This window comes from Salmo salar, chromosome ssa03 (assembly GCF_905237065.1).
Source record: "Salmo salar chromosome ssa03, Ssal_v3.1, whole genome shotgun sequence".
NCBI classification, from domain to species: domain Eukaryota; kingdom Metazoa; phylum Chordata; class Actinopteri; order Salmoniformes; family Salmonidae; genus Salmo; species Salmo salar.
The window spans coordinates 18486160-18630338 of record NC_059444.1 but is presented as its reverse complement, the minus strand read 5'-3'; the positions used below and the strand labels follow the sequence as shown (position 1 = coordinate 18630338).

The 144179-nt window shown below is 43.7% G+C and overlaps 3 protein-coding genes across 7 annotated transcripts; 2 read left to right on the top strand and 1 right to left on the bottom strand.

The window, feature by feature from the left end:
• Positions 1–32844: 32844 nt before the first annotated feature.
• On the bottom strand, positions 32845–45225 carry LOC106599582 (carbonic anhydrase-related protein). 2 transcript variants are annotated; one of them, XM_014190871.2, is made up of 10 exons: positions 44957–45225; positions 44664–44684; positions 42652–42843; positions 42239–42363; positions 41209–41304; positions 40317–40379; positions 39649–39697; positions 39439–39551; positions 34760–34946; positions 32845–33105 (listed from the first exon to the last, which is right to left on the bottom strand). In XM_014190871.2, exons 1-9 carry the CDS (start codon positions 45027–45029, stop codon positions 34812–34814), a joined length of 867 nt encoding a protein of 288 aa, XP_014046346.1. In that variant the 5' UTR covers positions 45030–45225; the 3' UTR covers positions 32845–33105; positions 34760–34811. The 2 variants fall into 2 exon arrangements, with proteins under 2 accessions (XP_014046346.1, XP_014046349.1); XM_014190874.2 differs by lacking the exon at positions 44664–44684 and having other exon boundaries at positions 44957–45224.
• Positions 45226–59102: 13877 nt separating this feature from the next.
• Positions 59103–74720, top strand: LOC106599584 (ras-related protein Rab-2A). The gene is made up of 8 exons (XM_014190875.2): positions 59103–59394; positions 62505–62576; positions 63934–64001; positions 68497–68579; positions 68957–69049; positions 69471–69582; positions 70607–70675; positions 71799–74720. Exons 1-8 carry the CDS (start codon positions 59349–59351, stop codon positions 71892–71894), a joined length of 639 nt encoding a protein of 212 aa, XP_014046350.1. The 5' UTR covers positions 59103–59348; the 3' UTR covers positions 71895–74720.
• A 2295-nt stretch (positions 74721–77015) lies between these two features.
• On the top strand, positions 77016–137671 carry LOC106599585 (chromodomain-helicase-DNA-binding protein 7). 4 transcript variants are annotated; one of them, XM_045714591.1, is made up of 7 exons: positions 77026–77297; positions 102073–102167; positions 104896–106764; positions 111676–112082; positions 129852–129999; positions 136989–137114; positions 137239–137671. In XM_045714591.1, the coding sequence occupies exons 3-7, from the start codon at positions 105058–105060 to the stop codon at positions 137395–137397; spliced, it is 2547 nt and encodes an 848-aa protein (XP_045570547.1). In that variant the 5' UTR covers positions 77026–77297; positions 102073–102167; positions 104896–105057; the 3' UTR covers positions 137398–137671. The 4 variants fall into 4 exon arrangements, with proteins under 4 accessions (XP_045570549.1, XP_045570546.1, XP_045570547.1 ...); XM_045714593.1 differs by lacking the exon at positions 102073–102167 and having other exon boundaries at positions 77016–77297; positions 136989–137137; XM_045714590.1 differs by lacking the exon at positions 102073–102167 and having other exon boundaries at positions 77016–77297; positions 137239–137670.
• The last annotated feature ends 6508 nt before the right edge of the window (positions 137672–144179 follow it).

The following is a 144179-nucleotide window of genomic DNA, read 5'->3' as shown; positions in this document are numbered from 1 at the left end:
TTACGCCATTAGTAACCTAACATGTAATCCATATAGCTATATTATTATTATTATTATTATTAATTGAAAAGTATGTACAAAAACATGTTTTATTCTCGGTCACAAATATGACCGATGGGAACATACAGTGCTCTGCCTATAATAACATCAACAGACCCTTTTCTACAGCTCCAATATCTATGTGCCTCAGCCCACTTACCCACACAACTAAAACCCAATAACCCACACCCCACAGCCCTGTTACCCCCATGCCCTAACTCTGACACCCACACCCCCACACCCCAATACCCTAATATTGATATAATCAAGTATTGATACACCCATATCCTAGCCCTGAATGCCCTATTTGTTACCCCGAGACCCTTGTTCCTTTACCAATACACATCATCCTGGTTACTTGCCTATCTCAGTCCTGTTACCCTCTTTCCTGTATTCCCCAAGTCACCAACAGTAACCTATACTCAGCTATTCGCTGCACACCCCAACCCTGATATTTGCATATCTTAGTCCTGTGACCTGTGACCTGTATACACTAATAGTTAATAGATAAACTCATAGTACAGCCCCATTGTCTTTTTTCCTACCACAAAATTGTTGCCCGAAAGGATTTGAATGGGCAACACAAGTCCATCCAGACCCATTACCTGTATTATCCTTGTGTATCTCTACACCCCATTACTCATATAAACCAGGTAAATCCATGGGCACACTCATATAAAACAGGTCTGCCACAGTGCCCAAGCCTCAATATTCATATAAACCAGGTAAATCCATGAGCATACTCATAGAAACCAGGTCTACACTTGTAGTCCCAATATTGTTACAGACCAGGTATACACTTGCACGACTAACCCAATATAGATTATTTTTTAAAGCAGGTCTATTGAGACATGTCAGTCCCAATTGTCATAAAAACAGGTGTACTTCTGCATTTCAGCCCCAATATTCATACAAACCAGGTTTACACCTGTACTTCAGCTCCATTTTACATATCTATGAAGTCTGAACCTGTGCTTTGAACCCAATTAGTAAACTAAGCCAGGTCTACTGTAGCTTCACCATGCTCAAAGGGATATTCAATGTCTGCTTTTTATTTTATTTTTACCCATCTACCAATAGGTGCCTTTCTTTGCGAGCCATTGGAAAACCTCCCTTGTCATTGTGGTTGAATCTGTGTTGATAAATCACTGCTCGACTGAGGGACCTTACAAATTGTATGTGTATGTGTGGGGTAGGTACAGAGATGAAGTAGACATTCAGAAATCATGTTAAACACTATTATTGCACACGGAGTGAGTCCATGCAACTTATTATATGACTTGTTAAGCACATTTTTACTCCTGAACTTATTTATTTATTTGTCTCAGCCTCCAATATTTGTGCTGCAGTAGTTTATGTGTCAAAGGGCTAGGGTCAGTCTGTTATATCTGGAGTATTTCTCCTGTCTTATCTGTTGTCCTCTTTCTTTCTTTCTATCTTTCTTTCTTTCTCTCTCTCGGAGGACCTGAGCCCTAGGACCATGCCTCAGGACTACCTGGCATGATGACTCCTTGCTGTCCCCAGGCCACCTGGCCGTGCTGCTGCTCCAGATTCAACTGTTCTGCCTGCGGCTATGGAACCCTGACCTGTTCACCAGACGTGCTACCTTTCCCAGACCTGCTGTTTTCAACTCTCTAGAGACAGAAGGTGCGGTAGAGATACTCTACAGCTATGAAAAGCTAACTGACATTTACTCCTGAGGTGCTGACCTGTTGCACCCTCGACAAACACTGTGATTATTATTATTTGACCCTGCTGGTCATCTATGAACATTTGAACATCTTGGCCATGTTCTGTTATAATCTCCACCCAGCACAGCCAGAAGAGGACTGGCCACCCCTCATAGCCTGGTTCCTCTCTAGGTTTCTTCCTAGGTTCTGGCCTTTCTAGGGAGCTTTTCCTAGCCACCGTGCTTCTACACCTGCATTGCTTGCTGTTTTGGGTTTTAGGCTGGGTTTCTGTACAGCACTTTGTGACATCAGCTGATGTAAGAAGGGCTTTATAAATACATTTGATTGATTGATTGATTGATTGTTATGGCAAGCCTAAATCAAACAGGTTGAATACTTATTGACTCAAGACATTTCAGCTTTTAATTTTTTATTAATTTGTAAACATTTCTAAAAACATAATTACACTTTCACATTATAGGGTATTGTGTGTATACAAGTGACAAACACATCTACATATAAAAAGTCAAGGGGTGTGAATACTTTCTGAAGACACTATGTAAATTTGACCCTTTAAACATAATATTTACAAATAAAATACATTTCAACAATGTATTTGTTTTTTATGCTGTGGAGTCCAGAATTCTGGTGCCAAATTCGTCTGTAAAAGTACACCTTGGAGATTTATGCTTGTGGTCTTTTAAGAAATCATATGTAACTTCTCTGAATCATACTAGACACTTTAATAATGGATAATATATTACTTATTTGTTGATAAGTTCAAATTGTACTTCTCTAGAGTCTTTAAAGGAGAAAAAAAATTCTCACTATTGTGACCAATTGTATTAAATGGGTTAAGACATGCTTGGACAATTCCCGTATTTTTTTCTCAATAATATGGAAATACTGTATTTTATACCATGGAAGTTAATTTGTTGTATAAAACAAAAGTGTTACACTGTTTTTTCACAAAACTACTATTCACACTGCCACTGATGAGTACCACTATCTTGTAGTTCCAGAAATTCTGAAAATGTCTTCTGCACACAAATAGCATTCTGCTGTTCGCTTTATTATCTCTCTCTCTCTCTCTTTCTCTCTCTCGCTCTATCTCTCTCTAGCTCTCTCGCTCTCTCTCGCTCTCTCTTGCTTTCTCGCTCTCTCTCTCTCAATTCAATTGGCATGACGTAACGATGTATATATTGCCAAAGCTTACTTTGGAGATTTACAATATTAACGTAATTAAAATAATAATAATCAATATTTTCAATGGGACAGTAACAACAATAATCAAGGGTCAAAATAACCATACATTGAATAAAAATAATAACAATGGCATAGAGGGCATGTGTAAGTTGATTGGTCTGTCAGACACTGTCCCTCATCTTATGGCAGGCAGCAATGTAGTGCGCTGCCAACCCACAGCTCTCTGCATTCTCCCTCAACAGGATGGGTAGCCTATTCTCATCAGAGAGATCTTTTAAACCTTGAATAAAGGCTTCAAATTTGGGGAGATTACACTCTAATTGTTTTATATCTTTGACATTTTGTCAGGAAATGCAGCTCCGTCTCAGGTTCTGCTGTGGTGCAGTGGTTGCACAGCCTTTCCTCTACAGGGAGCCAGGTTTTCCTGTGTCTACCCTTCTCAATGGCAAGGTTGTGCTCACTGAGCCTATACTTTGTCAAGGTTTTTCTAAAGTTTTGATAAGTAACCATGGTCAAATAGTTTGCCACAGTGTGTTGTCGATTTAGGGCCAGATTGTACTGCATTTTGATTTGTGCTTGTGCTTGTGTTTCCCCAATAAGTAATGTAGTTTTGTTTTGACTGTGTTGTAATTTGTTTTATTCTGATTTGATTGGATGTTCTGGTCCTGAGGTTTCAGTGTGTTAGTAGAACAGGTTTGTGAACTCAGCCCCAGGACCAGCTGGATGAGGGTCCTGAGGTTTCAGTGTGTTAGTAGAACAGGTTTGTGAACTCAGCCCCAGGACCAGCTGGATGAGGGGACACTTTTCTTTGCTCAGCTCATGGCATTGCAGGGCTTGGTAAGGATATGAGAGCGGGTCACTATATTTTAAGTTTCCAAAACTTAATTGCTCTTTTTTTAGTTTTTATTATTAGTGGATATTGGCCTAATTCTGCCCTGCATGCATTGTTTGTAGTTTTCCTCTGGACATGTAGGAGAATCTTACAGAACTCTGCATGCAGGGTTTCAATTGGGTGTTTGTGCAATTTGGTGAAATCTTCTTTTGCAAGTGGACCCCACACCTCGCTGCCATAAAGTGCAATTGGTTTAATGATACATTCAATTAGTTGTAGACGAATTTTAATAGGTATTTCCATTTGAATTAGTTTTTTAATGGCGTAGAATGCCCTGCGTGCTTTCTCTGTGTTCATTCACTGTCTCATTAAGGTGTCCAGTTGAGCTTATTTTAAAACCTAATTGTAGTGTGTACAGTACTCCTATATATTTTGTACCAATTGAGAACTTCGGACTAATTCCCTGAGATCTGGATCTTCTCTGGAAAATCCAAATCATTATTTTTGTCTTTTTGGGGTTTACTGCCAGGGCCCAGGTCTGGCAGTACTGCTCTAGTAGGTCCAGGTTCTGCTTCTAGGCCATGTGCTGTGGGTGACAGCAGACACAGGTCATCCATGAAGAGCAAGCATTTAACACCTGAATTATGGAGACTAACACCAGGGGCTGAGGATTTTTCTAGAATAGTGGTCAATTCGTTGATGTAAATATTGAAGGGTGCAGGGCTCAGATTGCAACCCTGCGAAGGCCCCGCCCCTGGTTAAAGAATTCTGTTATTTTCTTGACAATTTTGATGCTACACGTATTGCCAGTATACATTGATTTAAATATGTCATATGTTTTACCCCCTACACCACTTTCAATAACTTTGTAGAACAATCCTGTATGCCAAATAGAATCAAATGCTTTTTGGAAGTCGATAAAGCAAGCGTATATTTTGGTATTATTTTGGTGGACATGTTTATCTATCAGGGTGTGTAGGGTGTGAATATGATCGGTCGTGCGATGTTTTGGTATAAATCCAATTTGGCTTTTACTCAAGACATTGTGCTTATTAAGGAAGTTTCAAACTCTTACATTTATAATACTACAGAAAACCTTCCCCAGGTTACTGTTCACACAAATGCCTCTGTAATTGTTAGGGTCAAATTTGTCTCCGTTCTTAAAGAGTGGGGTTATGAGTCCTTGATTTCAGATGTCAAGGAAATAACCTACACTCAGGATCAAATGAAACAGTTTTAATACAGCCAATTTAAATTTTGCACTAGTGAGTTTGAGCATCTCATTTAGGATGCCATCAGGTCCGCACGCTTTTATACATTTGAGGGCCTGAAGTTTGTTATAGAGCTCCTGGTCAGTAATTGGGGATTCCAATGGATTTTGATTGTCCTTTATATAGATTTTTCTAATCCATTCAACTTCTCATGAATTTGACATTATTCTGCTTTTGCGTCAATTTGAACAGTGTTGTAGAGTGTTTTAAAATGGGTGTCAATATTTCACCATTTTGTATCGCTAATTCCTATAGTTTAAAAAAAAAATCTCGGTTTTCCCAATTTTGCCAGAAGTTGTTTGTGTTTATGGACTCCTCAATTAGTGTTAGCTGCTTGCTGTTGTACTGTTATTTTTTGGTTTTGAGTTTATAGAGTTTTAAAGTCTCACAGTAGTAATGGCGTAATTTACCATTATCTGGGTCTCTGTTCTCTCTCTCTCTCTCTCTCTCTCTCTCTCTCTCTCTCTCTCTCTCTCTCTCTCTCTCTCTCTCTCTCTGTCTGTCTCTCTCTCTGTCTGTCTCTCTCTCTGTCTGTCTCTCTCTCTCTCTCTCTCTCTCTCTCTCTCTCTCTCTCTGTCTGTCTCTCTCTCTGTCTGTCTCTCTGTCTGTCTCTCTCTCTCTCTCTCTGTCTCTCTCTCTCTTTGTCTCTCTCACTCTGTCTCTGTCTCTCTCTCGCTCTCTCTCTCTCTCGCTCTCTCTCTCTTGCTCTCACTTTGTCTCTCTCTCTCTCTCTCTCTCTCTCTCTCTCTCTCTCTCTCCCTCTCTCTCTCTCTCTCTTTGTCTCTCTCTCTCTTTGACTCTCTCGCTCTCTCTCTGTCTCTCGCTCTCTCTTTGTCTCTCTCTCTCTTTGTCTCTCTCTCGCTCTGTCTCTGTCTCTCTCTCGCTCTCTCTCGCTCTCTCTCTCTCGCTCTCTCTCTCTTGCTCTCACTTTGTCTCTCTCTCTCTCTCTCTCTCTCTCTCTCTCTCTCTTTCGCTCTCTCCCTCTCTCTCTCTCTCTTTGTCTCTCTCTCGCTTTGACTCTCGCTCTCTCTCTGTCTCTCGCTCTCTCTTTGTCTCTCTCTCTTTGTCTCTCTTTGTCTCTCTCTCTGTCTCTCTCTGTCTCTCTCTTTTGCTCTCTGTCTCTCTCTTTTGCTCTCTGTCTCTCTCCTTTTAGACAAATTTGTTTTTAAGATGATTGCAATTCATAATCAGACACCTAGGGCCAGACCATATCCCGTAATCCCAGGCATAACAAATTACTAATCAATACATTGATGATAAGCCACCAATGGCTCACAAAGGAGTAGAGAAATAACAGAAGAGCTTTTTTTCAGTAGGATATATCAATCATCCAGTGTATACATGTAATAAACGGTTAAAGTGCATGATGTTTGACTTGGCTCCGTGACTCCGGTGTGGCATTTGAGTTTGGAAACGACAGGAATGTTTTATAAGGGGCAGCTGCATTTACATGCTCCCCTCCCCCCTCCTCCCTTCGTTCCCTTTGGGGTAGAGAGTCATAAAAAATAATGCACACCGAGCTGAAGTTATGTAGAGAACAGGTTTAATTTATAGACAATGAGGAATAATTTACATGATACAGAGATGAGAGATCAGAAATAACAGATGAGCAAGAGCAAGCCAAACTTATTGAACTGAGAACAAGTAGTTTCCAGAGAACACAAAATAATTGACATTACATACTGCAATGCAGAGCAGCAGTGATACAGTAGCTTATAGAACACAGGCTAGGTCCATCAAACTTACAGAGCACAACCCATGCAATGTGTCAGTGTGGAGGAGCGTGGTGGTGACTAGTTTGACACTGCATTTTTCTCAGTTATCCATGACAAAGACCAATTAGTTTGCTAAAGTATAAACATTCTGGTACCCAGGCTCTAGCCTAGCTGCTGTTGGTGAGAAAAAGATTACCGCTCTGCCACAATTCTACCTCTTTTACCAATGATTATTTGACAGTGATCTTGCTGTTGTAAACTGAGAGTGCCTTTTCATACTCATGAATAGACATCATTTCTCAAAAGTCCGAGGTCTCTATGTTACGTAGTCTGTCCACAAGAGATTAGAGAGGTCTCTACACCAATGGATTACGACACTGTTGAAGATGAGCAGAGCTGGTTCTGTGCCCTCACTCACACCCAAACCCAAATGTATACCATGGGTGGCTCACTGTCACACCAACCAGGAAGTACATTTCATATTTGTGTTTTACCATCACTATCCATGGGTATACTTGTGCAACACCCAGGGTTTGAATGGGACATTGTGTTGCTGCCCCCTCCAAAGAGAGTGGGCTCAATAGCAGGCTATTTTCTGGGTCCCTGCCCTCACACAATCACACATCAGCTCCAATCTGTCCCTACGATGCTCTGCTGCGTTCCAGGAATGGCTCACTCCACTCAGGCCTCAGCTGCAGTCAACCCCTGTTATACAGTATAGAGGTCGGCCGATTATGATTTTTCACCGCCGATACCGATGCCGATTATTGGAGGCCCAAAAACCCCACTACCGATTAATCGGCCGATTATTATTATTGTTATTATTTTTTGTAATAATGACAATTACAACAATACTGAATGAACACTTATTTTAACTTAATATAATACATCAATAAAATCAATTTAGCCTCAAATAAATAATGAAACGTTCAATTTGGTTTAAATAATGCAAAACAAAGTGTTGGAGAAGAAAGTAAAAGTGCAATATGTGCCATGTAAGAAAGCTAATGTTTAAGTGCCTTGCTCAGAACATGGGAACATATGAAAGCTAGTGGTTCCTTTTAACATGAGTCTTCAATATTCCCAGGTAAGAAGTGTTAGGTTGTAGTTATTATAGGAATTATAGGACTATTTCTCTCTATACGATTTGTATTTCATATACCTTTGACTATTGGATGTTCTTATAGGCACTTTAGTGTTGCCAGTGTAACAGTATAGCTTCCGTCTCTCTCCTCGCTCCTACCTGGGCTCAAACCAGGAACACATCGACAACAGCCACCCTCGAAGCAGCGTTACCCATGCAGAGCAAGGGAAACAACTACTCCAAGTCTCAGAGCGAGTGACATTTGAAACGCTATTAGCGTGCACCCGGCTAACTTGCTAGCCATTTCACATCGGTTACACCAGCCTAATCTTAGGAGTTAATAGATTTGAAGGGGTGGAACGTTCCAACAGGAATCTGTTCCAAAAAACGTAAAGTAAAAGGCTGCCAACCAAAAACGCATACAAAGTAGCAACGCATACAAACCTAGCTAACTAGCTGCCGAATAGGCATCAACTCACCACGTAGCTTATTCTTAATGTTTGTCTATAGGCAAACAGACATGTGAGGACAGACATTTTTCGGAATAAACGCGATGAGTGAAAAACGCAATGAAATAGACCACTCCCTACCCGGTATCTTATTCTGCCGCTATACAACTTTGTATGCGTTGTTTTTTGAAACCTTGTTATTTACAACGTTTTTGGAATAGATTCCTGTTGGAACGTTCCAGAAATTATACCCACCCAGGTTGAAGTCATAAACAGCGCAATGCTTGAAGCACAGCGAAGGGCTGTTTGAATGAATGCTTACGAGCCTGCTGCTGCCTACCACCGCTCAATCAGACTGCTCTATCAAATCATAGACTTAATTATAATATAATAAACACACAGAAATACGAGCCTTAGGTCATTAATATGGTCGAATACGGAAACTATCATCTCAAAAAAAAAGTTTTTTTCTTTCAGTGACGTACGGATCCGTTCGGTATTTTATCTAACGGGTGGCTAAGTCTAAATATTCCTGTTAGGCATTGATGTTTATGGTTAAGTACATTGGTGCAACGACAGTACTTTTTTCGCAAATGCGCTTGTTAAATCAACACCCGTTTGTCGAAGTAGGCTGTGATTCAATGAAAATTAACAGGCACCGCATCGATTATATGCAACGCAGGACATGTTAGATAAACTAGTAATATCATCAACCATGTGTAGTTAACTAGTGATTATGTTAAGATTGATAGTTTTTTATAAATCTAATGCTAGCTATCAACTTACCTTTGCTTCTTGCTGCCCTCGCGTAACAGGTAGTCAGCCTGTTAATCCTTGTGGAGTGCAATGTAAGGCAGGTGGTTAGAGCGTTGGACTGGTAACCGAAGGTTGCAAAAACGAATCCCCCTGAACAAGGCAGTTAACCCCCGTTTCTAGGCCGTCATTGTAAATAAGAATGTGTTCTTAATCTGACTTGCCTAGTTAAATAAAGGTGTAAAAATGTTTTTGTTGTTGTTTTAAATCGGCAAATCGGTGGCCAAAAATACCGATTACCGATTGTTATGAAAACTTGAAATCGGCCCTAATTAATCGGCCATTCCGATTAATCGGTCGACCTCTAATACAGTATAGTTTTAAGTTTCAAGATTTATAAGTTGTATGTACAGGACACACATGTCCAACGAAAAGCAGGGTGGGGTCAGTACCCTCCTCACAGATACCTGGGGTATGTACTCACATAATACATACACATGTATGCAGGAACACACGCCCGTACACTCCCCTATGTATTTATTTGGACAGTGAAGCTAAAACATATAATTTGGCTCTATACTCCAGCATTTTGGATTTGAGATCAAATGTTTCTTTTGAGGTGACAGAACAGAATGTCACCTTCTATTTGATGGTATTTTCATACATACGTTTTGCCGTTTAGAAATGAATGCACTCTATTTATCTAGTCCCCCCATTTGAAGGTGTCATAAGTATTTGGACAAGTTCACTTATACTGTATTCAATTTGGTCAAAAGTTTAGTATTTGGTCCCATATTCCTAGCACACAATGACAACATCAAGCTTGTGACTCTACAAACTTGTTGGATGCATTTGCAGTTTGTTTTGGTTGTGTATCAGATTAGTTTGTGCCCAATAGAAATTAATGCTAAGTAATGTGTTATGTTATTTTGGAGTCAGCTTTATTCTAAATAAGAATAGAATATGTTTCTCAACACTTCAACATGAATATGGATGCTACCATGATTATGGATAATCATGAATGAATCGTGACTAATGATGAGTGAGAAAGTTACAGACACATAAATATCATACCCCCAAGACATGCTAACCTTCCCTGTTATTGGTAATGGTGAGAGGTTAGAATGTGGTATAATCTGTTTGTCTCTGTAACTTTCTCGTTATTGTTATTTTATTGTGTTTCTATTTCCTTTTTTATCTTATTTGCTCATTTGAATTTTCTTACTTTTTAACTCTGCATTGTTAGGATAGGTCTACGTATTTCACCTGTTGTATTCATTGCAAGTGACTAATGCAATTTCATTTGATCATGTTTAATTGGTATGGTTGTAATCGTTAAGGACTGTTGTGTTTTTTAGGACAAAAAAGAAACGGAATGATGTAAGCACAGGCAAAATCCTAGAGGAAGACCTGGTTCAGTCTGCTTTCCACCAGACACTGGGAGACAAATTCACCTTAAAATAACCTAAAACACAAGGCCAAATCTACACTGAAGTTGCTTACCAAGAAGACAGTGAATGTTCCTGACTGGCTGAATTACAGTTCTGAATTAAATCTACTTGAAAATCTATGGCAAGACCTGGAAATGGTTGTCCTGCAATGATCAACAACCAATTTGACAGAGCTTGAAAAACTTTGAAAAGAATAATGGGCAAATGTTGCACAATCCAGGTGTGGAAAGCTCTTAGAAACTTACCCAGGAAGACTCATAGCTCTTAGAGACTTACCCAGAAAGACTCACAGCTGTAATCGCTGCCAAAGGTGCTTCTAACATGTATTGATTCAGGGGTGTGAATTCTTATGTAAATGAGATATTTTTGCATTTCATTTTCAATAAATTTGCTGAAATTTCTGAAAACATGTTTTCACTTTGTTATAATGGGGTATTATGTATAGATGGGTGAGAAGAAAATACAATTGAATCAATTTTGAATTCAGGCTGTAACACAACAAAATTTAGAATAAATCAAGTGGTATGAATACTTTCTGAAGGCACTGTAATCTTAAACACAACCAAAACAAACTGCTGTACAGTCACAAGCTTGATGTAGTCATTGTGTGTTAGGAATATGGGCCAAAATACTAAACTTTTGACTACTTTAATACACATATAAGTTCATTTGTCCAAATACTTATGACACCTTCAAATGGGGGTACTAGATACAGATGTAAGATCTTCATTTGATCACTCTTTTGTTGCTGAGAATTTTCCTGCACTGCAGGAAATGCAAATGTGTATTGTATTCTAGGATTAAAAAGGCTTCTAAAGTTTGAAATTTCCACTTAAACATTTCAGACTAGATTTGCTTTAACAAAAAATGTATCAAACCCTAAAAGAAAATTGTGGATTATAATCAACAGAATAATTCACATTTCCTGTTGCTGCAGGATTATTTTCCTGCTGTAGCACACTGTCACAAATTAAGATCCTATGCCAAGAGCGTGCTGTGAAGCATTTATTTGGGCTGCAATTTATGAGACTGGTAACTCTAATGAACTTATCCTCTGCAGCAGAGGTAACTCTGGGTCTTCCTTTCCTGTGGCGGTCCTCATGAGATTCAGTTCCATCATAGCGATTGATGGTTTTTGCGACTTAAAGTCTTAAAGTAATTATGGATTGTCATTTCCCTTTGCTTATTTGAGCTGTTCTTGCCATAATATGGACTTTGTCTTTTACCAAATAGCGCTATCTTCTGTATACCACCCCTACCTTGTCACAACACAACTGAAACGCATTAAGAAGGAAAGAAATTCCACAAATTAACTTTTAACAAGGCACACCTGTTAAATGAAATGCATTCCAGGTGACTACCTCATGAAACTGGTTGAGAGAATGCTAAGAGTGTGCAAAGCTGTCATCAATGCAAAGGGTGGCTACTTCGAAGAATCTCAAATATAAAATATAGTTTGATTTGTTTAACACTTGTTTGGTTACTACATGATTCCATATGTGTTACTTCATAATTTTGATGTCTTCACCATTATTCTACAATGTAGAAAATAGTAAAAATAAAGAAAAACCCTTGAATGAGTATGTGTCCAAACTTTTGACTGGTACTGTACATTTATAGTCTCTTCACTCTGTCCAGCTTGCTAACAGTCATCGAAATGAAAGCTAGTGGACAGTCAGGAACCATTCCAAAAGCGATGGATAGAACAATTTTTTTTGTAAATCCTGATGGCGAGGAAATATGATACATTTTATGTGCGGCCCCCCCGAACCTCGGTGAAGACCCAATACGACATGCAGGGAAACACCCCTGGCCTAGCTATTACCAACCTATTAGATACCCATAGATATCTACACTCATTCCCCCACTTCACAGAGTAAGGATCGGCCATCATCACCTGTCATTACACTTTCATTACCACCCTTGGTTTGCTGTAATGTGAATGACTGGCTACAGAATAACATTGGTGTAATGTTATGGCAGCTATAGCTTACCAAGGTCAGAGTCTCTCCTCCTCTTCTGTGTGTGGAGACCTGCCCATCTGTTTGGGCTTCTGTCTCTACTGTCCGAACAACTTGAGTCAAAAGGGTCACGTTAAGAGGTACATCAATAAACCTCTGAATGGAAATTAGGAGACCCAGAGTCCAAGTAGGCCATACGTTGCTATGTGTGTGTCAAAACATTTCATCACAGGTAAGACATCTAATTTGTTTAGTAAAGTATTTTTTGTAATTCCACTCACTAGTTGTAGCTCCATAGTCAGTTTGTTTGTGTTGTTGGTCTTGGATACCTTAATGTTCTGGTCAGTAGCTAGCTAGCACTCACTCGCTAGCTAGCACTAGCACTCATTTCTCAATGTTGAAAAGTCATCTTTCGACATGTTCTTAAATGTAGTTTTGTAATTGACTAAAGCAAGCAGACAACATGAAAAATGTGTTTCAAAAAGGTCAAGTTTTTGCTGTGATCCAATGGGGTAACCTAGGTAACCATAGGTTGTTTTCCCCACAGGCGGGTGGGTCGCACATTCTATCTAATACCGACTGGGACTATACTCTGAGTCGATATTATTTTTCTTGTTGTCTGCTTGTTTTAGTCAATTACAAAACTATATGTAACACGTCCCTGCTTTTGACTTGGTGGGAGATCCGTCGACGTGCCCTTCGTTGGGGCGCTTGACCCTGGTTGCTCCTGTGGATCGCTCTGGATGGGAGTCTGTTATATGACTGAATGTAATGTAAATGTTGAGCAGCTTCACTGCAGGTAGATTGTATGTTCCAATAACAAATAAACACAGGACTAAGATTTGTATAATTAACCCAAGATAGACCAGATACTGTTGTTTCCAATGGGAGCAAATGAATCATAGAGGGCTCCTGAGTGGCGCAGTGGTCTAAGGCAATGCGTCACTACAGACCCTGGTTCTATCCTGGGCTGTATCACAACCGGCCGTGATTGGGAGTCCCATAGGGCGGCGCACAACTGGCCCAGCATTGTCCGTGGTAGGCCGTCATTGTAAATAAGAATTTGTTCTTAACTGACTTGCCTAGTTAAATAAAAACATGCAAAGAGGTGGGCACAGGCAAACATGAGCTAGTGAGATCCTAATGGCACATTCTAGCATTTATTTGCACATTTTCATTGGGAACGTCTACTCTGTGAGGTGCGCGTCTGCAATAACTCAATTCGCCCTTGAACTCCTTCTAAACAAAGCAATTTTTTAAAACTTTGGCAAAGGGTAAAGTCTACAAAACGCAGTCCACTCTATTGGTTACAGATCTAGTTTTGGAAACAGAAAACTATATGGAAATCAAAAGTTTAATCGATGAGAAAATGTGCAGAATGTTGACCAAAATCCATCTCGCTCCATTTTCTCCCTCTGCCGGCCACTGGGCTACTGTATATTCAAGGAAATAAGCACCTTGCTCTTGTTACAGAATATAAAATAGGTTGAATGGTGAGAGTTTATCTGGCATGATGTGGTGGTCAAAATGCAATAAACATGAATCCTCTTTTCTCCTGACGCCCAGTACTAAGTCAGAATGCCCAAAGTTAGAATGTTTCCAATAAAATGTATGAATTAGAATGTTTCCTATCAGTCTAATTTGCATAAACATTGTGATTGGATGATAGCTTTGAGGGTTATCGAACCAGGACCAAATCTGCTGATCTCCTTGAGCTCATTAATGATAGAATGTTCATAATTGAAGATTGCCGAAAGGCCAGTCTCTTTGGCAAATGACAGGAGTGGCAAGGAGTAGAATGTAATACCTGAACAGAGATGGCACCCAGGCTAGTGCCTGGATGCCTTTTTTTCTGACTCAGTGAGAGAGCAACTAGTGAAGTGAAGGTACACTGTGCTATACAATTGCAATCTCTTGAGGATGCAAGAGGGACATTTTACGACAGAAAGGCTCAATTTGAATTCTCTCTTTTTTCTCCTCTCTCTCGCTTTATCTCTCTCTCTCTCGATCATATAATATTGTAGCTTTTTCTATCCTCCCTCTCTGTGAGAGAGGAAGAAACTGAATAATAGAAGAAATGTCAGACGAGATGTTCCTTCATCTCCAATAGTCTCTCGCTGTGTGAAAAGCCACAGCTGATAAGACAGTTAGATGCTCTGTGGCCCGGAACATTCCCCCTGTCTCCCCTCTTCTCCTCCATATCCGCTCTCCATGCCTCTCCGTCTCTGTACCGCTGTAGTTGATACCAGGTTCTCGCAGGATTGGATTAGAGTGCCCCCTGCTGTTTCACTGAAGAACTGCAACTCAGATACATACGTAAGGAAACTATGGAGGCAATTGCTGTGAATGATGCATGCACACAGGGGCGCCGCCAGTGATTTTGGGCCCCATGAAAAGATATTACATTGGGCCCCACCACCACAGGCCACACCAACCCTGCGCAATTGCTGTAACCACACACCTCCAGAACCCAATCGACCCATTCAAAGCTTTAAATATCTCTACCTTTGCAGGCTTGCAACTCTCTTGTAGTCCAATATTTACTGTAGGATATTTACTGACAGTGAGCTGTAAAAATATAACACTGTGCAGACATGCATGCAACATTCTGCATACAGTGGAATTCACTATTTGATGCAAGACTGATACCCTCTATAAGAACTGTGCTAAAGGCCATCTTTTACAGTCTACATGTAATTTTAATGGTAAAATACATGAATGGAAAATTCTCTTAACATTAATGAATAACTTAAAATAAATATAACTTAAATATACATTAACCTCTTCAATTAAAATAAATTAACATCATCATCTATAAAATTATATAACAAACAAAATAATAAAATCAGCAGCAGATTGTTGAACTAAGTATACATAGAAACTAGAAAATAAGCAGCTGTAAAAGTGGAAATGGAAATGAAAAGGCCTGATGGTGGCGCTAGAGGAAAGGTCAAGTGGTCACCAAATCAATAGGTTTCTTCCACTTGGGGTCTTGATTGTGCACAACAAATTTTATGGCAATCCAGCCATTACTTTGAGATATATCTTGTTCTCAGTCTGTTCTCAGTCTTGTTCTCAGCCTGTGGGCATCATGTGTGTAGTGATCCAATATCCATAGCCATGTAATTTAACAGTTATCACTGGCCCTTGCTCAGCCTTACTCACCAAGAGCCCAGCGCCGAGCCTTCTTGCTAGCAAAGTCACTGATCACGTCTTTGAAATCCAGCTTTCTAGCTAACTGACTTTCAATGGACAGCATGGCAAGACTGCAAAGCCTGTCCTGGAACATAGTGGACCTCAAATAGTTTATCAGTTTTAGCTTACTGAAAGCTCTCTCGCCACCAGCAACAGTCACAGGCAGTGTGCAAAATATACATAAAGCAATACACACTTCTCCAAAAATGCTTTGCAGCTGCATCTTACAAATTGCATTCAGGAGACCAAGAGGCAACAAGTTGGGGAGGAAAGTGGCAGCATATACAGTGTTCAGGTGTCTTATTTCATGTTGAAACTCAGGTGTAAGATCTCTGATCTCTGGAATACTTAATGATCAGTGGTTGGCACACAGAAGGGACTTTATCCTCACTAATTAGCCCAACTTTCAGAACAGCAGAAAATTATTCTACAATTTTTGCAGTGGTGTGGAACCTAGTGTCCAAGTCACTTATGACGTTGTCCATAGCAGTAAAAAATCATGTTCCGTAACATTGTTGCAGCACTGTCCTGAGCTGTCTCCTCTTGAGAGGTCTCATCATATAATCTCTTCCTTTTCCTCTGTGTTCCGTGCTAAATTGAGGTGCAACATACATTTGCATAGCAATCAGTGTTGCCTCAGACAGGAGAGACTTCCATCCATCTCTAAGAGCCTGCATCTCTTCCTTTAAGGCTCTGATATTGGCTGCCTTTGTGTCAAGTGAGATTTTTCCTGACTGGAGAATCACATTCCTGTCCTCAATGCATTGCAGTACCTGCAATTTTGCCAACTGACATGTCATTCAACACAATGCTGCTCACCTCCTTCAGTCGGGAGTAAGGCTGGTTCAGGGGTATGGGGATCGGGAGACTGGGCTGCTGAGCCTGAAGCTACATCTGTTGGGCCTGGCACCAAGCAGGGGCAGAGACAACTGATTTAGTATGAATAGCTTGCTAAAAGTTTGCCTGCATTGATTAAATGTCGGCTAAAAGAGAAGTGAAACGTAAACACTCCGAATTTTCTGTGAAGATATTAAGTAACTAATGTTAAGGGAGCAAAAATAGCCTTTAGGGGGGCCACAAGGGGTCCAAAATTGTTGTCACAGGGGCACTGCCCATCCCCCCCCCAGAACCACCGCTGCTGAGGCAGGGGAGCCTGATGATCTGGTTGAAGCATGAGAGCCTGTAGCAGTTCCCAGACCCAACGTCATTACTCTGACACAAAAATAAAATAAAAAAACACTCCCTGATGCTTCCCTTAGGTGAGGTGTTATTCTGTAACGAGTACGCTGAGAGTCGGGAAACAAATACAGGGAGTGAGTGTTTTAATAAATAAACAAAACAATCAACACGAAACACAAACAACACACCAACATGAAAACAGAGTCAATAACACCTGAGGAAAGAACCAAGGGGAGTGACAGATATAGGGAAGATAATCAAGGAGGATAATCAGCAGCCTGATGATCTAGAGGTCGGAGAGGGAGTATACGTGACAGGCAGTCACAGGCCCTTAGAATCGTCCTAACTTTCCCCCCCATACGGCTCCCCTGCATGCACACAATTAACTCCATGATTTTAAAGAATTAAATGGTGAATCTTAAGATAGGTTGACTAATAGATAAGAAATATTAAGTCACAAAAATAGAGAATTGTCAAACAGATAAGGTCATGATGGTAAATTTGTGTCGAATACATGTCTTTGCACTGAGACTCACCCTATTACACAGAACCCAAACCAGCTGCGTGCGTGCGCCATCGTGCATAAATGTATTTTGTCCTCCCACACCAAACGCGATCCCGACACGCAGGTTAAAATATCAAAACAAACTCTGAACCAATTATATTAATTTGAGGACAGGTCAAAAAGCATTAAACATTTATGGCAATTTAGCTAGCTAGCTTGCACTTCCTAGCTAATTTGTCCTATTTAGCTAGCTTGCTGTTGCTAGCTAATTTGTACTGGGATATAAACGTTATTTTACCTGAAATGCACAAGGTCCTCTACTCAGCCAATTAATCCACACATAAAACGGTCAACCGAATCGTTTCTAGTCATCTCTCCTCCTTCCAGGCTTTTTCTTTTCTTGACTTTATATTGCGATAGGCAACTTTCATAAATTAGGTGCATTACCGCCACCGACCTCGTTTGTCTTTCAGTCACCCACGTGGGTATAACCAATGAGGAGATGTTACGTTGGTACCAACTTCTATAAACCAATGAGGAGATGGGAGAGGCAGGACTTGCTGCGCGATCTGCATCACAAATAGAACTGACTTTATTTTAGCCCTTGATAACGCAGATGCTCGTTGGTGCGCGCGAGCAGTGTGGGTGCAATAATTGAATAATATAGATTTCAAAATGTATTTTGCAACACTCGCGCACGCGATGCGAGCAGTGTAGTCAGGGTATTAGCCTACAGTACATCTAGCCACAGTCATGTGACCTCCTTTACCAGTGACCTTTCATTTTCGTAATTTAGCAGACACTCATATGGGCTCCTTAGTGGCGCAGCGGTCTAAGGCACTGCATCTCAGTGCTAGAGGTGTCACTACAGACCTCGGTTTGATTCAAGGCTGTTTCACAACTGGTTGTGATTGGGAGTCCCATAGCGTGGCCGGTAGGTAGCCTAGTGGTTAGAGTGTTGGACTAGTAACCGGAAGGTTGCGAGATCAAATCCCCCAGGTAAAAATCTGTTGTTCTACCCCTGGACAAAGCTGTTAACCCACTGTTCCTAGGCTGTCATTGAAAATAAGAATTTGTTCTTAACTGGCTTGCCTAGTTATATAAAGGTTTAAAAAAAATGGCCCAGCATCATTAAGGTTTGGCTGGGGCATGAGGTCACTGTAAATGAGAATTTGTTCTTAACAGACTTGCCTAGTTAAATACATAAAAAAAATATCCAGAGCAACTGGGGTTAAGTGCCTTGTTCAAGGGCACATCAACAGATTTCTCAGGGATATTCGAACCAGCGACCTTTCGGTTACTACCCAAATGCTCTTATCCACTAGGCTACCTGCTGCCCAGTGCTACAGTTGAAGTCGGAAGTTTACATACACTTAGGTTGGAGTCATTAAAACTTGTTTTTCAACCACTCCACAAATTTCAGGTTAACAAATTATAGTTTTGGCAAGTCGGTTAGGACATCTACTTTGTGCATGACACAAGTCATTTTTCCAACAATTGTTTCCAGACAGGTCATTTCACTTATAATTTACTGTATCACAATTCCAGTGGGTCAGAAGTTTACATACACTAAGTTGACTGTGCCTTTAAACAGCATGGAAAAATCCAGAAAATGATCTCATGGCTTTAGAAGCTTCTGATAGGCTAATTGACATCATTTGAGTCAATTGGAGGTGTACCTGTCGCTACATTTCAAGGCCTACCTTCAAACGCAATGCCTCTTTGCTTGACATTTACATTTAAGTCATTTAGCAGACGCTCTTATCCAGAGCGACTTACAAATTGGTGGATTCACCTTATGATATCCAGTGGAACAACCACTTTACAATAGTGCATCTAAATCTTTTATGGGGGGGGTTAGAAGGATTGCTTTATCCTATCCTAGGTATTCCTTAAAGAGGTGGGGTTTCAGGTGTCTCCGGAAGGTGGTGATTGACTCCGCTGTCCTGGCGTCGTGAGGGAGCTTGTTCCACCATTGGGGTGCCAGAGCAGCGAACAGTTTTGACTGGGCTGAGCGGGAACTGTGCTTCCTCAGAGGTAGGGAGGCGAGCAGGCCAGAGGTGGATGAACGCAGTACCCTTGTTTGGGTGTAGGGCCTGATCAGAGCCTGAAGGTACGGAGGTGCTGTTCCCCTCACAGCTCCGTAGGCAAGCACCATGGTCTTGTAGCAGATGCGAGCTTCAACAGGAAGCCAGTGGAGAGAGCGGAGGAGCGGGGTGACGTGAGAGAACTTGGGAAGGTTGAACACCAGACGGGCTGCGGCGTTCTGGATGAGTTGTAGGGGTTTAATGGCACAGGCAGGGAGCCCAGCCAACAGCGAGTTGCAGTAATCCAGACGGGAGATGACAAGTGCCTGGATTAGGACCTGCGCCGCTTCCTGTGTGAGGCAGGGTCAGACTCTGCGAATGTTGTAGAGCATGAACCTACAGGATCGGGTCACCGCCTTGATGTTAGTAGAGAACGACAGGGAGTTGTCCAGGGTCACGCCAAGGTTCTTAGCACTCTGGGAGGAGGACACAATGGAGTTGTCAACCGTGATGGCGAGATCATGGAACGGGCAGTCCTTCCCCGGGAGGAAGAGCAGCTCCGTCTTGCCGAGGTTCAGCTTGAGGTGGTGATCAGTCATCCACACTGATATGTCTGCCAGACATGCAGAGATGCGATTCACCACCTGGTTATCAGAAGGGGGAAAGGAGAAGATTAATTGTGTGTCGTCTGCATAGCAATGATAGGAGAGACCATGTGAGGATATGACAGAGCCAAGTGACTTGGTGTATAGCGAGAATAGGAGAGGGCCTAGAACAGAGCCCTGGGGGACACCAGTGGTGAGAGCACTTGGTGCGGAGACAGATTCTCGCCACGCCACCTGGTAGGAGCGACCTGTCAGGTAGGACGCAATCCAAGCGTGGGCCGCGCCGGAGATGCCCAACTCGGAGAGGGTGGAGAGGAGGATCTGATGGTTCACCGTATCAAAGGCAGCAGATAGGTCTAGGAGGATGAGAGCAGAGGAGAGAGAGTTAGCTTTAGCAGTGCGGAGAGCCTCCGTGACACAGAGAAGAGCAGTCTCAGTTGAATGACCAGTCTTGAAACCTGACTGATTTGGATCAAGAAGGTCATTCTGAGAGAGATAGCAGGAGAGCTGGCCAAGGACGGCACGTTCAAGAGTTTTGGAGAGAAAAGAAAGAAGGGATACTGGTCTGTAGTTGTTGACTTCGGAGGGATCGAGTGTAGGTTTTTTCAGAAGGGGTGCAACTCTCGCTCTCTTGAAGACGGAAGGGACGTAGCCAGCGGTCAAGGATGAGTTGATGAGCGAGGTGAGGTAAGGGAGAAGGTCTCCGGAAATGGTCTGGAGAAGAGAGGAGGGGATAGGGTCAAGCGGGCAGGTTGTTGGGCGGCCGGCCGTCACAAGATGCGAGATTTCATCTGGAGAGAGAGGGGAGAAAGAGGTCAAAGCACAGGGTAGGGCAGTGTGAGCAGGACCAGCGGTGTCGTTTGACTTAGCAAATGAGGATCGGATGTCGTCGACCTTCTTTTCAAAATGGTTGACAAAGTCATCCGCAGAGAGGGAGGAGGGGGGGAGAGGGGGAGGAGGATTCAGGAGGGAGGAGAAGGTGGCAAAGAGCTTCCTAGGGTTAGAGGAAGATGCTTGGAATTTAGAGTGGTAGAAAGTGGCTTTAGCAGCAGAGACAGAAGAGGAAAATGTAGAGCGGAAGGAGTGAAAGGATGCCAGGTCCGCAGGAGGTGAGTTTTCCTCCATTTCCGCTCGGCTGCCCGGAGCCCTGTTCTGTGAGCTCGCAATGAGTCGTCGAGCCACGGAGCAGGAGGGGAGGACCGAGCCGGCCTGGAGGATAGGGGACATAGAGAATCAAAGGATGCAGAAAGGGAGGAGAGGAGGGTTGAGGAGGCAGAATCAGGGGATAGGTTGGAGAAGGTTTTGATCAGAGGGAAGAGATGATAGGATGGAAGAGGAGAGAGTAGCGGGAGAGAGAGAGCGAAGGTTGGGACGGCGCAATACCATCCGAGTAGGGGCAGAGTGAGAAGTGTTGGATGAGAGCGAGAGGGAAAAGGATACAAGGTAGTGGTCGGAGACTTGGAGGGGAGTTGCAATGAGATTAGTGGACGAACAGCATCTAGTAAAGATGAGGTCAAGCGTATTGCCTGCCTTGTGAGTAGGGGGGGAAGGTGAGAGGGTGAGGTCAAAAGAGAAGAGGAGTGGAAAGAAGGAGGCAGAGAGGAATGAGTCAAAGGTAGACGTGGGGAGGTTCAAGTCACCCAGAACTGTGAGAGGTGAGCCATCCTCAGGAAACGAACTTATCAAGACGTCAAGCTCATTGATGAACTCTCCAAGGGAACCTGGAGGGCGATAAATGATAAGGATGTTAAGCTTGAAAGGGCTGGTAACTGTGACAACATGGAATTCAAATGAGGAGATAGACAGATGGGTCAGGGGAGAAAGAGAGAATGTCCACTTGGGAGAGATGAGGATTCCAGTGCCACCACCCCGCTGGCCAGATGCTCTCGGGGTATGCGAGAACACGTGGGCAGACGAGGAGAGAGCAGTAGGAGTAGCAGTGTTATCTGTGGTAATCCATGTTTCCGTCAGTGCCAAGAAGTCGAGGTGCTGGAGGGTAGCATAGGCTGAGATGAACTCTGCCTTGTTGGCCGCAGACCGGCAGTTCCAGAGGCTGCCGGAGATCTGGAACTCCACGTGGGTCGTGTGCGCTGGGACCACCAGGTTAGAGTGGCAGCGGCCACGCGGTGTGAAGCGTTTGTGTGGCCTGTGCAGAGGGGAGAGAACAGGGATAGACAGACACATAGTTGACAGGCTACAGAAGAGGCTACGCTAATGCAAAGAAGATTGGAATGACAAGTGGACTACACTTCTCGAATGTTCAGAAAGTTAAGCTTACGTTGCAAAAATTTTATTGACTAAAATGACGAAGATGATACAGGCTAGCTAGCAGTGGCTGCATTGTTGACTTTGTTTGAATGTGTAGCTGGCTAGGTAACCTCGATAGTTTCAGTACTACACCTTATCATGATACAAAAGCAACTATGTAGCTAGCTAACATAGCACTAATCAAGACGTTCCTTTGGGAAAATCTAAAGAAATCAGCCAAGACCTCAGAAAACTAATTGTAGTCCTCCACAAGTCTGATTCATCCTTGGGAGCAATTTCCAAATACCTGAAGGTACCACGTTCAATCTGTACAAACAATAGTATGCAAGTATAAACACCATGGGTCCATGCAGCTGTCATACCGCTCAGGAAGGAGATGCTTTCTGTCTCCTATAGATGAACATACTTTGGTGCGAAAAGTGCAAATTAACCTTGTGAAGATGCTGGATGAAACGGGTACAAAAGTATCTATATCCACAGTAAAACGAGTCCTATATTGACAAAACCTGAAAGGACGCTCAGCAAGGAAGAAGCAACTGCTCCAAAACTGCCAATAAAAAGCCAGACTACGGATTGCAACTCCACATGGGGACAAAGATAGTACTTTTTGGAGAAATGTCCTCTGGTCTGATGAAACAAAAATAGAACTGTTTGGCCATAATGACCATACAAACCTGACTCAGTTACACCAGCTCTATCAGGGGGAATGGGCCAAAATTCACCCAACTTATTGTGGGAAGCTTGTGGAAGTCTACCCGAAACGTTTGACCCAAGTTAAACAATTAAAAGCAATGCTACCAAATACTAATTGAGTGTATGTAAACTTCTGACCCACTGGGAATGTGATGAAAGAACTAGAAGCTGAAATAAATCACTCTCTCTACTATTATTTACAACTACGCCAGGTCGCAGTTGTAAATGAGAACTTGTTCTCAACTAGCCTACCTGGTTAAATAAAGGTGAAAAAAACAAAACATTTCACGTTCTTAAAATAAAGTGGTGATCCTAGCTGACCTAAGACAGGGAATGTTTACTAGGATTAAACCTCAGGAATTGTGAAAAACTGAGTTTAAATGTATTTGGCTAAGGTCAAGAAAACTTCCGACTTCAACTGTATTTACACTCACCGGACAGTTTATTAGGTACACCATCCCATTCACGAAAATTGATCGCTTCTACAGACAGTGAGTTATGTGGCCGTGGCTTGCTATATAAAGCAGGTAGACAGGCATTGAGGCATTCATTTGCTGTACGATTGAAAGTTAGAATAGGCAACACGAGTGACCTAAGCAACTTTTAGCGTGGTAAGACCGTCGGTGCCAGTCGCCAGATCCAGTATCTCAGAAACAGCCATCCTCCTGGGCTTTTCACGCGCAACAGTGTCTAGAGTATTCAGAGAAAGGTGCAACAAACAAAAAACATCCAGTCAGCGGCAGTCCTGTGGGCAAAAACGGCTTGTGATGAGAGAGGTTGAAAGGAGAATGGCAATAAATTGTGCAAGCTAACAGGCAAGCCACAAACAGACAAATAATGGCGCAGTACAACAGTGGTGTGCAGACCGGCATCTCGAAACACACAACTATTCAATTCTTGTCATGGATGAGTTATTGCCGCAGACGACCACACCAGGTTCCACTCCTATCAGCTAACAAGACAATTGAGGAATGGAAAAAACATTGCCTGGTCCAATCAATCAAATGTATTTATAAAGCCCTTCTTACATCAGCTGATATCTCAAAGTGCTGTACAGAAACCCAGCCTAAAACCCAAAACAGAAAGCAATAGAAGCACGGTGGCTAGGAAAAACTCCCTAGAAAGGCCAGAACCTAGGAAGAAACCTAGAGAGGAACCAGGCTATGAAGGGTGGCCAGTTCTCTTCTGGCTGTGCCGGGTGGAGATTATAACAGAACATGGCCAAGATGTTCAAATGTTCATAGATGTCCAGCAGGGTCAAATAATAATAATAATCAAAGTGGTTATCGAGGGTGCAACAGGTCAGCACCTCAGGAGTAAATGTCAGTTGGCTTTTCATAGCCGATCATTCAGAGTATCTCTACCACTCCTGCTGTCTCTAGAGAGTTGAAAACAGCAGGTCTGGGACAGGTAGCACATCCGGTGAACAGGTCAGGGTTCCATAGCCGCAGGCAGAACAGTTGAAACTGGAGCAGCAGCACAGCCAGGTGGACTTGGGACAGCAAGGAGTCATCATGCCAGGTAGAGGCATGGTCCTAGGGCTCAGGTCCTCCAAAAGAAAGAAAGAAAAAAAGAAAGAAAGAAAGAAAGAAAGAAAGAAAGAAAGAAAGAAAGAAAAAAGAAAGAGAGAAAGAGAACGAAAGGGAGAATTAGAGAGAGCATATTTAAATTCACACAGGACACCAGATAAGACAGGAGAAATACTCCAGATATAAGACTGACCCTAGCCCCCCGACTCATAAACTATTGCAGCATAAATACTGGAGGCGGAGACAGGAGGGGTCGGGAGACACTGTGGCCCCATCCGACAATACCCCCGGACAGGGCCAAACAGGCAGGACATAACCCCACCCACTTTGCCAAAGCACAGCCCCCACACCACTAGAGGGATATCTTCAACCACCAACTTACCATCCTGAGACAAGGCCGAGTATAGCCCACAAAGATCTCCGCCACGGCACAACCCAAGGGAGGGCGCCAACCCAGACAGGAAGAGCAATGAATCCTGGTCCCTGTTGCATCATGCTGATGGCAGAGTCAAGATGTGGCGTAAGCACCATGAGTCCATGGACCCATCCTGCCTGGTGTCAACGGTACAGTATGGTGGTGGTGGTGTACCACTGTCCAATCTGTAGCAACTGCATGATGTCGTCGCGTCAGCATGAACCAACATCCTTGTGGAACGTTTCCGACTTGTAGAATTCATGCCCGAAGAATTCAGGCTGTTATGAGGCATAGGGGGTCCAACCCGGTACTAGATGGGTGTGCCTAATAAACTGGCCGGTGAAGTGTATATTAGTGCGGTGTGTTTTCTCTGACATTTGAAGGGGCTCTGTTTTCTATGCTGCCATTAGTCTTTCTGTCACGTCCTGACCATATACTTAGGTATTTTTGTATTATATTTGGTCAGGACGTGGCAGAGTTATGTTTGGTTATGGTATAGTGGGGTTGTGAGTGTTGGGTTAGGTATTTCTATGTGGAGTCTAGTGAGTGTATGTCTGTTTGGTTAATTGGGGTTGGGACTCTCAGTTGAAGGCAGGTTTTGTCTATCTGCCTTTGATTGAGAGTCCCATATAGTGGGGTGTGTTTGTGTTTGGTATTGGTGGGTAATTGTTTTTGCACTGCGTGTTGTGTGCCTGCAAAACTGTTCCTGTCTTTGTGAGTACCGTTTATTGTTTTCCCTGTGGATGCTTTACTTGTGTTTGGAATTAAACTATGAGTATCCACATTCCCGCTGCGCCTTGGTCCATTCTTGAAGACAATTGTGACACTTTCAGACAGAGGAGGGCACTGTAAGACTTGTCTGGCCACATTGTCACGCTAGTACTGCTGCACTGTATATGGTTTCCTGCTGAAATCCATCACACTATATATTAAGTTGCTCTTTTAACTGTGTAGCAATCATATAATGAATTATAAAATATATATCTTTTTTTTTTTTTCTTGCGACCCCATCTCACCCCAAATGTAATGACACAACCTTAAAATCTGTAAATCTTTACGTCAACAAATAACTTTTAATTAATTACATTTTTGACTCTTATCAAAATGAAATTAAACCAGTAAATACATACACAATAAAATGTAAATGTTCAAATGATCTTTTACTCTCCCATACAATAATCTGTACTCTTCATTTTATTGTTCCTAAAAAGGAAAATAAAAATGTTGGCAACCTCACTGCAGTTCCGGTCACGACACCGACTAATTCCAGTCTCTTTATCTTGTGTTCTGCTCTCTTCAAGGCCACAAACAGTAAAACATGCTGGATAGAATGGCGCTGGAGGAGATGGCTGCCGTTCTACGGGCTCTTGTGTGTGTTTAAAAAATATATTTTGTACATAATGGTTCTGCCACCATCTCTTATAACCAAAAAGAGCTTCTGGATATCAGGACAGCGATTACTCGCCTCGTACTGGACAAAGATTTTTTTCTTTAACGAGTTGGACGCTAAGGATTTACTTCAGACACCGGACAAGGCCCAAATCCCCGTCATTCACATGAAGAAGAGACGGAGATAATGGGGACGTAGGTCGGGGTGCCTTGTAAGGATCCGATGGCAAGTGAGTAATCCGCCTCTACCATCAGTTCTATTAGCCAACGTGCAATCATTGGATAATAAACTGAATGAGCTCCGATCAAGACTATCCTACCAACGGGACATTAAAAACTGTAATATCTTATGTTTCACTGAGTCCTGGCTGAACGACGATATGAATAACATACAGCTGGCTGGGTTTTCTATCCATCTGCAAGATAGAACAGCTGTCTCCGGTAAGACAAGGGGTGGTGGTCTATGTCTATTTGTAAATAATAGCTGGTGCACAAAATCTAATACTAAGGAAGTCTATAGGTTTTGCTCTCTTGAGGTTGTGTATCACATGATAAGCTGTAGACCACACTATTTACCAAGAGAGTCTATATTTTTCATAGCTGTCTATTTACCACCACAAACCAATGCTTGCACTAAGAACACACTCAACGAGCTGTATACCGCCATAAGCGAACAAGAAAATGATCATCCAGAGGCGGCACTCCTAGTGGCCGGGAACTTTAACACAGGGAACCTTAAATCCGTTTTACCTCATTTCTACCAGCATGTTAGATGTGCAACCAGAGGAAAAAAAACTCTAGACTACCTTTACTCCACACACAGAGATGCGTACAAAAATTTATCTCGCCCTCCATTTGGCAAATTTGACCATAACTCTATCCTCCTGATTCCGGTTTACAAGCAAAAACTAAAGCAGGAAGTATGAGTGACTCGCTCAATACGGAAGTGGCCAGATGATGCAGATGCTAAGCTTCAGGACTGTTTTGCTAGGACAGACTGGAATATGTTATTGGATTCTTCCGATGGCATTGAGCAGTACACCACATCAGTCACTGGCTTCAGCAATAAGTGCATCGATGACGTCGTCCCCACAGTGACCATATGTACATACTCCAACCAGAAGCCATGGATTACAGGCAACATCTGCACTGAGCTAAAGGGTAGAGCTGCCGTTTTTAAGGAGCGGGTCTGTAACCCGGACGCTTATAAGAAATCACGCTATGCCCTCTGACAAACCATCAAACAGGCAAAGCGTCAATACAGGACTAATATTTAATCATACTACACCGGCTCTGACACTTGTCAGATGTGGCAGGGCTTGCAAACTATTACAGACTATAGAGGGAAGCACAGCCACTGCCCAGTGACACGAGCCTATCAGACAAGCTAAATTACTTCCAAGCTTGCTTCGAGAAAAGCAACACTGAAGCATGCATGAGAGCACCAGCTGTTCCGGGACAACTGTGTGATCATGCTCTCCGTAGCCGATGTGAGTAAGACTTTTAAACAGGTCAACATTCAGACGGATTACCAGGACGTGTACGCCGAGCATGCGCTGACAACTGGCAAGTGTCTTCACTGACATTTTCAACCTGTCCCTGACCGAGTCTGTAATACCAACATGTTTCAAGCAGACCACCATAGTCCCTGTGCCCAAGAAAACCAAGGTAACCTGCCTAAATGATTACCAACCTGTAGCACTAACGTCTGTAGCCATGAAGTGCTTTGAAAGGCTGGTCATGGCTCACATCAACACCATTATCCCAGAAACCCTAGACCCACTCCAATTTGCATACCGCACCAACAGATCCACAGATGACGCAATCTCTTTTGCACTCCACACTGCCCTTTCCCACCTGGACAAAAGGAACACCTATGTGAGACTGCTATTCATTGACTACAGCTCAGTGTTCAACACCATAGTGCCCTCAAAGCTCATCACTCAGCTAAGGACCCTGGGACTGAACACCTCCCTCTGCAACTGGATCCTGGACTTCCTGACGGGCCGCCCCCAGGTGGTAAGGGTAGGTAACAACACATCTGCCACGTTGATCCTCAACACGGGGGCCCCTCAGGGGTGCGTGCTCAGTCAGCTCCTGTACTACCTGTTCACCCATGACTGCATGGCCAAGCACGACTCCGGGACCATGATTAAGTTTGCTGACGACACAACAGTGGTTGGCCTGATCACCGACAATGATGAGACAGCCTATAGGGAGGAGGTCAGAGACCTGGCAGTGAGATGATCGTGTACTACAGGAAAAGGAGGGTCGAGCACGCCCCCATTCTCATCAATGGGGCTGTAGTGGAGCAGGTTGAGCGCATCAAGTTCCTTGGTGTCCACATCACCAACGAACTATCATGGTCCAAACACACCAAGAGAGCTGTGAAGAGGGCACGACAATGCCTTTTCCTCCTCAGGAGACTGAAAAGATTTGGCATGGGTCCTCAGATCCTCCAAAAGTTCTACAGCTGCACCATCGAGAGCATCCTGACTGGTTGCATCACCGCCTGGTATTGCAACTGCTCGGCCTCCAACCGCAAGGCACTACAGAGGGTTGTGCATACGGCCCAGTACATCACCAGGGCCAAGCTTCCTGCCGTCAAGGACCTCTATACCAAGCTGTGTCAGAGGAAGGCCCTAAAAATTGCCAAAGACTCCAGCTACCCTAGTCATAGACTGTTCTCTCTGCTACCGCACGGCAAGCGGTACTGGAGCACCAAGTCTAGGTCCAAAAGGCTTCTTAACAGCTTCTACCCCCAAGCCATAAGACTCCTGAACAGCTAATCGAATGGCTACCCGGACTATTTGCATTGACATGCTTGTTTGGACATGCTTGTAGCACTGATGTTGCTGATAACTACTTTATTGAGGGAAAATATACTTGCTGTTTCTGTGATATGTGGTTGTCTCACCCAGCTATCTTAAGATGAATGCACTAAGTTTAAGTCACTCTGGATAATAGCGTCTGCTAAATGATTAAAATATAAAATTTTAAATGTAGCTATTCTTGGCCAGGAAAACCTCCTAGCCCAGGTCACATGGCCAGAAAAAACTTATTGCCCAACTCACAATCCTGTTGATCTCAACAGGTGCTTTTGGCAAAGGATTTCTGATGCTATGGTCTCAGGGTTCTCAGTCACAGTCCTGTACTGTATTACAGCATGTTTATGGCTTAGCTGTGTGTTTAAGCTTATACTAATACTATGGGTGGAACTTTGTTGTACTGTTGCACTGTGAGATGAGAGCTCCCTATGGGCAGATTAGTTGTGTGTTAGATAGGTGGGTGTGATTACACCAGGATGTACACTGTAAAAACAATCCTGTTGTTTTAACGGTAATTTACTGGCAGCTAGTTACCTGTAAGCTACAGTTAAAAAAAAGTATAGGATGTTACCGTAAATTCCAAATAAACTTTGGTTTAACAGTACATTACTGTCAAGAAGTGATTCTGGAACTCTTGGAGGAATCAGACACCATTCTTTCACGAGAAATTACATAATTTGGTGATTTGCTGATGGTGGTGGAAAACGCTCTCTCAGGCGCCGCTCCAAAATCTCCCATAAGTATTCAATTGGGTTGAGATTTGGTAACTGAGAGACACACATGCACGCACGACCCTTCTTTTAAAGTCACTGAGATCTCTTCTTCTAGCCATGGTAGCCAAAATAATGAGCAACTGGGCCTTTTTATACATGACCCTAAGCATGAAGGGATGTTAAATGCTTAATTAACTCAGGAACTACACCTGTGTGGAAGCACTTGCTTTGAATATACTTTATATCCCTCATTTACTCAAGTGTTTCCTTTATTTTGTCAGTTAGTTGGATGGTAGTGAACATTTTTTGTGGTGTAATGGGAAATTGAGTAGGTCCATGTAATAGGCTAGATGGTTGACAACACCAGTGACAAATGTATTACTAAGAACAGTTTGACCTTTTATTATTAACTTACAGTAATAGTCATCTTTATCATCATCAAATGACTATCAGTACAATAACCACAGTACCATAACGTCTAAAATGTCTAAAAATATCACAACAAGTCTCTCATTGTTTCATTTTCATAGCCTATAAATCTGAGCCATTCTGTGTGTCTGTAGCCCTTGAGGTAATTTACCTTTGATGCATGTTTTCTTTGTTTTTACAAGAGAGGGCACCCTGTGGTCTAAATGTCTATTGCCAACCTTCCTACCACTAGATAAGCAGATATCTAAAAACACCAAAACACTCTTCAGCTTTCAATACCGTAAGGACAGGAGCTAGAAGCCAACCGAAATATCTCAACAAATATCAGCCTATGAGTCTCCTGAAATGATTATACATCATTAAACCTTACCTGCCCATGTGCACTGAGTATACAAAACATCAAGAACACCTGCTCTTTCCATGACATAGACTAACTAGGTGGATCCAGGTGAAAGCTAGGATTGCTTATTGATGTACACTACCGTTCAAAAGTTTGGAGTCACTTAGAAATGTCCTTGTTTTCCATGAAAACATACATGAAATGAGTTGCAAAATTAATAGGAAATATAGTCAAGACGTTGACAAGGTTATAAATAATGATTTTTAATTGAAATAATAATTGTGTCCTTTAAACTTTGCTTTCGTCAAAGAATCCTCAATTTGCAGCGATTACAGCCTTGCAGACCTTTGGCATTCTAGTTGTCAATTTGTTGAGGTAATCTGAAGAGATTTCACCCCATGCTTCCTGAAGCACCTCCCACAAGTTGGATTGGCTTGATGCTTAAGTACCATACGGTCAAGCTGCTCCCACAACAGCTCAATAGGGATGAGATCCGGTGACTGTGCTGGCCACTCCATTATAGACAGTATACCATCTGACTGCTTCTTCCCTAAATAGTTCTTGCATAGTTTGGAGCTGTGCTTTGGGTCATTGTCCTGTTGTAGGAGGAAATTGGCTCCAATTAAGCGCCGTCCACAGGGTATGGCATGGCATTACAAAATGGAGTGATAGCCTTCCTTCTTCAAGATCACCTTTAACCCTGTACAAATCTCCCACTTTACCACCGCCAAAGCACCCCAGACCATCACATTGCCTCCACCATGCTTGACAGATGGCGTTAAGCACTACTCCAGCATCTTTTCGTGCGTCTCACGAATGTTCTTCTTTGTGATCCGAACACCTCAAACTTAGATTTGTCTGTCCATAACACTTTTTTCCAATCTTCCTCTGTCCAGTGTATGTTTTATTATTGTTTCATCTGTGGATTTGCCCTTTAAACAGCTACATATTATGAAGATACCAAAGTGTCACCAACAAAAAGGTCAGCAATAGGCCTATAGCAAATGCAGCATATGGCATTCATTTTTCACATGTAAATAGCATTTTTCAGTAGTGCTCAAAGCATGCCATTCAATGAGTGCAGTTTTTATTTTTCCAACTTGAATCAATGAGCCCAATCAGTCCTCCATGACAACAAAATCATAAACAACAGAGTAGGGCTGGCTAATAAGTCCTCAGTTTTGGGGTTATGCTCAGGTAAAACAATTTGGCTAATCTATACTTCTAAGTCCTATTCTTGAAGATCAAGGGGTATAACATTTATTGGAATGACTGGAATTCTGATATATATTTACATTAAAAATCAATGTGTAATTGAATCGTATTACTATATGTGGTAGAAAGCGATGGGTTAGAAGAAGCCTACATAACCAACCCATAAAGTAAAATTTAACATCCATATATGGCTAGCTATGTAAACTTTAACATTGATTTATCCTGCAATCGATGTTGTTCAATTGGTAACATACATGTTTGTCTTTTTCTCATGTCTCTTAAGGGGAAAGTAATCTAAAAGTAACTGAATGTAATCAGATTACGTTACTGAGTTTGGGTAATCCAAAAGTTACGTTACCGATTACAATTTTGGACAGGTAACTAGTAACTGTAATTTGTGACCCGATTCAGGAAACTATGTGTATGTCGCAAGTCACGACTTCACAGGAGAGCCGTTTGAACGAAACCTACTCAACCTTAACTTGTGAATGTTTATCCTTTTACGCTTGGAAAAGAGACCCTTAAACCCAGACTTGGACCACACACCCACTCCACCGAATAGCAGGCAGGGGAAGAAAAATGGTGATTGCTTTGCAACGCTTGCAGTTAACCACTGATTCCTTCCACCACCTCATTGTTGAATTTGCGATTTCCAACTTGTTGTGTAATGTTTATGTCCAATGGTCGATGAGCACCGATACTTTTTATCTAGAATTTCTCTTCATATGACATGGATTGAAAAGGATTTAGCAGTAGATTGTTGACGTGATTCATGATGATAACTGCTTATCTAGCTTGCTATCTGTGGCCAATGACCTTGAGCCTTCTTGGACGGGCACTTCTAATGTAAATCTATTGCAGCACCCAAAGGGGCTTGAACTTTCTAGCTCTCCCTGTAGATTTTGCTGTGACGCAGTGTCTCCGTGAGTGACAAGACTGAGCCAATCACAGCACAACTAGAGAAGATTACCAATCCCGACACTATATTTTCCGCTGGCTGTCCCTCCACAGAAAGCACTGAGCTAGGCTGAAACCCCTGCATTATGGAGCTGCCTTACTCAAGAAAGAGAAAAAGAGACCATGTTTGTATGCGACTTTATTAACTCAATATATATATATTTTTTTACATTGTTTGAAAACTGATATATGCCATTGGTTCCAGGTCACAGGTGAAGTCAGCCGGTTGATCTGTCAGCACTGCCTTCATCAACACAGAGTAAAATGGTGCCTTTGTTAGCTCCCTCCCAGTCCAAGTGATCCAATGTAACATAAATTCCAACCATCCGGCCGAGTCAGCAAGGTTGTTTCTCCCTCTCCCCTCCTTTATCTCCTCCTCTTGTTTCACTATGAAAAGAAAAAAGGGAATGTTTTGTAGATGTCGGAACATTCCAGCAATAATGTCGCCCTAAGACTTTGGAAACAAAGATGGCAGATAGAAGAGCAAAGTGCTATTTTATAAGTCCCATGTTTTGGATTGGAATTGTTGGACATTGTGCAATGTTAAGATGTAATATTTTCCAAACTTAAATCCACAAACTAATATCCTGTTTTCTTTGGATGAGCTATGATGGTTACAGAGCTAGAAATGTGATGTTTTCGGCCACACGTTTTGTCACATAATCCTTATTTCAGAGTACCTACTGGTGCAATAACCTATAAAATCACTTATGCACTTTATATGATTGTTACAATTATATCTCGTAAGTACATGCACTTATGCAGTACTGACCACCGTCCTTTTTGTATTTCCATGGTAAACAGAACTAACATTTGGCAAACCCATTTAACTACAGTACCTGCATTTACAAACATGCTACAATGTAATTACATGCATTATTCCCTTATAATTAACTACGAATGGTTTGGCAATGTAATTTAAGGTATCGCTTAATTATGCAATTGGAGTCCCTTCAGAACCCCCTTCCTTTATCCCTCCTACTTCTTCCTCTATTCCTCCTTTCCTGGCCCCTCTCAGGTCTGGCCAGGTCACATGACCACTTAAATATCCCTTACCAGAGACAATACTCCACTATCTCTTCCACAGTCCCTCTGACATTTCCCTCTGTAGCTACATAGCAGCTCACAACTATTATACAACTTTTTCCACCCAGTTGAAACTTTGATATACTTATACTTACACTGTCAAACTACCAAGCAATGGGCTTATCTGGCTATCTGATACAATCCTGTTCTTTCTCTTCACTGTTTGCATAATACAGTTGTGAGTCTAGACACACTTTGTCCATGTGCCCTCAATTGAGCACATCCAAATCCACCCACTCCTTTCAAAATGAGTAATTTGCCAGTATCCTAGGTGTTCCCAATGCTAGCTCTAAAATAGATATATCGCTCCGGTCCAAACACAACACAGCTAGTCCTAGATTAGTGGGAGAACTGGGTTAGATCATTATTACTGTAGCTCTGCCACTGCTCCAGTGTTTAGTGGTACCATTATGATTGTACCTCTGGGAAATACCTGGCCTATTTCCGTTAAACTATAACTTCCAGGGCAAGCCAATGTGACCCTGATACATGTTTCTTTGTGGTATACATTATTATCCATCAATCCAGGTCATGGAAGAACATAGTCTATGCATCAATATGACATTTTTATTTAACCTTTTTAATGAGGCAAGTCAGTTAAGAACAAATTCCTATTTACAATGACGGCCTACTTGTAAAGTCCCCCCCAGCCAAACCCTCCCCTAACCCGGACGACGCTGGGCCAATTGTGCGCCGCCCTATATGACTCCCGATCACGGCTGGTTGTGATACAGCATGGGCTCAAACCCGGGTCTGTAGTGATGCCTCTAGCCCTGCGATACAGTGCCTTCGACCGCTGCTCCACTCAGGACCGCTGCTAAACTATTAGCTGTATTGCTAAAAGTACATCTCCGCAAGAAAGAGGGCCACAACTTCTAAAAACAAACCTTCTAAGGGCCTGAAACTATATGTGAGGTTGTGAGGGGCTCAGAACAGTCTGACTGTTGACCTTTACCTGTGGAACATGTAGCTAGGGATTCGCCATGGAGAATGGACTGGGGGGGGTGTCACTGGAAGGCAGCCCGGACCGTCCTGTCACTAAGGGGCTGAGTGGGGCGGAAATTGTCTCCCAACATCCCATCGTTTCCCTCAGGAAGCTCAGCACCTTTTAGATGGGACCTCAGCCTCCTGAACTCCTCTATCTGGGAGAGAGGGATGAGAAAGAGAGAGGGATGAGACAGAGAGAGAGAGAGAGAGAGAGAGAGTGATGAGATGAGGGAAATTAGGGAAATGGAGGAAGAAAGAGAGAGAAGTTAAATAGAAGGGAATGAGTGGTGATGGATTAATTAAGTGTTCTGTGTAGTGATTATGGTGTGGATAAATATTAGCATTTTACTGTATGCCTGTCCTGGGCTATTTTAGACTCCTCTTTCCATGTGAGCCCTATTCCGTATTTTTTTATTTTTTTATTATTTCACCTTTATTTAACCAGGTAGGCCAGTTGAGAACAAGTTCTCATTTACAACTGCGACCTGGCGAAGATAAAGCAAAGCAGTGTGACACAAACAACACAGAGTTATACATGGGATAAACAAACCTACAGTCAATAACACAATAGAATAATCTATATACAGTGTGAGCAAATGTAGTAAGATTAGGGAGGTAAGGCAATAAATAGGCCATAGTGGCGAAATAATTACAATTTAGCATTAACACTGGAGTGATAGATGTGCAGAAGATGACTGTGCAAGTAGAGATACTGGAGTGCAAAGGAGCAAAAAAAATAACAATATGGGGATGAGGTAGTAGGGTGGGCTATTTACAGATAGGCTGTGAACAGATGCAATGATCGGTAAGCTGCTCTGACAGCTGATGCTTAAAGTTAGTGAGGGAGATATAAGACTCCAGCTTCAGTGATTTTTGCAATTCGTTCCAGTCATTAGCAGCAGAGAACCGGAAGGAAAGGCGGCCAAAGGAGGAATTGGGTTTGGGTATGACCAGTGAAATACACCTGCTGGAGCGCGTGCTATGGGTGGGTGACCAGTGAGCTGAGATAAGGCGGGGCTTTACCTAGCAAAGACTTATAGATTACCTGGAGCCAGTGGGTTTGGTGACGAATATGAAGTGAGGGCCAGCCAACGAGAGCATACAGGTCGCAGTGGTGGGTAGTATATGGGGCTTTGGTGACAAAACGGATGGCACTGTGATAGACTACATCCAATTTGCTGAGTAGAGTGTTGGAGGCTATTTTGTAAATGACATCGCCGAAGTCAAGGATCGGTAGGATAGTCAGTTTTATGAGGGTATGTTTGGCAGGATGAGTGAAGGAGGCTTTGTTGCGAAATAGGAAGCTGATTCTAGATTTAATTTTGGATTGGAGATGCTTAATGTGAGTCTGGAAGGAGAGTTTACAGTCTAACCAGACACCTAGGTATTTGTAGTTGTCCACATATTCTAAGTCAGAGCCGTCCAGAGTAGTGATGCTGGATGGGCGGGCAGGTGCAGGCAGCGATCGGTTGAAGAGCATTCATTTAGTTTTACTTGCATTTAAGAGCAGTTGGAGGCCATGGAAGGAGTGTTGTATGGCATTGAAGCTCGTCTGTAGGTTTGTTAACACAGTGTCCAAAGAAGGGCCAGAAGTATACAGAATGGTGTCGTCTGTGTAGAGGTGGATCAGAGAATCACCAGCAGCAAGAGCGACATCATTGATGTATACAGAGAAAAGCGTCAGAGACTGCCAGAGGTCCGGACAACAGGCCCTCCGATTTGACACACTAAACTCTATCTGAGAAGTAGTTGGTGAACCAGGCGAAGCAGTCATTTGAGAAACCAAGGCTGTTGAGTCTGCCGATAAGAATGTGGTGATTGACAGAGTCGAAAGCCTTGGCCAGGTCGATGAAGAAGGCTGCACCGTATTGTCTTTTATCAATGGTTATGATATTGTTTAGCACCTTGAGCGTGGCTGAGGTGCACCCATGACCAGCTCGGAAACCCGATTGCATAGCGGAGAAGGTACAGTGGGATTCGAAATGGTCGGTGATCTGTTTGTTAACTTGGCTTTCGAAGACTTTAGAAAGGCAGGGTAGGATAGATATAGGTCTGTAACAGTTTGGGTCTAGAGTGTCTCCCCCTTTGAAGAGGGGGATGACCGCGGCAGATTTACAATCTTTAGGGATCTCAGACGATACGAAGGAGAAGTCGAACAGGCTAGTAATAGAGGTTGCAACAGTTTCGGCGGATCATTTTAGAAAGAGAGGGTCCAGATTGTCTAGCCCATCTGATTTGTAGGGGTGCAGATTTTGCAGCTCTTTCAGAACATCAGCTATCTTGATTTGGATGAAGGAGAAGTGGGGAGGCTTGGGTAAGTTGCTGTGGGGGGTGCAGAGCTGTTGACCAGGTTAGGGGTAGCCAGGTGGAAAGCATGGCCAGCCATAGAACAATGCTTATTGAAATTATCGATTATCGTAGACTTATCGGTGGTGACAGTGTTTCCCAGCTGGGAGGATGTGCTCTTATTCTCCATGGACTTTAGTGTCCCAGAACTTTTTGGAGTTTGTGCTACAGGATGCACTTTTCTGTTAGAAAAAGCTAGCCTTTGCTTTCCTAACTGCCGGAGTATATTGGTTCCTAACTTCCCTGAAAAGTTGCATATCACGGGGGCTATTCGATGCTAATACCGTACGCCACAGGATGTTTTTGTGCTGGTCAAGGGCAGTCAAGTCTGGAGTGAACCAAGGGATATATCTGTTCTTAGTTCTACATTTTTTGAATGGGGCATGCTTATTTAAGATGGTGAGGAAAGCACTTTTAAAGAATAACCAGGCATCCTCTACTGACGGAATGAGGTCAATATCCTTCCAGGATACCCGGGCCAGGTCTATTAGAAAGGCCTGCTCGCTGAAGTGTTTTAGGGAGCGTTTGACATTGATGAGGGTTGGTCATTTGACAGCGGACCGATTACGGACCCAGGCAATGAGGCAGTGATCGCTGAGATCCTGATTGAAAACAGCAGAGGTGTATTTAGAGGGCAGGTTGGTCAGGATGATATCTATGAGGGTGTCCGTGTTTACGGATTTAGGGTTGTACCTGGTAGGTTCCTTAATCATTTGTGTGAGATTGAGGGCATCTACCTTAGATTGTACGATGGCCGGGGTGTTAAGCATGTCCCAGTTTAGGTCACCTAACAGTACAAACTCTGAAGATAAATGGGCGGCAATTAATTCACATATGGTGTCTAGGGCACAGCTGGGGGCTGAGGGGGGTCTATAACAAGCGGCAACAGTGAGAGACTTGTATCTGGAAAGGTGGATTTTTAAAAGTAGAAGCTCAAACGGTTTGGGTACAGACCTGGATAGTAAGACAGAACATCTCTGCAGTAGATTGCAACTCCACCCCCTTTGGCAGTTCTATCTTGGCGGAAAATGTTATAGTTGGGGATGTAAATTACAGAATTTTTGGTGGCCTTCCTAAGCCAGGATTCAGACTCGGCTAGGACATCAGGGTTGGTGGAGTGTGCTAAAACAGTGAATAAAACAAACTAGGGAGGAGGCTTCTGATGTTAACATGCATGAAACCAAGGCTTTTATGGTTACAGAAGTCAACAAATGATAGCGCCTGGGGAATAGGAGTGGAACTTGGGGCTACAGGGCCTGGGATAACCTCTATATCACCAGAGGATGAAGGCTATAAGAACTGGTCGTCTAGTGCGTTGGGAACAGAGAATAAAAGGAGCAGATTTCTGGCCGTAGTAGAATAGATTCAGGGCATAATGTACAGACAATGGTATGGTAGGATGTGAGTACAGTGGAGGTAAACCTAGGCGTTGAGTGACGATGAGAGAGGTTTCGTCTCTGGAGGCACCAGTTAAGCCAGGTGAGGTCTCTGCATGTGTGTGGGGTGCAACAAAAGAGCTATCTAAGACATGTTGAGCGGGACTGACGGCTCTACAGTGAAACAAAACAATAAGAACTAGCCAAGACAGCAGTAGACAAGGCATATTGACATTAGAGAGAGGCATAAAGCAATCACAGGTGTTGATCAAGAGAGCTAAGACAACAAAGGGTAAATGGTGATGAATGGGCAGAGCAGTATAGTTAGCTACATACAGGACCTGAGTTCGAGGCTGGGGCCGACAGGTAAAGAAAATGAGGTACCGTGTTATTGAAACAGTCCAGGGGGCATCAGCTGTGTAGCTGAGTGATCATAGGGTCAAAAGAGCAACAATAGGCGAGTCAGGGTGCCGTTCAGTAGTCACTACTACGCTAGGCGAGCAGGGGACACAGCGTTCAGAAAAGCTAGCGGGCCGGGGCTGGTAGATGGTTCTTCAGCGACATCGTAACAGAATAGCCTGTTGAGACCACATCGGGTGATCACGTCGGCAGTACACAGTGCACAAAACATTAGGAACACTTGCTCTTTCCATGACAGACTGACCAGGTGAATCCAGGTAAAATCTATGATCCCTTATTGATGTCACTTGTTAAATCCACATCAATCAGTGTAGATGAAGGGGAGGACACAGGTTAAATAAGGATTTTTAAGCTTTGAGACAATTGAGACATTGATTGTGTATGTGTGTGTTAAGAGGGTGAATTGGCAAGACAAAAGATTTAAGTGTGACAACTGCTGATGTAAAAATGGATTTATAAAATACATTTGATTGCTTGAACCAGGCCATTGTGTCAGATGGCCTACCTGTAACTGTGAGATAGTGAGTGGGTAACGGTACAGGATCCAGGTGACATTCTCACTACATGGAGGTGTGGTCAGGGAGCCCTCATACACCCAGTAGTCTCTCAGGAGAGGGTCTGGAGGGAGTAACAAACACACACCATAACTTCATCTAATACTGTGTCACACCATACATGCAAGCAGGAATTATACACAATTAGATGAAGGACTCACCAGGAAGTAGTGTGTTGGGATTGAAGCACGGTATTATTTTGGTCTTCCCCTGTAAAGATAAGTCAAAACAAAACAAAAAATATTGGTTGTTTTGCTTCATTTGTAATGTACTCTTCATTCAGCCACCATGTCATCTGTACTACTGGACCTCTTCCTTCACATTCTGCATCAACATTTCTCCTGTCTAATCTTAAATGTTTCACATGGTCTCAAATCAATCTGGAGCATTAATTGCATCAGGTTTCATTGAAAAAACAATAAATTAATAAATTGCTGCATGCTCCAACCATTGCAGCTCTGCTGATTTGTCTGTTAACTGCCTAATTTGATGGTTAATGCTATTTAGGGTAGGGACGTCTTGGGACCTGAACTCCTACCCTTACCCTGACCTTAACCCTAACCTTAACCCTTACTTTAACCCTTTTAAATGTCAACTTCAATGGAGTAGGGTCGTCCCAAGTAGCCCTGATAGCACGGACCCTAATTTGAATGCCTATGTTCTGTATGTCTTCCTCTATCTCTCAGTTAAGCATTGGGCTTCTACACCCTTAGGTCATATCAGTAATTTATCATAACATCTGCCCTCTCATCACCATGAAAAGTCATAACCATAACATCATCGCCATAACAATATCACTTGGACAACAAAATGGACGGCAACGTCTTACCTTGTATTGTAGGTCCTGCAGCACTTCTGTTATGGCCTTCAACCCCAGATGCTCCTTCCCTATCTGAAGGAAACAACGTCAAGGGCATTGAGTCAAAAAGAGTTAAGGAAAGAGGGTCCTAACACAGTGATATTCAAACCTTTTCAGCAGGGACCCTTTTTTTCTGCCAGAATTTCTGGGGGCCCCATTTGTTTTAGCATTTTTTTCAAGACCCCACCCCACCCCACCCCAAATATAATGACACCACCTTAAAAATCCGTCCATTTCGATTTTTACATTAACAAATAACCTTCAATTCATTACATTTTCATCGCTTATCAAAATGAAAATAAACCAATTACATTTTTCAAATTCTTTCTCAAAAACATCCCATACAATAATCTGTACTATTCCTAAAAAATATTAAAATATTAAAATAATATTAATAATTTGGCGACCCCACTGCAGTTTTTGCGACACCGAGTTTGAATATCACTGTCCTAACATATAAGTATTATGTTGTGAGGTTAACAGGTGTTAACATGGGGCTGCTAACGTGAGTCCTGCCAGGATGTGTTGGTGGTGGTGGGGGAAACTCTTGGAGCTTTCAAAAACAGGAAGGACAAAGTGATGTGTTCACTTAAAACGGACGGTCTTATACATTTAGGTAAACAGTAAGCCTCAAGCCAGCTCACGTCAATCAAATGTTATTGTGGTTATTTGAATGTTGGGGGTTTTCTCAGTCCAATTAAAAAACAAGTGGATATATGTTGACTTTAGTGTCAAAGCTCATATGAATATATGATATGATATAAATTACAGTACCAAGTTGGCAAGTCCCTAAAATAACCATACTGACCATGAGAAGAGAGGATTCTCATATCACTACGGAGTGAACCAAAGCAATCAATACCTGCACAAACAGAGCGATGATGAGAACTCCGTTCTTCTTCGCCAGGGCTTCTTCCACACTGTTGAACAGCGTTGTGTTCCAGTGGATCAGATGGAGCTGGGGGGTAAGCACACTTATTGTATCATATTTATATTGTATCATATTATAGGGAAGTTGATCACAAAAAGAGATCAACCACATATGATATTCAGAGAAAGAGACAGACAGACAGACAGACAGACAGACAGACAGACAGACAGACAGACAGACAGACAGACAGACAGACAGACAGACAGACAGACAGACAGACAGACAGACAGACAGACAGACAGACAGACAGACAGACAGACAGACAGACAGACAGACAGACAGACAGACAGACAGACCATAGGCAGAATGAGGCTGTAGAAGACAGGGCCGAGACAGAGCAGGTGTATGGGACGTAAGTGCACTCTTCAATTTGAAATAGAGCACCAAGCACCTGTGATAGAGAAGGAAGCTTATAAAGCAAAACCACCAGCGGCATAGCTTCTTCAGGGCCTTTCAAACGCTTGTTTACATCAATGGTCTCAGTGATTTGTAAATATATGAAACATAATAATGAGCTAATATACTGTATAATAATAATAATAATAATATTAATATATACCATTTAACAGATGCTTTATCCAAAGCAACTTACAGTTATTTGTGCATACATGTTTGTGTATAGGTGGCCCCAGGAATTGCAACCCTGCTCTACTAACTGAGCCGTACAGGATTCCATTACAAAAGCCCTGACATGAAATAACCTTATTTTATGTGAAAATAACATACCAACTCCCTCTGTCTGAGTACTGTGACAGTGGCCTCTAACTGAGACAAACATCCATGGTCATGGCCTTGAAGTAGACTGTGTGTGTGTGTGTGTGTGTGTGTGTGTGTGTGTGTGTGTGTGGTGTGTGTGTGTGTGTGTGTGTTTGGCTGAGACTCATACCTCCATGGGGAAGGCCTTGAAGTAGACTGTGTGTGTGTGTGTGTGTGTGTGTGTGTGTTTGGCTGAGACTCATACCTCCATGGGGAAGGCCTTAAAGTTGACGGTGTGTTCTGACCCCCGCTGGTTCTCCTTGCCCCAGTGGAAGCGCACCTCATGCAGCTCATACTCGTGGTCACTTGGCAATGGGCCACCAGTTACCACTGCAGACAGGAAACCCAGAGCGTCATGGGAGAGCAGACACAGGAAATGAAGACCACATTAAATTACCTGGGGGTTTTGAATGTAGGTCTGAATTCTGGTGCAACTCTGATTTCTCTAAGTGTGTATCACACGCAGCACACAGTCATTGACTCAACGTTCAGTTATTACGGCTAATGTGAGCTCATTGAAAAGGTGTATGCAAAATCCCCAGTCTAGTGTAGTGTTCAGGTACAGTTAACCCATTCATTGTTTTGATGATACTGTGGTAATGTAATATCAACTTTCACCTGATTTGGACCTCAGAATGATGCGTGCGGTGTGTCCATCGTTGATGACCTCACAGTCCCGACACACCACATAATTGGGCGTGAGCCCCACGTCCAGGAGAGAGGGGTCATAACGGGCCTCCCGGGAGTTCAGGTTGATCGGGGACTGGTACTCTCCATTCGCATCAGGGAACAGCAAACCCCACTCTACACCTGAAAACCCACACAACTTAGACTTCAACTCCACCAAATGCTCTCCTTAGTGTAACCTCAGTGAGGTTACAACCTCTGGCTTGCACTGAGACCTCCATGCAGAGTCCTCTATGGTGTGTGGTGAAGTCACAAAGTGGTGACGGAGTATGTCTGGTGGAGTGTAAATCCAGCCTTTGAATACACAAGCAGCATAAACAAAGTATACCTGAGGACACACAAATGTGCACGCACGCACACACACACACACACACACACACACACACACACACACACACACACACACACACACACACACACACACACACACACACACACAAGCTAAACTGGGCTAAGAGTACGCCAATCCCTGAGTGTCACTGAACTGGGCACGTGGGGAGTCTGTACCAGAAATAACCCAAACCAGAGGGACACAAGGATGTTCTAGCTCTTCTTTCTTAACACCGCTCACACTTCCTCTCTTTTTACTTGATCCTCTTCCTCTCTGTCTATACCTCACTGACACTATCTTCCTCTCTTTCTCACATTTCGTCATACCCCCTCCTTCAATCTTCCACAAAGAGTACAAATCTTCTCCTTCTCATTGTCACTTCTTTTCATACTTTGTAAGAACATTCTGTTAGCTAGCGGTCTTAGGTCTCTGCTCTTTCCATAGCATGCCCTGGATTATTTCAAAGTTATTTATCAGTTGGCTGTAAGCGCAGAGAGAGTGCAAAACTCAATCTGTCAGGGACACACACACCTAGAGTATATCTCTCTGTCTCTAGTCCCCAGATGGGACATAAACTGGACAAAGTCACTCCCACTCTGAAATGTCTGACCTCACACACACATTTAGCGTTGTAATTAAGATGATGAAACCATTGCTTTGAATCACAGAGACAGCCCATAGCACAGTTGAGCAGATGTTATAGCGGTGCAGCGAAATGTTTGTTACTCGTTCCTTACAATGCAGTAAAATGTCAAACAAGTACACAAATAATAATCAAAAACTAGAACAAGAAATCACAAATGTCACAACGAATCCAGTTAACAACCCAAACAACACTATCAGTAATCCAAATGCAATCTATGCGTCCAAACCAAAAATATATACTACTCACTGGGCACAGACGTCAATTCAACATCTATACCACGTTGGTTCAACGTAATTTCATTGAAATGACGTGGAAACCATGTTGATTCAACCAGTGTGTGCCCAGTGGGTAAGAATGTACAGAGGTAGATAAATGACAGTGAGCCATGTCAAGAATCCAGTATATAAATACGCTGTGTGAATAAACAGTGTAACAAAATGCAATGTAGAGTAGTAGATATATTAGAATGAGCTGTGTGAATATATGAATACACAGTGTGAAAAACAGAATAAAAAGAATGTGTGGAAACAGTTAGCTTTCTGATGCATAGCCAAGAGTCATTGGCTTATGAGGCTAAGTTAGTTAGCGCTACAGACAAGTCCTCTCTTCTCTTCCAGTGTATGAATGACTTTATCCCCTACCAACCAGATTCTTTTTATTTCAAGTCAACACCAATAACAACATTAGTTACTAAAAGTTTAGCTCTTGACTTTTCTCTGGAAAAGCTCTCTGGAAACCTTGACAATTACATTCCAAGAGCCCAGAGGCATTTTGAGACAATGCACACAACGGTGCCCTGGACAAGAGTTCTTAAAAGCCCAGAATCATAAAAGCATGGTAGCTAGACCACTACTCTCTTAGAATACTTAATCATGGGTGTGACTCCAGAATCTCAAGTTCAGCTCTATACATTATGTGCATGATCAAGTTACCCCAATAAGAAGTGCATTGATCAAAATACCCTACCTTCTTTGGGTTCTTTACCTACTGTATGTGAGAGAGAGAGAGAGAGAGAGAAAGAGAGAGAGAGAGAGCGAGAGAGAGAATAGAGAACGAAAGAGGGGGAGAGAGAGAATAGAGAACGAGAGGGAGAGAGAAGAGATGGCTATTTTTTCTGTTTAGATGTGAGAAGAAAGAATTTCCATATCAATGCATGCATTGTTTAGTGCCTAAATGGTAAAGAAAGTTATGTTTTGGGAGAGAAAAGGAAACAAGTGTTTGGTACATAAGTTTTTACTAAAAATCTCCAAAGCCCTTACCTTCCTGATATCCCCAGTCCAGATCATCCTTCCCAGGGTAGTAGTCAGACTCCTCAATCATGCTGTCTGCCATGGCAGTATGGAACAAGTCTTTTTACTGAACACACTTGCTTTGATTTGAAGTCGAAGTCTTTGGCTTTTGATTTTATCCGTTTTCTTTCTTCCTGCTCAGTCCATCTAATAGGAGAGAGTGAAAGTCTCTCTCTCTCTCTCTCTCTCTCTCGGCTGCAGTGTAGACTGTCCCATCAACAGACACTCTAGGTAAGTTTCAAAACTCTCTTTCAGCACTAGCAGCCCACAGAGTCCCCGCCCCACACAGACACAGAAAGCTTGGATTGGATGAGGCAAGTCCCTGTCAAAGTGGAGCACCTTTTAAACAGCTCAGCAATTCACTGTGGTGTAAGGAAAGGAAGGTGTGTGTGTGTGTGTGTGTGTGTGTGTGTGTGTGTGTGTGTGTGTGTGTGTGTGTGTGTGTGTGTGTGTGTGTGTGTGTGTGTGTGTGTGTGTGTGTGTGTGTGTGTGTGTCTGTGTGTGTGTGAGTCTTTTCATAGTCCGCAAATTAAGAACAAATTCAAGAAAGCGTACAGTATTATATAGAGCCATTATTGCATGGACCTCCCTTCCATCTCATATTGCTGTTTTTTTTAAACCTGGTTTGAAAAAACAGATAAAGCAACACCTCACGGCACAACGCCTCTCCCCTATTTGACCTAGATATGTAGGCTGTGTGCCATTTCTAAATGTATGTAGTTCTGTCCGTGAGCTGTTCTTGTCTATTAATGTTCTGTACTATGTCATGTTTCATGTTCTGTGTGGACCCCAGGAAGAGTAGCTGCTGCTTTCCCAACAGCTAATGGGGATCAATACCAACAACAACAAAAAGAGAGGGGGAGGGAGACGGGGGAGGGAGACGGGGGAGAGAAGTGGAGAGCTTTTCAGAGGGGTTACTGTTAGGAATAGATATTATGATCCTGATGTTTTTCAGGTGAAGAAATTGACAGTCAGCATTTCAATTTTAGAATGTGATCCGTTTGTCCAGATTTGTGTTTCCTCAGAGATTTCTGGGAAAAAAATATCTGTTTGTGCAAAGAGAACAGATTAACACTATTCTTGAAAAATAGAAGGTTTATGTAAAATTGGTGTCACATATTACACGTGCACATTCCTGTGGAAGTCCTTTACTGGCTAGGCTTTTTGTTGACTAACTCAGCACTTAGTGGCCTTGTTGCCTTGTGTCTGTCTTGAGATTGGAAGGTTGGGAGTTTGATCCCCGGCCAAGTCATACCAAAGACAAAAACTGGTACCCAGTGCGTCTCTGCTTGGCACTCAGAATTAAGGAGAGAGATTGGGGGTAAGACTAGTGTCCTGTCGAGGTGGTGTACATCAAACTGTCTCATGCTACAGAAACACGACTCCAGCTCCTATGAGCCATTCCTGCTCACACAAGGCTTGTGCAAGGCTCCTTACTTACAGCACAAAGTAAACCAATAATTTCATTGTCAATAGATGCAAACATAGATGATTAGCTTATAGAGTAGAACTGACCAGTACTGTTCTGGCAAGATATGATATATCCCGCTGTGTCATATGCCTGTCCCAAAGTGTAGAATTTGTCAAAGGGAATTAGATTGATTAATCGCTTAATATTCTGTACTAAGAAACCACCTTGACCCTCATTTCCTAAATTGAATAGATTGCATATCCCACTCTCTGTCAAAATCTTCATAATGAGGTCATTTAGATCCCAAAGGACCAGATATGAGGCTAAAAGTATTTGTTTTAAATAGCATGACTTTAGCCTGATAATCCTCTCCGGACAAGAATAAATTCTGGATATATTTTGGAAACTGGTCTACTTTTCTTTCTTTTCTCATCTTGACTTCTTCATATACTGTAGTTTACATTCATTTTCTCATATTCTTTGTTGATTCATTTTGATAACAACCTTGTATACACTGACTATACCAAACATTAGGAACACCTTCCTGATAGCACCCCAAACATTAGGAACACCTTCCTGATAGCACCCCAAACATTAGGAACACCCCCCGTGAAGCATGGAGGAGATGGTGTGGGGGTGCTTTGCTGGTGACACTGTTAGTGATTTATTTAGAATTCAAGGCACACTTAACCAGCATGGCTACCACAGCATTCTGCAGTGATACGCCATCCTATCTGGTTTGGGCTTAGTAGGACTATCATTTGTTTTTCAACAGGACAATGACCCAACACACCTCCAGGCTGTGTAAGGACTATTTGACCAAGAAGGAAAGTCATGGACTGTTGCATCAGATGACCTGGCCTCCACAATTCCCCGACCTCAACCAAATTGAGATGTTTGGGATGAGTTGGACCGCAGAGTGAAGGAAAAGCAGCCAACAAGTGCTCAGCATATGTGAGAACTCCTTCAATACTGTTGGAAAAGCATTCCAGGTGACTACCTCATGATCTGGTTGAGAGAATGCCAAGAGTGTGCAAAGCTGTCATCAAGGAAAAGGGTGGCTACTTTGAAAAATCTCAAATATAAAATATATTTGATTTGCTTAACACTTTTCTGGTTACTACATGATTCCATACGTGTTATTTCATAGTTTTGATGTCTTCACTATGATTCGACAATGCAGAAAATAGTAAAAATAAAGAAAAGCCCCTTGAACGTGTAGGTGTGTCCAAACTTTTGACTGGTACTGTATATATTCACTAAATCTATAAGTGTTATAATATAGTATTATTGAATGTATTCTGTCAGATTTTTATAATGCTATAGGCATTTCTTATAACAAATAGTTTCTCCAGCCATCAGAGTATGCCAGATCCGACTCTCAACTCGTCCAAGGCACCTTTTTCAATTTGGATCTAAAGTCAATAACACCACCGCTCTCTGGTGGACAATATAGGATATTGCAGGGCACTTACTGTACCTTTAAAAAAAGGTAGGGGCGTGGATCAGAAAACCAGTTAGTATCTAGTGTGACCACCATTTGCCTCATGCAGCATGACACATCTCCTTTGCATAGAGTTGATCAGGCTGTTGATTGTGGCCTGTGGAATGTTGTCCCACTCCTCTTCAATGGCGGGAACTGGAACACGCTGTCATACATGGTGACCCAGAGCATCACAAACATTCTCAATGGGTGAAATGTCTGGTGAGTATGCAGGCCATTGAAGAACTAGACCATTTTCAGCTACCAGGAATTGTGTACAGATCCTTGCGACATGGGGCCGTGTATTATCATGCTGAAACATGAGGTGATGGCGGCGGATGAACGGCACGAAAATGGGCCTCAGGATCTCGTCACAGTATATCTGTGCATTAAAATTGCCATAGATAAAATGCAATTGTGTTCGTTGTCCGTAGCTTATGCCTACCCATACAATAACCCCACCATGGGGCACTCTGTTCACAACATTGACATCAGCAAACCGCTCGCCCACACAACGCTATACACGCTGTCTGACATCTACCCTGTAGAGTTGAAATGGGGGTTCATCCGTAAAGAGCACACTTGTCCAGCGTGCCAGTGGCCATAGAAGGTGAGCATTTGCCCACTGAAGTCGGTTATGACGCCGAACTGCAGATGAGCTTTCCTGAGACGGTTTCTGACAGTTTGTGCAGAGATTATTCGGTTGTAAAAACCCACAGTTTCATCAGCTGTCCGGGTGTCTGGTGGCTTATGGTAAAGAAATTAACATTTAATTATCTGGCAACAGCTCTGGTGGACATTCCTGCAGTCAGCATGCCAATTGCACATTCCCTCAAAACTTAAGACATCTGTGGCATTGTGTTGTGTGACAAAACTGCACATTTTAGAGTGGCCTTTTATTGTCCGCAGCACAAGGTGCACCTGTGTAATGATCATGCTGTTTAATCATCTTCTTGATATGTCACACCTGTCAGGTGGATGGATTATCTTGGCAAAGGAGAAATGCTCACTAACATAAATGTAAACAAATTTGTCCACAAAATTTGAGATTAATAAGCTTTTTGTGAGTATTGAATATTTCTGGGATATTTTATTTCATCTCATGAAACATGGGACAAACACTTTACATGTCGCGTTCATATTTTAGTTCAGGTTAGTTCCCATTATTTTGTCTGTGAGCACACGGGCACCGCCATTAAGGCAATCTCCATTCAGAAGTAGTACATTTTCTTCTTCACAATTGGCTGCTCCCTCCAACAGGGTCATCAGCAGGGATCAGCCAATAAAGTTTGAAGTCCCACCCAGTTGACTACATTAAAATGATGGAAGCCCTCAATGGTGCTGCCAATGCTATAATTAAGCAATAAGGCCTGAGGGGGTGTGGTATATGGCCAATATACCACAGCTAAGGACTGTTCTTATGCACAACACAACACGGAGTGCCTGGACACAGCCCTTAGCCGTGGTATATTGGCCATATATCAAAAACCTCCGAGGTGCCTTATTGCTATTATAAACTGGTTACCAACGGAATTAGAGCAGTAAAAATAAGTGTTTTGTCATACCTGTAGTATACGGTCTGATATACCACGCCTGTCAGTCAATCAGCAATCAGGGCTCAAACCACCCAGTTTATAACAGCCTTTTGGCCACTAGAGGCCTCTATCCTGCTCTATGCCGGGGATACAGTATCTTCAACCTAGCTTTCTGTTCCCCCTGAAACTTCTTATTAAATCAATGTAAAAAAATAAATCAATTGGGGATAGGCTAATAAAAATTTGGTTGGGAAAGACAGATTCCATTTACATTTTAGCAAGCGCTCTTATCTAGAGCATCTTACAGGAGCAATTAGGGTTAACTGTGGGTAACACTTTACTTGACACCGAGCATCATAACACATTTTGATATGGTCATAACTATGTCATAATATATGTCATGACAGCTGACATAACTTGTCATAATGCAACGCCAGGGTTGTGGGTTCAATTCCCACGGGGGGCCAGTACAAAAAAAAAAAAATGTATGAAATGTATGTATTCACTACTGTAAGTCGCTCTGGATAAGAGCATCTGCTAAATGACTAAAATGTAAATGTAAAATATTGCGTTACTTTAAGGCTGGTTATGACACCTACATAAGAGGGTCAAAAACCGCAAAACATTCCATTACACCATAGCCTACTTGTCAACAGTATGCTTATGTTATATAACATTTTCTAAAATTGACTATATTAAGTGATTACTGTAATTGTGCACACATTGATGTCAGACATGCACCTACCCCAATGCTCTGTTGCTGATGACTGAGAGAAATGCAGAAGCAGATTTCAGGAGCAGGACAAGACACCCTATTTTTGACTGATGACTGACATATGTACTAGATCTATACGTGCTAGGTCTATATGGCTTATATGCAGTAGTGGAAAAAGTACACAATTGTCATACTTGAGTAAAAGTTAATATATCTTAAAAGTGAAAGCCACCCAGTAAAATACTACTTGAGTAAAAGTTTCAAAGCATTTGGTTTTAAATATACTTAAGTGTCAAAAGTAAATGTAACTGCTAAAATATACTTAAGTATCAAAAGTTAAAGTATAAATCATTTCAAATTCCTTATATTAAGCAAACCAGACGACACTATTTTATTTTCTTTTTTTACGATAGCCAGGGGCACACTCAGACATCATTTACAAACCAAGCATTTGTGTTTAGTGAGTCTACCAGACCAGAGGCAATAGGGATGAACATGGATGTTTTCTTGATACTGTAAGTGCGTGAATTGGACCATTTTCCTGTCCTGCTAAGCATTCAAAATGTAACGAGTACTTTTGGGTGTCAGGGAGAATGTATGGAGTAAAAAAGTACATTATTTTCTTCAGGAATGTAGTAAAGTAAAAGTTGTCGAAAATACAAATAGTAAAGTACATATACCCCAAAAAACTACAAGGTGTCATAAAATAGTGCAATATATGACACAACAGGTGTAAATATATGAGTCATGGCAGTTTTATGACCATGTTATGACATGGCTACGGCTGCAACATAACGCTGGGTATCAAGTAAAGTGCTTTGCTCAAGGGCACATCGACAGATTTTACACCTAGTCGGCTCTGGGATTCGAACCAGCGACCTTTCAGTTCCTGGCCCAACGCTCTTAACCGTAGGCTTAACCGCTAGGCTACCTGCCGCCGCATTCAAATGTTCCATCGCCAAGGGTGAAACCCATGATTATCCTTAATTATGATGTGATCATCCTAAAAGCTTGGTGGGCATTTGGTTTGTAGGAGGCAGGCGTTTGATATTATGTTGATTGGGTAGGGTACTTGGCATTTTGTTATTAGTTTGGTATATACGCCACAGTATGAGAAAAGTATTGAATAAGATATTGGCCTATAAGACTATTGCTGGAAAAAGGTTGGAATTGTTTGTCATAATTATGACCTTTCACATTTCTTCCATATAGACAGTCAGAAAATACTATGCAACAATGGATTACATACATATTGATTACATCACAATCATAACATAGTTAGTAATAACAGTATGAGTGTCTGGTTAGTGGTTACTATGACATTGGTGAATATCACTATGACCTCGAGATTCACTAGTTAAGCAGTCGTGATTATGACTCAATAATATGTCATAAAACTGAGAGATACCTGTACTGTCTCATCCTCCAGGCACAATGCTGTGTATCCATCTATTGTTGACCCAGCCAGGATGCTAGCTTCTGGCTTCATTCATCTAGAAAGCTAACCATGGACACCTCTCCAATGAGTACTCAGACACCAGATTCTTGACTTGCTTTTATACCTCCCATACCTAGAAGCACTGCCTTAAGTAGAATATTTAATGTTCTTTCTCTGGAATTGCTAACAAAATGTTGACTTGACTAAGGATTCTTCACAAGACATCCCATCAGTGAGCAAGACATCCCATCAGTCCAAAGGTGTCTGTCAAGGTAAGGCTTTTCTAAATAGCACTTAGCACCATTGTGTATATGTTTTCCTAATAAGATTGGTGTTAAGTGAGAAAGAAACAAAGATGGTCCAATGGGTGTGAAGCCTCACTCATTATCTCAATCTGTTGACCTCCTGATTTCCTCTAGGGGTGACATTTTGGTCCTGCTGAACAATGTAAAGCAGTCGATTAACCACATGCAGGGGCAGCTGAACAACACGAAGGGGCAGTTTGAGATGCAGAGTACCATCTCTAATGTAGTGTCAGAAGACCCTCAAATAGAGTAGAATAAGTACACTACATGACCAAAAGTATGTGGACACCAACATCTCATTCCGAAATCATGGGCATTAATATGGAGTTGGTCCCCCCTTTGCTGCAATAACAGCCTCCACTCTTCATGGAAGGCTTTCCACTAGATGTTGGAACATTGCTGTGGGGACTTGCTTCCATTCAGCCACAAGAGCATTAGTGAGGTCGGGCACTGGTGTTGGGCGATTAGGCCTGTCTCGTAGTCGGCGTTTCAATTCATCCCAAAGGTGATCGATGGGGTTGAGGTCAGGGCTTTGTGCAGGCCAGTCAAGTTTTTCCACACCAATCTTGACAAAACCACTTCTGAATGGACCTCGCTTTGTGCATAGGGGCATTTTCATGCTGAAACAGGAAAGGGCCTTCTCCAAACTGTTGCCACAAAGTTGGAAGCACAGAATTGTCTCTGTTCTGTTTTAGGAGCATTATTGTTTTCACTATATATTTTACCTCTTAGTGATGTCATTCGGAAACATAATGCTAACTTTCACTGCTATGCAGACGATACACAGCTGTACATTTCAATGAAACATGGTGAAGCCCCAAAATTGCCCTCCTGGAAGCCTGTGTTTCAGACATAAGGAAGAGGATGGCGGAAAATGTTTTACTTTTAAACTCGGACAGTTCTAGGTCCCAAGAAACAAAGACATCTTTTGTTTGATCTGACAATTAATCTTGATGGTTGTACTGTTGTCTCAAATAAAACTGAAGGACCTCAGCATTACTCTGGACCGTAATCTCTCTTTTGACGAATATATCAAGACTGTTTCAAGGACATCTTTTTTCCATCTATGTAACATTGCAAAAATCAGAAACTTTCTGTCCAAAAATTATGCAGAAACATTTATCCATGCTTTTGACACTTCTAGGTTAGACTACTGCAATGCTCTACATTCCGGCTATCCGGATAAAGCACGAAATAAACTTCAGTTAGTGCTAAACACGGCTGCTAGAATCTTGACTAGAACCAAAAAATGTGATCATATTACTCCAGTGCTAGCCTCTCTACACTGGCTTCCTGTTAAGGCTAGGGCTGATTTCAAGGTTTTACTGCTAACCTACAAAGCATTACATGGGCTTGCTCCTTCCTATCTTTCCAATTTGGTCCTGCCGTACATACCTACACGTACGCAACGGTCACAAGACGCAGGCCTCCAAACTACTGGAGGCAATGCTTTCTCCTATAGAGGTACATTTTTATGGAATGGTCTGCCTATCCATGTGAGAGACGCAGACTCAGTCTCAACCTTTAAGTCTTTATTGAAGACTAATCTCTTCAGTGGGTCCTATGATTGAGTGTAGTCTGGCCCAGGGGTGTGAAGGTGAACGGAAAGGCACTGGAGCAACGAACAGCTCCTTGCTGTCTCTGCCTGGCCGGTTCCCCTCTCTCCACTGGGATTCTCTGCCTCTAACCCTATTACGGGGGCTGAGTCGTTGGCTTACTGGTGCTCTTCCATGCCGTCCCTAGGAGGGGTGCGTCACTTGAGTGGATAGAGTCACTGACGTGATCTTCCTGTCCAGGTTGGCGCCCCACTCGGGTTTGTGCAGTGGGGGAGATCTTCGTGGGCTATACTTGGCCTTGTCTTAGGGTAGTAAGTTGGTGGGTTGAAGATATCTCTCGTGGTGTGGGGGCTGTGTTTTGGCAAAGTAGGTGGGGTTATATCCTGCCTGGTTGGCCCTGACTGGGTGTATCGTTGGACGGGGCCACAGTGTCTCCCGACCCCTCCTGTCTCAGCCTTCAGTATTTATGCTGCAATAGTTTATGTTTCGGGGGCTAGGATCAGTCTGTTATATCTGGAGTATTTCTCCTGTCTTATCCGGTGTTCTGTGTGAAATTAAGTATGCTCCCTCTAACTCTCTCTCTTTCTCTCTTTTCTCTCTTCTCTCTGAGGACCTGAGGCCTGCCTCAGGACTACCTGGCCTGATAACTCCTTGCTGTCTCCAGTCCACCTGGTTGTGCTGCTGCTCCAGTTTCAACTGTTCTGCCTGTGGCTATGGAACCCTGACCTGTTCACAGGACGTGCTACCTTGTCCCAGACCTGCTGTTTCGACTCTCTCTCTCTAACGCACCTGCTGTCTCTAACTCTGAATAGTCGGCTATGAAAAGCCAACTGACATTTGCTCCTGAGGTGCTGACCTGTTGCACCTTCTACAACCACTGTGATTATTATTATTTGACCCTGCTGGTCATCTATGAACATTTGAACATCTTGGCCATGTACTGTTATAATCTCCACCCGGCACAGCCAGAAAAGGACTGGCCACCCCTCCTAGCCTGGTTCCTCTCTAGGTTTCTGCCTTTCTAGGGAGTTTTTCCTAGCCACTGTGCTTCTACATCTGCATTGCTTGCTGTTTGGGGTTTTAGACTGGGTTTCTGTATAGCACTTTGTGACATTGGCTGATGTAAAAAGGGCTTTATAAAAACATTTGATTGATTGATAGATAGAATGGCATTGTATGCTGTAGCGTTAAGATTTCCCTTAATTGGAACTAAGGGGCCTAGCCCGAACCATGAAAAACAGCACCAGACCATTATTCCTCCCATTCTGTGAACTTGTGTGGCTTACCACTTCGCGGCTGAGCCGTTGCTGGTCCTAGACGTTTCCACTTCACAATAACAGCACTTACAGTTGACCGGGGCAGCTCTAGCAGGGCAGACATTTGATGAACTGACTTGTTGGAAATGTGGTGTCTTATGACGGTGCCACGTTGAAAGTCACTGAGCTTTTCAGTAAGGCCATTCTAATGCCAATGTTTGTCTATGGAGATTGCATGGCTGTGTGCTCAATTTTCTACACCGCTCAGCAATGGGTGTGGCTGAAATAGCTGAATCCACTAATTTGAATATATTCCCCATGAGATCATGACACTTACATTCTCTTGGAAATTAAATGTTTTAAACAAATTTCCCCCTCTCCAGCATGGGAATCTACCAGCTCATGTTTGTTGCCTAGGCCAGGCACTTGATACGGGGCAGGGAAAAGCGCATGTTGAGGTTTTATTTTAATATGAGAAGTAAAACATCACAACCTACATTATTTGTTTTAAGCCTATCTACATTTAACATTTAACTATCTCAAGTGTCCAGTCTTTATTAGTAGGCCTATTTATCAAATAATGAGATCATTTTTGTTTAACTAGGCAAGCCAGTTAAGAACACATTCTTTTTTACAATGACGGCCTAGGAACAGTGGGTTAACAGCCTTGTTCAGGGCAGAACGACAGATTTTTACCTTGTTGCTAGATCAAATCCCCCAGCTGACCTTTCAGTTACTGGCCCAACACTCTAACCACTAGGCTACCTGCCACCTCAATCATATTGAGATTAGCAAATCTCTTATTCAGAGTAGACAAGAATAGGCCTATAGGCTATGGAACGCTGACACACTACGCTACCCCAGGTTTAAACAAGAGCATAGGGAGCTCTGCCTAACGCTATACACAGGTTCTATCAATCCATGTTGAGCTGGCAAATGTGGAAATTAGCAAAACAACACCTTGTAACAGTTTAGTATTGGGCATCAAACTATACATTATTCTGCAAAAACTGAGTCAAACTTAGATCTCAAATCACAAAAAACAATTCCCTATTCCCTCTCACCTACTCCTTCCTCTGGGCGGCCGCACCCAGGTCTCATCACACCTGGTATCAATCAACCTAACCTAACCTGGTCTGCACTGGGTTACACAACAGCACACAAAAAAAATGGTGCCAAGGGCTTTGTCAAGGTCAACCATGTTACAGCTATAATGGGAGAAAAGAAATCACAGAAATATTTAGAAATAATGAGAAGTAGGCTAAAACATCACAGAAATACAACAAATGATTTATGATATAGTGTCCAGTCTTGATGTTATTAGAGTCTAGGACCCCAGAGCATATGCCTTAACCAAAATCATTTTTATCTGTTTATTCATAGGTGGAGAGTTGTTGTTCTAGCCTCTCCTTGTAATGTCCATTGTCAATTCAGTTGTTGCTTTGCCACTCTGTAATGGTCCATATTACCACTCCTAATGCCACTCCTATGTGCCTTATCTTTGGCAGGGCATAGACCTTTCAGCTCTCCTTTCAGCTCTGCATTGAATCAGGGTTTGTCTTTGCTGAATGTGACAAAAGTGCTGGTTGGAATGCAGTTTTCCTCACAGATACTGATGTAAGATGTGACCCTGTTAAAAGTCGTGAATTGTGGTATTGTCATTTTTGAAAATATCCCAATCGTTGGATTCCAGGCTGTCCTTAAATTTCCCTATGGCCTCACCGGTCCATTTCCTCACCGTTTTTTTTTAAAGGCTTGGTGGTTGTCAGTTTCTGTCTGTATAAGGGGATGAGTTGGATCATCACATGGTCCGAGTTCCCCAGGGGGGAGCGGGGGTAGCGTGGTACGCTCCTTTGATGGTGTTGTAACAGTGATCTAAAGTTTTCGGTTTTCTTGTGTGGCCTTTCAACAGTTGTTTGTAACTGTACAGCTCATGGCTCAGACTGGTGTTGTTAAAGTCGCCCAGAATAGTGAACAATTAATGAAATGGCCACCCGGACTATTTACATTGACCCCCCCCCCCCCCCCTTTTGTTTTTACACTGCTGCTACTCACTGTTTATTATCTATGCATAGTCACTTTACTCCTACCTACATGTACAAATTACCTTGGCTAACCTGTACCCCCGCACATTGACTCTGTTTTATTGTGTTACTTTTTATTACATTTTTTACTTTAGTTTGTTTAGTAAATATTTTCTTAAATCTATTTCTTCAACTGCATTGTTGGTTAAGGGCTCGTAAGTAAGCATTTCACGGTAAGGTCTACACCTGTTGTATTCGGCATATGTGACAAATAAAATTTGATTTGATTGCAGAATCTGGGTATTTCCTTTTCTACCATGGGGATGATGGGAGGTGGTGGTGGTGGTGGTGGTGGAGGAATGATACCTGTGGAGAGGATCCCCTTCCTCTGCGCAGGTACGCAGGCTGTTTGGAGGAATGGCTACTATTCATATGGTTGTAAGGCTGTTATACTTTGGGCTGTTACAGAGTATCAGAGCAAGATGCTCCTACTGTCAGCTAGTAGTGATTGTTCTGTGTAGTGACATGAGCGGAGTCTCTTGACTTCTCCCATTTGTCACAGATATCCGAAGTAGATATGTTGTGGACCCTGCTATGATGACCATCACCAACCCGAGGCCAAGCGGATTAGCCTGAGACCCCTGCAGTACAGAAATCACCAAACAGTAGAGGCTGTATCAGCTGGGTCATTGGTGGCAAAAAGAAAGGGGTTCATCTGCCTGATGACAAAGACAACTCCATAAAGAACCTGTTATCTATATTCTTTATACAGACACTTCAGTGGATTCATATTTTTCTCTGTGGCTTGATTCACATTGCTCCCTCAGATTGTCTGGGATCAGGCCATACGGAGTTGGTCGACAAAAGTGAGCCCAATGCTGAGGTATTCACTCCAATTAATCAGATCAATTTAAATCAATTGATGACTGTTGAATTTCAATGTGAGAATGTCACTAATTTTGAAAATATGTTGATGTGCTTTACAGAACAAGCTTGTTCCACTTCCTCCGCTGGTGGGGACAAATGGGTATCTGGGGAACTCTGGCAGTCTTTCCAAAGGAGTGAATTCTTACTCCATGACAGCAGTTGAATATTGCTCCAATACTCTGCCAGCCAGTCATTGCTCTCTCTGGTGATCTCCTGCTAACATATTTAACACTTACAGCAGGTCTATGGGGCAGCAGATACCCTACAATGCTGTACCTTAATAGGACCATCACAATGCCTCAAAGCCAGGGGCCTGGCCAGCTCCCTTGCCCACACACCACCCTCATGGCATCAATGGCTGTGCCATTTGATTGCTCCCAGGTTGGCAGACAGGCTGTGCTATTTGATTGCTCCCAGGTTGGCAGACAGGCTGTGCCATTTGATTGCTCCCAGGTTGGCAGACAGGCTGTGCCATTTGATTGCTCCCAGGTTGGCAGACAGGCTGTGCCATTTGATTGCTCCCAGGTTGGCAGGCAGAAACTTGCCCCATGCACTCTACCCTATTGGGGCGGCAGTGTAGCCTAGTGGTTAGAGCATTGTACTAGTAACTGAAAGGTTGCAAGCTCGAATCCCTGAGCTGACAAGGTACAAATCTGTCGTTCTGCCCCTGAACAAGGCTAACTGTTCCTAGGCCGTCATTGAAAATAAGAATTTGTTCTTAACTGACTTGCCTAGTTAAATAAAGGTAAAATAAAAATTGAGGTATAACTCTGGACAGCCCTTCCAAAATTAATACATTTCAATTGCAGAGCTTTTATTTTGCAGTAATATAATATATGGCTGAAGTAGCTGTGATGTAAATAATTGTTATTCTTGTTCCACAGGCCATTTGCCCAGAATGGGTTTTTCCATATACATAAGTGGAGTTTTCAGCATTTTAAAAGAAATGGCAAATCAATTATGAAAAAATATTGAAGTAATGGGGCACTTCTGGTATCACAGGTCTGAATGGGTTCCAGAATAGTAGCCTGATTTGTGTATCTTCATGGTCATGTACACAATAGCATAATATGCATTGCATTGGTAATCAACTATTTGCTGTTAAAGAGAAAATACTTACCTCGTTGTCATTCTGCTCTCCAACAGTTCTGCTGGACCCCTTTTGAGTGTCTTTCACTGACCCTTCTCTGCTCCCAATAAAATTCATATGGACATGTCATAAGGGGTTAAATAATCTGCAAGCAACTAGCAAAGAATGAAAACAAATGGATTTACAGGTGCTCCTTGGGAGAGAATGGAATGCGTTAACGGGGGACCCTTTTTTAACGAGGACTACTAGAACTACATCAGATTGTGCAGGTCTAAGCAGCTATGCTATATCATGTGCACATTAATTACATGTCTTGCAAATTGTTTAGTTAATCAGGTTTAGATTTGTTTTAAAGAGTCTAAGTGACATAACATAAATTAATAGACTACTACCAGTGGCAACTGGGGTGAATAATTGCTTTTTGCTTGCGTGGCGAGGGCGGAACGTATGACGTTTTCAGCCGAAGCTTGGAGGTGTTATTTGTTCCTTCCCTTCGAAGAGAGAAAGGAGGCTAGAAAGGCGAAGCTTTAACGATTACCTAGACGTTTACAAAGACCATTTTCATACGGTTTCAATTACACAAAACAACGGCAGAGGAAGGTTGACACAGGACCCAGTGGCCATGGCATATGCATACCTTTTCAAATACATCATTATCGGAGACACAGGTAAGCACTAGTCAATGGCAGCAAATATTGCTAGCGATAGTTAGCAAGCAGTTATCTTTTATTTCCGCAGTGTTGGAGAGTCCAATATGACGTGGTAAAAGCGGAGACGCAAGAGGTGGGATGACTGATGATAGATTTCTCGCTTGCAAACGTCGTTAATAGCTTGTCATTAACGTGAAATAACCCCCCCCCTCCCCACCAAATTCCCACCTTACATCGCATAATGTTGTGGTCAACTAGTAGCGTGTTAATTTAGCAACACATCCAACAAGCCGACTGCCTATTGTCCTTCCGTTGTGCACTGAGGGTGGGGGTGCTAAGCTAGCTTTGCTACCTAACGTTACCTTGCTAACTAATAGGCTAACGTTGGTAAAGTAGCTGTTTACAGCGACATAAACAACAGCTAGTTTGACAGCTTCTCTACAACATGGGCGTTTGCACTGACTATGTCAGTCACTTGGACAGAGTCAAGCCAAGGTTTTGGGCTGGCTGTCTTTTTTTGCGCGGTTGTATTACTAGGCCACAAGCATCAAGCGCCCTCCCTCGAAATGGCGTTTTACATACTTTTTTTGTACGGTTGCCTACTACGGCAGCATTCTAGTTGAGCTGTCTAGGCGTTTATGCTCGTGTTGTTAACCTGACATAATGTACTTTTACACGGGTGTTATGGTAATGAAGTTAAGCAGTTCGCTGTCGTTTGTTTACCTAGACGAGGCGGACTGAGTAGGTTGCTGCCAAAGCCAACCTACATTTTTGTACAGATAATTTATTGCAGGTTGCATTAGAAGCAGGCGACGTAGATACTTGTTTATCAAAAATAGTACAACTATGTGTATCATCTTATTTGATTAGATCTGTTATACATCTATTGCTCAACACGGGTCCTTGTTGAAATAGCCTAATGGCAGCACCGCTTGCTATGCATTTTACCCAGGGAGGGTACATTCAAAGGGTACATGCTGCCTTTTTAAAAGTAACAATTTACTGTGGTTTACTCTGTTTGAAAGTATCAGTGAAGGGAAGTGTACCCTGTTTACAGGAAGGCCAATAACAGATTAACCAACATGCTCCCCTGCATTTCTCTGAGATGAAAGGGCAGAATTTTACTTGACCCAGACTATTTGCTTACAGGACCGCATATCATATGATGCTTGTTTCAAACTGGAGACATCATTTCCAACCCAAAACAGCAGTCAGCATTTAGGAGTACAAATCTGTCGGTGCAGTTTTTCCCCTTGTTTTATTTGTATAATTAGTAGGGGCAGGACGATACCAGTATCACGATATTCGTTAGTATTGTGGCTAGGAAAGAAAACAAGAAGGGATTACACTTCAAGAAAAACAGCCCTAATGTGGAAACAAACATCATGTGTAGCTCAGTTGGTAGAGCATGGTGTTTGTAACACCAGGGTTGTGGGTTCGATTCCCACGGGGGGCCAACACAGGGAAAAAATAAAATATATGAAATGTATGCATTTACTACTGTAAGTCACTCTGGATAAGAGCGTCTGCTAAATGACTCAAATGTAAATGTAATCCAGAGTCACATTTATTTATTTTCTAAACTATAGCACACAATATTTTACATAAGGTAGGCTTTTAAAGGACCAAAGAGTTTGGTCTGCTTTGTATTCATTTATGCCATGGATTTTGTTTTTGCGATACTGGTATCGTCACAGCCATTGTTGCAACACTGCAGACCTGTCATCGCCCTGGCTTCACTGGGGGCCATCATGTGACCCTCTGCAACCCAAGCTGTTGATCATTCAGTGTTTTCACATTACTCACTCACATTCTACATGACTTTGCTGTTTAGGTATGGCTAGCCCAGCTGTTCAAGCAGTTAGATATAGTCTACGCTGTGGTTGGTAACTTGGCTAGACGAGGTGATAGTTGAGAAACCCCTATCCAAAAGGATGCATTTTTTTTCTCAGCCTCCTTACCATAAACCTTAGTTTTCACCTGAATCAAAATCCAGTTGTACATCTCTTCCTGCCCAATCAAATGCAGTATTTCAATTAGTGATGGGGGGGGGTGTAATTAGGCTAGTCTTTGATTTGGCAGCCCTGTCTAATTGCTGTTGCTTTAAGATAATGACCTGACCACTAAAGAACCAGATGGACTATCTATTCAGTGCTAGAGGCTGATTGGCTAGCAGGTACACAGTTAAAAGGGTGACATAGCTTTGTTTTGTTACATCCTTCTCATGATGTCTTCTATCACCCTGGCTCCCCTGCCTAGCAACGGTGGTGGTAACCCATAGAAACACTAATGATAGCCTTCTCTGGTGTCCTAAAGGTTTCACCTGTTTGCATTATAACCATGCAGTGCTGGACACATGTTTTCACAGGCCTCTCCTTCACTGTATGGCAGTGTGTTTCATTTCCGTATATATTTTTTAACACAGGCGCACGCCACACATTATATTTAGGTCTACTTTGTAATAAATGGAGTTAGCCTAATGATGGGCGGCTAATTATTGCATTCATTATGGTCAGTGCTACCTAGGAATATCTTTGTTTCATCACACCAAACAACCACATTTGTGGGTTGATATTTTTGATAAAATGTCCATCCCTATCAGGAGCTTCATCATCATGTTGACAGTGCCTCGAACACAGGTCCTCCTAAAGAAACAAGCTTGAGGGCGAAATGGCTCTTCTTAACCACTGATCTCGGATCGGATAACACTATCCCACTCTGAACCATTGAGGGAATAAAACTATCTGACCCTGAATGTGTTTCAATGCATCCTCTACCTACTCCAGAAACAAATGACAACCAGATTTCTAATTGTTTGACAAGCGTCTTGGCTTCAGCAGGACTGACTATGAGCTTCTTTACCATTGTGGGTGTAGTCAGAGGGCTGTAGGACCTGATACAGTCTGACATTTTTATCTCGTTAAATTACCCTCATGATGTCATTTTTTTGTTCTCTGACACATCATATCAAAGACTGGGATTCAACTTCTTTAATGTGTGTGTGCGACCAGATGTGTTGTTGGTTTTCCAACGTGTGTGTGACTGGCTAAATGATGTTAGTTATGCAGACAGAGTGCCTATTTGTTCCTGTGTGTGCCTCTGTTTAACTGTGCATGTTTGTTTTACAGGTGTGGGGAAATCATGCCTATTATTACAGTTCACAGACAAGCGGTTTCAGCCGGTACACGACCTCACTATCGGTAAGGCTCCTCTATATTCATTATAACGTTTAACAAGGACGGTGATTGAAATGTATCCTGCCTCTGCGCTGCCTAGCTGCACTGGATGGACCTCAATCAAATCATCTGTGCTCGGCTCACATCTCCACGTCCAGAGCTTCACATTAACTTTTTTAGCCACTTGCCCCTCCTCTCCCAGAAAAGTTATAACACCATGGGCCAAAAAGGTGACAAATTGTGATGTATGATGCAAGGACCCACTTCACAAAATAACATTCATTATTTTCACTGGTCTTGACAGTGTAAGGCTGCTGGTCTCTGATCCCATGCATTATATCTCCTGCTGTTGTGCCTTGAGCAAGGCACTTACCCCCCCACAAAGTTAAATATTGCACTGATATGCTACTGTATAAAACACATGTGATCTGTCAACCCTCCATCTGGAGAGCTACTGGGTGTAAAGTCTTTGTTCCAGTTCTGATCGGCGCAGCCTAATTGGTTCCATATTGTGATCTCCATATCGGACAACTTTTTTTGTTGTTGCCCCAGGCAAGCGGACAAGCGTTAATGTCACGCCCTGCCCTTGTGTTAATTAATTTCTTAAGGATTTTCATCTCTCCTCTGGTCTAACCTCTGACGATGAGGGAGATTAATTTTATTTTAGCTTGCTAGCTACTTCCAGACATGAATAACAGAACACCTCACTCTTAACACAAATCAGCTCTGCTAGGTCGAGTAAAATGTTATCAAGAGGGTTAGTGACTGCGCTGTGTTACTGGCAACAATTTAATTCTGTTTTTTTGACTATTTTATTAATCATTTAATGTTTGGCCAGTGTGTTTGTCTCGTCTACTACACTGTGTCAGTGCTAACCATTATTCACCATAGGCTTTTAGGGTGTTTCTGTGGTGGAAGCAGGGGAGGTGTTCTAGACCAGGGTTTCCCAAACCCAGTCCTGGGGGCCCCCCCTGGGTGCATGTTTTGGTTTTTGCCCTAGCACTACACAGCTGATTCAAATAACCAACTCATCATCAATCTTTCATTATTTTAATCAGCTGTGTAGTGCTAGGGCAACCATGGTCTCGGTGGTTAGGGTTAGTGGGTTATGGTTAATAAGGCTAGTGGTTAAAGTTCGTTTGGAGTTTAGGATTACACCTCATGATTAGCGCCAATGTTTTTACCATACCACATGACCTGACCAGGTTACACTCTGACCAGAGTCATTGAAGTTGACATTTAAAATGTTTAGGGTAGGGACGTCCCAAGGATCCCATATAGTACTAACCATTCATGATTTCCATTGAATCTTGGTGTTAGTGTTTTCATGTAAGTGAGTTGTAGACTGACTGTGTCCGTGTGGTGGGTGTGTCTTTCCCAGGTGTGGAGTTTGGGGCGCGGATGATCACCATAGATGGTAAACAGATCAAGCTGCAGATCTGGGACACGGTAAGATACCTGCCCTGTTGCACATTGAACAGATATGATTCTTTACCTGAACACGCGACACAGTCGACTCCTGATAAATGCAGCAGTGTGGGACAGTTCTCATCAGTTAAGTTATCAAGTACTGCATGCAGTTCAATCATAATGAATGTAGTCAATGTACTGTTGAAGTGATACAGGTTTATTCTGCCAATTAAACAGGTTATACTTGGACTGTCTCAAGTGCACTTATCAGGGGTCGACTGTAATCATGAGTTTCTCAGAATACTCTTTGGTACATCTGTATCTTATCAGTGATGAGGAGGTTTTTAAATCTTGGAGTCATTGGAATCTTGTACACCTGGGGAAAATAGGTTTTATTTTCAACATGCAGTACATGCTATTGACGTTTCGTTCAGCATGTGTATCACCATTTTGTGTCACTATGGACATGTTGCTTGCCTTGTAAAGAGAAGAATGACAGAGCTCTACACAACAGCATTTGTGTCAGTTTGCTGTTCACATGTTTCACCCTCCTCTTCTCAAATAACCTCAGCTTTGTCATTGTGAGAAGTTTTCTATTTTGAAATATTTTTGGTTGCATACTAACTGACCCTCATTAACCAGTCAACAAACGGTTACATTCTTTCCAAACAGTAAAATGATGTGACCAACAGAAAATACAGTACTGTGCATGCATACAAGGACCGGACATTTATCATGAAGCAATAAATGGAGACATGCAACAATAGCAAGCCTATCGTCATGAGGTCAAAAGGCTATAGTCTATTATTGAACATTCAACTCCTGTAATGAAGCAGCAAATAAAACGTATTTTTAAAACATTTACCGAAATGCAATTTACAGGAAAACACTGTTCTAAACAGTTCACATAATGAGAGCAGTTCCATAATGAAAATCTCTGTTAGAAAGAGGGGGAATCTAATAACCACTGGGATGAGTTGCTGATATGACTAGGATTGTGCCTTTGGCTTCTGGACAACAAAAGTTGATGTAAAACCAATAGAACAGGAGAGAAATGCTGGTTTGATGTCATGAGGAAGTCTTTTTATAAAATAACTGCCTCCATGTTTCTGTGGCTGGATTTCGGCTAGGCTACTTTGAAGCATGGTAAGACATTACTTATAATATGAAGTAAAGTCAAATGTTCAGGTTTCAAACAATCACTGCCTCAAGCTCACGTTGCAAAGTGGTGGTGACACGCTGATAGCCTGCCTACTGTTGACTATGGCCTATGCACTCGAATAACAAATGGGAGGCGCGCTTTAATTACCAGTTGAGATTGACAAATAAAAATGGTAGCTCTTTTTAATCGTGGCCGTCAAAACAGTTTAACATGCGATTGCATTTTAGAATTATTTATTGCTTAATGCCTGGGCTTACAAAAACACGTTTCAGTCCAGTACCAGCTTTTTGAGCAGCTGCTCAAGTCATAGACTTTTCTCTCTGCTACCGCACGGCAAGCGGTACCGATGCACCAAGTCTGGAACCAACAGGACCCTGAACAGCTTCTACTCCAAGCCATAAGACTGTTCAATATTCCGGGTAGCTATTGGTTAACTATTTAACTGTCTGCATTGATCCTTTTTGCACTCACTCTTTTGACTCATCACATATGCTGCTGCTACAGTTTCTGTCCTGTTGCCTAGTGACTTTATTCCTAGTTATATGTACATGTCTACCTCAATTATCTCGTACCTCTGCACATCAACTCAGGAATGGTACCCCGTGTATAAAGCCATGTTATCGTTACTTATTGTTTACTTTTATTATTACGTGTTTTCTATTGTCTTTTCTCTGAATTGTTGAGAAGGCTCCGTATGTAACCATTTCACTGCTAGTCTGCACCTCTTGTTTACGAAGCACGTGACAAATAAATTGGCGTTTGATTTGATAGGCTATTCCGCTCCTCAAACTAGGCTCTGTATGCTGTGCGCATGTGACAAATAAGATGCATGATGGCTAACAAACACCGCCATTTTTAATTACACTAAATTATGCAAATGAACCTATAGACTGATAAGCATGACCAGTCAAATGTGTTTTCGGTGCCTAACCAATTAGCCGTTAGCCATTTAACATCCCTAATTAGGAGTGAAAATTGAAGTGTTAATTAGGGTTTCTCAGTGTGCCCTACTGTTAATTCTGTGGGATTCCCTGTGCTTTGCTAGGGCCCATTAAAAGCTGTTTACATTTTTTGGCCTGATTTTTCTTTTAGAATTTTCCCAAATTCCATATTTTTTCCCCCATTTTAGTTTTTCTAGGTTTCTTTTTATTTATTTGTTTTGCTCTCAAAATCATACTTTAAAAAATATATAGAACATCCAATTTGTAGTTCTTTAAGTCCGCAACACTGCTTAAACCACATCACGAGACTTTTGTGGTCTAGGAAATATATATATTTATTTTAATTGTTTGGGGTGTGCAAAAGAAATTGGCACTGGATTGATGAAAACTATCATATCGATCATTATCATCATCACTGACGGTTATATAAAGTGTAGGCATACGCGCGCACCGCACACACACACACACACACAGGCATTCCTGTGCCGTTGCAGGAAAATAGAAATCACTGATGCAGTTTGTTCATGTCATGTGATTAACTTGGGCAAATGTATTAATTTCAAGTTCAATATATTGTTGAATTCCGTTTTAAGGTTTGGCTTCCATGATTTCGTCCATTTTCTACTTAACGTGGATTTTATAGTGCCCTACTGACTGCTGAGGAAATATGAACACTACAGGATATGGTGATCTTGGTGTTAGTGTAGTATGTCTATTGGCCTGTAGGGGGAGACACCGTTCTATAAATAAGAATAGAATCTCTCAGCAGTAATTCTCATGGATGGTGCAAGTTGAGGCCCTATAGGCTTTTTGACCTTCAGGCCGAGCCAGCTGCTGTGTGCTTACTAGGCCACATGGCAACACAGGTGCATTTTGGTTGATGAAAAGGTAGGGCTGGAATTCAGCAAAAATGGATACCAAGGGGGATAAGAATGGCAACCTTTGATTGGGCACTTTGGTAATCTACATTTACATTTTAGTCATTTAGCAGACGCTCTTATCCAGAGCGACTTACAGTAGTGAATGCATACATTTCATAATTCCCCCCCCCCCCCGTACTGGTCCCACGTGGGAATCGAACCCACAACCCTGGCGTTGCAAACACCATGCTCTACCAACTGAGCCACACGGGACTCTAGCTGGCATTTTGAGAAATGACAATTTCACTTTAATATTTTAGAAACACCATTATGAATATACACTCTCTATTAGAATGATCTGTGGTTTAGCTTCCATCCCCAAACCACTACATGTCCACCCTGCCAAGACAGAGTTCAAATCAAACACAGGGTGTGTGTACCGTCTGTGTAGCTGTGTGTGTGTGTGTGTGTGTGTGTGTGTGTGTGTGTGTGTGTGTGTGTGTGTGTGTGTGTGTGTGTGTGTGTGTGTGTGTGTGTGTGAGCACAGGAGGAGGAGTAGGGAGGTACTGCCTGCCCTAGGAGTGATGTAATAGCCAAAATCTGCATTTCTGGCCTTCCTGTAACCTTTGAGATCCGGCAGATGGCAGGCATAAAGGTGTCATTCATCATTTATTCACAATGGCCTCCATTAGCTCCAATGTTAGCAGCTGCCTCGGGGGGGACTGTTGCCACTGACTCACTGACTGGGCCTTATTGAATTCAAATGTGCTGCAGTGCTGGGCTGCCTGGCTCTCACTCACCTGCTGCCAGGCCAGAATTGAGGTAGAACAGAGTAGAGTAGGCCAAGGTACAACGGCTGCTAGCCAGGGAACAGGGAAGCCATTTTATAAGCTGCTGACAATGGCATCTATCGACAGGTCTGGTCTGCCTGCCTGCTGTTTTAACCCAACACTGAGTGTGGGTAGAATGTTGTATTGTGGGCTATAGTGGAACACAATGGGCCCCTTGTTTATGAGGACTCAGTCAGTCAGGTATGGGATGCAGAGAAAGAGAGGAGCCTTTTGTACACAGTGACAGGGGTTTGCCTGTGCTCTGCCTCTCTGCACAGGGAAAATCAGGAGGCTTGGCTCTCCGGTTGGGAATATCTATGGTGTTGGGAATGTATATGGATTAGAGGAAAGCTACTGGAAAGCCTGGACTGGAGGAGTGTAGTAGGCACTAGGCAGGACATGCATGAGTAAAACATGGCTCGGGCCAGGAGTTTTTCAGGACATGGGCTCAGAAGAACCCCTGACCCTAGTAACACAGTACATCTGTGTTGGTATTTTGTCCAACACACCCTTGAGCACTTGAAGTAAGACTCCTTTAAGAGTAGTTGCTTTGTTCAGCTTACTACTACTGCTTTGAAGTACTGCTGGCTCTTGTTTGTACCCTTCCTATGGGTTACTATGCTTCTGTGCTGAACTTTGTCTTTGCTTTAACAGAGCGTCTGTTTGTGTACTGTGTCTGTTTGTCTTTGGCACTAATTGTGTGTGTGTGTGTGTGTGTGTGTGTGTGTGTGTGTGTGTCAGGCCGGCCAAGAGTCCTTCCGCTCCATCACCCGGTCTTACTACAGAGGGGCAGCTGGCGCCCTGCTCGTGTATGACATCACAAGGTCAGTCTGGCGGCCATTTTCTCCCCAGGCCTTATCTATGTAAACACTTTGGCCACTAGGTCTACCCTAGGATTTAGGACATGACTATTGCTCTTGACAAATGTAAAATATATATGTAAGTTTGTTCAGGAGGTAAGGAAATGTCGTTTTCTTATCCAGTTCATTCAGTTTAACAATAGTTGGAGCCACTGAGATTTGTTTGTATAATACATTTTGGGTGTAATTTCATCTCCCGCCCCAATGCCCTTATTTTGCTCATGTGGGTCAACTGTTGGGACCTACATTCACCTAATGAAGGACATGTTTATGCATTAGTTTACTAGGAAAGGAAAATGTATTGTTCTTATGTTAAGTGTTGCTCAACTGTTTTTGTTTAGAAGGGACACCTTCAACCACTTGACAACCTGGTTAGAGGACGCTCGCCAACATTCCAACTCCAACATGGTCATCATGCTCATTGGGAACAAGAGGTCAGATTCATGTTTACCAAACAACCTAGTCATGGTTGTCATGGCTACTAAACAGGCTATGCCTCAAAGGTCTGAAATGGCATCCTTTCTTCATTTTGTCTTTGTCCATACTTATCTGAAAGCGTGGGTTATGTCAAGTCTAAATGATGGATGCTTTGTTTTTCTTTGCTTTCAAATGAAGGAAAGGAAAAAGTGTGAGGAAGCCATCTTTGACAATTGAGATACACCCACCCAGTTCACAGCCCTGCTCCCTGTGTGCTCATGTCTCCTCTAGTTAATGACATATCTCCTTACTGGGAAACGTAACAGAATGAATTAACAGATCATTTGCAATAAAACAGACACACAAAGACCATGCTAGCATAACAGGTCTATGGTAATGTGTGTGAAATACTGAATGTGTGTGGCGGTTTCCCCATAGTGACCTGGAGTCCAGGAGAGAGGTAAAGAAGGAGGAGGGAGAGGCCTTTGCCAGAGAGCACGGCCTTATCTTCATGGAGACCTCCGCCAAGACCGCATCCAACGTAGAAGAGGTACCTCCAGCTCACACTGTACTGTGTGTGTGCGTGCATTTGTTTGTTTGTCAGCATTTTCTCACACTGACACGTTCGCCTATTAATATACCCACCTCTCTTGCTCAAACACTCCAACGCACACATACACATCTGTTCTTCAGTGTGCTGGGTAGCCAGGCTCTCTGAGGCTTTAAGGCAGGGGGAGACTGGTTTATATAACCCCTCCCCCAGCAGAAACCCCTGATATGATTAATTTGTCTCATTAGTGTCCCCTGAATCCTCCCGATACCTCTCCTCCTCGATCTCCATTTGTCCCCCTCTCCGTCAGTGACATGTACATCGCCTACATTCATAACCTCTGCTCTCCTGTCCTAAGCAACAGCCAAATGCCAATCAGGCACCCGTGCTACTACTGTATGCACTATATGGAGAGTAATGTGTTGAAGCTAATTCTGGGTCCCTGGGTTATGCCCTGGGCCTCCATGGCCAGGTGGGGGAGCTCTGCCTTGGCTGAGGGAAACCAATCTGTTGCTGTTAAACATTTTCATGTGTGAAGAGGCAGGAGGTTAGAGGGGACCCGACCAGGCCGGAGCCTCCTGAGCTAACCTGAGGTGGACATTTGTTTCCAGATTCTAAAGCAGGCCTCCCTCTGTGGTAAAAAGCTGAATTACAGGCAGTATTTACTATAGATGGGCACCCTGGACTAGTCTAGCTTTTGAGGTGTACATAAGGTAATGATTATATAAGGCCTACCATGCTGTACATTCAGGCTAAATCTAAGGCTCTGTTTATACGTCTGCTTGTGTCGTTTGTACAGCGGAGCGCTGTAGATGTATTTTCTGTGGCAACAAGCCAGAGGCTAAGCTCCTGTAAATCCCACTCTTTTTAGAGCGTATTCAGTTAATGAGAACCACGTATATGGTTTGACTGGTCCAAGGCTTGATATCTTGCAGGGGAGTTTATCAGTTATTACAACGGTCACGTCTAGATGTTATGGATTTCAGCTCTGATCCTATACTAACTAGGCACTCTCTCTTTTCAGGCATTCATCAACACAGCGAAGGAGATCTACGAGAAGATCCAGGAGGGTGTCTTCGACATCAACAATGAGGTCATTTGACATGGGAGACACACATTTGGTGTCTATTTTGTACACCGCAGCTTAGACAAAGACCATCTTCTTGACATGGCTTGACTTCTTAGTTTTAAGTCATCAACTGAGATATGGCCAAGTGGTCAAACGCCCTTGCTCCCTTCGTAGTGCCCTAAGCCCACGTCATAAACAGAGTGAAGAGGATAAAACCTTGACAGAGCAGACGTTGGATAAATCCTATTGGGGAAAAAAGGCCAATTTGAAGGCCAGCAAGTCATTGTGTTAGCTTACGCTGTTACGTAGTCACATGCTCCTAGGAGACACTGCACACATATTCATATTTTCGAGGCAGCCCCTCCACTTTAGCTTATTTGTAGCGGCCCACACCCCTTCTCTCTCCTCTAAAGGAAGGCAAGAAGAAGCAGAGCAGGTTCCAGTCTGCAGAGCCAAGCAAAACTTCCACTGTTTTTCCCTTCTCCCCTCCCTCTCTCCTTCCCTCTCTCACTGGCTGCTGGCCAGTGCATAAATTCCTCACATCCCACAAGGTTACAGCCAGCGTGAAGGCGGCGAGCCCCTGATCAGCCATTGGGTATGCTTTCTTTTAGAGGGGTTGTAAAGGGTAAAAAAGGGGGGGAGTGAGGCCAGGCACACGGTCCAAACCGCATCAGCTGACTGATGAAGGGGGAAGCCCTGGTCAGAATTCCCGTCGCTTGCTGGCAGGCGTCGTGAGAACCCCCCCCTCTCCACCCTCCTCCTCTTCCCTGAACACTATAAATGTGATTTAGAATGATTCAGAGTAGACTTAATAGCTACTACTGCTTAAAGCCACAGCAGCACAGGCTCATAGTGGAGTGATGCCTTTTAGCCACTCTGTGTTCTCTTCAGCCACTAAAGGGCTGGAGAGATGAAAGTGGGGCAATGGATGAAAGTGCCACTTGCTGGTGTGTGTGGGAGAGATGCTTACAAAAGAGTGTGCATGTGACTGAGCCAAAGAGAATTTGTCACCATTGATATTTCTTGTTATATCTATTTCATCCACCCCAGAAACTCAAACTCTAAATCATCAACCCACACCTGACCATCATCACGTTCCATTTTCCTGACTAACCGGTTGCATTGTGTTGTGGTTCTGTCTCGGCAGGCTAACGGCATTAAGATTGGGCCCCAGCACGCTGCCACCAACTCCACACTCTCCGGTAGCCAGGGGGGCCAACAGGCTGGAGGGGGATGCTGCTGAACACCCTGCCCCTCTGTCTCATACCCCCCTCCCCCAACCACCCATCCTGCCCCTCGCGTTTCTTCTGGACTGGTCGGGCTCACTAACATTTTCTTAACCCCTCCCTCCACACAGCCTTGCCACAGGAGAGTCTAATTGTATACTCCATGACTGTCAGTCAAAATATACCAAGCAAAACACGTTAAAGTACCCCCGGTCCTGGGGCAAAAATGCTTGTCCTGCATCGGAGCATTGGAGCCTGTCTGGGTTGAAAAATGGTAGGGTTTACTGTTACTATTGTGGCAAAACAGACAGGATGCTTTAGGATAGGGACTCATATCCATCTGTACATCAAACAGGCAGGATGTTTTAGGATAGGGACTCATATCTATCTGTACATCAAACAGGCAGGATGCTTTAGGATAGGGACTCATATCCATCTGTACATCAAACAGGCAGGATGCTTTAGGATAGGGACTCATATCTATCTGTACATCAAACAGGCAGGATGCTTTAGGATAGGGATTCATATCTATCTGTACATCAAACAGGCAGGATGCTTTAGGATAGGGATTCATATCTATCTGTACATCACAGACAGGATGCTTTAGGATAGGGACTCATATCTATCTGTACATCACAGACAGGATGCTTTAGGATAGGGACTCATATCCATCTGTACATCACAGACAGGATGCTTTAGGATAGGGACTCATCTATCTGTACATCAAACAGACAGGATGCTTTAGGATAGGGACTCATATCCATCTGTACATCACAGACAGGATGCTTTAGGATAGGGACTCATCTATCTGTACATCAAACAGACAGGATGCTTTAGGATAGGGACTCATATCCATCTGTACATCAAACAGGCAGGATGCTTTAGGATAGGGACTCATATCTATCTGTACATCAAACAGACAGGATGCTTTAGGATAGGGACTCATATCCATCTGTACATCAAACAGGCAGGATGCTTTAGGATAGGGACTCCTATCTATCTGTACATCACAGACAGGATGCTTTAGGATAGGGACTCATATCTATCTGTACATCAAACAGGCAGGATGCTTTAGGATAGGGACTCATATCCATCTGTACATCAAACAGGCAGGATGCTTTAGGATAGGGACTCATATCTATCTGTACATCAAACAGGCAGGATGCTTTAGGATAGGGACTCATATCTATCTGTACATCTGTGAGCCAGTTGTGGATCATGTCTCTTTCATTTTGTGACGTTTTGACTTAAAGCTGAATTGTATCGAACACTACAAGCTTGGTCATCAATTAGTATTTTAATTGGTTTCATGTGGGAGAAAGAAAGCTTTGAATGTGTGGAGAACACAGAAGTTTGAAATAAAAGAGAAAAAGAACCGTAGAGTTGTCGAGCAGCGGCCATGTCTGAAGTGAAGAAGCTAAAAGGAGAAAAAACAGGACTGTTTTAATTCTGTATTTATCACTCACATTCTGTGTGTGTGTATATATATATATATATATATATATATATATATATATATATATATATATATATAGTAATCCTTTCTTGCTTTAGTGTATGTTGACCGAGCTAGAATTCTTTGAATTTCCTGGAAAAATCTATACTGTATGAATAGAGCTTGAAACTGCAACAGTATTGCTAAAAAACCTACTTTGACACCATTTTAAGATTTGACTTTGTTTGTCCCGCCATCTGCCTTCCCCCTCCCCTCGCTATCTCTCTGTGCCCTAGATCTGCTATGACTGTGTATAGAAACTTTGGCTCAATATTCTGCATCTTATCTATTTTAATGCCAAAATGTTGTGTTTACCTGTGTTCAATAACCACAAACCCCAGAATTTGATCACCTCTACTCTGGAAAGGGATCTCTGCTGTTTGCCTTAACGAAAAGATTGGGACAGCAGAAAAACAATAGAAAAACATAATCAGGTTGCGAAGGAATCATTCCACTAACTACATATGCATAGTTTTATACATGCACAGTACATACACAGCACCTTTTTTTTTTACATTCAAACACGCATTGCATACATTCAGACATGCATACTCTAAATCACTGGTTCTCAATCCTTGTCCTGGGGACCCAAAGGGGTGCACTTTTTATTTTTGCACTACACGCCTGATGATGAGTTGATCATTTGACTCAGGTGTGTAGTGCTATGGCAAAAACTAAACTACACTCCTTCGGATCACCAGGACCAGGATTGAGAACCACTGCTCTAAATGTGTGTGTATGTATGTATACACATATATTAAGAAAGTACATGCATTCCTAAATGCATACATGTGTACCTACATGCGCACACACGATTGTCTATTTATACATACAATATCTGCATGCATACGTAGATGCATACATATTTTCTCTTCAGGAGTTTGTTTTCCAAGCAGCTCGCTGTGGAGCATCAGTGCAGAGCAGCGTTGTCCTGTAGGTGTGTGAGTGGCTGTGTAAAGCCTTGCTTTCTTTGGCAGTGCGTTCTGTTAGTAGATATAATGGTGACCATCGCGTCTGTTGTAGGAGCGGTGCGGGAAAAGCCGAACCTGGAGTGTCTGTGACCCCCCCGACGTTTGCTGTGTTGGTTTTTCTTAAAAATAAAAAAAATGCTATCACAAATAATACAAAATTATAAACTGAAATATAAATTTATCTGGAAGAAATGTGCAATGTTTAAACTTACATTTTGTAATTTCCTTTTTAGAGTTGATGTTTTGCATTTTGCATCTCCCTATAGTACTTTTCTGAGTGTCTGTGTTGGTATATGAATGAAACAATTATATATGGATCCATACTGTATTGTATCTCTTGATTTATCAAATGATAAAGTGAAGCATGTGTGTCCTCAGCGCTGCCTGGAGTTTGGGAATTCCTGTAAAATCATGCAGCAGCATCGGAACCCAAAGGGGTGCACGTTTTGGTTTTTTCTCATAGCACACTACACAGCTGATTCAAATAATCAACTAATAATCAAGCTTTGATAATATGAATCAGCTGTGTAGTTTTAGGGCAAGAAAACTAAACGTGTACCCCTTGGGGTCCCCAGGACTGAGTTTGGGAAACGCTTTCATACAGGCTTGGTTCTCAAATGATCACTGCACCCTTTCCATGTATTTATCATTGTCCAAAATGTGTACCCCTACACACAGCAGTGTTCTAGAATATTGGACTGTTGGCTTTCATACTTTCTGAATATTTCAGCACGGCTCGAGCAATTTCTCCAACTGTCAACACATTCAAATGAATAGAGGATGCACACTGGAGCCGAGTTGGTTGGGAATTGTGGGGGAGGCGCACGTTTGGGCTTTGCTTCCTCAGATGGTACAGCGCTGCGTAGCTACCTTATGTCTGTGGACTATGATTTACGCATTAAAATATGAACACTAAGGTTAAAGGGGCATATGCACCCAGTACCAATTCAACTGGCTTTATAACACACTTTGCTCTGTTACATGCGTTTCAGGTAGGCCTTGATACTCTATCAGGTGATATTCAATTGAAAGTGTGATTTAATTTCTCGGTCTCCTATGTTGTTATGAAATAATTCCACATAACTTACTGGAAATGCACCTTGTTTCACCTTATTTGTGTGCTTTAGTCTATTATAAAAGAAACCCTGCTCTGGCCCTGGTTTCCCAAAAGCATTCTAAGGCCAAGTTCATCCTTAGAACCATATGATCCTATAGTTCAAACAATCAATTTATTCTTAGTATGCTTTTGGGAAACTGGCCCAGTGCGCAAGGTTTGTCAAATAGGCCTACAGCAAATCAAAAATCAATGTTGGGTGGGGATGCATTGCAGTCATATATAGTTCATGAGGTATATTCTTTACTCATCATCCCCTTAACATTAGGATGTAACCTGAAATTGTTTTTTGTTGGTAGTCACGCACAGCAACAGCTTATGATGTTATAGGTGAGATCACATGATCAAATCCTTACAATTCTCATGACCTACTTTTGAAAGAGGTAAAGAAACGAAATGTGAAAATGGAAAAGCTTGTGTTGAACAGATTAGTGAACCCTCTGAAACGTTAGTAGTATGCCTGCTGCATGAATTGTATTAACTGTTTCAAAAATGTAAGTTTGATTTTAGTGAATGCAATTCAAGTAGTGTGACCTTCACGATAGCCTTCTCTCATGCAAATTAAACCCACAAACGCAAAGGACATTTATTTTTTTAAAGACATGCTTTATTAAATTATGTTCTGAAAACTGCAAAATGTATAAGTGATCCATTGGAATATTTACAAGCATATATTCATCACCACATAAACATGTAAACACAAAAATATATACAGTCGATTTGAGAGGACATTTATTTGGGCATACAGAAAGTGGATGCCTGCGCCTTTAAATACAGTACTCCTGTGGGACAGGTTGTTATGCTAAGCAAATGAATGACCACGCAAGGGACTTGCGGGTTACTTGCCTGATTATTCCTCTGTAGTGTTCATCAAGGATGAGACCTTCACACAAGTGTGAAATACATATTTCTTCATTTTGATATATTTCTATCTAAAATGGTTGCACATGTTTAGCTTTTAACTTCGCAAAATCCAAGGACTCGAACTACTCTGAAATCCACTGTCTCAGGTTGGCCCTGTGCGTGCCCAAGGGACCATGTAGAATAGGCTCTCTCAGGCTCGGTAGAAGAGCAAGTATTATGTCAATTTGAATCGTGAACTTGCATGATGTCCATCTCTTATAATCATAATTATTAATCTGCAGTTCACATGGAATTATTATGAATCTCATTATCGGGGATGAACTGATGCTCCAAACAACAAATAAAACCATCCACTCATTTCAGTTGATACAGTTCCATTTCAATTGGGAACATGTTTTGAACTAGTTTTGAACCTGTATGAGCTTTTAGAATACCATATCATTTGAGGTTTTAACAGAAAACTAAGCTTTTATTTATAGACGTCATCCCATGCCAAGTTCCAGTTTATAATTTGAGAATCAATTGGAGCAATTTTAAAGCAATTTGATGTCCACACTACATGTATGAATAACTTCCATAACCCTACGCAGAAATAAGAAATTAAAAGGTGCAGCTTTAATCGCATCTACTATGTTACAAGAACTGAAAAATAAAGCGCACATTCGTCACAGCCCAGCAGGGTCATTCACGCGCACGCATGTTTATCTATTGGAGCCATGAACGCGCCCCCTGCCCGTAGAAGGTGAGAGTATCTGGAAGACACGAGTACGCGACTGCCGGGATCGATCGGATTAAACTCGAATTGAGTGAAATTAACACAAAGGAGAAAAACCAAGTCGGTGAAGACGGGGTACCGACACGCCGAACATTATAAAATAACTTGAATTACGTCATTTATTAACGGACCAGAAAGGATTGTACTGGAGATACTAACGGGAGTTAATTTGAGAAACCCTGAATTGACCGAGCTTGTTGGGTAAGCGAGCAATGATTTTTTTGAATGGTTGAATTCCGTAGTCGCTCTATATCCCATTTGTTCACATGGTGAATTAGTTGTGTGTTACTCTTACCTGTAAGTAACCCATGTAATGTTATAGAACGATTTTTCCCACTTACAATCGACTTTAAATCTACCATACAAGTTTGTTTGGAAGCTGACTTTTAGTCTATTTAGCAAATTACTGTAAACAAAGCTTATTCTGGAACGTAAATGAAAAGGGGATACAATCATTTCCAACACAAGTTATTACAGGTCCGTAAACTACCATGCTGAAACGCTAACTACAGTTAGCAAGTTTAACTCGCCTTCCGCTCTACTGAGTCCCAATAGTTGTGTTCCCTAGGTGAAGAATATTATCTAGCCAACACGATGAGATCTCGATAAGCAGACAAATGTGAGCAACTTGTTTGAATTTAGAAACATTTTGAATTGTTTTATTTATTTATAATGCAATAGGCAAGGGTGAGTGTTTTGTTAGCTTGGGTTAGCTAGCTAATTGTGTGTTCAGCTAGTGAGACACGAGGTGGCTCAAATGTAGAGGTGAGTCGGTGGTCGAGCTGAATTATTTAATACTGTAGGTTGCTAGCGCAAGGGATATTCCCTGAATGCACACTAGCTATGAAAACTACTTTTAAAAAATACGGCATACCACACAGCTGGATTTTGATACATAGTCCAGACAGAAGTCCAATTTGCATTTCTTAAATTGAGTGAATTCACATGATATTTAACTTGCTAATGACGGGATAAAAAAGTAGCCTGTCTAGTGTTATTGGACGATGAATATGGACAGAGGGTAGCTTGAGGCCAGACGGTCATCCCTGTTTAGACAATGTTTTTTTCTCCCTTATATCTATATATAATTGTTAAAGTACATAGAGTATATTCAGTTTATATGGTTCGGGATTATTTTATTTTAGAAGGGAATAACTAGGTGAGTTCTGCGTTTCCGTCAACTGTGCGTAATGATAGCCTAATTAGCTTGCTGCTAGCTAGTTGGAGGTGGCCCCATTGTTTAGTGGAGAAGTTTAGCCTGTAGCCAACATTCGAGCACTGTATCATCGCCATCATTGTCTTGCTGCTAGCCCAAAGGCTAATCATGTGGACTACATTGATGGCGGTTGTTGCTCGTCGAAAAAAAACCTGCACAAACATTTTCCTGTGGTGCCACTTTGATCAACAGCAAGCGATCCGGTTGCAGTTTGTTTAGTGCGTTTCCGCATTTTAACGTTTAAGGGAGCTTGTTTATCATAAAACATTGGATCTGGGTGAACTTGGATGAACCGACGGTAACAAGTAAAGTTATTCCATGTCTTTTCGATTAAAAAGCACCTGCCGCTGTATAGATCCTGGCTGAATTTCTAAGTGCGAGATGACCATTATTTTCCCGAACGCGTCGGTCTTTCTCTCTCCATTATTTTGTAATCAGTCAACCAGCAACTACAGACGTGACTACTTTTAACCTTTCATAACAGAACGAAAACGAACTGTTATTTTTCGGAAAAAACTGTGCACATAGAAAAAACACACTTTTATTGAACGACCAAGCTAGCTACGTGTTCAGTTATAATGGAGCATCCCATGAAATACTACCCCACCTTCAGCGAAGTCTCTAACCTAAGATGGCAGCTTCTAAAGTCAGTTGGGTCACTCAGCCAACAGATAAGAGGTCCCGGGTATGTCGGGCGGAACAGATGTTTTTAACTTGTGGTTTCCACCATAGCCTGCCCTTTCTTGTGACTGTTGAGGTACTTTATTCGACTGGCTTATATAGCAGCGTTAACTTCATGAAGTGTGGTGGGGTTCTCTTGAACAAACGTTTTTAGCAATGGTACCAGTGTTCAGCTTTCTTTGATGCTCTACTGCTAAACAGTTTTTGCAAAAAATATATATTTATCTGACAAAAAAATCCAAGGCCCTGACCGTGGCATTTCTGAATCCACGTAGCACAAGTGTAGGAAAATTGTATACAGTGCTTTGGGAGTGATCTCTTCTACCTAATATTTGTATGATATTGTGCCAGTTCATCCATCTTTAGACTGGAGAGAAACCTGTGGTTCGGCAAGATGTATGCGAGATCAGATTTGAAGCTCTGGTGTCAGTATTTAAAACAAAAAAGAAACATGACTCAAAACCCAGTCTCAGATATGTCCTGTGTGGCTCAGTTGGTAGAGCATAGGATTCTGGGTTCGATTCCCACAGGGGACCAGTATGAAAATGTATGCACTCCGGATAAGAGCGTCTGCTAAATTACTAAAATGTAAAAATAGATGCAACTACAGGATCCTAATCTAACAAGCATACACTGTCGATCCCTAGGGGCCACGCTCAAGAAACTAAACTTAAAATGCAAAGATGGAGAGTTGAGGGGAAACCAATACGAAACAGATACATTGTTTTCCTCTTGACAGAGTGAACACTAGGGGCCCTTGTAAACAGTGCCATATTGTTTTTTTTCTGTGAAAATGAGCTTTGTTTAGCAGCCCCCCCTCCCCATTTCTATGGTGAAGAGCAGTGGTTCCAAAACCTTTCTATAGTCCCGTACCCCTTCAAACATTCAACCTCCAGCTGCGTACCCCCTCTAGCACCAGGGTCAGAGCACTCTCAAATGTGTTTTGCCATTGTAAGCCTGCCACACACACTATACTATACATTTATTAAACATAAGAATGAGTGAGTTTGTCACATCCTGGCTCGTGAGAAGTGACAAAGAGCTCTTATAGGACTAGGGCACAAATAATAGTCAATAATTGAGCTCTTTATTTAAGCATCTTACATAAAACCTTATTTGTTCATCAAACATTGTGAATAACTCACCACAGGTTAATGAGAAGGGTGTGCTTGAAAGGATGCACATAACTCTGCAATGTCGGGTTGAATTGGAGAGAGTCTCAGTCTTAAATAATTTCCCACACAGTCTGTGCCTGTATTTAGTTTTCATGCAAGTGAAGGCTGAGAATCCACTTTCACATAGGTACATGGTTGCAAAGGGCATCAGTGTCTTAACAGCACGATTTGCCAAGGCAGGATACTCTGAGCGCAGCCCAATCCAGAAATCTTGGCAGTGGCTTCTGATTAAATTAAATTCTCACAGAACCACTTGTTGCAATTTCGATGACGTTCTCTTGTTCAGATATCGGTAAGTGGACTGGAGGCAGGGCATGAAAGGGATAATGAATCCAGGTGTTTGTGTCATCCGTTTCGGGGAAGTACCTGTGTAATTGCGCCTCCAGCTCACTCAGGTGCTTCGCTGTATCACATTTGACATTGTCCGCAAGCTTGAGTTCATTTGCACACAAATCATACAATGATGGAAAGACCTGTGAGTAACTCGTCATCATGCAAGCGGTCACACAAGTGAAAATTATGGTCAGTAATGACAACTTTAAGCTCGTCTCCCAATTCAAAAAAAAGTGTCAATACTTTGCCCCTTGATAACAGTGCGCTTCTGTATGTTGAAAAAGCACAATGCAGAAAATACACGAGTTCATGGGCCTTGCTTTAACAAAGTTAACCATTTTCACTGTAGTGTCCAAAACGTCTTTCAAGTTGAAAGGCATTCTCTTGACAGCAAGAGCCTCTCGGTGGATGCTGCAGTGTACCCAAGTGGCGTCGGGAGCAACTGATGCTCGCGCGTTACCACTCCACTATGTCTCCCTCTCATGGCTTTTGCGCCATCAGTACAGATACCAACACATCTTGACCACCATAGTCATTTGATGTCACAAAGCTATCCAGTACTTTAAAAATATTGTCTCATGTTGTCCTGGTTTGCAGAAGAGTATGTCTTCCTTAATTGACCTCCCATAAACGTAATGGACATATACCAGGAGCTGTGCCAGGCCCGCCACATCTGTTGACTCATCCCAGCTGTAACGCATAGAATTCACTGGCTTGTATGCAAAGCAGTAATTGTTTCAAAACATCTGCTGCCTACGTCACTGATGAGTTGTGAACAGTGTTTGATGAAGGCATTGTCTTGTTTTTTTTTGTTGCCTTTTTCCCCCAGCATTGTCCCAGACATATCCGCGGCAGCAGGAAGAATTAAGTCCTCCACAATAGTATGGGGCTTGCCTGTCCTAGCCACTCAGTAGCTCACCATATAAGACGCTTCCAGCCCCTTCTTATTAATGGTATCTGTTTCTTTTATACATGTCTTACTACTCGAAAGTCATCTTTATTCTCGCTCAAAAAACTCCTCAAAGGTTGCTGGATCAAATCCCCGAGCTGACAAGGTAAAAAATCTGTCGTTCTGCCCCTGAACAAGGCAGTTAACCCACTGTTCCCCGAAAGGCTGTCATTGTAAATAAGAATTTGTTCTTAACTGACTTGCCTAGTTAAATAAAAAGTTTGACCTTGTGTTTTGCTGAACATTAGATGGTTTGATTTTATTTTCCGTCAACAGATAAGAGGCCCTGGGTATGTCGGGAATTTTATATATATATATATATATATATATATCACACAATTATTTATTTTTATATATCACATTTTTATTTGTCGTAACAAATAAAATCGTTTCACATTCAAACTACTACAGACTTAATCAGGACTTAAATGGTTCTATAAAGACAGTTTTATGTTGATCAGAAGCACCGTTTGAAGAGGCGTCCAGCTGACACACTCCTCAGAATAGTTCTCAATTGAAAGGGGTCAATACTGATATTTTGACAGATTACTGGGGAAATAGCAACCTTTTCATATATAAGCAAATGTGGAAAGGTAAAGGTACTTCTCTAGCATATATCCACTAAATCAGCCTGATTGTTTACAAAGCAGTTTGACACAAATATCTAATGTGGTTTTATTCAGATTTAAACCAGGGTTTATTGCGTTACGATAGGCTAATGCGTGTAAGGAACAGACACTTCTTTCTCCCACCCCTCTCTGCCTTGCTGTCATTGCCTAACACCTGGAACAGCAGTCCGGATCCTGTCTCGGCAGCCTCATCTGTCAGAGGTACACTCAATCTCAACTGAGTCCTTGTATGAATGCTGTGTGGATCATCAGATCTGACCACTTATTATCGCTGCCATTTTGTTTAGTTATGTGGCGGTTGTTGCTCCCGTCAGTGGAAAAAGCTTTGCATGGTTCTGTCATCATGTCCCTCTCCCCCAGGCCTCCCTTTGCTCCTCTGCCTCTCCGGGGTTAGCAGGAGGGCTGTGCTGGCCTCTTGTGCCTGTAAAACAAGCAACCCCCCCCCTCTTCGGCCATCTGTCTACCTCTAGTAGTGGTGAAGAAGCAGCATCTCAAATCTATCTGAAGTGAAGCCTAGCCAGCCCCCAAGCCTTGCTTGTGTCACAGTTCCTTTCTTCTAAACAGAACATGTTTAAAGATTGGCCACAGTTGATTAGATTGTATTATTCACTCTGCTCACCTTTGTATTGCTCCTGCGAGGCAGTTTTTGTCATCTGTATTTGTAGATGCCCCATTTTCATCCAGTAGCCTCATCTAGTTATGGCAGAAGTAGAGGGTATTTCCCTCTGTCCATTCATTAGTTGGCCTTTTCGCTCAGTCCTCATCCTCTTATTCAAACCATGGCACAGTCACAGCTGAGATTCAGTATAGTGCTTAAGTGTTAGTGTCTGAAGGATAATTCATCTCAAGATAGCCTAGAGGAGATTTAAAGACATTAGTCAGGGTTGCATCTCACTAGATTAGTGTAAAGTAGGTCCTTCCTCTGCATTGAGTGTATATGATCATACGATCATTTCAAATCAGTGTACAGAACATTAGAGGAACTTTCTACAATTGAGTTTGCCCCCCGCCGTCAGAACAGCCTCTTCGTCAGGGCATGGACCCCACAAGGTGTTGAAAGCGTTCCACAGGGCTGTTGACGCACTATCCATGTAGACTCCAATGCTTACCATAGTTGTGTCAAGTTGGCTGGATGTCATTTGGGTGGTGGACCATTCTTGAAACACACAGGAAACTGTTGAGTGTGAAAAACCCAGCAGCGCTGCAGTTCTTGACACTCAAACCGGTACGCCTGGCACCTACTACCATACCCTGTTCAAAGGCACTTAAATCTTGTCTTGTCCATTCACCCTCTGAATGGCGCACATACACAATCCATGTCTCAAGGCTTAAAAATCCTTGAACCTGTCTTCTCCCCTTCATCTATACTGATTGAAGTTGATTTAACAAGTGACATCAGTAAGGGATCATAGCTTTCACCTGGTCAGTCTGTCATGGAAAGAGCTGGTGCTCCTAATGTACACTCAGTGTAGGTGAAAGCAATACAGCAAAAGACAAGGGCTCGCGTTGACCTGTCCAGGGCTGTCAGTACAGCAGTAGAAAAGGAGACGCCATTCATGACTTGAGTCCTACCGCAGGAGTGGGATGAAGTTGCCCCTACACTGATCTAAGGCCAGTTTTGTGTTCTGTTAGACGGTCCTCAGGAAGTACAGTCAGAAATCATTTGCCCTGAGGGAGCGTGTCATAAAACCAATAGGTTAAAGGCCTCCGCCTGCTTCCAATCTGAAACAGTTTGGAAGAGTTTGTATAAATGAATTACAGTATTTTGTGATGTTTTGGACTTCGGCTGTTGGGGGCACATTTTTCTCTAAATGCAAGCTGTTCGGAGCCGAAGTCTATGCCCCTTCGTTGGTGATAGGGTGACAGTAGGGATGCTTAAATCATCTCATTCAACGAGAAATGCCTTGTTTTCATACACATTCTTTCATTGAGATACAGTAGTTAGACTAAGATCTCCTCTGCAAAAATGTTAATTAATGACAGCTTATTAATGACACGCGTTATTTTAGTTTAATTTTAACTTTTGCGGGGAGCGTATACTGGCTACGGCATCTCAATATGAACAAACAAGCACACTTGTTCGGCTAGCCAATTTTGGCTAGGCGCCAGCCAAACTGAAGCGTGCTGACGTCTTAACCTCGCCTGGAGGCTTCAGCCTTTAACTGTGCATGGGTAGCCCCTGCACCACCTCCCACCCAGTCGCACTCACAGCCACTGACTGAATACTTTTCAGCATGGTTGGGTTGGTGGTCTCTCTGGAAAATTATTTAGCTCTCTGGGAGGCCCGGGAATCCTGTAATTGATTCTTCTTAATGGAAGGATGGAGGTTTTAACTGTTCTCCATGGAAACTGTTAAACTTATAGTAAGACCAACTTTCAACATGGTATTTGTGGTGCCAATTGAATTGCTCAGTAGTCTGTTTTAAAGCAGAGACTAGTAGAATTCAGTTCTACTGTATCTTAGTCTATGCTGCTCTGACATTGTTCATCCATATATTGATATATTCTTAATTCCATCCCTTTGCTTAGATTTGTGTGTACTGTTAGATATTACTGCACTGATGGAGCTAGAAACACAAGCATTTCGCTACACCCGCAATAACATCTGCTAAACATGTGACCAATTAAATTTGATTTGTTTAGTCATCTCAACATATAAAAAAATGTGCAGGAGCAAACTTGGGATACATTTTTAGTATGACCTAGCCCGTTTTTAGTATGACCTAGCCCGTTTTTAGTATGACCTAGCCCATTTTTAGTATGACCTAGTATGACCTAGCCCATTTTTAGTATGACCTAGCCCATTTTTAGTATGACCTAGCCCATTTTTAGTATGACCTAGCCCATTTTTTAAAAAATGTGTTAGATGCGTATAACCTGTAAATGCACTCTAAGCACATTCTAGATGATTTGCAAACAAGACTCTTCCAGGAAAAATGGCACATGCAAACTACAGTACAGTTTGGGGGATTGTTTCAGACCGAATTTATGGAACGACAAATTCATGAATTGAGCCATTCATACAAACATTCCCTCTGCCATGGACTCCAGGCAGGAAAAGATGAAACCTTCCAAAGCTCAACTTCTCTCCCCACGTCTTTCCTCTTAACTTCGTCTCTCTCGCTCTTCCCCTGTCCCTCTGTAATTTTTTTCTGCTGAGCCAGACATCCCTGACAGGAAGTTAAAGCCCCCCCCCACCCCTTCATTCCCACACGCCAGTGTCAAGGCCACATGCATGGCTGCTGCCCCCAGGCCTGCTACGGGCCATCCCAAAAGCCCCAGGGGTGAGTGGTTAGGGGGGAGCTGCAGCAGGTCCCGCTGCCGGTGGGCAGCCAGTCAGACGAGGGGTGCCAAAGAGGAAGGCAAGGTGCCGCCATTCCCTGGGAGTCAAGTTCTGCTGAATATATTACTGACGACCTTTTGTATTCCCCAGAATACTCCTCCCATCTGCCCCACTCTTGACCAAGGAAAGGCCTCGGAGTTGGACCGTGATTTTTTTCGGGAGATATTAAGCCCACGTTTAAAGCGGAGAGCAGATTGCATAAACAGAACTCCTTCCTGTTTTACCCCTCCCTGCTCTAGACAAGTGAAAGTCCATTAACCTCTTAAATGTAATGGCAAAATGTAGATTTCTGCCTAAATAGACATACCCAAAAGTAACTGCTATTCATGTACATGATTCTGACAATGGAAAAACTGGATATATTTGGAAAGAAGAAATCTAGGCGACTATGAGGAAATGATCAGAAGACAGGAGTTATATAGTTTAGAATACACAAGATCAAGCACACTCACAATTTATTTTTATTTTGAAAGTCATCTTTCATTGAAAAGCTATAAGTGAATATTGATGACTAGACCTGGAAACACATCAGATGGCTTCTACAACATGTGAACAATATCAGAGAAAAATGAGATTGATAGACCTAACAACTAGAAAAGGGATTGACGGACCTAACAACTAGAAAAGGGCAGATGTTTTAGTAAGTGGTGTCAGGTGTGGTCACGGGACGTGTCCAAGTCTCCCGAAACCTCTCCAAAGTGGCTTATGTCTGTAAAATAGATCATTCCAGTGCTATCAAATATTTGCATTCCCTAAATGCTATTTGTTCAGTATAGAAACACTATCTCTACCATACCAACCTCTCAAACATTGTGGTGGTGTCGGGGGACATTAACCTCTCCAAAGTGCCTGAATGTTTAGCCTAGGCATATCCATATCCAATTAGCCTAGGCATATCCAACAAAAACAATAGAAATGCAACAGATATATCTAAAAATGTCTTACCGAACACTTGGTTACACGTGTCCTTTGCAAAAATAGAAATAAGCTGATCTGTTTACAAATGGCATTTGTGTTAGTTTTACATCCCAGGTGTAGATTAGCTTTCACTTTCACCATAGCTTGTGCCTGTCGTGATTAGAGGTCGACCGATTAATCGGAATGGCCAATTTTAATTAGGGCCGATTTCAAGTTTTCATAACAATCGGTATTTTCGTCCACTGATTTTTATAAATGTTTTATTTTATTTATAATTTTTTTCTTAAAAAAATGTACACCTTTATTTAACTAGGCAAGTCAGTTAAGAACACATTCTTATTTTCAATGATGGCCTAGGAACAGTGGGTTAACTGCCTTGTTCAGGGGAAGAACGACAGATTTTTACCTTGTCAGCTTGGGGATTCAATCTTGCAACCTTACGGTTAACTAGTCCAACACTCTAACCACCTGCTTTACATTGCACTCCACGAGGAGCCTGCCTGTTATGCAAATGCAGTAAGAAGCCAAGGTAAGTTGCTAGCTAGCATTAAACTTATCTTATAAAAAAGAATCAATCATAATCACTAGTTAACTACACATGGTTGATATTGCTAGTTTATCTAGCCTGTCCTGCGTTGCATATAATCGATGCAGTGAGCATTTGCGAAAAAGGACTGTCGTTGCTCCAACGTGTACCTAACCATAAACATCAATGTCTTTCTTAAAATCAATACACAAGTATATATTTTTAAACCTGCATATTTAGCTAAAAGAAATCCAGGTTAGCAGGCAATATTAACCTCTTACATCTAGACGTTCCGCTAGCGGAACACCTGCTCCAATATCCAATGATGGGCGTGGCGCGAAATACAAATTCCTCTAAAATCCGAAAACTTCCATTTTTCAAACATATGACTATTTTACAGCATTTTAAAGACAAGACTCTCGTTAATCTAACCACACTCTCCGATTTCAAAAAGGCTTTACAGCGAAAGCAAAACATTAGATTATGTCAGCAGAGTACCCAGCCAGAAATAATCAGACACCCATTTTTCAAGCTAGCATATAATGTCACAAAAAACAAAACCACAGCTAAATGCAGCACTAACCTTTGATGATCTTCATCAGATGACAACCCTAGGACATTATGTTATACAATGCATGCATGTTTTGTTCAATCAAGTTCATATTTATAACAAAAAACAGCCTTTTTACATTAGCATGTGACGTTCAGAACTAGCATACCCCCCGCAAACATCCGGTGAATTTACTAAATTACTCATGATAAACGTTCACAAAAAACATAACAATTATTTTAAGAATTATAGATACAGAACTCCTCTATGCACTCGATATGTCAGATTTTAAAATAGCTTTTCGGTGAAAGCACATTTTGCAATATTCTCAGTAGATAGCCCAGCCATCACGCCTAGCCATTTAGACACCGACCAAGTTTAGCCCTGACCAAACTCCGATTTACTATTACAAAAGTTTGATTACCTTTGTTGTCTTCGTCAGAATGCACTCCCAGGACTGCTACTTCAATAACAAATGTTGGTTTGGTCCAAAATAATCCATCGTTATATCCAAATAGCGGCGTTTTGTTCGTGCGTTCCAGACACTATCCGAAATGGTAAATCAGGGTCGCGAGCATGGCGCAATTCGTGACAAAAAAATCTAAATATTCCATTACCGTACTTCGAAGCATGTCAACCGCTGTTTAAAATCCATTTTTATGCCATTTTTCTCGTAAAAAAAGCGATAATATTCCGACCGGGAATCTCCTTTTAGGTAAACAGAGGAAAGAAAACAAAGCTTTCGGTCGACGCGGGCACGAGCCTGAGTCTCACAGTACTGTAACCAGCCACTACCCAAACGCGCTACTTTGTTTCAACCAGAGCCTGCAAAGCCACGATTCAGCTTTTTGCCGCCTTCTGAGAGCCCATGTGAGCCGTAGGAAGTGTCACGTAACAGCAGAGATCCTCTGTAATGGATAGAGATGGCAAAGAAGGCCAAGAAATGGTCAGACAGGGTACTTCCTGTACAGAATCTTCTCAGGTTTTGGCCTGCCAAATGAGTTCTGTTATACACAGACACCATTCAAACAGTTTTAGAAACTTTGGAGTGTTTTCTATCCAAAGCTAATAATTATATGCATATTCTAGTTTCTGGGCAGGAGTAATAATCAGATTAAATCGGGTACGTTTTTTATCCGGCTGTGAAAATACTGCCCCCTATCCATAACAGGTTAACCAGGTGAAATTGTGTCCTTCTCTTGCGTTCATTGCACGCAGAGTCAGGGTATATGCAACAGTTTGGGCCGCCTGGCTCATTGCGAACTGATTTTACGCAATTATGACATAACATTGAAGGTTGTGCAATGTAACAGGAATATTTAGATTTAGGGATGCCACCCGTTAGATAAAATACGGAACGGTTCCGTATTTCACAGAAATAAACGTTTTGTTTTCGAGATGATAGTTTCTGGATTCGACCATATTAATGACCTAAGGCTCGTATTTCTGTGTTATTATTTTATAATTAAGTCTATGATTTGATAGAGCAGTCTGACTGAGCGATGGTAGGCACCAGCAGGCTCGTAAGCATTCATTCAAACAGCACTTTCGTGCGTTTTGCCAGCAGCTCTTTGCTATGCTTCAAGCATTGCGCTGTTTGACTTCAAGCCTATCAACTCCCAAGATTAGACTGGTGTAACCGATGTGAAATGGCTAGATAGTTAGCGGGGTGCGCGCTAATAGCGTTTCAAACGTCACTCGCTCCGAGACTTGGAGTAGTTGTTCCCCTTGCTCTGCATGGGTAACGCTGCTTCGAGGTTGGCTGTTGTCGATGTGTTCCTGGTTCGAGCCCAGGTAGGAGCGAGGAGAGGGACGGAAGCTATACTGTTACACTGGCAATACTAAAGTGCCTATAAGAACATCCAATAGTCAAAGGTATATGAAATACAAATCGTATAGAGAGAAATAGTCCTATAATTCCTATAATAACTACAACCTAAAACTTCTTACCAGGGAATATTGAAGACTCATGTTAAAAGGAACCACCAGTTTTCATATGTTCACATGTTCTGAGCAAGGAACTTAAACTTTAGCTTTCTTACATGGCACATATGGCATTTTTACTTTCTTCTCCAACACTTTGTTTTTGCATTATTTAAACCGAATTGAACATGTTTCATTATTTATTTGAGGCTTAATTGATTTTATTGATGTATTATATTAAGTTAAAATAAGTGTTCATTCAGTATTGTTGTAATTGTCATTATTACAAATAAACAAACAAAAATCGGCCGATTAATCGGTATCGGCGTTGAAAAATCCTAATCGGTCGACCTCTAGTCGTGATAGTCTTTGAAGCAGTCCCTCTGCCAGGAAACAAAAGGCGTACTGGTATGTTTTGTGCAAAACTTGCAGTTTTTCCTTTTCTCTTGTGGTATGTGTGTTGGATAATGATGCTCACCTTGAGCGGGGGGGGTCTTGTGATGGTTGTGAGGTTGCTTTGGGCCCCTAATTCAGCCATTTCCAACACCAGCTGCTCTCAGAAGGCCAACTGGGAGAGACGGGTTTGACCTTTTGCTTTGGACATCTGCTTGTGGAGAATGAAAGCATTTACTGTTGTAAAGTCCACAAAGTGGTAAAAAAAAAAGCCTTATACAATTTCCTGGTCTGGTGGAGGACCTAGAGGACCTGGTAGTAGCTTATCAGAGCGTCATATAGATTGACAACCCCCATGCTGGCATTGTAGTCCTTCACAGAAACGGGGACATTCTTCCTCACCCATGCCCCATTGGCATTTTTCACCCTCCTTGAGACATGGTTGTTATTGAATGCCTTATGCTGTGTGGTGAACGTGGTTACTTCCCTGGTGTCCTTCCATTTAACAAAAAGTGGCATGTTAGTCCTGATCCAACGTATGGTCCCCCTCGCCGCTGTCTTTGTCATGTCGTTTACCTTGGTCTTGGGGAAACCAGTTCTGTTATGACATGGTGCCACAAGCCCCTATTTTATTTCTCAAGAGGTCTATGAAAAGTGGATGTAGAACCATCAGACAGGATGATTGACACAGCAGTGGGGGAGTGAAGACCTTGACCGGCAGGGGGGGCTTGCTGGGGAGGGCTGGCTCCCAAACATCATCTAAATCCTCTACATCCTCCACTCTGTGGTGAATAAAATAAAGCGATATATTGTTGTAAGACACAGAATTACAGATGACTAAATTTACAAAACGACATTACTGTAAAGTAAAAACACCAAGCCTAAGCTAAATCTGTACAGTGACTCACATCGGTGTGAAGGACACACACAATGCAAACAGTAACACTTTGGAGACAAAGGCAGAGGTGAGAACCACAAATAAACAGTGGCCATGAGAGTTTAATGGCCTCTCCAAAGTTACAAGGATGAAACTTAGAACAGTGAACTAATATGAAACACATAGAACTACTTTGGAATTGTATAACATTGAAATTACTTGTTACATAGGCCTAATGTAAACTAAATCCAAAGCACAAAAAGCAGACAATTTATAAAAAATGAAATACATGTATTGAATTAGCAATATAAAGGCAAATAATTTTTCTTATAGGTCTTAAAGTGAATCCAATCCTTCTAGAAAGCAATCTTCATCGGCCATGTCGAAATCCTCATGATCTGTGGAGTCCCGTCTTTCGGTGTTTATGCTTCACAACGCTAACTGAAATGTAGGTAGCAGCCATTTTGAAATGAGGTCATTGTCTCGGCCTGCCCTTATATATTCGTATACCCATATATGGTAGTAAGTCACGCAAGATTTTGAAGGCACAGATTAATAGCCAAGATACTCAGCTTTCTACAGATACTCTGCTTTTGCAGATAGGGGCTACCGTTCTCATACCAGACTGAATTGGAAAAAAAAAAAAAATGGGGACCCCAAATATGGGGACTTTTCAGAGAAAGGCAGCCGTGTGTGAAATAACCAGATTCCCCTCATGCAAATAACAGCCCAAACATTCTGCTCAGTCCCCCCTGCCTCCCTTCTCAACCCCCCCAACTTCTCACATCTATTCACACTCACACTCTGTGCGATTAGCCACAACAGACATCCCTACCCTCCTTGTGGGGGGTAGTAGTAGAGGGAGTTTAGTAGATTGGAGAGGGAGGGCGTTAGGATAGATAAAAGGATAGCTGGTGGTAAGGTGTGCCTCTGGAGTGCTGGCCTCTGGCTGGGGCATGATGTGCCACCTGTACTCTGAGGGAGGGAGACACCCCAGGTGGTTATACCAGGCCAGTCCACAGGGACACCACTGAATCAGATAGCCCTGGATTAGTGGGACCAAGACATTGAGAGCTCTGAGGCATTTTACTCATGTTTTATGTATAATTTAATGTCTAAAAATAGGACCCCTGTGACCATTACTTTTGAAATAGAAGTGTGGTTAGCTTTTGGAAGTTACAATGGCAGTGTTCAAGTTTATTCAATTGGGACTGCCTTAAGTAGGCTATAGATAAAAGAGAGCAGACAGTTAAGTATGACAATTCATCTTGAAATGTTGACAGTTTGGTTAGGACATGTCAGTCATTTGTCAGGTACCCAATTAGTAACGCTAAACTTGTTTTCAGATTCTTTTGAGTTGTTTTCAACATGCCAAGTGAAAATGACTTGGTGTCATATTCCATAAGCAGCGGTCTAGCCGGGCAGCGGTCTAGCCGGGCGGCAGCGGGGTCTAGCCGGGCAGCCAACAAACTTGGACCACCGCTCTACTTGTAATATATCAGTAGTAGATAGCCAGTTCTACTAACCCACTTCAAATGAAATCCTTGAACAGTCTGCACCAACCTGTTTAGATGCCCTGCAGTGAAACTATTCTCATAGTTAAGCTTGTTTGCCACTCGCACATACATTTACATAATTAGTGTTATCATTAAAGCTAAAGAACATAAGCCGTCATTAGCTTAGGGTGTTTATGAAGTGAGAAGTAGGCTAGTTGCTGTCACATAAAATTAAGTGGCTGAAATGAACCCCCTCCTTTTCAGTGTCAAATATTCTAATTTCTTGAGCACACTCCAAAATGTGTAAACAAACGCCACTGAATGCTACTGGAGAACGTCGTATAGGGCTCCTGGGTGGCGCAGCGGTCTAAGACACTGCATCTCAGTGCTGAAGGTGTCACTACAGACCCTGGTTTCCATTGCATGCTGTATCACAACCGGCCATGATTGGTAGTCCCATAGGGCGGCACACATTTGGTTTGGCTAGGGTAGGCCGTCATTGTAAATAAGAATATGTTCTTAACTGACTTGCCAAGTTAAAGGTACAATAAAAATAGGCCTGTTTAGAAAGGTGTGAACAAGAGCATTTGGAAAGCAGATCTTCTCTACCTTTCCTACTAGGAAAATAGTCTGTTGCTTTTGCTCTTTTGTTCTGACTTGAATCATTCCTTTGTATATAAACACATACTGATACAGTGCAGTTTGGGATACATGTGGTGTCAGGTTTTCCTCATTTGAATTTTCAATGTTCTTCCTAGTCCTCTCGCAATCTAAACTGCATAAAAACACGAGCACTGTGAGAGTAGCTAAAGGGGAGGCCAACTGTTTTGAATTATCCCTAATCACGTATAATTAGAAGCTTGTCTGTTTGTCACTGTTGCTTGTGTCAATAGCAGCACAGCCGTTGGGCGTGCCAGCCAGCCTTCAAAACAAAACAGCAGTGCACATTTTATGAAGACCTGTGGTCACGCTAGCTGGAACTTTCAACTTCCCTTCCTTCCCCACACTGTCTACCTTCTATACATGGTCATGGCTATGTTCTGATAGTATTTCTAATGAAAGGCTGTTATTATGATGGTATTAGTGTGAAAGCAAAAATGGTATCGTATGTGACATTGTCAGCTCACCACCCCACGAGCAGGAAATGTCTCCTGGTCACATTTTGGGGATTGCCTGGACAAATGTCTCTTCAGCCAAACCAACAAGATAGCAGGGGGGAAATAACTAGCCCACTCTGTCTATTGTTCTTTCACTTGCTACATTCAATTTTGTGACTAGTTCATGTACAATGGTAGTTAGAGACAGCTGTCGACTAGTAGTTATGGTTTGGGTAGTTAGTGTCTTTGGAAAGTATTCAGACCCCTTGACTTATCCACATTGTTACATTACAGCCTTATTCTAAAATGGATTAAATGAAAAAGAATCCCCAGCAATCTACACACTACCCCATAATGACAAAGCAAAAACTGTTTTTTTAGAGCTTTTGGCAAATGTATTAAAAATAAAAAACGTAAATACCTTTATTTACATAAGTATTCAGACCCTTTTCTATGTGGCTCGAAATTGAGCTCTGGTGCATCCTGTTTCTATTGATCATCCTTGATGTTTCTACAAATTGATCCACCTGAGGTCAATTCAATTGATTGGACATGATTTGGATAGGCACACACCTGTCTATGTAAGGTCCCACAGTTGACAGTGGATGTCAGAGCACAAACCAAGCCATGAGGTCGAAGGAATTATTCGTAGAGCTCCGAGACAGGATTGTTTCCAGGCACAGATCTGGGGAAGTGTACCAAAAAAATGTCCGCAGCATTGAAGGTCCCCAAGAACACAGTGGCCTCCATTCTTAATGGAAGTTTGGAACCACCATGACTCTTCCTAGAGCTGGCTGCCTGGGAGAGAAGGGCCTTGGTCGGGGAGGTGACCAAGAACCCTATTATCACAGAGAGCTCCAGAGTTCCTCTGTGGAGATGGGAGAAGCTTCCAGGAGGACAGCCAGTAAAGGGCAGTTTGCCGAAGGCAGCTAAAGACTCTGACCATGAGAAACAAGATTCTCTGGTCGGATGAAACCAAGATGAAAATCTTTGTCCTGAATGCCAAACAACGACCCTTACATGCTGACCAGACCGGACACGGTGCGTGTGCTGCTAAATAAATGTACACTTACATATTATTCAATTATTGCACCCACACTGCTCACGTAGCCAGGCATGAAAATATGACTTGCTTCTATTTGTGATGCTCAACACTCTCTCAAATCTCCTCATTGGTTTTTAGGAGTGTATATACCCACGTGGGTGATTTTGCAAGATGAACTGAGGTCCAGAATCCAGTTGTTGTGGTAATGCACCTTAAAGTTGGTTGCCAACCACCATAAGAATAAGACGAAGGTTTACTGCTTTATCTGTGGATTCATTGTCGGAGTAAAGGACCTTGTGCGTTTCAGGTAAAATGACAACCCGAAGTTTATATCCATGGACAAATTAGCTAGCAACAGCAAGCTAGCTAAATTGCCATAAATGTTTAATGCTTTTCGACCTGTCCCCAAATTAATATAGTTGGTTCAGAATTTTGTATATTTCAACCTGTGTGTCCTGATGGTGTCTGGTGTGGGGGGACAAAATCAACCTGTGTGTCCTGATGGTGTCTGGTGTAGGAGGACAAAATCAACCTGTGTGTCCTGATGGTGTCTGGTGTGGGGGGACAAAATCAACCTGCATGTCCTGATGGGGTCTGGTGTGGGGGGACAAAATCAACCTGTGTGTCCTGATGGTGTCTGGTGTGGGGGGACAAAATCAACCTGCATGTCCTGATGGGGTCTGGTGTGGGGGGACAAAATCAACCTGCATGTCCTGATGGGGTCTGGTGTGGGGGGACAAAATCAACCTGCATGTCCTGATGGGGTCTGGTGTGGGGGGACAAAATCAACCTGCATGTCCTGATGGTGTCTGGTGTGGGGGGACAAAATCAACCGGCATGTCCTGATGGCGTCTGGTGTGGGGGGGACAAAATCAACCTGCGTGTCCTGATGGGGTCTGGTCAGCATGTAAGACAACGCAGGAGTGGCTTCTGGACAAGTCTCTGAATGTCCTTGAGTGGCCCAGACTTGAACCTGATCAAACATCTCTGGAGAGACCTGAAAATAGCTGTGCAGCGATGCTCCCCATCCAACCTGACAGAGCTTGAGAGGATCTGCAGAGAAGAATGGGAGAAACTCTCCAAATACAGGTGTGCCAAGGTTGTCGCGTTATACCCAAGGAAGACTCAAGGTTAGAATCGCTGCCAAAGGTGCTTCAACAAAGTACTGCGTAAAGGGTCTGAATACTTATGTAAATTTGATTTTTATTTCTTATAAATTAGACATTTTGCAAAACCTGTTTTTGCTTTGTCATTATGTGTAGATTGAAATAAGCCTGTAACCTAACAATGTGGATGAAATCAAGGGGTCTGAATACTTTCCTAAGGCGCTGTATGAGTGCACCACACATAGTCTAACCCCAGGAGAGAAAGTGTTGGTCTGGTTGTTAGTGGGGGTGCCTCCTAATGTTTCCTGCATTAGGGCATGCCCGACTGCCCACTCGCACCTCGCCACACACTCATCGGTCGGCACCCAGCCCGCTGACTGAACTCCATCTTTCTCTCATTGCACCTCTCGCTGGCTCCCTCCCCTATTTATATTTATTTTATTTAACCTTTATTTAACCAGGAAAGGCTCATTGAGATTTGAAATCTCTTTTTCTTTTTTTTGAAGAGCGTCCTGGTCAAGATAGGCAGCACCAAGTCATTACACAATTACAGACAGACAACATGCAAAACTACAAGTAATCTAGTAAACCATATAACAAAATCATAAAACAGCAAATTAAAAACATTGACAGGTCAGGGAATCAGTCTCAAAATCCCTCACCAGTGATTTGAAAAACACCAATCGGGACAAGTTCTTCCAGTTTAAAAGTATTTTGTAAGGTGTTCCAAGACAATGAGTACATAAAAGCCCTTTTACCAAATTCAGTTTGGATATTTGGAACAGTTAGCAGGATAAAGTCCTGTGAACGAAGAGAGTACCCAACACATTTCTGAACTATAAAATTTCCCAAATAAAATGGTAGCAAACCCAAAATGGCTTTGTAAATAAAAGTATACCAGTGACTGAGCCTATGAGTGACTAGAGACGGCCAGCCAACCCTGGTATATAAAGTGCAGTGGTGCGTAAGGGTTTTGCAGTTTAAAATAAATCTCAAAGCACCATGGTAAAGGGTGTCAATTGATCTCAAACACTGAGTGGAAGAATTCATATAAAATATCCCCATAGTCTAGTAAAGGCATAAATGTAGCTCATACTAGCCTCCTCATGGCTTCAAAAGAAAAACAGCCCTTCTTCCTAAAATAAAATCCAAACTTCAGTAAAAAAAATTATAAGTTCTTGAATATGCAATTTTAAGAGGCCGTCATCAATTAAAATTCCACGATATTTGAGGTTACAGTCTCTCATTGCCCTGACCGGTAGTAATAGGTGAAAGGTTCAGAGATCTATTTCTTGCTTCAGAAAATAGTTAGTTTTGTTAGTATTGAGGATGAGCTTCAATTGACACAAGGTTTGTTGAACAGTATAAAAAGCAGTTTGCAAGTTCTGGAAAGCTTTTGTGAGAGACGAGGCACAACAATAAATAACAGTATCAGCATAAAAGTGAAGTTGCGCATTTTGCAAGTTTGTCTTATTTATATAAATAGTGAATAAGAGGGGACCAAGTACAGAGCCCTGGGGCACACCATTACAGACAGACATGAGCCCATCAAATTGAGTGCACTGAGTTCTATCACAGATAGTTAACAAACCATGCAACTGCATGCTCCGAAAGACCTACACAACAATCTCTGCCTCACTATAGCATGATCAACGCTATCAAAAGCCTTAGAGATCAATAAAAAGTGAGACGCAGTGCTGTTTTTTTGTCAAGGGCTTCAATGATATCATTTAAAACCTTCATGGCTGCTGTAATTGTGCTATGCTTCTTCCTGAAGCCAGATTGGTACGTTGATAGTATATAACTATTTTAACTCTTTTAGCCGTTCACTTACAAGGGTTTCAAGTATTTTCTCCAGGGGTGACAGCTTTGAGATTGGCCTAATAATTACTTAAAAGGGTTGGATCTTCACCTTTTTAAAAGTGGCAGGACAAATGCTGATTTCCAGATCTTTGGAATTTGATTACATTCCAGGGTTAGATTGAACAGATATGTAAGTGGTTCAGCTATGAAATCAGCTGCCAGATTTAAAAGCAGGGCTCAAGAAGATCAGGACCTGCAGGCTTTCTCTGATCTAAGGATTTCAGGGCTTTATGTACCTCCTGCACTGAGAATGGCAAAAAGCTACACGTTTGACCAGCTCTCACTGGTTCATCCACACAGGGTTGTATAGAGACAGAGGACACTGAATCAAACAGCCTACCAGATGATACAAAGTGCTCATTGAAACAATTCAGCATTTCAGTTGTCATATACAGCAACAAAGTCCTTCAATACACATGACGGTAATTTATGAACATTGCGGTTTCCAGACAGACTTAATAGCCTTCCAAAACTTTCTAGGGTCATTCAGGTTATCAGTGGTAACAGACATAAAATATTCAGACTTAGACTTCCTGAGAAGAGAAGAACACTTGTTTCGTAACTGCCTAAAAAGAAGCCAATCAGCATCAGAACATGATTTCCTTGCTTTAGCCCAGGCTAGATTACGTTTGTGAATAATACAAGACAGCTCAGAAGAAAACCTTGGATTTATCCCGCCCTTTAACCCTGAACCTGTGGAATGGGCCATGTTTTGTTTCATACTCACAGACACCATTCAAACAGTTTTAGAAACTTTAGGGTGTTTTCTATCCAAAGCCAATAATTATATGCATATTCTAGTTACTGGGCAGGAGTAGTAACCAGATTAAATCGGGTACGTTTTTTATCCAGCCGTGTCAATACTGCCCCCTAGCCCTAACAGGTTAAAACTCTTAGGAACCTGAGTATTTCTAACAGCAACACCAGCACAATGGTCTCTTAAATCATTACAAAAAACAACAACCGCAGAATATTTATGTGGAACATTTGTCAATATCAAATCAATCGGGGTAGATTTATCTGGACATTTGAGATTTGGGCGAGTAGGTGAGTTAATCAACTGGGTAAGATTCATAGAATTACAAAGCATTTTAAAATCATCAGACACCGGCTTTAACCAACACCAGTTGAGATCACCAATCAAAATCATTTCACTGTAAAGAAGTTTAGACGAGGTGCATCAGAGAAGAAAATGCATCACCGAGAGCAGAGAGGGGGGGGGGGGTCTTTAACAGCCAATCACAGAGGCAGGGGGAGGGGGATCTATAACAGCCAATCACAGAGAGCAGAGGTGGGTTTATAACAGCCAATCACAGATGCAGAAGGCAGTCTATAACAGCCAATCACTGTTATAGAGAGACCCTTTGAAACCTCAATATTCAAAGCAAGAAATTCCAACTGTTTACAAATAGTTTCAGACTTTGCCACACTTACAGGGAGTTTAGTCTTTACATATATAGCCCCACCCACCTTTCTTAACTCGATCAGTGTGATACACATTGTAACCATTTATACAAATATCCTTATCAAGAACAGACTTGCTGAGCCAGCTTTCAGAAAACACAATTGCATCAGTTGTTTTAGCCCAAATCCTAACTCTAGATTTAAAATCAGAGGTTTGGAGACTGCATATCAGGGCCAGGGTTAGGCTGCACGTTACCTGATATCAACAACAGAAGAAGAACTAGGTACCTCTGTTTAATAACCTTGCACGGCCTCTCTTTTTTAAGAGACCTACTGCAAGCGAATTCTACAAGTGAGTTTCCAGACAATACAAAAGTCATTTAAAACCATTAGACTTTGGTAGTGACACAAGTTCGTACTGTTCACATCATACCACAAATGCATCGGCACTTGGACGGAGTGAAAAAGAGCGAGTTCCCGCAGACAATGTTCAGTAAAGTCAGTGCACAAAGCAATTCCACAAATTGTCATTTTCTCTGAGAGGTGTAAGAAATAGAGGCCAAGGAAAGGTAATGGGAGAGAGGGACAGTGTGTATGTGTGAGTAGATTGGGTGTTGGGGTAGATTGAGAGAACGGGTTGGGGATTGTTGAGCTGCCTCTGACAGCCAGGCGGAGAGGGAAGAGGAGCAGATTGGTCGACACGCCGCGGAGGGAAAGCTGAGGAAAGAACTCAGACCAGCCAGAGATGGGGTTACCTTGGTAAACCTCAAGTAAAGAAGTGCAAATAGCGAGGGGGGAAAAATGTATCTGAGTTAAGGGAGACCTGTGATCTTTACACCAGCAAAACAAAATAGTCCCTCTCCCCCCCACACACACACACACACACCGGGGTGTAGAGAAAGATGGAAAGAGACATGGGAATGGCCCTGTCAATAAGCCACATGTCACTTAGAGGGAATTAGGTGAACGGTCAGCCTGTCAGCTTAGACTCCAAATCAGATCGAAGGGATTCAAATATTCAGCTTTTGGCATGGCTCTGCTCCGCCCCCTACGAGCCTACTGCCTGGCACCCAATCACCCAACACACAGACATGTACACAGATTTACACCATCCTGACCACACACACGCACTGTTCATTTTGGCATCTGTTTCAGTCTTGTTATACCATTTTAGTCTTGGTCACCTTTTTGTCATTTCATCCTTAGTTATCAGTCAACTTAAACTCAGGACAATTTTAGTCTACTTTTAGTCACATAGTCAGTGCATATTTTTTCGATTAAATAATTAATATTTAGGCTTCCTCTAACTTCCATGTGCACATTCAGATAGCCTTGTCCAACTCTGCCTACTATCCCCTCGTATACCTTAGCTGGCAACATTGATATTGTGGCAGATTGTTACCAATGCTAGCCCTAATTAACCATATAGGATATAAACAATTTATAGCTCTGATTTTCTCCCTGTCATAACTGTCAAGGGGGTAAATAAGTGGTTTCATTGAAAAGATGAGAATTTGAACTTTCCAAAAAATGCCAGAAGTATTACAGCACTCCTAATATTCAACAAATAGCATTTGTTTTTCGCATGGGAAAATAAAACTTCTGATGTGATCAAAGCAAACATGACCTACATTAGGCTCGAGTGGTTTACTGTATTATTACGGTATACCGGGGTATTTGGAAAAAGCCACAATGGTTTTTCAACACCATCAATACTGTTGAAACAACTTATTTTTTTAAGTTTTTAAAAATACATTTGAATATTTTTAGCTACTTTTTTAGTGAGTACCTGCAGTCAACTTGTGCAATACGTTAGGTGATAAAGCACATTGCGTTCTTCATTTCACCTGTCTCATTATGAAGCTTACGGTAGTCCCCAGTCACGTGTCACGTGGTGTTTGTTTACAAGCACACAACGATGAGATACCGGAGTCTTGTGAGTCACTCACTGTTGTGCAGCATGCGCCAGGTGATCTATACTGAACAGAAATATAAACACAACATGTAAAGTGTTGGTTTCATGAGCTGAAATAAAAGATCCCAGAAATGTTTCATACGCACAAACCTTATTTCTCTCGTATTTTGTGCACAAATTAGTTTGCATCCCTGTTAGTGAGCATTTATCCTTTGCCAAGATATGCCACACCTGTCAGGTGGAGGGATTATCAAGAAGCTGATTAAACTGCATGATCATTACACAGGTGCAACTTGTGCTGGGGTCAATAAGAGGCCAATCCAAAATGTGCTGTTTTGTCACACAGTACAAGATGTCTTAAGTTTTGAGGGAGCGTGCAATTGGCATGCTGACAGCAGGAATGTCCACCAGAGCTGTTGCCAGATAATTAAATGTTAATTTCTCTACCATAAGCCAACTCCAACATCGTTTTAGAGAATTTGGCAGTACATCCAACCGGCCTCACAACCATAGACCACATGTAACCACGCCAGCCCAGGACCTCCACATCCGGCTTCTTCACCTGTGGGATCGTCTGAGACCAGCCACCTGGACAGCTGATGAAACTGAGTATTTCTGTCTGTAATAAAGCCCTTTTGTTGGGGAAAAACTCATTTTCATTGGCTGGGCCTGGCTCCCAAGTGGGTGCGCCCCTGCATTGTCATGTGAAATCCATAGATTAGGGCCTAATGAATTTATTTAAATGTACTGATTTTTTTCCTTGTATGAACTGTAACTCAGTAACATAGTTGAATTTGTTGCATCTTATATTTAACTATAATTACAGTATGCTATTCACAACTAAATATTTGCCAGCTAAATATCTTATAACTATCAAGTTAACTGTCTAAAATGTTCCAAATGTTCCAGAAGCAGTTGTGCATTTGGTTTGCTCATTTAGTTGCTGGTTAGCGTCTTCAAAATCAAACATTCACTTGGGAACTACAGAGAATCCCCTTCTGGATCAAGAGCCTTGCTGGCTAATATTTGTTTTGTGCTTGCAGCAAAAGAGTAGCATTTTTTTTTACTTATTTGTGTAGTTTTGGTCAGAAACTGTACAAAATGTTCACAATGTGCTTGTTAGCATTTATCATTCTCTTTGGGATTTTACATGCGCTTGTTAGCATTGCTAACCTTCGGATGAGAGTATCAATGGTGTTTTGAAAACAGCGCCCCATGTGTTCAGTTCTGGTATTACCAAATACCCCGTATTACCAAATACCCCGTATTACCAAATACCCCCGTGTGGGAGAGCCAGGCAGATTAGCTCAATCAGACCGCACAACTGAAAGACGTCAAGTCTGCCGAATAGAGATTGCATGAAATATTCTCGTCTCATAGACTAAAATGAAAAGTCATTTGTAATAGTTACCGTTTTTTCCAGGGCGTCTGTTTGTCAGGAAAAATGGGTCGTTGCTGAGTATTTGTCATCATATTGTTGACGAAATGAACACTGTCTCACACACACACATTTCCACTGCCTCGTCTCCACCCCCAGGGTGTGGTGTCCATAAGGAGGCCATGGGAGCTCTCTCTCTATGCTGGAGGAGCTGAGCTGCTGAATGGCAGCAGAGAAGATCTATGGCCCAGGAGGTGAGAAATTGGCAAATTCCTCCTGCTCAGTGGGATCTTTGAGATGATGAAAGGGACATTTTAAATCATAAGACTCAATCTCTCCAAATGTAAGCCAGATCACAGAAGAGATACTTTCCCAGCCATGCTGTAATATGACAGTTTTTATTTTGAATGGAAGAGCGTGCCTCTGCCTCGTTCATTCTCTATCCCTCGTGAGTCTTTTCCTCGAAGGCCCAAGTGGAATTCAATTCATTTGTGAGTGTTGTGTTGATTGCTACTGACTTGTTATCATACATTTTCACTGGGCTTCTACTGTGGCTGAAATGACCTCGGGCAAATGTAAGGAGCATAATGGTGTGGGCGTATAATTGAAGGTGACTGTGGAGACGTACTGTAAGTGGTAGTATTAGGAGATGTCGTAGTCTGTGCTCTAGGTCTATATGGCGGTTCAGACTTGTCCAATCACTTCTGTAGATGTAAGCAATAAGTATTATGGTTGTTCTACAAATGTAGCAATTCTAGTATAAGTCAAATATGTTGTAGTATGTCTGTTTGCTATACTGTGTTTTTTACTACTGCGTAGGCCTAGGCTACGTCTCTGTCTCTTCTCTCTGTCCACACTGCTGGCTGTGTTGCGGTTTGTCTTTAGAGATCGGTTACAGCTTGTTTCTTCTTCATCTGGTGAGTCGCCCAGCAAATGTATTTTGATTCCTTTTGTAGTATGTAGCTAAAGCATGTTGTGTAGCACCTTAAGTTGCGTTCTCTTTCTCACCTCAGGGATTTCTTACGGTGAAATTCAGTGTCTCTGAATTATTTTACAAGGGCTTATGCGTATGTCCCTTTTTGAAAAGTTGCTATTTTGCAGGAAATGGTTTCCCCTCTGCTCATTGGCGTAAGGTCAGTGGTTTCCCCTCTGCTCATTGGCGTAAGGTCAGTGGTTTCCCCTCTGCTCATTGGCGTAAGGTCAGTGGTTTCCCCTCTGCTCATTGACGTAAGGTCAGTGGTTTCCCCTCTGCTCATTGACGTAAAGTCAGTGGTTTCCCCTCTGCTCATTGGCATAAGGTCAGTGGTTTCCCCTCTGCTCATTGACGTAAGGTCAGTGGTTTCCCCTCTGCTCATTGACGTAAGGTCAGTGGTTTCCCCTCTGCTCATTGACGTAAAGTCAGTGGTTTCCCCTCTGCTCATTGACGTAAAGTCAGTGGTTTCCCCTCTGCTCATTGACGTAAGGTCAGTGGTTTCCCCTCTGCTCATTGACGTAAGGTCAGTGGTTTCCCCTCTGCTCATTGACGTAAAGTCAGTGGTTTCCCCTCTGCTCATTGGCATAAGGTCAGTGGTTTCCCCTCTGCTCATTGACGTAAGGTCAGTGGTTTCCCCTCTGCTCATTGACGTAAAGTCAGTGGTTTCCCCTCTGCTCATTGGCATAAGGTCAGTGGTTTCCCCTCTGCTCATTGGCATAAGGTCAGTGGTTTCCCCTCTGCTCATTGGCATAAGGTCAGTGGTTTCCCCTCTGCTCATTGACGTAAGGTCAGTGGTTTCCCCTCTGCTCATTGGCGTAAGGTCAGTGGTTTCCCCTCTGCTCATTGACGTAAGGTCAGTGGTTTCCCCTCTGCTCATTGACGTAAAGTCAGTGGTTTCCCCTCTGCTCATTGGCATAAGGTCAGTGGTTTCCCCTCTGCTCATTGACGTAAGGTCAGTGGTTTCCCCTCTGCTCATTGGCGTAAAGTCAGTGGTTTCCCCTCTGCTCATTGGCATAAGGTCAGTGGTTTCCCCTCTGCTCATTGGCATAAGGTCAGTGGTTTCCCCTCTGCTCATTGGCATAAGGTCAGTGGTTTCCCCTCTGCTCATTGACGTAAGGTCAGTGGTTTCCCCTCTGCTCATTGGCGTAAGGTCAGTGGTTTCCCCTCTGCTCATTGACGTAAGGTCAGTGGTAGTGGTGCTGGCAGCCATGAGGAGAGGCCTCTGGGAAATATCCCCATCAGGAGCATTTTCCTGATTTTACTGTCCTTGTGGGGACTTTTGGGTATTTCCAGTACCCATGAGGATAGTAATGCAAGCACATATAGCCTCAAGTCCGCACAGGCCCACACATAAACACACGTGGCGTGTTGAGTTGGACATCCAATCCCTGTGCTGGCTCTCCTTTCAGCCTGGTTTCTCACACCTCCATAATAACCATCTGATTAGAGCTCAGAGGATGAGCAGGTTGAGGACACACACAGAAAAACACACAGCTACTCTAAAATGTATGTGCATACACTCACTCCCTTACACATTCACACTCTGAATCTCTGCCTCTTTCTCTCCTTCCCTCTCTCTCTCTGCCCAACAAAACACACACTTGAGCAGGTGGCTCCCTCCTTGTATTTTCACATCTGCCGGGCTGATCTGGCAGCTGCTGCTGTTTAAACACTCCTGCTTCTGCCCAGGCCTTTGTTCTTTCCCTAAAGAATGAATGGGTTTAGGTTTGGTGCCTGTCTCTCTCTCTCTCTCTGTGTGTCGGAAGAAAATCTTTTGTTTGAAAGCAAATGGAAACGGAGGTGGGATGGGGTGGTGGGGGATGGGATGAAAGGGCCATCTTGGGGGAGGGGTTGCTTACAACTGTTTAAACTGCTGAACATGTGCCACTTTAACAACTCCAATTCAGTTAGCAGGAGGTTAAAGAACGGGAGTAAGGTTGCACAGTGGGCCTCATCTGATATAGCCCCTGCTAATACTCTGTTCTTATCTCTCTCTCCTCTCCCTCCAGGTCCTGTAACCTGTCTTTGCCTGACTCTGCATTCTCGTTCTCTGGGAGAATTAGGGAAATATGGAGTGACATGCTGCAGATTACTTAGCGGATTAGAGGCTTTGAGGACATCCACCTCTGTGTGAGCGCAGGTTCCCCGGAGCTCCGCTCCCCCCAGCAGCCATGGCTGACCCGGGGATCTTGAGCCTGTTCGGGGATGATGCCAACCTGTTCTCGGACGGGCTGGAAGGCCTGGGGGACTGTGGCTTCCCCCAGGACCAGCCCAACCCTATAGGACAGCAGGAACACCAGGGCTACGGGTCGCTCTCCTCCAACTCCCTCAACCACCCCTCACAGGCCGGCCCCGTACAGCCCAAGATGGGCCACCCCTACGACCCCTTTGCAGGCTACGAGCAGCAGCAGGGCAACGGCCCTGCCGTCAATGGCATGGTGACCCCACACTCGCGCTACCACAACAACCCCCAACAACCCGGAGGGGGGCACCATGTCTACCCCAGAGCCCAAGGCGATGGGCACGGGCAGTCCTTCCCTGATGGAGGAGCCGTGTGGGGCCCCCAGACTGGCCCCGGGCAGGGCAGGCCTCCATTCCAGCAGCAACAGGCATCCGCCCAGGCCCCCTCCCACCAGCAGCACGACCCCTCAGGGTCCCAGGACCACGGCCACCGTATGGGCCCCTACATGGGCCGGTCCGACTACGCCACTATGCAGGGCCACCCTGGCCAGACCCAGACGCCACCCAGGATCACCCACTTCCCTCCGGGCATGGGCCAGGAGCCCGACCACTACATGGGCCACGTGGGGCTCCAGCAGAACTCCAGCATGACGGGCCACCCGGCACAGCAACAGCAGCCCCCCCAGCAGTTCCTCCACCGGCCCGGCCAGGGCCCTGTTCACACGCAGGACCACATGGCCTCCCACACCTCTCACCAGCAGCACCAGGGCTTGGCGGGGAGGCCACACCAGAACATGGGGTTCAACATGCACGGCCAGGCAGCCTCTCCTGGTGCTGTAACCAGCTCAGGGCCGTACCCCCCCTACCCCCAGTACGGCAACCTTAATCAGGGATTAGCCGGCAGTGCAGGGATGAGTCCCGGCATGAGCCTCAGCAGCACCAGCAACAACAACAGTAGCGCCAGCGGGCCTATGGGGCCAGCCCAGGTCCAGTGTTACCCCAACGCAGGGGGGGCCCCACAGCGCTACCCAGGTCCTCAGGTACACCAGCAGCCTGTCCACCCCAACCAAATCACCGGCCAGCCCATACACCCCTCCCAGGCCCAGGCCACCCCCCATAAGCAGCCCCACCTCCCCACACCACCTCATGGATCTTACGGCTCTCCCACCTCCATGAAGGGCATGGGAACCACCGCGGTCACACCTCCGCCTCAACAGGTCCGGCCCCCTAGTGCAGGTCTTGCTCCCGAGGTAGGGGGGTACCCTGGAGCGCCACTCCAGGCCCCTAACCCCATGGCCCCCCCTCAGAGAAACACCACTCCCCTGGGCGTGCAGCAACCGCAACATCATCCCCAGCACCTCTCCCACCCACAGCAGCACCCCCACATGCCCCCGAGCCAGCAGCTCTACCCGGGTATGTCCCCCAACCAGAGAGGCCCTCTCGACCAGGTGAGACCTCCAGGACCACAGGACCAGCGGCTGCTCCCTCCCCAGCAACAGGCTCCCAAATCTGGGCTGCAGCCTCCTCCCATGGCCTTCCAGCAGCAGGTGCACCCAGCCCAGACCGCTTTGCCCCCGTCGCAGGCTCAGACACATCTGGCCGGCCCCCACCACCAGAGCTCCCCTCCCAACCAGCCACCTTGGGCGCCGGCAGGACACCAGTTGCCTCCAACCCCCCAGAAAGTGCCTCACATTCAGGTGAGTTTGCTTTGATGTTTGTGTGTGTGTGGGGGGGGGTGTGAGTTTGTTTTCATGTGTGTGTGTGTGGGGGGGGTTGTGAGTTTGTTTTCATGTGTGTGTGTGTGTGTGTGTGTGGGGGGGGGTTGTGAGTTTGTTTTCATGTGGGTGTGTGTGTGGGGGTGTGAGTTTGTTTTCATGTGGGTGTGTGTGTGTGTGTGTGTGTGTGGGGGGGGTTGTGAGTTTCTTTTCATGTGTGTGTGGGGGTGTGAGTTTGTTTTCATGTGTGTGGGGGGGTTGTGAGTTTGTTTTCATGTGTGGGTGTGGGGGGGTTGTGAGTTTGTTTTCATGTGGGTGTGTGGGGGGGGGTTGTGAGTTTGTTTTCATGTGGGGGTGTGTGTGTGTGGGTGGGGGGGGTTGTGAGTTTGTTTTCGTGTGGGGGGGGTTGTGAGTTTGTTTTCATGTGGGTGGGTGTGTATGTGTGTGTGGGGGGGTTGTGAGTTTGTTTTCATGTGTGTGGGGGGGTTGTGAGTTTGTTTTCGTGTGTGGGTGGGTGTGTGTGGGGGGGGGTTGTGAGTTTGTTTTCATGGGTGTGTGTGTGTGTATGTGTGTGGGAGAGTGGGTGCGTGACATTTAAAAACTCAGCGTTGCTCTGTTGATTGGGGGTTTTGAGGTGTTAGTGTGTGGGGAAATGGATTTTTACAGCTGTTTGTTTCCTCTCCACTGCATATCCTGGCCCTCCCCAAGATCCAGGCGCCACTGTGCTAATCTCCTAACCCCCTCCCATCCCCACCCCCTCTCTCTGAGGGGGAATACTCCCTTCCTGCTCTCTAAGCATCTCACCTCTCCCGTCTGCTCTCTTTCCGCCCGCTCTGCTCTCTCTCCCTCTATTCCTTCTCGCTCTCTCTCGCTCTCTGTGTGTGTTTGCCTTGTTTGTCTCGGAGGACTCATGCGTGAGTTAATGGTGTACAGCAGGATGTGCTCTGTCGGGGGAGGGAGAAAGGGGGCAGAGAAGGGAGGATGGGGCAGCCGGTGGGGAGTGGAGGTTAGCAGCTCTCAATAACTCGCTGTGTGTGTGTGTGCGTGTGTGTGTGCGTGTGCGTGTGCGCGTGCGTGTGTGTGTCAGTCACATGCCCTGGGTTCCATTAGCTTGTTTTGTGCTCAAAGCCTCTGCTGACCCATTAACATACAATGGTCGCGCTGTGGCAGCACACACATCCAGCACTTAGCATCTCTATTAGGCGTCTTCCTCATTCACACCTTTGTCTCCAGTCCTCCTCTTCCCCTTTACCAGAGTTTCCCCCTCCCCCCATCCTCCCGATACTGGGGCTCTGATTGGGGAGTTTTGTGGTTGACATTTAAGATGTCGGAGTTAATTTGTCCAACACGAATGACCTAGATGTTTGGCACACAGTTAAGTCTCATAGCATCGCTTCAGTGCGCTTTGGTCCCTGTCTGCAAGAACGTCGCCCCGTTATCTGTTAGTCTGGCTGAGGGAAATGTGTCCGGAGGATGTCTGACCATGATGGTGTTTTCTGCTGCGTGGTCGTGGTAGCCGTCTCGCACTACTCTCTCTGGTTATAGGGTGGCATGCAGGGCTACCTCTTCCTAAACGTCTGAGACCATCTCCTTCAGCTCTTAGCCCTGTATGCTGTAATATGGTTTTGGCTGGGTAGTGCACACTGCACCGGGCTACCTACCTATTCCTAAACAGCTATTTAGCAGCTCAAGGTTGCTGAGCTGGTTCCATGAACTTTGGTGCTGCTTGCTATATAGAACGCTCACAAGAAAGGGTGTGTGACACATCTAAATATCACTATTGGCCGTCCCACCTCTAGGGCCTTTTACACCCCTAGGCCACAGCCTTCCATTTTGTTTTAAGGGTGAAGAATTGGCATCATTGAAGAACCCTAAATGTAAAGAAATCTCCTGGATTGAAATGGATCTGACAGTGACCCTAATTGGCACAGGGCTTTTGAAAGGCAGGGGCTCCCAGGGGTTTCTAACCCCAGCCTGGAATGAAACCAGGTCTGCTAGTTTCAAAAACGAGTCACCTTGAAAACAAGAAATGCTTAATACGAGCCAGCCAACTGTTCTCTAACACCAGAGACTAGGGCCTATACACTAGACTAAATTATTTTTGACGGCATCACTTAGGTCCAGGACAATACCAGTATCGCGATACTCGTTAGTATCGTGGCATGGGAACAAAACACGAATCGGATTTAACTTATTTAGGAAAAGGTCCCTAATGTTTATTTTCCTAGCTATATCACACTGTTACATAAGGTAGGTTTTTAAAGGACCATAGTTTGGTCTGCTTTGCGTTTTCTTTTTGCCATATAAAAAATATTGCCATACTGGTATTGTCACATCACTAGCATCATTGTCCATCCTATGGCTCTTTTAGGAATACTGAATATAAAAAAGAACCATATTTGTAGCGCCTCGATTAGAGGTCAACTGATTATGATTTTTCAACACCGATACCAATTATTGGAGGACCAAAAAAAGCCGATGCCGATTAATTGGCAGATAAAAAAAAAAAAAAACATTTACAAGTGGGATGTGTGTGTGTGTGTGTGTGTGTGTGTGTGTGTGTGTAATAATGACAATTACTGAATGAACACTTCTATTTTAACTTAATATAATACATCAATAAAATCAATTTAGTCTCAAATAAATAATGAAACATGTTCAATTTGGTTTAAATAATGCAAAAACAAAGTGTTGGAGGAGAAAGTAAAAGTGCAATATGTGCCATGTAAGAAAGCTAAGGTTTAAGTTGTAGTTATTATAGGAATTATAGGACTATTTCTCTCTATACTATTTGTATTTCATATACTTTTGACAATTGGATGTTCTTTTAAGGCACTATAGTATTGCCAGCCTAATCACTGGAGTTGATAGGCTTGAAGTCATAAACAGCGCTGTGCTTCAAGCATTGCGAAAAGCTGCTGGCAAACGGAGGAAAGTGCTGTTTGAATGAATGCGTACGAGCCTGCTGGTGCCTACCATCGCTCAGTCAGACTGCTCTATCAAATCATAGACTAAATTATAAAATAATAACAGAAATACAAGCCTTAGGTCATTAATATGGTCGAATCCGGAAACTATCATTTCGTTTATTCTTTCAGTGCAATACGGAACCTTTCCGTATTTTATCTAACGGGTGGCATCCAAGTCTAAATATTCCTGTTACATTGCACAACCTTCAATGGTGTGTCATAATTATGTAAAAATCTGGCAAATTAATTATGGCCTTTGTTAGGTAGAAATGGTCTTCACACAGTTCGTAACGAGCCAGGAGGCCCAAACAGCTGCATTTACCCTGACTCTGCTTACACTGAACGCAAGAGAAGTGACACAATTTTAGGCACCGCATTGATTATATGCAACACAGGACAAGCTAGTTAAACTAGTAATATCATCACCATGTGTAGTTAACTAGTGATTATGTCAAGATTGATTGTTTTTTTATAAGATGCGTTTAATGCTAGCTAGCACCTTACCATGGCTCCTTGCTGCCTGCACTCGCATATCAGCCTGCCACGCAGTCTCCTCGTGGATTGCAATCGTCCAAAATGCTGATTACCGATTGTTATGAAAACTTGAAATCGGCTCTAATTAATCGGCCATTCCGATTAATCGGTCAACCTCTAGTCTCGATGGCTCCATCAGGCCCTTTGCCCACCGTAATAGTGTTGGGTATGAAAGACCACAGCCACTCATCAGCCGTGGCAGGCCTCTGCTCTGCTCCTTTAAGGAGTATTTAGCTTCTAGAGCGAGCACTTTGGCTGTCAGATTAACCGGCACGTCACTCTTCCCCCTCCGAGAGATGAAACCCAATACCGTCCGTATCGTATTCCTCACTGCTGCTGTCACATTAGTGATGCAGTGAGTGCGCGCACTGGGCCCATTGTCATTCATGGGATTGATTATCGGGGGAGCTGGGCAAGAGGAGACATTTATCCATTTAAAGCAGCAGCCCAAGCCCTCCTCTCTCGCCTCGCTCTCTTTCTATGGCCGGCCTGTCTTCTGCACACCTCTGTTTGGGGATGGGCGTCAACACTTTCTCTGTGACCTTGGTGATGTTTGGCATGCACCATGCAACCAATCTGTCTGCTCGCCTGTTTACAGGAAATTTGCATTCGACTGCCGCAATTGATGTGGTTTCTCAAGTTTTGTCTTTGAGTGAACTGCGGGCCTCCGGGATAAAGCAAGTGCTCTACAAACAGAACCTCACGTCTTTCATTCTTCTGAATTTTCTTTTTTTCGCTCTACTCTCTTTAGTGGAAATGCTTGCACACACTTGAACTAGCTCAGACAAGGGCGTTGTTTTCGAAGACTCTTTTTGGAGAGCGCTGTGGCATATTGCAGTATATTTGCTGATGTCCATAAATGCTGCCCCCCCCCCCCAAACAGCTGCCAACTGGTTTCCTATCAGCCCATCTCTGCTGGGGCTGTGGCGGGGAGAGGACCAGCGCAGTCTCTATAGGAATAGAGGTTAGACCAGAATGAACAAGTTCCTCTTTAGGATTTGAGGCTAGAGGAGTCCTAGCCCCTCACTCTCTTTAGGTATATCATTCTCAATTGAACCAGCAGTCTGAATAAATGACATGTTGTCTCAATAGGTTTAAGTTAGACATTTGCTCTTTCTCTATTGAGCTATAGATTTAGTAAAGTTATCATTGTCACCATGCTGAATTTAAGAATAGTATAAAGCTAGTAATGGCCATATGGAGATAAAGGTAAGGACTCGGGTAGGCAGTGGAAATTTGACTTGTGCCAGATATCTTTTGTTCAAATCTGAACAAAAACTGTTTAAACCTCGTTGTCTGATGAACCGCCTCAGAGCGGTTGGTTGGTTTTTGTTTCTCCTGCTGCCGAAAATATTTACTAGTTTATTATTCCTTCCCCTTCTCCTGGCAGTATTCTACGTCATCTGAGATGACAGCTTCTGACAGGACACCCGCTTCGGGGGTGAACCTCCAGCCAGCCAACCGTGACAAGAAGCCCACCGAGCAGAAACCAAAAAAGAAGAAAGCGAAGGTGATTGTGGAGGAGGAAACAGTAGAGGGGGGAAAGAAGCCCAAAAAGAAGAAAGGAGGATGTATAGAGGAATGTGGCGAGGAGGGGAAACAAAAGGTCGGGGACGGTCCCTGGGCGGAGGTTAACTGTCTGACAGGTGCCCTGGAGGAATCGCTTGTGGTGAAGACAAAGAAGAAACCAAAGGAGCCTAAAGAGCCCAAGACTCCGAAAACACCCAAGACCCTCAAAGAGCCCAAGGAGAAGGCCAAGAGCACTACCCCCAAGGCCAAGATGCCCAAGAAGCCCAGGTAGGTTACATTTGCTTTACATAAACTAAATGTCACTTTAGTTTAGGCCTAACTATTTATATCAGCGCTACATTAGCTAGGCTACATCTTGGCTATTTATATCAGCACTACATAAGCTAGGCTAGATCTAGGCTATTTATACCAGCACTACATTAGCTTGGCTACATCTTGGCTATTTATACCAGCACTACATTAGCTAGGCTAGATCTAGGCTATTTATACCAGCACTACATAAGCTAGGCTAGATCTAGGCAAGGCCCATACCTCGAAGTCAGCTTCTCTCTTACTACTGTTATTGAATGCTTTGAATGAAAGCTTTGGTGTTCCTCAGGGATCAGTATTACTACCGGTGCGAATGGGTTTTGGCTAGGGTCTTAAAGCTGATTTGTGTTCAGGTCACTATTTATGCTTTTAGGATAAACCTTACTCTCAAGTCGACTTGGACTTGATAGCGCATACTCATCCCCACCATCAGCAACTGCATTTCCAAAATCAGAGATTTGATCTAAGTTTCATTGGCCTGTTTCCCAGGCCATATGGGAGGGTCACCTCAAACTATCAACACCACCTTACCAATGTTGCCAATTTAGCGACTTTGTCGCTATATTTACAGAATTTTCAGACCTTTCCAGCGACTTTTATTGGTATGAGTCTAGCAACAAATGCACACCTACATTTTAGGCTGCGTTTGGAGTTTTTTGACAGTGGGTTTTGATGGTTTTTATAGCATTTAGCGACTTTTCTCACTCAATTCTGGTGCAAACGAGAGTTGGAGAAGCTGCCTGTGCAACAGTCACATCACTGAATACACAGGCAGAAAAGCAGACATGGAAATGCGTTAGGAAATGGGGCGAAAAACGTTATGTTGGGGACCGTAGCTATGGCGCACAACAAGGCAAATTGGTGCTGTGATGTCATCGCGGCAATGGCAAACGTCATCTAGCGACAAATCAAGGAGCCAATAGCAAAAATTGTTGCCATCACTGCAGCTGAGCTGTGCAGCACTCTTTATCCCACCCCTCACTCATGTGACCAGTCAGTGAGAAACGCAGGTTAAGACCCAGAGTTCGCTAACTCCTAGGTGGGTGAGGATTGAGGTCCATGGTCTTAGTACATGTAGGCCGAGGGGGCACTGCTTGGTCTTTTGTTTTAAAAAATGCTGGGGTTTTGTGATCTGTGGGAAATGTCTAATGTGGTCATACATTTGGCAGGAGGTTAATTAAGTGGAGCTCAGTTTCCACCTCATTTTGTGGACAGTGGGGAAATATCCTGTCTGCCTATGGCAACCTCTTTCAATAGCAAGGCAATGCTCGCTGAGTCAGCACATGATCAAGGATTTTGGGTCAGTCAGTAGTCAGGTATTCTGCTGCTGTGTACTCTCTGTTTAGGGCCAAATAGCATTCCAATCTTGCTCTGTTTTCTGGTTGATTTCTTTCCAGTGTGTCAAATAGGTATCCTTTTTGCTTTTTCATAATTTGGTTGGGTCCAATTGTTGCTGTCCTGGGCCTCTGTGGGGTCTGTCTGTGAACAGAGCCACAGAACCAGCGGTTTGAGGGGACTTTTCTCTAGGTTAATCTCTGTAGTTGAGGGCTTTGTGGTGGAATGTGTGGCATCACTTCCTTTTTAGGTGGTTGTAGAATGTAACGGTTCTTTTCTGGATTTTGATAACTAGTATAGTCTTAATTCTGCTCTGAATGCATTGTTTGGGGTATTGTGTTGTACATTTAAGTATATTTTTGCAGAATTCTGTGTGCAGATTCTCAATTGAGTGTTTGTCACATTGTGTGAATTCTTGGTTGGGGAGTGGACCTCAGACCTCACAACAATAGAGGGCAATGGGTTCCAGAACTGATTTGAAGTATATGTTTTTTTTTGCCAGATCCTAATTGGGATGTCGAGTTTTATGTTCCTTTTGATGGCAAGAAGGCCCTTACCTTGTCTCATAGATCGTTCACAGCCTTGTGTAAGTTAACTGTGGTGGTGTTTAGGCCGAGGTAGATATAATTATTTGTGTGCTCTAGGGCAACGGTGTCTAGATTAGAATTTGTACTTTTTGTTCTGGCAACTGGGCCTTTTTTGGAGCTGCATTATTTTAGTCTTACTGAGATTCTCTAATTGGCTGGATATATAGGTGCTGCTTTAGGCACCAGATCATCTGTAAACAGACATTTGATTTCCCAGTCCAGTATGGGGAGGCCGGTTGCTGCTGACTGTTCCAGTGCCCATGCCAATTCATTGTTCATATGTTCAGAAAGTATTCATACTGTTAATGTTGCGACAGTTCTTTTCTGGTAACAGAACAAAATAGTCAGCTCATGGTAACTTCTGATTTAGCTGTACTTTAATCAATGCAAACACGTGCGTGGTATATGTGTGGTTCGTATATATACGGTCTCGCTGTTTTACCTTGCAGGGCAAAACAGAGAAGAGAGCGACACATCCTATTGTTCTCTTTTATACTCTAACAGAGATAGTTCCTGCTCAATGCTGGCCTGTCCGAGGGAGGAGGAGCGTGGTTTAAACTTGCTCCTCCTGTCGTCGGCGTGTAGGCTGATCCCAGCGTCGTGACGCACTTCCTGTTGCCGGTTGTAGTTCTTCTTGTCTTCAGTTGATTTACTCGCAGTTCATATACTTAATATTGTAGCATAGCTTCCCCAGTATATTATAAAGGTTATGCATACAAATAGCCAGTTCAACCCTAACAATACCCCTTGACTTATTCCACATGTTACAACCTGAATTCAAAATTGATTCAATACATTTTTATTCAACGATCTACACACAATACCACATAATGACAAAGTGAAAACATGTTTTTAGACATTTTTGCAAATCTATTGAAAATTACATCAGGGATGCAAACTATTCACCTTTTGGCGAAATTTTCCATTTTGAATCCGATATAGGTGACCTATGGGATTTGTGTCGATCCAATGAGAAAAGTTTGGGAGTGGGGGTTGGGTGGCTTTGGATCACTACTGGCTGTAAGAGAATGAGTGATGCATGTTTGAAGCAATACTGGCTGTATCCAAGGCTCAGCCAATCGTTCACATAACAGAATGCAGCACGCAACTGAAGAGAGAAGAGACAACCAAGTTGCTAGTTACAGCATCAGCGCGTGCTCTGGAAAGACAGCGGCAGAGTGGAAAGGCAGTTTGCCAGTTACAGCAGGGTGTCCCTGAACGATAACGAAGAGGTAGGTGATAGAGGTCGACCGAATAATCAGAATGGCTGATTTAATTAGGGCAGATTTCAAGTTTTCATAACAATCGGTAATCGGCATTTTTGGACACCGATCATGGCCGATTACATTGCACTCCACGAGGAGACTGCGTGGCAGGCTGACTACCTGTTATGTGAGTGCAGCAAGGAGCTAAGGTAAGGTGCTAGCTAGCATTAAACGTATCTTCTAAAAAACAATCAATATTAACATAATCACTAGTTAACTACACATGGTTGATGCTATTACTAGTTTATCTAGTGTGTCCTGCGTTGCATATAATCGATGCGGTGCCTGTTAATTTATCTTTGAGTCATAGCCTACTTCGCCAAACGGTTATTTAACAAGCGCATTCGCGAAAAAAGCACTGTCGTTGCACCAATGTGTACCTAACCATAAACAACCTTTCAACCAAGCCTTTCTTAAAATCAGTACACAAGTATATATTTTTAAACGTGCATATTTAGTTAATATTGCCTGCTAACATGAATTTATTTTAACTAGGGAAATTGTGTCACTTCTCTTGCGTTCTGTGCAACAGAGTCAGGCTATATGCAGCAGTTTGGGCCGCCTGGCTCGTTGCGAACTGTGTGAAGACCAACTTCGCCAAACGGGAGACGACTTAACAAAAGCGCATTTGCGAAAAAAAGCACAATCGTTGCACGAATGTACCTAACCATAAACAAAGACCGTAATTAATTTGCCAAAATTTTATGTAATTATGACAGCATTGAAGGTTGTGCAATGTAACGGAAATATTTAGACTTATGGATGCCACCCGTTAGATAAAATACGGAACGGTTCCGTATTTCACTGAAAGAATAAATGTTTTGTTTTCGAAATGATAGTTTCCGGGTTTGACCATATTAATGACCTAAGGCTCGTATTTCTGTGTGTTATGTTATCCTCTTACATCTAGACGTTCCGCTAGCGGAACACCTGCTCCAATATCCAATGATAGGCGTGGCGCGAATGACAAATTCCTCAAAAATACAAAAACTTCAATTTTTCAAACATATGACTATTTCACAGCATTTTAAAGACAAGACTCTCCTTTATCTAACCACACTGTCCGATTTCAAAAAAGCTTTACAGCGAAAGCAAAACATTAGATTATGTCAGCAGAGTACCAAGCCAGAAATAATCAGACACCCATTTTTCAAGCTAGCATATAATGTCACAAAAACCCAGAAGACAGCTAAATGCAGCACTAACCTTTGATGATCTTCATCAGATGACACACCTAGGACATTATGTTATACAATACATGCATGTTTTGTTCAATCAAGTTCATATTTATATCAAAAAACAGCTTTTTACATTAGCATGTGACGTTCAGAACTAGCATACCCCCCCGCAAACTTCCGGGGGAATTCGCTAACATTTTACTAAATTACTCACGATAAACGTTCACAAAAAGCATAACAATTATTTTAAGAATTATAGATACAGACCTCCTCTATGCACTCTATGTCCGATTTTAAAATAGCTTTTTGGTGAAAGCACATTTTGCAATATTCTAAGTACATAGCCCAGCCATCACGGGCTAGCTATTTAGACACCCGGCAAGTTTAGCCTTCACCAAAATCAGATTTACTATTATAAAAGTTTGATTACCTTTTGTTGTCTTCGTCAGAATGCACTCCCAGGACTGCTACTTCAATAACAAATGTTGGTTTGGTCCAAAATAATCCATCGTTATATCCGAATAGCGGCGTTTTTGTTCGATCGTCCCAGACACTATCCGAAATGGTAAATCAGGGTCGTGCGCATGGCGCAATTCGTGACAAAAAAAATTCTAAATATTCCTTTACCGTACTTCGAAGCATGTCAACTGCTGTTTAAAATCAATTTTTATGCAATTTATCTCGTAAAAAGCGATAATATTCCGACCGGGAATCTCCTTTTCGGCAAACAGAGGAAAAATCACAAAGACGGGGCGGCCAGGGCACGCGCCTAAGCCCACAGTCCCTTGATCGGCCACTTGAGAAAGGCGATAATGTGTTTCAGCCTGGGGCTGGGATGACGACATTCAGGTTTTTCCCGGGCTCTGAGCGCCCATGGAAGACGTAGGAAGTGTCACGTTAGAGCAGAGATCCTTTGTAAAAGATAGAGATGGCAAAGAAGTTCAAGAAATGGTCAGACAGGCCACTTCCTGTAAAGGAATCTCTCAGGTTTTGACCTGCCATTTGAGTTCTGTTATACTCACAGACACCATTCAAACAGTTTTAGAAACTTTGGAGTGTTTTCTATCCAAAGCCAATAATTATATGCATATTCTAGTTACTGGGCAGGAGTAGTAACCAGATTAAATCGGGTACGTTTTTTATCCAGCCGTGAAAATACTGCCCCCTAGCCATAACAGGTTAAAATTAAGTCTATAAGACTGAGAACAGCTCCTCCAAGGCACTCCAACAAATAACATTGGATTGCTTTCTTTACATGTTTTAGCTGTGAGTTAGGTTCACAGTAACCACTTTTTTATTTTACACAGAGAGACTGATCATGTAGATCATATTCTTTGTTTAATTTGTTCACACCTGCATTTTCCCCTAGCAGTTTTTTTTTGCAACAAAAGTGTCACCTTTGGTCCCTCACCAGTTTGCATCCCTGTGACATACAGAAATATATAATTTACATAAGTATTTACTACCCTGAATCAATACTTTGTTTAAACACCTTTGGCAGCGGTTACAGTTGACTATTTCTGGGTGAGTCTGGAAGAGCTTTCCACACCTGGATTGTGCAATATTTGGCCATTATTCTTTAAAAAATGATTCAAGCTCTGTCAAATTTTTGGTTGATCATTGCAAGACAACCATTTTCAGGTATTGCCATAGATTTTCAAGTAGATTTAAGTTAAAACTGTAACTCGGCCACTCGGGAACATTCCGTCTTCTTGGTAAGCAACTCCAGTGTAGATTAGGCCTTGTGTTTTAGGTTATTGTCCTGCTGAAAGGTGAATTCATCTCCCAGTGTCTGGTGGAAAGCAGACTGAACCAGGTTTTCCTCTAGGATTGTTCATGTGCTTAGCACCATTCTGTTTTTTTTTAATCCTGCAAAACTCTAGTTCTTATCGATTACAAGTATACCCATAACATGATGCAGCCACAACTGTGCTTGAAAATATGGAGACTGGTACTCAGTGCCCTGCTCGAAAACATAGCACTTGTATTTAGGACAAAAAGTTAATTGCTTTGCCACATTTTTTTGCAGTATTACTTTAGTCCCTTGTCGCAAACAGGATGCATGTTTTGGAATATTTTTATTCTGCACAGGCTTCCTCTTCACTTGGTCAATTAGGTTAGTATTGTGGAGTAACTACACTGTTGTGTTGATCCATCCTCAGTTTTCTCCTATCACAGCCATTAAACTCTAACTGTTTTAAAGGCACCATTGACCTCATGGTGTAATCCCTGAGCGGTTTCCTTCCTCTGGCAACTGAGTTAGGAAGGACGTCTATCTTTGTAGTAACTGGATGTATTGATACACCATCCAAAGTGTAATTAATAACTTCACCATGCTCAAAGTGATATTCAATGCCTTTTTTATTTTTACCCATCTCCCAATAGGTGCCCTACATTGCGAGGTATTGGGAAACCTCACTGGTCTTTGTGATTGAATCTGTTTGAAGTTCACTGCTTGACTGAGGGACCTTAAAGATAATTTGTTGGGTAGAGAGATGAGGTAATCATTAACTATATATTATTGCACACAGTGAGTTCATGCAACTTATTGTGTGACTTGTTAACCTGTTAGGGCTAGGGGGCAGTATTTACACGGCCGGATAAAAAACGTACCCGATTTAATCTGGTTATTACTACTGCCCAGAAACTAGAATATGCATATAATTATTGGCTTTGGATAGAAAACACCCTAAAGTTTCTAAAACTGTTTGAATGGTGTCTGTGAGTATAACAGAACTCATATGGCAGGCAAAAACCTGAGAAGATTCCTTACAGGAAGTGGCCTGTCTGACAAGTTCTTGTTCTTCTTGACTCTCTTTATTGAAAACTGAGGATCTTTGCTGTAACGTGACACTTCCTACGGCTCCCATAGGCTCTCAGAACCCGGGAAAAAGCTGAATGATGTAATTCCAGCCCCTGGCTGAAAAACATTAGCGCCTTTGGTAAGTGGTCTATCAGAGGACAATGAGACTGAGGCGCGTGCACGAGACGACCCCATGTTTTTATTTTCTCTCTCTTTGTACTAAAACACAGATTCCCGGTTGGAATATTATCGCTTTTTTACGAGAAAAATGGCATAAAAATTGATTTTAAACAGCGGTTGACATGCTTCGAAGTACGGTAATGGAATATTTAGAATTTTTTTGTCACGAAACACGTCGGGCGCGTCACCCTTCTTTACCCTTTCGGATAGTGTCTTGAACGCACGAACAAAACGCCGCTATTTGGATATAACTATGCCCTTATCCCTCTCCGCTCTCTCTACATCCCACTGCCCTTATCCCTCTCTGCTCTCTCTACATCCCACTGCCCTTATCCCTCTCTGCTCTCTCTACATCCCACTGCCCTTATCCCTCTCTGCTCTCTCTACATCCCACTGCACTTATCCCTCTCTGCTCTCTCTACATCCCACTGCCCTTATCCCTCTCTGCTCTCTCTACATCCCACTGCACTTATCCCTCTCTGCTCTCTCTACATCCCACTGCACGTATCCCTCTGCTCTCTCTACATCCCACTGCCCTTATCCCTCTCTGCTCTCTCTACATCCCACTGCCCTTATCCCTCTCTGCTCTCTCTACATCCCACTGCCCTTATCCCTCTCTGCTCTCTCTACATCCCACTGCCCTTATCCCTCTCTGCTCTCTCTACATCACACTGCCCTTATCCCTCTCTGCTCTCTCTACATCCCACTGCCCTTATTCCTCTCTGCTCTCTCTACATCCCACTGCACTTATCCCTCTCCGCTCTCTCTACATCCCACTGCCCTTATCCCTCTCTGCTCTCTCTACATCCCACTGCACGTATCCCTCTCCGCTCTCTCTACATCCCACTGCCCTTATCCCTCTCTGCTCTCTCTACATCACACTGCCCTTATCCCTCTCCGCTCGCTCTACATCACACTGCACTTATCCCTCTCCGCTCTCTCTACATCCCACTGCCCTTATTCCTCTCTGCTCTCTCTACATCCCACTGCACTTATCCCTCTCTGCTCTCTCTACATCCCACTGCCCTTATCCCTCTCTGCTCTCTCTACATCCCACTGCCCTTATCCCTCTCCGCTCTCTCTACATCCCACTGCCCTTATCCCTCTCTGCTCTCTCTACATCCCACTGCACTTATCCCTCTCCGCTCTCTCTACATCCCACTGCCCTTATCCCTCTCCGCTCTCTCTACATCCCACTGCCCTTATCCCTCTCTGCTCTCTCTACATCCCACTGCCCTTATCCCTCTCCGCTCTCTCTACATCCCACTGCCCTTATTCCTCTCTGCTCTCTCTACATCCCACTGCCCTTATTCCTCTCTGCTCTCTCTACATCCCACTGCACTTATCCCTCTCCGCTCTCTCTACATCACACTGCCCTTATCCCTCTCTGCTCTCTCTACATCCCACTGCCCTTATTCCTCTCTGCTCTCTCTACATCCCACTGCCCTTATTCCTCTCTGCTCTCTCTACATCCCACTGCACTTATCCCTCTCCGCTCTCTCTACATCCCACTGCACTTATCCCTCTCTGCTCTCTCTACATCCCACTGCACTTATCCCTCTCTGCTCTCTCTACATCCCACTGCACTTATCCCTCTCCACCCCTACCCTCCTCCGCAGTGCTGTCACTCCTCCTGCCACTTTCATCCAGAGGAAGAGGGATGGACCAGTGACAGCACAGGGGTCAGCAGATTGGGGGGGGGGGTATGCATGTGAGGGGGATGGAAGTGTGTGTGTTTCTGTTAGTTTGCGTGTTTGTTTGTGTGTGTGTGTGTGGAGGGAGTGGGTAATCTTGTGGAGTAAAATGGCCGCTAATGGTAATCAAGGCAAGGCTTCTTCATTTAGCCTCCAGGCTTGACTAGCACCGGAATGAAGCACAGCAAAAAGGCTGTTGTCACTGGCAGCTAAATGAGCTCCAATCAACTGGGGGGCTAAGTCCCTTCTCTGCAACCTTCCTCCATTTTGTGATGGCTATGCCAGTCGTTTTCATTTAGCATGATAATGATGGCAGCGCATTCACTCAACCACCCTGTACTGTAAGGGTGGACGAAATAAACCCTTCTCTCAGTCTAATTGCCCCAACCCAGGTCTCAACCATGAGGTGGGGAAAATTGAACTAATCCTAGACATGCCTGCCCACACCTACCCAGTCAAACTTGGTCTTGACCCTGTTCTCTCTCCTCAGAGGGAAAAATAACCTCAGTGTTCGCCTTCTGCTCTATAAATCCTAGACGTATTAGTATCTTAGCACATAGGTGTATACTCTGTTAGTCCTGGATGTATTAGTATCTTAGCACATAGGTGTATACTCTGTTAGTCCTGGATGTATTAGTATCTTAGCACCTAGGTGTTTACTCTGTTAGTCCTGGATGTATTAGTATCTTAGCACCTCGGTGTTTACTCTGTTAGTCCTGGATGTATTAGTATTACTACACTGATCTAAAAGAAGTGGCTATGTGAAAGCTTCCGCCATATTGCTTTCACAATCATTTTCCTCATTGGTGTGTGTGTATATATGTGCGTGTGTGTGTGTATATATGTGTGTGTGTGTGTGTGTGTGTATTATTTATTAATGTATTTATATATATATATATATATGTGTGTATGTATGTGTGTGTGTGTGTGTGTATATATATATATATATATATATATATATATATATATATATATATTATACTGCTCAAAAAAATAAAGTGAACACTTAAACAACACAATGTAACTCCAAGTCAATCACACTTCTGTGAAATCAAACTGTCCACTTAGGAAGCAACACTGATTGACAATACATTTCACATGCTGTTGTGCAAATGGAATAGACAACAGGTGGAAATTATAGGCAATAAGCAAGACACCCCCAATAAAGGAGTGGTTCTGCAGGTGGTAACCACAGACCACTTCTCAGTTCCTATGCTTCCTGGCTGATGTTTTGGTCACTTTTGAATGCTGGCGGTGCTTTCACTCTAGTGGTAGCATGAGACGGAGTCTACAACCCACACAAGTGGCTCAGGTAGTGCAGCTCATCCAGGATGGCACATCAATGTGAGCTGTGGCAAGAAGGTTTGCTGTGTCTGTCAGCGTAGTGTCCAGAGCATGGAGGCACTACCAGGAGACAGGCCAGTACATCAGGAGACGTGGAGGAGGCCGTAGGAGGGCAACAACCCAGCAGCAGGACCGCTACCTCCGCCTTTGTGCAAGGAGGAGCAGGAGGAGCACTGCCAGAGCCCTGCAAAATGACCTCCAGCAGGCCACAAATGTGCATGTGTCTGCTCAAACGGTCAGAAACAGACTCCATGAGGGTGGTATGAGGGCCCGACATCCACAGGTGGGGGTTGTGCTTACAGCCCAACACCGTGCAGGACGTTTGGCATTTGCCAGAGAACACCAAGATTGGCAAATTCGCCACTGGCGCCCTGTGCTCTTCACAGATGAAAGCAGGTTCACACGGAGCACGTGACAGAGTCTGGAGACGCCGTGGAGAACGTTCTGCTGCCTGCAACATCCTCCAGCATGACCGGTCTGGTGGTGGGTCAGTCATGGTGTGGGGCGGCATTTCTTTGGGGGCCACACAGCCCTCCATGTGCTCGCCAGAGGTAGCCTGACTGCCATTAGGTACCAAGATGAGATCCTCAGACCCCTTGTGAGACCATATGCTGGTGCGGTTGGCCCTGGGTTCCTCCTAATGCAAGACAATGCTAGACCTCATGTGGCTGGAGTGTGTCAGCAGTTCCTGCAAGAGGAAGGCATTGATGCTATGGACTGGCCCGCCCGTTCCCCAGACCTGAATCCAATTGAGCACATCTGGGACATCATGTCTCGCTCCATCCACCAGCGCCACGTTGCACCACAGACTGTCCAGGAGTTGGCGGATGCTTTAGTACAGGTCTGGGAGGAGATCCCTCAGGAGACCATCTGCCACCTCATCGGGAGCATGCCCAGGCGTTGTAGGGAGGTCATACAGGCACGTGGAGGCCACACACACTACCGAGCCTCATTTTGACTTGTTTTAAGGACATTACATCAAAGTTGGATCAGCCTGTAGTGTGGTTTTCCACTTTCATTTTGAGTGTGACTCCAAATCCAGACCTCCATGGGTTGATAAATTGGATTTCCGTTGATTATTTTTGTGTGATTTTGTTGTCAGCACATTCAACTATGTAAAGAAAAAAGTATTTAATAAGATTATTTCTTTCATTCAGATCTAGGATGTGTTGTTTAAGTGTTCCCTTTATTTTTTTTGAGCAGTGTGTATGTATGTATGTATGTATGTATGTATGTATGTACACACACATATATATGTATGTATGGGTGTATGTGTGTGTGTGTGTGTGTCCTTTGTACTGTGTAGAGTGTCAGTTTGGCTTAAACCGATGAGGAGCGTGTGGACTTATTTGTCCCCTGCTTGCCTAGCCAGCTTCACTGACATGGGTGGAGTGCGAGGCTTCAGGCAAGAGGGGGACGGTCCGTGAGCCAATGGCAGGTAGGTAGCAGGCTGGCTTTTTACCTTGTTTGTGTGCTGGGTCATCCTGGGAGAAAGCTGAGCTATTAATAGCTGCCCATCTCCTGTGTCATCACTCGTCTTGCTGCCACACCCACAGATGGGTGTGACGTGGTGTGTCCTAGATTTGTTTGTAGTACACACCACTGTCAGGAAGGAAGCACACCTGCAGCCACCTCACCTATGTGTGTGTTTCTCTCCCTGAATACAAACAAACTGAACCATGTGTTAACCCTTAAGTGCTCAGACACACCAATAGTGCTTCGCCCCTGAACAGACTTTGCTAACCGCGTACACACCTATTTTGCCCCCCAAAAATTGTCAGTCGGACGTCTACAGCAGGTCATCCCTAAAACAACGCGCAGACGAACGCTAGATCCACGTTCGTTGTGATTTGTGAATGCATTTAGACATGCGGTACTACAATGTCTCCGGCTCATACTGAAATGACAGAAGTGCCTTCAGCCCTCAATCAGCACACAGCTGTCACCATACCATCTGTTTATCTTGTTGCTTACACTCTCTCTGCAACGAGGCACCTCCCCTCCCCAGCCTCACATGACTGAGCTAACCGTACCTTGTTAAGGCACTCTGCTGAAGCTCTGTGTATATACCCCTGTGTACATGCATTGCCCTTAGCAAGTATGCAAAAGCTGTGGTGTGTGTGTGTGTGCAGGAAGAGGAAGTGTCAGGGGGTCTAGCTGTGTATGACTCATCTCAGCAGTGCATGGCAGATGTCCTGGAACTCTCCCCCTTGGACCTTCTCCTTCCTTCCCTCTCCTCCTCCGCTGTCTTACTGTCAGAATACAGCATCACACTCCACTGCTGGAGGACCACATGCCTAAATGCCACCCAGTACACCTCAGACAGCGGATTCCAGATGAATTCCAGTGGTGCACTTTAACAAATCCCACTTGTTAATGTAGTTAAGCACCATAATGGCCGACTGGTATTTTAGCTGTACATACTAGAGCCACCATCTTCTAAAACCTGCTATTTCACATCCGGCCGTGATTGGCCCAGCGTCGTCCGGGGTTGGCGTCATTGTAAATAAGAATTTGTTCTTGCCTAGTTAAATAAAGATTTACATTTTAAAAAACAAATGTATAACAGCGTTGGTTAGAGGCGTTATCCCTCTGTGTTGCTGCCTCTGCTACCTTCCTCCTCTCCTGGTTGCATACACACACAGCCTTGAACCCTGCCCACAAGCCAATGTTACTGGAGAGCAGTATTGAGGAGTAACCAGGATAGTAGGGAAGAGAAGAATGGGTGGTTAGGAGAGAAAGGGAGACTTGATAGTGGGGTAGAGAAGAGGTTTAGAGGCTGACTAAGTGGAAAAGAGATGGAGAAGGAAAGAGGGGTGAAAGAACGGGGGAAAGGGATATTAGGTCAACGGAGAAAAGCAAGAGAATGAGAGCGAAGGGATGATGAAGCTGATCAAGAAGATGGAACAGTAGAATGAAAGGAGAGAGCTAGAGCCTCTGATTGTTAGAGGGGATGCATTGGAGAGGAGCGGACCGAGAGGAGCAAGTCTGTGGTTGATTAGGAGGGGCGAAGATGGGAAAGCTTATCTAACCAAGATGAGAAAAGGGGGGAAACGCAATGGAGTTATAAAATTATGTACACTGAACAAAAATATGTGAAGTGTTGGTCCTGTTTCATGAGTTGAAATAAAAATATCCCAGAAATGTTCCATAAGCACAAAAAACGTATTTCTGTTAAGTGTTGTGCACAAATGTGTTTACGTCTATGTTAGTGAGCGTTTCTCCTTTGCTAAGTTAATTGATCCACCTGACAGGCGTGGCATAACATGAAGCTGATTAAACAGCATGATCATTACACAAGTTCACCTTGCGCTGGGGACAGTAGGCCACTCTAAAATGTGTAGTTTTAACTCAACACAATGTCAAAGATGTTTCACATTTTGAGGGAGCATGCGATGTCCACCAGAGCTGATGCCAGAGAAATTAATGTTTATTTTTCTACTAATGTTGTTTTAGAGAATTTGGCAGTACGTCCAACCGGCCTCACAACCGCAGACCACGTGTAACCACGCCAGACCAGGACCTCCACATTAGAGGTCGACCGATTATGATTTTTCAACACGGATACCGATTATTGGAGGACCAAAAAAAAAGCCGATACCGATTAATCGGACAGTTTTTTTAATTTGTATTTATTTATTTGTAATAATGATAATTACAACAATACTGAATGAACGCTTATTTTAACTTAATATAATACATCAATAAAATCAATTTAGCCTCAAATAAATAATGAAACATGTTCAATTTGGTTTAAATAATGCAAAAACAAAGTGTTGGAGAAGAAAGTAAAAGTGCAATATGTGCCAAGTAAGAAAGCTAACGTTTAAGTGCCTTGCTCAGAACATGGGAACATATGATAGCTGGTGGTTCCTTTTAACATGAGTCTTCAATATTCCCAGGTAAGAAGTTTTAGGTTGTAGTTATTATAGGAATTATAGGACTATTTCTCTCTATACGATTTGTATTTCATATACCTTTGACTATTGGATGTTCTTATAGGCATTTTATTATTGCCAGTGTAACAGTATAGCTTCCGTCCCTCTCCTCGCTCCTACCTGGGCTCGAACCAGGAACACATCGACAACAGCCACCCTCGAAGCAGCATTACCCATGCAGAGCAAGGGGAACAACTACTCCAAGTCTCAGAGCGAGTGACATTTGAAACGCTATTAGCGCACACCCCGCTAACTAGCTAGCCATTTCACATGGGTTACACCAGCCTAATCTTGGGAGTTAATAGGCTTGAAGTCATAAACAGCGCAATGCTTGAAGCATTGCGAAGAGCTGCTGGCAAAACGCACGAAAGTGCTGTTTGAATGAATGCTTACGAGCCTGCTGGTGCCTACCATCGCTCAGTCAGACTGTTCTATCAAATCAGACTTAATTATAATATAATAATCACACAGAAATACGAGCCTTAGGTCATTAATATGGTCGAATACGGAAACTATCATCTCGAAAACAAAAGTTTTTTTCTTTCAGTGAAATTTGGAACCATTCCGTATTTTATCTAACGGGTGGCATCCCTAAGTCTAAATATTCCTGTTACATTGCACAACCTTCATTGTTATGTCATAATTATGTAAAATTAGTTCGCAACAAGCCAGGCGGCCCAAACTGTTGCATATACCCTGACTCTGCGTGCAATGAACGCAAGAGAAGTGACACAATTTCACCTGATTAATATTGCCTGCTAACCTGGATTTCTTTTAGCTAAATATGCAGGTTTAAACATATATACTTGTGTATTGATTTTAAGAAAGACATTGATGTTTATGGTTAGGTACACGTTGGAGCAACGACAGTCCTTTTTCGCAAATGCTCACTGCATCGATTATATGCAACGCAGGACAGGCTAGATAAACTAGTAATATCATCAACCATGTGTAGTTAACTAGTGATTATGATTGATTGTTTTTTATAAGATAAGTTTAATGCTAGCTAGCAACTTACCATGGCTTCTTACTGCATTCGCGCAACAGGCAGGCTCCTCGTGGAGTGCAATGTAAAGCAGGTGGTTAGAGCGTTGGACTAGTTAACCGTAAGGTTGCAAGATTGAATCCCCAAGCTGACAAGGTAAAAATCAGTCATTCTGCCCCTGAACAAGGCAGTTAGCCCACCGTTCCTAGGCCGTCATTGAAAATAAGAATGTGTTCTTAACTGACTTGCATAGTTAAATAAAGGTGTAAACAAAAATACCGATTGTTATGAACTTGAAATCGGCCCGAATTAATCGGCCATTCCGATTAATCGGTCGACCTCTACTCCACATCCGGCTTCTTCACCTGCGGGATTGGCTGAGACCAGCCACCCGGTTTGTGCATGAACTGTGAGTTTGCACAACCAAAGAATTTCTGCACAAATTGTCAGAAACAGTCAGGGAAGCTCATCTGCGTGCTCGTTGTCCTCACCAGGGTCTTGACCTGACTGCAGTTCGGCGTCATTACAGACTTCAGTGCTCACCTTCGATGGCCACTGGCATGCTGGAGAAGTGTGCTGTTTATGAATAAATCCCAGTTTCATCTGTACCGGGCTGGTAGCAGACAGCATGTATGGTGTCGTGTGGGTGAGCGGTTTGCTGATGTCTACGTTGTGAACAGAGTGCCTCATGGTGGCGGTGGGGTTATGGTATAGACAGGGAAGAGCTACAGACAACGAACACAATTTTATTTATATCAATTTGAATACACAGAGATACCGTGATGAGATCCTGAGGCCCATTGTTGGTGCCATTCATCCGCTGCCATCACATGTTTCAGCATGATAATGCACGGCCCCATGTCACAAGGATATGTACACAATTCCTGGAAGCTGAAAATGTCAGTTCTTCCATGGCTTGAATACTCATCAGACATGTCGCCCACTGAGCATGTTTGGGATGCTCTAGATCGACGTGTACGACAGCTTTTTCCAGTTCACAACAATATCCAGCAACTTCGCACAGCCATTGAGGAGTGGGACCACATTCCACAAGACACAATCAACAGCCTGATCAACTCAACAGCCTGATCAACAGCCTGATCAACTGATCAACTATGTGAAGGAGATGTGTCGTGCTGCATGAGGCAAATGGTCACACCAGATACTGACTGGTTTCTGATCCATCTTTCTTTTTTTTAAAGATCGCTGTGACCAACAGATGCATATCTGTATTCAGTCATGTGAAATTCATAGATTAGGGCCTAATTCATTCATTCAAATAGTTCATTTAAGGAAATCAGACAAACTCAGTAAAATCTTTTGAAATTGTGTCATGTTGCATTTTATTTTTGTTCAGTGTAGCAGCAGTAGGAGGAGGAGAGGAGAAGAGGGAGAGGACTAGTGTCTGAGTAGAGCAGATGGCTCCAGCCTGTGGAGTCCAGCCAGAGGAACAGGTGCGGATCACGTGACCGCGGGTTACCAGGGCGATGTGATTGCTCTTGGCTGCAAATGAAAGGAGAGGGGGGCCCTAGAGTAGAGCCAGCAAGGGAGTGAGCTAAGGAAGAGGGGGGGTTGACTGCCCGCCCCCAGGGCTTTGTGTAATCTGTGGCAGGGAGGAGCGCTCTCTCTGTCTCTCTCTCTCTCTCTGTCTCTCTCTCTGTCTCTCTCTCTCTCTGTCTCTCTCTCTCTGTCTCTCTCTCTCTCTCTCTGTGGAAAGAGACACACAGCTTCCCTCCCTCCTCTTCCCTTCTCTAGCTGTTCACGTTTCAACCGTCCGTCATCGAGCTACAAGGAAATGAATTGACCTCAACCTGTTAATTTAAAACATGGCATGTCCAAGATGGTTACTAGAAATCCCACATCTTCCATCTCATTGTGTTTCTGAACATCAACTTTGAAACCACAGGTTTAACTTGCTAAATGCTCTTGTGTACGGATGATTGTTGATTGTTCCAACAGTCATCAAAATGGTTTCCACTGGTGTCTACGGTGGGTCCTCATGCTATGGAAAGTCTATATAGTGGAAGCAGATGATGATTTTTTCAGGAGTTTAAAGATTGTGGTGTAAACTTAACTATACTTTAGGCCAGTGTATCCTAACTCCAGTCCTTCAGTGCAAAAATGTATGCTGTTGAGTGTACCTGAGGCCTGGAGTTGGGAAACACTGTTTTCAGCATTGATGACTTCATACTATCAGAGACAGAAGCAGAAGCTGACTGTAATACCTGTTTTAAGATGGTGTTCACTCTCATCAGTCCTTCTCTAAATATTCTCCACCTCTTTCATATCAACCTCTCATTCATCCTTCTCTTCCTAATCCCTCCGTCCTCTTCTCTGTCACTCTTTCATCCTCATCCCACTCTCTCCTGACGCTCTTTCATCCTTCTTCTAATCCCTCTCTTCCCCTCCTGCCTCCAGAAGCACTAAGAAGGTGGAGTTAGCAGAGGGCAGTGGCAGCAGTGTGATGGAGACTAAGAGGAAGAGGGAGCCCTCGGTCTGCTCCGATGTGGAGAAGTCACCTCCAGGTCCCTCCGAAGAGGACGACGACGACGACGACGGTGTCCAGGTACACACACACACACTGTAACGTTAGTGACACACACAGTAACATCAGTTTTGAGCTAACCTAATGTAGCAGGCGTAAAATAAATGCCTGAAACTAGATCCCCGACATACTGGCCTGAAACTAGATCCCTTACATACTGGCCTGAAACTAGATCCCCGACATACTGGCCTGAAACTAGATCCCCGACATACTGGCCTGAAACTAGATCCCCGACATACTGGCCTGAAACTAGATCCCTTACATACTGGCCTGAAACTAGATCCCCGACATACTGGCCTGAAACTAGATCCCCGACATACTGGCCTGAAACTAGATCCCCGACATACTGGCCTGAAACTAGATCCCCGACATACTGGCCTGAAACTAGATCCCCGACATACTGGCCTGAAACTAGATCCCCGACATACTGGCCTGAAACTAGATCCCCGACATACTGGCCTGAAACTAGATCCCCGACATACTGGCCTGGAACTAGATCCCCGACATACTGGCCTGGAACTAGATCCCCGACATACTGGCCTGGAACTAGATCCCTTACATACTGGCCTGGAACTAGATCCCCGACATACTGGCCTGGAACTAGATCCCCGACATACTGGCCTGAAACTAGATCCCCGACATACTGGCCTGAAACTAGATCCCCGACATACTGGCCTGAAACTAGATCCCCGACATGCTGGCCTGAAACTAGATCCCCGACATACTGGCCTGGAACTAGATCCCCGACATACTGGCCTGAAACTAGATCCCTTACATACTGGCCTGAAACTAGATCCCCGACGTGCTGGCCTGAAACTAGATCCCCGACGTGCTGGCCTGAAACTAGATCCCCGACGTGCTGGCCTGAAACTAGATCCCCGACGTGCTGGCCTGAAACTAGATCCCCGACGTGCTGGCCTGAAACTAGATCCCCGACGTACTGGCCTGAAACTAGATCCCCGACGTGCTGGCCCGAAACTAGATCCCCGACGTACTTTGGACTGGTCCTGGTGTTTTTCAGGAGTGAATTTAATCAAAATATGGTGACACACACACTCCTCCACTCTGATGCAGGCATATGGGAGCTGTTAGCAGCAAATTACTAAACCAACCCAAATATCCAGGTGACCCAGCCGGCTGATACTGGGGCACTGCCCAATGTTCACCAGTCTTAAACAGCAGGCACTGCCCAACGTTCACCAGTCTTATACAGCAGGCACTGCCCAATGTTCACCAGTCTTAAACAGCAGGCACTGCCCAATGTTCACCAGTCTTAAACAGCAGGCACTGCCCAGTCTTAACTTCTTACATCTAGACGTTCCGCTAGCGGAACACCTGCTCCAATATCCAATGATGGGCGTGGCGCGAAATACAAATTCCTCAAAAATCCGAAAACTTCCATTTTTCAAACATATGACTATTTTACACCATTTTAAAGACAAGACTCTCCTTTATCTAACCACACTGTCCGATTTCAAAAAGGCTTTACAACGAAAGCAAAACATTAGATTATGTCAGCAGAGTACCCAGCCAGAAATAATCAGACACCCATTTTTCAAGCTAGCATATAATGTCACAAAAACCAAAACCACAGCTAAATGCAGCACTAACCTTTGATGATCTTCATCAGATGACACTCCTAGGACATTATGTTATACAATACATGCATGTTTTGTTCAATCAAGTACATATTTATATCAAAAACCAGCTTTTTACATTGGCATGTAATGTTCAGAACTAGCATTCCCACCGAACACTTCCGGTGAATTTACTCATGATAAACGTTCACAAAAAACATAACAATTATTTTAAGAATTATAGATACAGAACTCATTTATGCAATCGCGGTGTCCGATTTTAAAATAGCTTTTCGGTGAAAGCACATTTTGCAATATTCTGAGTAGATAGCTCGCCATCACGGGCTAGCCATTTTGACACCCACCAAGTTTGGTACTCACCAAACTCAGATTTACTATAAGAAAAATTGGATTACCTTTGCTGTTCTTCGACAGAATGCACTCCCAGGACTTCTACTTCAACAACAAATGTTGGCTTTGGTTCCAAATAATCCATAGTTATATCCAAATAGCGGTGTTTTGTTCGTGCATTCAAGACACTATCCGAAGGGTGATGCGCGGACGCGTATCGTGACAAAAAAATGTCAAAATATTCCATTACCGTACTTGAAGCATGTCAAACGCTGTTTAAAATCAATTTTTATGCGATTTTTCTCGTAAAAAAGCGATAATATTCCGACCGGGAGACGTCCTTTCCGTTCAAAGACTCAAAATCTAAAATGGACTCTTCATGTGCATGCGCACATCCGTCTCATTGTTCTCAGATCGACCACTTACCAAATGCGCTACTGTTTTTCAGCTATGGGCTGCAAAGTCATCATTCAACGTTCTGGCACCTTCTGAGAGCCTATGGGAGCCTTAGAAAATGTCACGTTACAGCAGAGATCCTTTGTTTTGGATAGAGATGACAAAGAAGGCCAAGAAATGGTCAGACAGGGTACTTCCTGTACAGAATCTTCTCAGGTTTTGGCCTGCCATTTGAGTTCTGTTATACTCACAGACACCATTCAAACAGTTTTAGAAACTGGAGTGTTTTCTATCCAAAGCTACTAATTATATGCATATTCTAGTTTCTGGGCAGGAGTAATAACCAGATTCAATCGGGTACGTTTTTTATCCGGCCGTGAAAATACTGCCCCCTATCCATAACAGGTTAAACAGCAGGCACTGCCCAATGTTCACCAGTCTTATACAGCAGGCACTGCCCAATGTTCACCAGTCTTATACAGCAGGCACTGCCCAATGTTCACCAGTCTTATACAGCAGGCACTGCCCAATGTTCACCAGTCTTAAACAGCAGGCACTGCCCAATGTTCACCAGTCTTAAACAGCAGGCACTGCCTAATGTTCACCAGTCTTATACAGCAGGCACTGCCCAATGTTCACCAGTCTTAAACAACAGGCACTGCCCAATGTTCACCAGTCTTAAACAGCAGGCACTGCCCAATGTTCACCAGTCTTATACAGCAGGCACTGCCCAATGTTCACCAGTCTTAAACAGCAGGCACTGCCCAATGTTCACCAGTCTTAAACAGCAGGCACTGCCCAATGTTCACCAGTCTTATACAGCAGGCACTGCCCAATGTTCACCAGTCTTAAACAGCAGGCACTGCCCAATGTTCACCAGTCTTATACAGCAGGCACTGCCCAATGTTCACCAGTCTTAAACAACAGGCACTGCCCAATGTTCACCAGTCTTAAACAGCAGGCACTGCCCAATGTTCACCAGTCTTATACAGCAGGCACTGCCCAATGTTCACCAGTCTTATACAGCAGGCACTGCCCAATGTTCACCAGTCTTATACAGCAGGCACTGCCCAATGTTCACCAGTCTTATACAGCAGGCACTGCCCAATGTTCACCAGTCTTAAACAACAGGCACTGCCCAATGTTCACCAGTCTTATACAGCAGGCACTGCCCAATGTTCACCAGTCTTAAACAGCAGGCACTGCCCAATGTTCACCAGTCTTAAACAACAGGCACTGCCCAATGTTCTCCAGTCTTAAACAACAGGCACTGCCTGACCAATGTAATACCATGACTGCAGCGGTTACGGTTTACCCCTTCAGGACAGACTGAGAGGGCCGCCTGCCTCGCGCTAGAGACTGATCGTGTGTCTGGCTCCCTAGGTTAGACTGCTGTAGGTTGTGGGAGTGTTGTGGGAGTGTTGTGGGAGTGATGTGAGCTTTCCTGATTTAAAATGAATCTGTAGATGTTTCTCCTGTGACTTTTCTGTTATCAGTAACATACCTGGGTCATGTTCGTTGAACACCAAACAGAACTGAGGTACCGTCTAAACTTGTCCAAAAATAAACTCCTTTTGTTTGTATGCAGGGCCTAAAATCAACACCCACCACCTGCCAAATATGGGTTGATTTTGATATTGGCGGGTAAGATGTCCGTTTAACCAGCCACGTTGGCAGGTGCTCAGGGCTCCAGTGTGAGCATTTCACTTGCATGTGTGAATAAAAAGTATTATGTTGAAAGTATTTCTGCTGTCTTGTTTCATAGCTGGTAAATGAATCACACAACGTCAAAGAACTATGAATCCTATAGCCTATCCCACCTCGCTCTGCAACACTGCTTGGCTGGGGGCTGTGTGCACGTGAAGCGCTGAGTGACACATTTGTTTTTACAAGCGCTGTGCACAGGCGTAACAGTTGGTCTAGTTTACTTGAAAGGAAAGTCTACTGCAGTGAGACTTTGTCCTTGTGTTTCTTGGTCTATTTACATAGTTCTGTTCACAAGCAAAGTTGTTTTTCTATGTTAGAGTTTCAGCTGCTAGGGAAGAGATGACAACACTGCTATTAGTCAGACTCAATCTCACAGGCACATGACCCTGGCATTACCACGGTAACCTCCCACCCTTAAAGGGGCAGGTGAACATTTGTCTAATCGCTGATATTTTGGTTAAAAGGCCCAGGTCACAAAAAATCTTAAATGAAACAATATACCGCTTTACTTCTTACAAGTAATACATGTATTGTTTTAGAAACATTACAACACATGCTCATCAGTTTTCTGTTGGTGTAATTTGTTGTGACTATTTGGCCTGGTAAAAAATCTGAGTGGCTGGTAGATTTTTAAAAAACCAAAAAGTACATTTTATGCCCTGTTTGTGTGCGTATTGAACAGGACCCAGGTGTGTTATCACTGCAGCCTTAATTCAGGGCCGTTAGCCCAATATGGTACACCTGTTTAGCCTCTCTCATATCCCTCTCTCTCTCTCTCTCTCTCTCTCTCCTCACGTCTCTCTCTCTCTCTCTCCTCACGTCTCTCTCTCTCTCTCTCTCCTCACGTCTCTCTCTCTCTCTCTCCTCACGTCTCTCTCCTCACGTCTCTCTCTCTCTCCTCACGTCTCTCTCTCTCTCTCTCTCTCTCCTCACGTCTCTCTCACTCCTCACGTCTCTCTCACTCCTCACGTCTCTCTCACTCCTCACATCTCTCTCACTCCTCACGTCTCTCTCACTCCTCACGTCTCTCTCTCTCCTCACGTCTCTCTCTCTCCTCACGTCTCTCTCTCTCCTCACGTCTCTCTCTCTCCTCACGCCTCTCTCTCCTCACGCCTCTCTCTCTCCTCACGTCTCTCTCTCTCCTCACGTCTCTCTCTCTCCTCACGCTCTCTCTCTCTCCTCACGTCTCTCTCACTCCTCACGTCTCTCTCACTCCTCACGTCTCTCTCTCTCCTCACGTCTCTCTCTCTCCTCACGTCTCTCTCTCTCCTCACGTCTCTCTCTCTCCTCACGCCTCTCTCTCTCTCCTCACGTCTCTCTCTCTCCTCACGTCTCTCTCTCTCCTCACGTCTCTCTCTCTCCTCACGTCTCTCTCTCTCCTCACCGCCCTCTCTCTCTCTCTCCTCACCGCCTCTCTCTCTCTCTCCTCACGCCTCTCTCTCTCCTCACCGCCCTCTCTCTCTCTCTCCTCACGTCTCTCTCTCCTCACCGCCCCTCTCTCTCTCTCCTCCGTCTCTCTCTCTCCTCACGTCTCTCTCTCTCTCTCCTCACCGCCCCTCTCTCTCTCTCCTCACCGCCCCTCTCTCTCTCTCTCCTCACCGCCCCTCTCTCTCTCTCTCCTCACCGCCCTCTCTCTCTCTCTCCTCACCGCCCCTCTCTCTCTCTCTCCTCACCGCCCCTCTCTCTCTCTCTCCTCACCGCCCCTCTCTCTCTCTCTCCTCACCGCCCCTCTCTCTCTCTCTCCTCACCGCCCCTCTCTCTCTCTCTCCTCACCGCCCCTCTCTCTCTCTCTCTCCTCACCGTCTCTCTCTCTCTCTCCTCACCGCCTCTCTCCTCACTCTCTCTCTCTCCTCACCGCCCCTCTCTCTCTCTCTCTGCTCTCTCTCCTCACGTCTCTCTCTCTCCTCACCGCCCTCTCTCTCTCTCTCCTCACCGCCCCTCTCTCTCTCTCTCCTCACCGCCCTCTCTCTCCTCACGTCTCTCTCTCTCCTCACCGCCCCTCTCTCTCTCTCCTCACGTCTCTCTCTCTCTCTCTCTCTCTCCTCACCGCCCCTCTCTCTGCTCTCTCTCCTCACGCTCTCTCTCTCCTCACCGCCCCTCTCTCTCTCCTCACGTCTCTCTCTCTCCTCACCGCCCTCTCTCTCCTCACGTCTCTCTCTCCTCACCGCCCTCTCTCTCTCTCTCCTCACGTCTCTCTCTCTCTCTCTCTCTCTCCTCACCGCCCCTCTCTCTCTCTCCTCCTCTCTCTCTCTCTCTCTCTCTCTCTCCTCACCGCCCCTCTCTCTCTCTCTCTCCTCACGTCTCTCTCTCTCCTCACCGCCCTCTCTCTCTCTCTCTCCTCACCGCCCCTCTCTCTCTCTCTCTCTCTCCTCACCGCCCCTCTCTCTCTCTCCTCACGTCTCTCTCTCCTCACCGCCCCTCTCTCTCTCCTCACGTCTCTCTCTCTCTCTCTCTCCTCACCGCCCCTCTCTCTCTCCTCACGTCTCTCTCTCTCTCTCTCCTCACCGCCCCTCTCTCTCTCTCTCCTCACGTCTCTCTCTCTCCTCACCGCCCCTCTCTCTCTCTCCTCACCGCCCCTCTCTCTCTCTCCTCTCTCTCTCTCCTCACCGCCCCTCTCTCTCTCTCTCCTCACCGCCCCTCTCTCTCTCTCTCCTCTCTCTCTCCTCACCGCCCCTCTCTCTCTCTCCCCGTCTCTCTCTCTCCTCACCGCCCCTCTCTCTCTCTCTCTCCTCACGTCTCTCTCTCTCCTCACCGCCCTCTCTCTCTCTCTCCTCACGCTCTCTCTCTCTCCTCACCCCCCTCTCTCTCTCTCTCTCCTCACCCTCTCTCTCGCTCTCTCCTCACCGCCCCTCTCTCTCTCTCTCCTCACCCCTCTCTCTCGCTCTCTCTCTCCTCGTCCCTCTCTCTCGCTCTCTCCTCACCCCTCGCTCTCGCTCTCTCCTCACCCCTCTCTCTCTCCTCACCCCTCGCTCTCTATAGAAGCGTCGTTCCAGTCGTCAGGTGAAGAGGAAGCGCTATACAGAGGAACTTGAGTTCAGGATCTCAGACGATGATGGAGATGTTTCCACCGCTCCCAAGCCGCCCTTCACCAACTCTGAACAGCAGGTCAGCACCCACAATGTGTGCAGGTGTGCATGCGTTCCACAGAGAAAATGTGTGAGTAGGTTTGTGCTCATTGCTCTTCATTCCATTGGACTGTGCTAATGTTGTTCAATCTGTGTGACTGTAGGAGGTGGAGACAGAGGGGCCCGTGGTGGAGAAGATCCTGTCCATACGCATGGGGAAGAAAGAGGTGAGGCACACCCTCCCAGACATCTGGGTCTGTGGAGAGAGAGGGTACCAGTGCCCCTGTCATCTTATGATGTGCTGCTCGACCAGCTCCAAATAGATTACACACCCACACAGCCACTTCGTAGACCAGTCTAGCAGTGGTCTGGAGAGGAGACACTTGTGTGGACTTGAAGTCTGGTGACCTTTGAGCCGGGGTTATGAGAGTTACGAGACTTGTCACCAAATTCTACATGTATACTTATTTTCACTCTTTCTGTGCTTGTAGTTGATCCCTCAAACGATGTTTTTATATTTTGTTTCATTACAGAGAAAATTGGTAGACAAATATTTCTGAGTTAACACTTGGCATTGACTACGTTGTTCTGGTCAACACTCTGACTACGTTGTTCTGGTCTTCCCGTTGTTCTGGTCAACACTCTGACTACGTTGTTCTGGTCAACACTCTGACTACGTTGTTCTGGTCAACACTCTGACTACGTTGTTCTGGTCAACACTCTGACTACATTGGGAAACTGTCTCAAGCTTGTTATAAAATGCTCCAAACGAACAAAGTATTACATCATCAACATTATCTCTCAACAATTTGTAATTATTTATTTTTCAATGGTCCACTGTCCCATAAATCCATAGTTGCATCTTTTTGTTGTTGTAAACGGAATCATTCCAACATCGATTTATAGCACAGTGGAGCATTTCTTTAAAAGATGTAGTGCAGAGAAACCATTTAGTTGGTGTGCATGTAGTGCAGAGACTTCATTTAGTTGGTGTGCATGTAGTGCAGAGGCATCATTTAGTTGGTGTGCATGTAGTGCAGAGACTTCATTTAGTTGGTGTGCATGTAGTGCAGAGACTTCATTTAGTTGGTGTGCATGTAGTGCAGAGACTTCATTTAGTTGGTGTGCATGTAGTGCAGAGACTTCATTTAGTTGGTGTGCATGTAGTGCAGAGACTTCATTTAGTTGGTGTGCATGTAGTGCAGAGACTTCATTTAGTTGGTGTGCATGTAGTGCAGAGACATCATTTAGTTGGTGTGCATGTAGTGCAGAGACATCATTTAGTTGGTGTGCATGTAGTGCAGAGAAACCATTTAGTTGGTGTGCATGTAGTGCAGAGACTTCATTTAGTTGGTGTGCATGTAGTGCAGAGACATCATTTAGTTGGTGTGCATGTAGTGCAGAGGCTTCATTTAGTTGGTGTGCATGTAGTGCAGAGACTTCATTTAGTTGGTGTGCATGTAGTGCAGAGACTTCATTTAGTTGGTGTGCATGTAGTGCAGAGACATCATTTAGTTGGTGTGCATGTAGTGCAGAGACATCATTTAGTTGGTGTGCATGTAGTGCAGAGACTTCATTTAGTTGGTGTGCATGTAGTGCAGAGACTTCATTTAGTTGGTGTGCATGTAGTGCAGAGACATCATTTAGTTGGTGTGCATGTAGTGCAGAGACTTCATTTAGTTGGTGTGCATGTAGTGCAGAGACATCATTTAGTTGGTGTGCATGTAGTGCAGAGACATCATTTAGTTGGTGTGCATGTAGTGCAGAGACTTCATTTAGTTGGTGTGCATGTAGTGCAGAGACATCATTTAGTTGGTGTGCATGTAGTGCAGAGACATCATTTAGTTGGTGTGCATGTAGTGCAGAGACTTCATTTAGTTGGTGTGCATGTAGTGCAGAGACTTCATTTAGTTGGTGTGCATGTAGTGCAGAGACTTCATTTAGTTGGTGTGCATGTAGTGCAGAGACTTCATTTAGTTGGTGTGCATGTAGTGCAGAGACTTCATTTAGTTGGTGTGCATGTAGTGCAGAGGCTTCATTTAGTTGGTGTGCATGTAGTGCAGAGACTTCATTTAGTTGGTGTGCATGTAGTGCAGAGACTTCATTTAGTTGGTGTGCATGTAGTGCAGAGACTTCATTTAGTTGGTGTGCATGTAGTGCAGAGACATCATTTAGTTGGTGTGCATGTAGTGCAGAGAAACTTCATTTAGTTGGTGTGCATGTAGTGCAGAGAAACTTCATTTAGTTGGTGTGCATGTAGTGCAGAGACATCATTTAGTTGGTGTGCATGTAGTGCAGAGACTTCATTTAGTTGGTGTGCATGTAGTGCAGAGACTTCATTTAGTTGGTGTGCATGTAGTGCAGAGACTTCATTTAGTTGGTGTGCATGTAGTGCAGAGACTTCATTTAGTTGGTGTGCATGTAGTGCAGAGACTTCATTTAGTTGGTGTGCATGTAGTGCAGAGACACCATTTAGTTGGTGTTTTCTAATATGCTTCAGACATATTTCCATATTGCATTATAGTCAATGGCATGTGATGACTCAGCAAAATGTCTCCCAATTTTCTCGAATGAAACCAGGAGAACAGTTTGGTGGGGATCCACTATAATCAGAGTGAAAAATAAGGCAACATGTAAAACTGTGTGAAGTGACACTTTAAAGGTCCAGGTACTTCATTGTGACTGTTGTTTCCAGTGAAGGGTGACAGTGTAGTCCTGGTAATGGTTGTGTAGAGGTAAAGTAGGGGATGAGAAAAGGAGAAGAGCATTCCAGCTTGCTTTGTGTTCCTGTCACATTACACTTCAGATGGTGTGTGGTGAGAGGTGTGTGTGTGTGTGTGTGTGTGGTGAGAGGTAGGTGTGTGTGTGTGGTGAGAGGTAGGTGTGTGTGTGTGGTGAGAGGTAGGTGTGTGTGTGTGGTGAGAGGTAGGTGTGTGTGTGTGTGAGGTAGGTGTGTGTGTGTGTGTGGTGAGAGGTAGGTTGGTTGTGTGTGTGTGTGTGTGTGTGGTGAGAGGTAGGTGTGTGTGTGTGGTGAGAGGTAGGTAGGTGTGTGTGTGTGTGTGGTGAGAGGTAGGTAGGTGTGTGTGTGTGTGGTGAGAGGTGTGTGTGTGGTGGTAGGTGTGTGGTGGTAGGTGGTGTGTGTGTGGTGAGAGGTAGGTGTGTGTGTGTGTGTGGTGAGAGGTAGGTGTGTGTGGTGAGAGGTAGGTGTGTGTGTGTGTGTGTGTGTGGTGAGAGGTAGGTGTGTGTGTGTGGTGAGGGTAGGTGTGTGTGTGTGGTGAGAGGTAGGTAGGTGTGTGTGTGTGTGTGGTGAGAGGTAGGTAGGTATGTGTGTGTGTGGTGAGAGGTGTGTGTGTGGTGGTAGGTGTGTGGTGGTAGGTGTGTGTGTGTGGTGAGAGGTAGGTGTGTGTGTGTGTGTGGTGAGAGGTAGGTGTGTGTGGTGAGAGGTAGGTGTGTGTGTGTGTGTGTGTGTGTGTGTGGTGAGAGGTAGGTGTGTGTGTGGTGAGAGGTGTGTGTAGGTGTGTGTGTGGTGAGAGGTGTGTGTAGGTGTGTGTGTGGTGAGAGGTGTGTGTAGGTGTGTGTGTGTGTGTGAGAGATGTGTGTGTGTGTGAGAGGTGTGTGTGTGTGAGAGGTGTGTGTGGTGAGAGGTGTGTGTGTGGTGAGAGGTGTGTGTGTGGTGAGAGGTGTGTGTGTGAGAGGTGTGTGTGTGTGTGAGAGGTGTGTGTGTGTGTGTGGTGAGAGGTAGGTGTGTGTGTGTGGTGAGAGGTAGGTGTGTGTGTGTGTGGTGAGAGGTAGGTGTGTGTGTGTGGTGAGAGGTAGGTGCGTGTGGTGAGAGGTAGGTGCGTGTGGTGAGAGGTAGGTGCGTGTGGTGAGAGGTAGGTGCGTGTGGTGAGAGGTAGGTGCGTGTGGTGAGAGGTAGGTGCGTGTGGTGAGAGGTAGGTGCGTGTGGTGAGAGGTAGGGTGCGTGTGGTGAGAGGTAGGTGCGTGTGGTGAGAGGTAGGTGCGTGTGGTGAGAGGTAGGTGCGTGTGGTGAGAGGTAGGTGCGTGTGGTGAGAGGTAGGTGCGTGTGGTGAGAGGTAGGTGCGTGTGGTGAGAGGTAGGTGCGTGTGGTGAGAGGTAGGTGCGTGTGGTGAGAGGTAGGTGCGTGTGGTGAGAGGTAGGTGCGTGTGGTGAGAGGTAGGTGCGTGTGTGGTGAGAGGTAGGTGCGTGTGGTGAGAGGTAGGTGCGTGTGGTGAGAGGTAGGTGCGTGTGGTGAGAGGTAGGTGCGTGTGGTGAGAGGTAGGTGCGTGTGGTGAGAGGTAGGTGCGTGTGGTGAGAGGTAGGTGCGTGTGGTGAGAGGTAGGTGCGTGTGGTGAGAGGTAGGTGCGTGTGGTGAGAGGTAGGTGCGTGTGGTGAGAGGTAGGTGCGTGTGGTGAGAGGTAGGTGCGTGTGGTGAGAGGTAGGTGCGTGTGGTGAGAGGTAGGTGCGTGTGGTGAGAGGTAGGTGCGTGTGGTGAGAGGTAGGTGCGTGTGGTGAGAGGTAGGTGCGTGTGGTGAGAGGTAGGTGCGTGTGGTGAGAGGTAGGTGCGTGTGGTGAGAGGTAGGTGCGTGTGGTGAGAGGTAGGTGCGTGTGGTGAGAGGTAGGTGCGTGTGGTGAGAGGTAGGTGCGTGTGGTGAGAGGTGGGTGCGTGTGGTGAGAGGTAGGTGCGTGTGGTGAGAGGTAGGTGCGTGTGGTGAGAGGTAGGTGCGTGTGGTGAGAGGTAGGTGCGTGTGGTGAGAGGTAGGTGCGTGTGGTGAGAGGTAGGTGCGTGTGGTGAGAGGTAGGTGCGTGTGGTGAGAGGTAGGTGCGTGTGGTGAGAGGTAGGTGCGTGTGGTGAGAGGTGTGTGTGTGCGTGTGGTGAGAGGTGTGTGTGTGCGTGTGGTGAGAGGTGTGTGTGTGCGTGTGGTGAGAGGTGTGTGTGTGCGTGTGGTGAGAGGTGTGTGTGTGCGTGTGGTGAGAGGTGTGTGTGTGCGTGTGGTGAGATTTTAAAATAGCTTTTCGGTGAAAGCACATTTTGCAATATTCTGAGTAGATAGCTCGCCATCACGGGCTAGCCATTTTGACACCCACCAAGTTTGGTACTCACCAAACTCAGATTTACTATAAGAAAAATTGGATTACCTTTGCTGTTCTTCGACAGAATGCACTCCCAGGACTTCTACTTCAACAACAAATGTTGGCTTGGTTCCAAATAATCCATAGTTATATCCAAATAGCGGTGTTTTGTTCGTGCATTCAAGACACTATCCGAAGGGTGATGCGCGGACGCGTATCGTGACAAAAAAATGTCAAAATATTCCATTACCGTACTTCGAAGCATGTCAAACGCTGTTTAAAATCAATTTTTATGCGATTTTTCTCGTAAAAAAGCGATAATATTCCGACCGGGAGACGTCCTTTCCGTTCAAAGACTCAAAATCTAAAATGGACTCTTCATGTGCATGCGCACATCCGTCTCATTGTTCTCAGATCGACCACTTACCAAATGCGCTACTGTTTTTCAGCTATGGGCTGCAAAGTCATCATTCAACGTTCTGGCACCTTCTGAGAGCCTATGGGAGCCTTAGAAAATGTCACGTTACAGCAGAGATCCTTTGTTTTGGATAGAGATGACAAAGAAGGCCAAGAAATGGTCAGACAGGGTACTTCCTGTACAGAATCTTCTCAGGTTTTGGCCTGCCATTTGAGTTCTGTTATACTCACAGACACCATTCAAACAGTTTTAGAAACTGGAGTGTTTTCTATCCAAAGCTACTAATTATATGCATATTCTAGTTTCTGGGCAGGAGTAATAACCAGATTCAATCGGGTACGTTTTTTATCCGGCCGTGAAAATACTGCCCCCTATCCATAACAGGTTAAACAGCAGGCACTGCCCAATGTTCACCAGTCTTATACAGCAGGCACTGCCCAATGTTCACCAGTCTTATACAGCAGGCACTGCCCAATGTTCACCAGTCTTAAACAGCAGGCACTGCCCAATGTTCACCAGTCTTAAACAGCAGGCACTGCCTAATGTTCACCAGTCTTATACAGCAGGCACTGCCCAATGTTCACCAGTCTTAAACAACAGGCACTGCCCAATGTTCACCAGTCTTAAACAGCAGGCACTGCCCAATGTTCACCAGTCTTATACAGCAGGCACTGCCCAATGTTCACCAGTCTTATACAGCAGGCACTGCCCAATGTTCACCAGTCTTAAACAGCAGGCACTGCCCAATGTTCACCAGTCTTATACAGCAGGCACTGCCCAATGTTCACCAGTCTTAAACAGCAGGCACTGCCCAATGTTCACCAGTCTTATACAGCAGGCACTGCCCAATGTTCACCAGTCTTAAACAACAGGCACTGCCCAATGTTCACCAGTCTTAAACAGCAGGCACTGCCCAATGTTCACCAGTCTTATACAGCAGGCACTGCCCAATGTTCACCAGTCTTATACAGCAGGCACTGCCCAATGTTCACCAGTCTTATACAGCAGGCACTGCCCAATGTTCACCAGTCTTATACAGCAGGCACTGCCCAATGTTCACCAGTCTTAAACAACAGGCACTGCCCAATGTTCACCAGTGTTATACAGCAGGCACTGCCCAATGTTCACCAGTCTTATACAGCAGGCACTGCCCAATGTTCACCAGTCTTAAACAGCAGGCACTGCCCAATGTTCACCAGTCTTAAACAACAGGCACTGCCTGACCAATGTAATACCATGACTGCAGCGGTTATGGTTTACCCCTTCAGGACAGACTGAGAGGGCCGCCTGCCTCGCGCTAGAGACTGATCGTGTGTCTGGCTCCCTAGGTTAGACTGCTGTAGGTTGTGGGAGTGTTGTGGGAGTGTTGTGGGAGTGATGTGAGCTTTCCTGATTTAAAATGAATCTGTAGATGTTTCTCCTGTGACTTTTCTGTTATCAGTAACATACCTGGGTCATGTTCGTTGAACACCAAACAGAACTGAGGTACCGTCTAAACTTGTCCAAAAATAAACTCCCTTTTGTTTGTATGCAGGGCCTAAAATCAACACCCACCACCTGCCAAATATGGGTTGATTTTGATATTGGCGGGTAAGATGTCCGTTTAACCAGCCACGT

Bases quoted from the DNA above. Each gene is read 5' to 3' on its own strand.
- LOC106599582 (XM_014190871.2), bottom strand. From the start codon at position 45,029: ATGGCAGACAGCATGATTGAGGAGTCTGACTACTACCCTGGGAAGGAT. The intron at 41,305-42,238 runs GTATGAGTCTCA...CTTACCCCCCAG, and splicing joins TTAAGGCCTTCCCCATGGAG to CTCCATCTGATCCACTGGAA. The intron at 39,698-40,316 runs GTAAGACGTTGC...TTATCTTTACAG, and splicing joins TGCAGGACCTACAATACAAG to GGGAAGACCAAAATAATACC.
- LOC106599585 (XM_045714591.1), top strand. From the start codon at position 105,058: ATGGCTGACCCGGGGATCTTGAGCCTGTTCGGGGATGATGCCAACCTG. The intron at 130,000-136,988 runs GTACACACACAC...CGCTCTCTATAG, and splicing joins ACGACGACGACGGTGTCCAG to AAGCGTCGTTCCAGTCGTCA. The intron at 137,115-137,238 runs GTCAGCACCCAC...GTGTGACTGTAG, and splicing joins TCACCAACTCTGAACAGCAG to GAGGTGGAGACAGAGGGGCC.
- LOC106599584 (XM_014190875.2), top strand. From the start codon at position 59,349: ATGGCATATGCATACCTTTTCAAATACATCATTATCGGAGACACAG. The intron at 69,050-69,470 runs GTCAGATTCATG...GTTTCCCCATAG, and splicing joins ATGCTCATTGGGAACAAGAG to TGACCTGGAGTCCAGGAGAG. The intron at 70,676-71,798 runs GTCATTTGACAT...CTGTCTCGGCAG, and splicing joins TCTTCGACATCAACAATGAG to GCTAACGGCATTAAGATTGG.